The 139,956-nt window shown below is 44.8% G+C and overlaps 1 protein-coding gene across 2 annotated transcripts; it reads left to right on the forward strand.

The window, feature by feature from the left end:
* The first annotated feature begins 11,505 nt into the window (after window positions 1–11,505).
* On the forward strand, window positions 11,506–102,606 carry LOC115092872 (prosaposin-like). Of its 2 annotated transcripts, XM_029604261.1 has the most exons (14): window positions 11,506–11,565; window positions 16,733–16,869; window positions 34,596–34,736; window positions 39,138–39,321; window positions 58,199–58,338; window positions 62,471–62,692; window positions 75,526–75,709; window positions 80,750–80,889; window positions 85,794–86,000; window positions 87,300–87,489; window positions 91,573–91,730; window positions 93,082–93,162; window positions 100,074–100,187; window positions 101,465–102,606. In XM_029604261.1, exons 1-14 carry the CDS (start codon window positions 11,523–11,525, stop codon window positions 101,498–101,500), a joined length of 1,977 nt encoding a protein of 658 aa, XP_029460121.1. In that variant the 5' UTR covers window positions 11,506–11,522; the 3' UTR covers window positions 101,501–102,606. The 2 variants fall into 2 exon arrangements, with proteins under 2 accessions (XP_029460121.1, XP_029460122.1); XM_029604262.1 differs by lacking the exons at window positions 11,506–11,565; window positions 16,733–16,869; window positions 34,596–34,736 and adding an exon at window positions 37,897–37,954.
* Window positions 102,607–139,956: the final 37,350 nt, after the last annotated feature.

The following is a 139,956-nucleotide window of genomic DNA, read 5'->3' on the forward strand; positions in this document are numbered from 1 at the left end:
AATATTTACCCATGCTTTTTCACAGGTAGGGTTATTGTTGTTTGAGTCCTTGGTGTTATTACTGTTATGTTACGATGGGATTGCTGTATAGAATTTGAGTGTCTTTTTTGCGGGGTTTTGTGTTAGTTCACAATGTGCCTGGCAGTGGAAGGTGTTTGTGCTGCTGTGGTGACACCAGAATTTGAAAATATCTTTTAGTATGATGAGCTGTAAGGGAAACATCCAAGCTCCATTGTTTGAGGGAATTTCAGTGGATGCACAGAGTTACAGAACTGGAGGTGCAGGATTTATATTGACATTCTGTCCCTTCCTATAAATTCCAGACTTCACTTTCATAGCCATATAGAATTAGTTGATTGAGGCTATCAAATAATTTTATAGTGTGAAACTGGCCAGCTTTTTTAAATTACGTAGAAGACCCTTTGGACTTTTTTATTAACACTTTTTTTTATAACCAGTTGTAAAGCAGGATCCATGCTATAGAGGTGGGTGTGATGAAGAAATGTCATTTTGGCTTTCCCCCCCAAATTCTTCTGTCTAGAGACGCCACTGATTTTCTGTGACCTTAAACATTAGTACAAGAAGGATTAAGGGGGGATGCTGGAGAGGCACACAAATGCATTGGCCCCCAGGCGCCAGAGACCCTTGGTGCGCCACTGGGTGCGAGTCATATGGGGCCGCAAGCGATGGCAAAGAGGAGTGGAGATTTGGCGGGCCGCAAGCAGTGCCCAACCTGCTCGTGACCGGAAAACCACAGTCGGTGGGCGTGATTGAGAATGAGGTAGGAGTCGGGACGAGACCGGGGGGGGGAGGGGGTGCAAGGGAGACGGCTCGCCTAGGGCGCCAAATCCCCTTGCACCGGCCCTGCATACTCTCATACCTGCTATTATGTGCACCAAAACGTTTTAGGACATTTTAGGTGCATATTTTGAAAATGCAGATGCCTACATGCAAATACAACCCCCCCCCCCCTCAAAAAAATGTCTCTGCTCAGTCCGGGTAAACCTAGGCACATACATGGCATATATGAGCTAGTTTATCCACATATCAGGGGCCATTTTTACAGCACGCCATTTTGGCAGTAAAGAATGGTTTTACTCACGGAAATGCCTTTGAAATTACCTTCTGTAGCGATGCCAGTATCTCTCCGGGCCATTAGCAGAACAAGCATAAGAGTCCTAAATCCAATAAAATCCCTCAAGTATGCTTTTGCGATTGCTCTTCAGGCTTGCTTTTTGTCTAGATTGGACTTTTTGTAATTCTATGTAGGTCTGGAAAAAAAATGCATACATTACACTTAGTGTGGAATTCTGCGGCTCATTTATTAATGAGCACAAGGCATTCTGATAGGATAACACCTACAGCTGCATTGTTTACTAGAGATGTGCATTTGTTTTAAACGAAATAGATCATGGCAACGAAATTGTCTATTTCATCTCTTTTTGGAAGCACCACAAAAAGAAAAAAAAAATGATGAAATTCGTAAAAATGAGTGCACACTAACTATAGTTATGGGACTTAACTGAAAATCAGTTTAAAAGTGTCAATTGGGGGAGCAGATTGTTAGCTAGAGTTATGGTTATGCATTCCCATAGTTACTTGTTGTGTTGCCAAGGTTGCAAGGTGGTATTTGTGGGGGGATGGCCAGTGCCTGGTAACAAACAAGAAAACAATTGATATAATAAATATTTAATACCATCAAGTTTCTAGTCAGCAAATGCAAAAGCATGTATTGCAAATGCATATTTTGAATTTGCCAATCCCTTTGTATTTTAGGAAAGGGGCCCTGGCATTTTGGTACATGCATACTTTTAATTCCCCTGGTATCTGTGTTTGAGTGTGGGGGGTGGTAACTGGTGAGAGGGGAAGTGACGGGGTGAATGTATGGGGTGGAGGATGGGAGAGAGTCTGGTTGGGTAGTGACTGGTGAGAGAGAGGAAGCCTGGGGTGTTTGGAGGTGTCTGGTAAGAGGGGGCGTGAATGGGGTGGCAATATGAGGTGACAGGTGGGAGAGAGACTGCTTGGAGTGGTGAGAGGGGGTATATGGAGTAACTGTATGGGGTGAAAGGAGATAAAATGTTTGGGGTGGTGACTGGTGAGAGAGATGCAGCCTGGTGTTTTTGGGGGTGACAGGTGAGAGGGGCAGTGACTGGGGTGAATGTATTGGGTGGCGGATGGGAGAGAGTCTGGTTGGGGTGGTGACTGGTGAGAGAGATGCAGCCTGGTGTGTTGTGGGGGTGACAGGTGAGAGGGGCAGTGACTGGGGTGAATGTATGGGGTGGTGGGTGGGAGAGAGTCTGGTTGGGTGGTGAATGGTGAGAGAGATGCAGCCTGGTGTGTTGTGGGGGTGACAGGTGAGAGGGGCAGTGACTGGGGTGAATGTATTGGGTGGCGGATGGGAGAGAGTCTGGTTGGGGTGGTGACTGGTGAGAGAGAGGAAGCCTGGTGTGTTTGGAGGTGTGGGAGTGACTGGGGTGGCAGTATGAGGTGACAGGTGGGAGAGAGACTGCTTGGAGTGATGAATGGGGGTTTTTGGGGTAACTGTAAGGGGTGATAGGAGAGAAAATGGTTGAGTTGGTGACTGGTGAAATAGAAGCAGTTTGGTGTATGTGGGGGGGTGACTGGTAAGAGGGGGTGACTGGGGTGGCTCTGTGGGGTGACAGGTGGGAAAGAAACTAATTGGAGTGGTAAGTGGTGAGAGGGAGTGAATGGGGTGACTGTATGGGGTGACAGATAGGAGCGAGATTGGTTGGAGTGGTGAATGGTGGAAGAAAGAGGCAGCCAGGTGTGTGGGGTGTGACTGGTGAGAGGGAGAGTGACTGGAGTGACTGTATGGTGTGTCAGGTGGGGGAGATAGACTGATTGAGATGGTGACTGGTGAGAGAGAGACAGCCTGGTATGTGGGGGTGACTTTTGAGAGGGTGAGTGACTGGGCTGACTATATGGGGTGACAGGTGGGAAAGAGAGGCAGCCTGGAGTGTGTGTGTGTGTGGGGGGGGTGACTGGGGTAACTGTATGGAGTGACAGGTTACCCCCCACACACACCAGGCTGCCTCTCTCTCTCCATCACCACCCCAACCAGACTCTCTCCCACCTGTCACCCCATACATTCACCCCAATCACTTCCCCTCTCACCAGTCAAACCCCCCCCCCCCCCCCCCACTCAAATACACAGACCCATACCAGGGGAATTCAAACCATGCATATCCCAAAATGCCAGGGCCCCTGTTGCGCCGGAGGTGGACCCTTGGGCCGAGGTGGGGTTGATGCAACCCCGAAGTAAGAACCTATGGATCCCCACCATCGGCAGGCAGAGTGGGCTGATAAACAGAGGCTGCTGGAGCTTCACCAATACCAGCCCTCGTTCCCCACAGGTTGAGCCTTTGGGTGCCAGGGCCGGTTGGACTTAGGTGGGCATCTGTGTGTAGTTGACAGCAGATGAGAGATGGTACAGTCATATTCTGGACAAGGTAGTGTCCTGGAAACCCGGGTGAAACGGAGGCAGACAGGGGGCACCCGAGCAAGAGCAGGCCAAAGCCTGAATAGACCAGACCACGTCCAGGGAGTAAGCTGGAGAGGCATCGAGGAACAGGCTTGAGTCAAGGCTGGCGGCAATCCGGAGACAGTGGCAAGCAAGGCTGAGGTCTGATCACGGAGATAGTTAAGCGCAGTCGAACGATGTTGAGGTCTGGGTCTGGAGATAGGCAGTAGCGGTCAGACAAAGCAGAGGTCTGGGTCTGGAGATAGGCAGTAGCGTAGTCAGGCAAAGCGAAGGTCTGGGTCTGGAGAGAGGCAGTAGCGAAGTCAGGCGAAGCGGAGGTCCGGGCTTGGAGAGAGTCAATGGCGTGGTCAGGCGAAGCAGAGGTCCGGGCTTGGAGAGAGTCAATGGCGTGGTCAGGCGAAGCAGAGATCCAGGCTTGGAGAGAGAGTCAATGGCATGGTCAGGCGAAGCAGAGGTCCGGGCTTGGAGAGAGTCAATGGCGTGGTCAGGCGAAGCAGAGATCCAGGCTTGGAGAGAGAGTCAATGGCGTGGTCAGGCGAAGCAGAGATCCAGGCTTGGAGAGAGAGTCAATGGCATGGTCAGGCGAAGCAGAGGTCCGGGCTTGGAGAGAGTCAATGGCGTGGTCAGGCGAAGCAGAGATCCAGGCTTGGAGAGAGAGTCAATGGCGTGGTCAGGCGAAGCAGAGATCCAGGCTTGGAGAGAGAGTCAATGGCATGGTCAGGCGAAGCAGAGGTCCGGGCTTGGAGAGAGTCAATGGCGTGGTCAGGCGAAGCAGAGTCAAAGTCCGTGTAGGCAATCCGAGGAATGGAGCAAGGCAGGAACAAGGAGACAGGAACCAGGAACAGACAAGGAACAGGAACACTGGGATGAGACGAAGCTCTAAGAAGCAACGAGTACTCAACCAGTGAGGAGACCTGTTGCAAAGGCAATGCTAGGGAGCGGAGCCTGCACTTAAATACTGTAGCTCTGTTGACGTCATCATCCGGGGCTGCGGCTAGGTTCCCGCCGCGGTCCCTGCTTAAACATCAATGATGCACGGGCATGTGTGCCTAGGGAGGGGCGAGGCGCCAAGTAGCAGCGTCTCTCCGCGGGCCACACGGAGAGGCCTGACGAGAAGTGGTGGCTGGACCAGGAACGCCAGGTACTGCAGCTAGGCCGGAGACACCGGGGGGAGGCCCGAGGACGGAGCTGACTGCCCATGGCCGCCAGCGAGGAGGAACCAGGAGCTGGAGTCACTGTAGAAAAGTGAGGGGGCCGTGCCGCGGGTCTGCCGCAGACGGCATGCGTAACAGCCCCTTTCTTAAAATACAAAAGGATTGGTGAATTCTAAATATGCATTTGCACTACATGCTTTTGCTGACTAGAACTTGATGCTATAAAATTACATCACTTGTTTGTTTTCACTTGTTACCCCCACCAAACACCATCTTACAATTATAGGAACACAAACAAGTACCGGTAACTAAGGAGCTATAGCTAACCAATTCTTCCCAAATTGACACTTTCTAACTGATTGGTAACATTTTCAGTTAGTGCACACTAAGTCCAAAATTAGGGAAACCCGAAATAAACACCCCCGAACCATTTTAAAAACAAAATCAAACAGATAATAACCTGAAACGAAAGCGATACGAAAAAAAAATCAATGCATGTACTATGCATTAGAACTCACTCCAAGTTCAGATTTTTATGTTTTTTATTTAAGGCGCTGAATGACATTGATCCTCCTTATTTGAAAAATAAGTCAGTAAAGGCCTATGGCACCAAATATCCAGAGCAAAGAAGAGCCTGCTCCTGCTTTCTTTAGTGCTATGTGCTGGCACAGTTTCAAAGGGGAACCATGGTGACACTCTGCCTATGGGTGCCAAACACAGCCCTGCAATTAGCATCATGCACCTATTTGTTGCCTGCAATCACCAAAAGATGCTCTCCTTGAAGTACCTGCTTTATCCGAGTTATGGCTTTTTGTAACTTGATATCAATCACAAACACCCCCCAAAGTACACTACGTGTATTCCAGAAAACCTTTTAGTGGTAACACAAACAATACTCAATTGATTTAACTGGTGTATTTTTTATGCCGTTTCACAAAGCCATATTCAACATAAAAAGTCTATGAATATGTCATTATATGTGGGACCCACACTCACAGTCTGCGGGAGAGCGAGCGAACGCCCGCTCTTCCGGCATGCGCACCGGCCACTCGCCGGTGCGCGTGATTCACTATTTAAATTAGGTCCGGCGGTAGATCCGGGTAAAAGGAGGCGCTAGGGACATTAGCGCGTCCCTAGTGCCTCCTTTTTGACAGGAGTGGCGGCTGTCAGCGGGTTTGACAGCCGACGCTCAATTTTGCCGGCGTCGGTTCTCGAGCCCGCTGACAGCCATGGGCTCGGAAACTGGACGCCGGCAAAATTGAGCGTCCGGTTTTCGGCCCGACAGCCATGGGACGAATTCCAATTTTTTTTTTTTAACTTTTTCTACTCTTCGGGACCTCCGACTTAATATCGCTATGATATTAAGTCGGAGGGTGCACAGAAAAGCAGTTTTTACTGCTTTTCTGTGCACTTTCCTGGTGCCGGAAGAAATTAGCGCCGACCTTTGGGTCAGCGCTAATTTCTGAAAGTAAAATGTGCGGCTTGGCTGCACATTTTACTTTCTGTATCCCGCGCGCATACCTAATAGGGCCTTCAACATGCATTTGCATGTTGAGGGCGCTATTAGGGGCCGCGGGTTGGACGCGCGTTTTCCTCCCCTTACTGAATAAGGGGTAAGGGAAAACGCGCGTCCAATAGCAGGCTAACAGTGCGCTCCGTTGGAGCGCACTGTACTGTATCGGCCTGAGAGTTTGTATATCAATCAAACTCGAAATTGGTGAAGGGTCACTTTATTTTAAATCCACTTTGTTTTTTAGGGGTTGTTTTTTTTTTTTGTTATTTTGAATTTTTGTTAAAATATATATATATGCAAAAAAAATCCCAAAATGCTGACAAACTTCAACTTCAACTTCATATATCAAATATCATGGGAACACACCTTTCATTTATCAAACATTGAATGAAAGTCCCGAATCCCAATCCAAACCTCAATTTGTATTAAAGAGAATACTCATCTCCAAATGTTGCATAAAAGTCCCGAGTTGAATGAACGTCCCAAGTCCCGACACAATCGTGTTTCGAACCAACAGATCCTGCTTCAGGGGAATTGCAGTCTCGAATTTTCACTCCGTTTCATCAGCAACAATTTTTCAAATGGCTAATTTCCATATATTTCTTTCTCCCGCGGTCTGATTTCAGACACGCTCATTCAAAAACATGGCGAAACCACAAGACCTTTTATCCCTCTATCGGAAATGACGTATCAATACCCACAGTCTTCAACCAGGTCGTCACTACTCAAAAACAAAATCACCAGATAGTCTCACACAAAATAGTAAAAACATACTGTTTTCCTCTCAGGAACAGGGAGGAACAGGGCCTTCTAGGCCATAGGTTCTCGTTTATAGAACTCAATTCCAAAGGAGCCAAGTCTTTTGAAAACTTATTTGAATATTAGGAAAATGATTAATACCTTATTTTTAATTGTTTTTCAACTGAATATATAAGATGCTCTGATGTATATATATTTTTTCTAAATTTCATCCTTATTATAAAGAATTCTGTTTTGTAGTATTTATGAAGATATTTCACTTTATAGTCTATGGCTTTATTTTATTTTAAATTGTTTTGCTTTGTGTTTATCTTTTAGCTTAACTATTGTTTTTTTTTAAACTTTTTATTTATAAAACACAGTACAATAATATACAATGTGGCATAGCATATAAAGCATGCGTAAATACAGGTATATTTTCAACTTAATGTTAATAACCTTACCGTAAAGTACACAGGTTGGCTAGGAAAAGCTAAGACAAAACAGAATTTAAAACAAGTTCTCACCTTGGACAAACAGCTGAACAGCAAGCAGATACACACATATTTGGATGCCACCCAATCCATAATATCATAACAAGCTTAACTATTGTTTTATCATTCTTAAGTTATGACATGCACTGTTTAATTATTGGGGTTTTTTTTATTGTCCTTCAATTATGATTATTTCTATCAGTGTTGATTTTAATCTGTTTCTCACCTTGAGCATTATAATGAAAAAACAAGTAAGAAAGAAACTGACTGACTGAACTGGGACTAATGCAATGGCCCATTAGTGGGAGACCTGAGTTTGATCTGAAGGCATGGCAGGCCTGGGCATACTGCAAAGGCAATGATCACAGCACACGCAGAAGGAGGAATTCCAGCAGAACAGTGACCCCTGTGGGTGGCCCTCAGGGTACTGCATTCCAGGTTCCAATAGAGAGCTGTGGCCTTTGCCCCATTAGCAAGGGCTGGGTTATAGAGAAAGCCAGGGAAACTTACTGGCAAAATTAAAACTATGGAATGGCCTAAAGTTACAGAACTGAGCTGGAAGCCAGATTATGTGCAAACGTTTTATTAAAGAAAATGACAACTTTAATTTATATTACTCTCTCTCTCTCTCTCACCCCTAAGCATGCAGAGAATGTCCATCTTGGCTATTCATCAGTTACATGTGGGTTTTGTGTGGTCAAGTCTAAAGGATGGAAAAGATGAGAGCTGACAACGTGGTTAAAGAAAACACCACAGTAGCTGATGACAGGAAGCAAGGTTTTGTTGCACTCGAAACCCTCAAAGCAAATGCCAGAAAGGGTGGGCTTTTTTAAATTTTCGGTTTAAACTTGTGCCTTATTTTGAGTTTCATTTGTCTTCTTACTGTTTGCTGAAAAGCCTCTTGTCAGCCCCTCCTCAGTGCCCCCCACCCTGACTGTTTCATTCCATCTTGAAGGAGCCATCCACATGTCCATGATCTGACCGTGCCAGGTCAGGAGGGATCCCAGCCTCACCAGCAGAGAACCAGGTTCCCATCCACAGGTCGCCTGTCCCATCGTGACCCTTTTCCAGAGTAGGCTTGCTGGCTTGTCTGGTAACTTAACTGGGGCTGAGGGGTTTGAAATGTTGGCCAAAGTGGTTTACAACAATGTTCTTTAGCTGCTGGAGTCATGGAGGATGCAGGAGATGGAAACAGGGTACAACGGAAGTGTTCCTGTGGCTCTCGTGACAGGAAAAGGATGTGGTCCTGTGCTTAGAGAAGTAAGCAAGGAAAGTTCTAGAACAAAAGGGAGAGGATACCAGGAAATATGTTTTTCATGGAAAAGGTGATGGATGCCTGGAACACCCTTTCCAGAGCAGGTGGTGAAAACTAAAATGGTAACAGATTTTAAAAAGTGCATGAGATAAACAACACAGAGGATTTTTAATTGCAAAAAAAAAAAAATGAAGAGATGGCAGAACAACCACCTAGCCACACATATTTAAGTATTAAGGGGACACCTTTCAAACTGTCCACGTTGAGACAAAGACCATGTGGACTTTTTTACCCACGGGCCTTTGCACCGATTTTCAAAGTTCAAGTACCCATGTACTTTTGCTTGGAAACATATGAGGTCACTTGTAAGTGCTTTCCTTTCCTGCGCATAGATTTTTGCTGGAAAATGTACCTTGCATAGAGCTGAAAATGCCGTCCACACAACAACTGTGCCTTCCCAGACCTGCACAGCCTCCGCTCAGCGTGGCTCAAAGCGCACAGGCTGTCGAACAGCGCGCCTGTTGTTTGCCGCTCTGAGTATAGGCAATTTCCAGACGGTTGGCTGGGGTGGGTGAAATGCTTTTTACCTGTGTAAATAGCTTGGAAAATTGGCCTCCAAAAGCCCTACTCAAACAATTCAGCAACGAATGCTGGGGCTGCCGGAATGAATAGAATAGTGGGTGCTAGAAGTCCCAGAGCAATGATCCTGTATTCATTTGGATCATCGGGGACAGCGAAATCTTCCTTTCTAGCCTCTGCTCAGAGGATCAGGGCTCGCTGAGAACGCAGGGTACCAACCACCAGGGCAAGCTGGAGCCCTCCGGTCACTCAGGAAGAGGTCCTAAGAAGCAGACAGCAGAGGACTTGTGCTGTGGCAGAGTGAGATAAGGAGAGACGAGCTCCAGGAGAGCGAAAACCTTTCGATTGCCTTTCCTTCACTTTTATATTTCTAGCAAATCATTCTCAATTACATTTCCATGTCTTGATCAGGAAGGCGGTCTGTGACCCTGACGGAATAAGACGTGGGTAAAAAAATACATGAGTTGAACTTCAGTGCACACTGGGGCCGATGCAACACCGTGTGCAGCGGCTGGCGCACAGTTTAACAATGCAATTAGTCGCTCGTTTTGGACGCGTGTCCATAACCCCTGATCCAATATGGGGATTAGCGGGTCCAAATCGCTGCATAGCTAATAGCGCTCGTCACATGTAAACTCCATGTAGATGAGGCTATTAGCTAATGCCAGCAATGCAAAAAATTTCCCGCATGGCCAATGCACCCTTTGCAACGCGGCAAATTTTATGCCAGCCCAGGGCTGGCGTAAAGGTATGCCACATTCAAGGGCGCATTGAAAAAAAGAAATCCTGCTTTCTGTGATTCCTCCTAATAGTATTGTACCAAGTAGGAGGAACCAAATAAAACAGATTTCTGGACACCCAACATACACACACAAGCTAGGTCGTGTATCTTGTGTGTGTCTATGCCGGTAGCTGGAGAAAGCGGATGCTCGTAGATTGGGCATCTGTTTTCACAACCCGCTTGACAGCCACCTCTCCTGTGTGCCCGATGCCGAGGAGGCGTTAGGAACGCCCAACACCTCTCTAGTGCCACCTTTTTTGCGCGATCCGTAACGTTAAATATTGGCTGGGCATGCAATAGGAAAACGGGCGCTCAACACTGAATGCCCGCTTTCTGCGCACAGATATCGCACTGGATCTATGGCCTCCACTCACGCACCAAACAAAAGAGCTAATTCCCGAAGCAGTGAGCCAATGGTATGCTCATGCATCGGGAGTTAAAAAAAACCAAACCATGCTAACCTGAAAATGTACACACAAAGACATGCTTACCATGCATAAAACATGACTTATGGGCATAAAAATTGTGCATACACAACATGAGTCTGAGGCACAAACACTGTGCCCCTCAAAGTTAGGAGTACAGCATGACTTGGAGCACAACTTTTATATTCCTAAGTCATGCTGTGCTCTTAACTTTTAGGCATACAACGTCTGTGCCTCAACTCATGTTTTATGCACACAACTGCTATGAGCATAACTTAGGTGCATAAATATTCTGCACACAATTTGCACAAATCATGTGGTGTGCAAATAAGTAGCGTCAGAAACTTTACTCCATCTCTGACCAGCATCTACATTTCCAATGTTAAGAAAATAAGTTACGTTTCTGCCCCACTCCGCACTGGGAAATAGCCTTCATTAACATGGGGGTTGTATGGAGAAGTGCTAATGTGTGTGTGCACAGTTTGACTCACATTTATGCCCACATTATTTTGAGCTAAACTCCTTATTACACCAGGAATAAAATTCTGCGCACAAAACTTGCGCACAGCCAAGCACACGTTATTACATCGGGGTCTGCGGTTGGGTGCCGAGGTGACCACGAGGCCCCAGGTGAGGAGGAACAGGCAAGTCCATGCTGGGTCTTCAACTCCTGCTACAAGGTATTCTGAGACTTTCTTGGTATAACAGTCTCCTTTCAAACAGGAGTTGCAAAACCAGGACTGGCTCGGCTGTTCCTTCTGCCCTGGAGCCAGGTGGTCACCCCCCCACTCCACCTGGGAAGAAAGGAAAGAGACAAAGCTGAAGCAGAAGACGGTGGAAGAGAAGGAGGCATCTTTGCGCAGAATGCAACAGGTCTCACCTTGGAAATCAAGCAATCACTGGATTAGTCCAAAAAGTCAGCAGAGTGTGGCCCATCCAGATCCCGCCCTCTCATGACATCGCCAGGCTCAGGCAAGCTGACTGGCTGGAGGGAGACCCAGGGGCTCACTCACGCTGGCTATATTAAGGGGGGACTTGGATGAAGCAGCCCATTAAAAGGTGCCTGGAGACGGGGCTAGCGATGACTTCTCCTTGGCTGCTGCTGCTCATCTCTGCTGCCACAGGTAAGAAGAGACCCGGTTACTGTTTCCTGAAACAGACAGTGAAGAAAGCAAGGCTGTCGAGCAACCACAAAACGGAAACATCGCAAATGGTTACAAAGAGTGAGAAGAAATAGATAAAGGGGGACCCTCAGAAAAATGCTGTCAAACAAAAACGAATTTCTAAAAACCTGTTTGATATATTCATCAGTGCTCGCTTTGCTTTCGCTCGGATTGGTCAGAAACTCGCTCCGCTGTGTGTACAAGAGACATTTTAAACTTAAGTGCCTTTCAGACAGATGAGGGTGTGCAGGGCAGAAGGTTTCTAACTGTTTGTGAACGCTCTGACCCTGGTTCTCTTATAGATCAGGATCCACTGAAGGTGCAGGATTCGTATTGCCACCCAGTAGGAACTTCCTTTCTGTCCCCTCCTGTTTTTTCAAGGCAGGCAGGGTGCCAGAATGCGTCCTCTCCCCAAACCTAAGGCCTAGAAGATGCCCCTGTGGGATCAAGAATTTCCACGTGTAGGATGCAAACTTTATAGCTCGTTCCGGCATCTAAAAGTATAGTTGGACATCACCAACATGGAGAACTGATGAGAGAGAAATACATTTCCTCAGAAATAGATTTTCTCCTGCCCAAGTAAGTTCAGAAATATATTGAAAAGCTATAAAGGCTTTCCTGGGTGGTAGAGGATTACGAGGATTAGTTATAGCCTGTTCTACTAAAATGCAAGCACGCTGGTGCCTCCACCACCCCTCACCCCCTGCAGGCCTCCAGCAGGGCCCTGGCTAAACTTCCCAGCTACACCTACATCATTTATTTGGGGGGGGGGGCAGGGAGAGGGGGGTTCTCAAATGTTGGAGGCGATGGGGTGTGTGTGTCTTTACAGCAAACCTCACTGTGGAAGGGGACTCGTCAGATCTGTGCCAAGCTATGGCTGTCCACGTCTCTGAGGATCCTTTTTCCAGTTTTTGAATGAACATCTTTTGGCTAAAAAAGCCTCTTTCACTTCTCTTTTTAATTATGCCAGCAATCGTTTAGCCTTCCTTCCTCCTTTCTTAATGTGTGGAATACATCTGGACTGCGCTTCTAAGATGGTATTTTTAAACAGTGTCCATGCCTATTGCACACTCTTTCCCTTTGTAGCTGCATCTTATAGTTTGGTTTTTTTTTAACTATTTTCTTCAGTTTGTCAAAGTTTCCCTTTTGAAAGTTTAGTGCTAGAGCCATGGATTTACTTACTGTCCCCATTCCTGTCGTTAATTCACATTTTTTTTTATAACTAAAATTTTATTGAAGTCAGAGCAATACAAAATACATTGAAAACACAATTTGCTTTTCTGTACAGAAACACCATATTTAACCCCTCCCACAAGCCCTCAAACCCTACCCAACTTAACCAAATCAAGAATGCCAAGATGCAAAACAGAGAGAGAAAATGCACATCTAAGAATCAGAGTTATCACTCGCAAGGCTGTCTGTCTGCATCCAGGATATATATGGTTGCCAGATTTTTATAAATTTGTCCAGATCAATCGTATCGCTGTCAATTTCCTTTTAACCAGCAGCATTGTTGGGCAATCCACCTGTTTCCAACTTGCAGCCAGCACCAGCCTTGCAGCTATGACAACTTGAGAAAACAATATCTGTTGAAATGTGTTACGATTTGAAGGAGGAAATGATAACAGTACTATGGGTCTTTAGGTACAGTACATTGTAATATTTCAGATAATAAATGCAGTACATTGTCCCAAAATATAAATACTTTGATACAGCTCCACCAAATATGGAACATAGTACCTTCATATTCACACCCCCTCCAACATTTATCATACAGGTTTGGATAGATCCTTCAAAGTCTCGCTGGGGTTAAATACCAATGATAAAGTAATTTATATCCATTCTCTACTAAAAGGGCTGAGATGGAGCTCTGCTTCAGGGAACTAAAGCAAACATCCCACTCCGCAGTCTCCAAAGGACTTCCCAAATCCGTTTCCCAGGCCATAAAATGTATGGGTTTAGATTTCAAGTCTCCCAGTAGGAACATCTATAGTTTGGATATCAATTTTGTGTCTGGTTGAGGTGAAAACCATAAACCTTCAAATAATAATGTATCTCCTATTAAACGTGATTTGCTTAGTACTAGAATTCACATAGTGAGATAACTGTAAGTAAGCATAATAATCAGCCTGACTCAGTCTATTAAAACCTAACAACCCACTACCATCCCATACCTGACCAATAAGTTGTAACGTCAAACTTCTCCATCTTTGAAACATACCTGATATTAGCCTTGGTGGAAAACCCTTATTATCACAAATCGCTGTCCCCATAAAAAAAAAATGTTCCTCCCCACCAATCCCAGAGTTGTAAAGTGTGCCTTGTCTAAGGAGAAATTGGAAAAGATAATATTCCACAATGTTTAGGAAGCCAAAATTGTCCCATAATAGACACGTTATTAGCATGGGCTTGTTCAATAGTTACACACTGTTTACAGCTGTGTGCCTTATGTCAGTCTACCACCACTTTTAATTCTGCTGCAAAATAATAGTTTTTGAAATTTGGTACTCCTAGTCCACTCAGCTTTAGATTGATATGACATGCCTGGCTACACTTGGCGGCCGCCTTCTCCATATAATACTGAAAATCCGAGCCTGTACTGTTTTAAAATTCTGGTAACTCCATAGGCAAAGTCTGGAAAAGATATAGGAACCTGGGTAGCACATTCAAATTGTCTATTCCATGTATCTAAATCGGCCAGATTTTTATAATTTAAAAAAATGAGATCTACTTTCTCCCAACTTACCTGTACCCCCAGCCATTTGAAAGATGTGCTTGCCCATTTAAATGGAAATGTTACTTGCAATTGTGTTTGATCAGCCTCCTTTAACCATATAGACATAAGATCTGACTTATCGATATTGACTTTACCCAGAAACCTTGCCATATAATCACAATTCTTGTAATAAAGCCTTTAAAGAGTTCAAAGGGTCACTTATGGTGAAAAGGACATCATCCGCAAACATAGACATTTTGTAAGATGTATCCCCCACCAAGATTCCCTGAATATCTATGTTAGCCCTAATCCTTGCAGAGAAGGGCTCCATCCCCAAAGCAACAAATAAAGAGGAGAAGGGGCAACACTGTCTTGTGCCCCTCTGCACTGAAAACATTAAGTCAAATTTGATCATGTTATGATGACTATTGCCAAGCAGCCCCTCCACCATTACCTCTCTCACCAGATCCTGGGCTCCTCTGAGAATTAGATCTAAAATTGCTCGCTCTCTTGTCGGTTCCTGTAACAATTGCTCCATCAAGGAACTTTATCTCCCTAGCATGTCCTGATGTTACATTTACCCAGTCAATATTGGGATAATTGAAATCTCCCATTATTACTACACTACTGATTTGGTTAGTTTCCCTAATTTCTCTAAGCATTTCATCATCCATCTCATCGTTTTGGCCAGGTGGACGGTAGTATACTCCTATTGCCATACTCTTCCCCATACACAAGGGATTTCTACCCAGAAAGATTCGCTTGTGCATATAGTCTCATGCAGGATCTTTATCTTGTTGGACTCTATGCCATCCCAGGCATAAAGCACCACCCCACCTCTCAGATGCTCCTTTCTGTCATTGCGATATAATTTGTACCCAGGTATAGCACTGTCCCATTGGTTGTCTTCCTTCCACCATGTCTCTGAGATACCAATTAAGTCTATGTCATCATTCACTGCTATACATTCTAATTCTCCCATCTTACTTCTTAGACTTCTGGCATTAGATACAAGCATTTCAAAGTCTGTTTTTTGTTTGTATTTTCATTCTGCTTTTTAATTGATAGGGATAAGTTAGAATTTTTTAGCTCAGGTGAGTTTTTAGTTACAGGCACTTGGACTACTTTTCTAATTATTGGAACCTCACTGTCGGGATGCCCTAATTCTAATGCATCATTAGTATCCTTTGAAGATACCTCCCTCTGAACCATGAGCTGCTGAGTGACTTTTTAGCTCCTTCCTTCTACTCTTTCTTTCTAAAACTAAGTAGACAAAATGCCTAAGAAATACAAAAAAAGCAATGCAAAAAAAATCCCTTTTTCAAAAATTAAAAAAAACAAGTGATTAATATTTATTTTATTTATTTATTTGTTCTTATATACCGAAGTTCGTGGAAGACATCACATCGGTTTACAATAAAATTATCCCCCTTCAAAGTAAGGTCTCCGCAGTTAAGTTCAGGCAGAAAAACTTACCTGTTGTAGTTTTTCTCCTCATTTCTTCATGGGTAAGGATCCTTTGTGCGTATCCCAATCTTTCTTGAATTCTGTTACTGTTTTTGCCTCTACCACTGCCTAATAGATATGTAAACATATAAAAAATATAACGGACTTTGTTATGCTCAAAATGCTGTGCAGGATACATTGCATGATCAAAATATCTCTGCCTTAAAAATGGTTGCACAAGCCTCAGAGTTGTATCCCATCGAGACCAAAAGAGACACTGAAGACATGCGGGGTTAAGCAATGTTTATTATATTACTCGTGCTGCATTGTATTATGCTTTGTTATCATTGTGCAATAAAAAATATAATTTACAAAAAAAAAAAAATGGTTGAGCACAGGTAGGGTTGCCCCAGCAACCCAGAGAAGCTGATCCAGTCCTGGGTTTGCCCCACTGCATGCATGGAGTTGAAGTTCTGAATTCGCTTAGAAACATAGGACTACATTTCCATGCATGAAAAAGGGACAAACCCAGAACTTGATCAGCCTGTTCAGGTTCACCTGGGTGAAGTGGCATCCTTAAGCACTGCTCTTTTAAAAAAAAAAAAAATCAGTGCAGGGTGGCAGTTGTAATTCCCATTTCTTTTACTTGATATTAGCACTGCAACAGGAAAAGGGTGTCAGCAAGCCAGAACAGACCCAAAATCTTTCTTCTGAGACAGAGGTCACTGGATAGAAGTGGGTGGAGGGGAGATCCCGTGTGTCCCAGACCCGGGCACGGTACCAAGGACTGATCTTCAGCGTAACATTTCACTATAGCCTCAGCTACTTTCTAGCTAATTCTTCTTTCTGCTATCATGAAACCTATTGCTGTCAGCAGGTTATCTGTGTGCCACCCTCCTGTCCCTGTGTCCAAGAGACAGATGCAGCTGTTTAACAACTCCTTTCCTTTTTTCTTTTATCCGACAGTCATGGCCGCTGAGGAGTGGGAAGTCCCACAGCAGTGTCTGCAGGGACCTGAGTTCTGGTGCCAGGATCAGGAGACAGCGGTTATGTGTGGCAGAGAGGAATACTGCATGCACATCTGGCAGAACACACCCTGGGAGGTGAGAGTTTGCAGGTCACCCAATTCTTTTCTCCTTTTCTTCACACCTCTTGTTTACTCCTCCTTTTAAGAACATAAGAAATTGCCATGCTGGGTCAGACCAAGGGTCCATCAAGCCCAGCATCCTGTTTCCAACAGTGGCCAAACCAGGTCACAAGAACCTGGCAATTACCCAAACACTAAGAAGATCCCATGCTACTGATGCAATTAATAGCAGTGGCTATTCCCTAAGTAAATTTGATTAATAGCCGTTAATGGACTTCTCCTCCAAGAACTTATCCAAACCTTTTTTGAACCCAGCTACACTAACTGCACTAACCACATCCTCTGGCAACAAATTCCAGAGCTTAATTATGCGTTGGGTGAAAAAGAATTTTCTCCGATTTGATTTAAATGTGCTACTTGCTAACTTCATGGAGTGTCCCCTAGTCCTTCTATCATCCGAAAGAGTAAATAATCAATTCACATTTACCTGTTCTAGACCTCTCATGATTTTATAGACCTTTATCATATCCCCCCTCAGCCGTCTCTTCTCCAAGCTGAACAGCCCTAACCTCTTTAGTCTTTCCTCATAGGGGAACTCTTCCATTCCCTTTATCATTTTGGTCGCCCTTCTCAGTACCTTCTCCAGTGCAATTATATCTTTTTTGAGATGCGGTCTCACCATGGAGCGATACAAAAGCATTATGACATTTTCCGTTCTATTAACCATTCCCTTCTTAATCATTCCTAACATTCTGTTTGCTTTTTTGACCGCCACAGCACACTGAACCGACGATTTCAATGTATTATCCACTATGATTCCTACCTCTCTTCATATTTTTTCTTTTTCTGTCCTCCTCTTTCCTGTCCTCTCTTCCCTTACATCACGCTTCCTGTTTCATTTCATTCTCTGATGTAAGTATTACAGCAGCATTACCGCCTGCTGGTTGCAAAACTCAAGTTTGCAAAGAGTAGGGGAGAGACTAAGGGGCTGATGCAGTAAAGTGCGCCCAGCCTAGCACACAAGTAAACTCGCGTTTGGATGTGTTACAGTTACACCCAAAACGTGCACCTAAACAACTGCTTAGCCCAGTGATGGCGCACTCCAGCCCTCGAGTGCCACAAACAGGCCAGGTTTTCAGGATATCCACAATGAATATGCATGAGATAGATTTGCATACAATGGAGGCAGTGCATGCAAATGTTTCTCATGCATATTCATTGTGGATATCCTGAAAACCTGGCCTATTTGTGGCACTCGAGGACTGGAGTTTGTCCCCCTCTGGCTTAGCTGATAGCGTTCGTCACCTGGAAATTTCATGTAGATAGAGCTATTAGCTATCACCTTCTGATGCAGAAAATCCCCCGTGTCCAATGCATACCTGTTACCGTGGCAAACCTAACTCCAGCCCAGGAGCTCACATCAAGGCATTCTGCGAGTCAAGGGCTCATGTTCACCTGTATAAGTTGGCTGTATGTGGGAGTAAATGGAAAAACAGACTTGTCCACATAAGTGTTCTGGAGGCATGTATTCGAGGCATGTGCGTACACTGTATTTTTAATATGCACAGCGTGATTTGGGCAAGACAACTAAAATATTGGCTGGACAGTGCTTAAGGTTTGTTTTATGTGTTTTCTTAAATAGTTCCAAAAAATCTACTGCATGTCATTAACGTGCCTAACTTAGGTTCTTTTTTCCGCTGTCTAACAGTTTATGATTTCAGCAACAGAAATTTGACCAAGGGCTAGATTTCCCCTTTTGGGACCAATGCAGTGGGCGCAGAGCCACATCTCCTGGGCACCTGAGGCGTTTGAGCATTAGAGACGCACAATGTATCCCTGGCTCGTGCTTTTTACCACACCAGCTCATTTTAATATAACATCGGGCGCCCAGGAGAGGTGGCTGTGCGCACACTGAGCACTCAATACAAGCGCCTGTTGTACCGTGCGTCTCATTGCATCGGCCCCTAAAAGAGCAAAGTAAAAAAGCGACATTCTTACACGGATGAGTTTAAAAGGCCACTAGATGGAGCTCTCACTCTCTGCAATTCAAACCCATACGTACATAAAAATAGTAGTTTAGAATTTATTGCTACGACTGATAACATAATGAGACTAATTAAAGTAATAATAATGGATAATGAGAATAAGAATAAGAATACAACTAGAATAGAAATAAGATACAGGAGAGTCTATATATATATATATATGTGTGTGTGTGTGTGTGAATCTGTAACTTCCCTGAATCGGTCCCCAGTAGTGACAGTCTGTACCAGTCTCTCTGGGAACTCAGTACTGGGGCAAGGCATGCGTTGAGCGTCTAGCTGCCACCTGTACCAAACCTCATAGTAACGATGGCAGAAAAAGACCCAAATAGGTCCATCCAGTCTGCCCAGCAAGTTTCTTACAGTAGTAACTGCCGCTCCATGCAGGACACCTTCATGTTTCTATTAAGGGTGGCAACCGCCGCTCCTCCCAGTTACTCCCAAGCCTTATGGCTAAGGGAAGTAATAGCAATCAAAACCAAGCAACTGTCAAGCGCATAACAAAATTACTGCTAGCAACATTTTTTCAGCCCTTCCTGATAATTCATGCAATGCTAGTGCTTGAATGGGCTTTGCTTTTGGACTTGGCCATCGAAGCAGTCCTGCACGTTTCCCCTATTGTCTGCTTATCGGTACCCTGGACCGTAAAAGCCAGGGCCCAGTGTTGGCTGTCGTCTGAATCCAATTCCTATCCTCCCCCCCTCCCCCGCCATCGAAGCAGGTGTATCAAAATCATGTAAGCTAATTGGTTAAGGAAGTATTTACAATCTCTCTTTTTATACCATTATTTCCCCTCCTTTATCTGTTAAGTGAGGCCACTAAAAGGCAGCCCAGGGACAGTAATGCCCGCTGCTATGTGGAGAGACCTGGGTTAGAGTCCCAGGTCAGCGGGGCTGGCGGTGCTGTGGAAACAGCATTCAGGGGCTCTGGAGGTCATGGGGAGAGTCAGTCATTGCACCATGGCAACACCTGTTTAACCCGCAGTTGGACGCGGGTTTTGGACAGCTTGTCCACAACCGCTTATTCTATAAGGGGATTAGTGCGTCCAAAACGCATGTCCAACCCCCTCCTGCAAAACTAATAGCGCTCAACACATGCAAATGCACGTTGATGGGGCTATTAGCTATTCTCCCTCAATTAAAAAAAAAAAAAATGTGCGTCCAACCCGCACATCTTTACCCTCAGAAATTAACATCTGCCCGGAGCAGGCATTAATTTCTGAGCAGCCCAAAAAGTTGTACAGAAAAGCAGAAAATGGCTGCTTTTCTGTACTTCCTCCGACTTAGTATCGTGGCGATATGAAGTCAGAGGAACAAAAAGGAGGGCTCATGTTTGTGACTGATTCCCACAGCAGGGAGCTGGACTATCTCGGAGGCAGAGCACCTGACGGTTGCCCTGATTTCCTTCCTCTCCTCCCCCCCCCCCAACAAGGATGGCCCTACCTCTGAGCACCAGCACTTTCTAGAAAAAAAGCTCTGGAAAAAGGTATTGTCTACAACCTACCTGCTGATCTTTTTACTTCTTAAAAAAAAACAAAAAACCACAAAACAAAAATAAAGATTAAAAAAATGTTAAAAGCCAAATTTTGGGCGATTCTCTCAGGCTATCTCCATGACAGATTTGCCACAGGCAGGCCCATAGCTGAGCCCAGTATCTGATTGTGTGCCTGCCAAACTTAAGGAGGATCTGAGAGGCTACTCTACGATTCATGAAAATCAGATTTTTACATAGCTGGTTTTTTTTTTTTGGTTCATTTCTTTCTACATACATATTTAAACATTGTTGTTGATGTGCTTTATAATTGTGATCTGTAGTGGCAATCTGGTAAACCTCCCCACATGGATTATCCAAATGGTTGATCATGATCAGGGCTGACTTTTTTTTTTCTTTTGGGGCAGGGGTGACCTGTGCAGCTGTATGGGACACTGTGCAAGGGTGTGCCTGTACAATCTGCACACTTAAGCCCTGTGGTGTTGTGAGTAGTAGTGAATAGCTGTCACATCTGCCCTAGGGAACAATCCTTTGCTATGACTTCCACTCACCCTGCCTCCCCAGCCCTGACCTCCACAGTGGTGCAATCTGTGCTTCTGCAACTGCCTGCTTCCCTATGATCTGCATGAGACCTGCGGGGATCTGCGTAGATCAAGCTTCATAGCAGTGGCGTAGCTACGGGTGGGCCTGGGTGGGCAGTGGCCCACTTACTTTTCATTCAGACCCACCAAAACTGTTTTGCAGAACACTGCAGCCAATAGAAAGCAGGCAGCATCCAAGTTCAGGTCAATAACGTATTATCAGAAAAAATCAATCTCAAAACAGGAGTACCACAGGGATCAGCCCTGTCGGCAACCATCTTTAACATATACACGCTTTCCTTATGCCATCTACTTGCAGGACTCGGAATCATACATTACATTTATGCAGACGATATTCAACTAATCCTACCCATAGAAGACACATTAGAGAAAATGTTAAATCTAGTTAACATGTATCTAGACATTGTAAAACAACTACTAAACCAAATGGAACTTGTGATTAATATTGATAAAACAGAATTTCTACACTTAGAACGGAAAAATACTGAAATCAGCCAAACACCAATAATCCTCAAAGACAACCAGAAAATTGAACTAGCTGAAAAAGTACGTAATCTTGGAATAATAATGGACCCTGAAATCAATCTAAAACAGCACATATCACTGAAAGTAAAAGAAGGCTATGCAAAACTAATGATCCTCAGAAGGCTAAAACCACTACTAACACCAGATCATTTCAGAACAGTACTTCAGGCACTAGTCTTTTCCAGCATTGACTATTGCAATGCACTTTTACTAGGTCTCCCAAATACAACATTAAGACCACTTCAAATACTACAAAACACAGCAGTCAGAATACTAACTGGAAAAAGAAGGAGGGACCATATAACTGAAACTCTAGCGGAATTACATTGGCTACCCATAGAACACAGAATAAAATACAAAGCCTTATGTACCATACATAAACTAATACATGATGAAAAATCGGACTGGCTAAACACAGCACTATGAGTACTCGTCCCACACAGAAACCTTCGATCAGCAAATAAAGCACTCTTAACCATTCCTTCAGTAAAAACGGCAAGACTAACCCAAGTGAGAGAAAGGGCCTTATCATTAGCAGGCCCCACACTTTGGAACACAATGCCTATAGAGATCAGATTACAAAGAGATCTCAAGACATTTAGGAAAAGTTTGAAAACATGGCTTTTTAAACAAGCATTTTATAAAGCGACGGGAAAATAGAAAACATTCAGGAATTGGCAGAAGAGCACCGATGCACAGCACTTAGAAACATACAGTAGAGGGGTCTATGAACTCTACATCACTATAAACATAATTGTAACACTATGAATAATGAATTTTACCCGTAAACAGTACCTTCCTGGTACACTCGGTCATGACCTACTTCACCAAACAATTGTTTGTCTTTAATGATTTATTGTAACCGAACCTTTGACGGCACCTGTTAGAATGTACTATAGTACGCTTTTCCCTACATTAATTTATATGCCAACATATAAACCGTTGCGATGGTGGATAACTTAGCGACGGTATAGAAAAGATTTTAAATAAATAAATAAAATAAATGCAGAGAGTAGCACCCAACGGAGAAAAAAAAATTCAAGAAGGGCGCGCTATCATAGTCAGAAACAATGGTTACCCAAGTTGTGCTGTGCAGAGACCATGTCAAGAGTCAGGCAATCGGCAGCATTTCGGCAATCAGTAGGAGCGTGGTGCACAAAGCCGCTAAACTCGCAAATGGAGCAAGTTTGGGCGGCCAGGGCTGCACCGCCCAAGAGGAGTCTGCGAGCACCGCGCAGGACGCACGTTCGCATTGCAGAGTCAGAGAGGAGCACGTAGGCAGCTCAGCAGACTGCACGAACCTGTTAGGAGCAAGTAAAGGGTCAGGTGCCCGAGGCAGGCGTGGCGTGGCTCTCTGGCTACCTTGCTTGTATACCCCACACACTACGGAGAGGAAGCCTTTATTATTCAGCAGGGCTAAATGCTAAGGGACTAAAGCACTCATCTGCACTGCTGGCAGTAGTGAAGTTGGATGGAGGAGGGGGGAAAAGAGTGAGGGGAGGGGGGAGGAAGGGGAGGGGGGGGGTCAAAGATAGGCTTGGGAGAAGGGGGTTTGAGTGTGAGGAGGAGGCTGGAGATGGGCTTGGGGAGGGAGCTTTAATGTAAGGAGGAGGCTGGAGATGGGGGAGGGAGGAATGAGTGTGAGGGGAGGGGAAATGAGTGTGAGGGGACAGAGAACTGGGCTGGGCTGGGAGGGGGAGGAGTCTGGAGATGTTCTTGGGGGAGGGGGCTCGAGCCAGGGTTGCCAACTGTATGGATTTTCTCCGGACAGCATGGAATTTTAAGGTACTGTCTGGAAGGTAGACGGAGTGCTAAAATGTCTGGAAATTGTCTGGATTTTAACCCTCCAGTCGAGCACAGCTACGTTTTTATTTGCATCTCCTTACCCAGACTGAAGATGCTGTGGTTTAACTCTACATCCAGCGGTGGTGCCGCCACAGCTGCTGACAGTTGCCTGCTTATTCCTTACGGCCACGCATCCTCCTGCTCATCGCCAAAGCCAGGCCACCGTTATCTACCCTCCCGCTGGCGGGCCACGATAAAAGGCCCCACGGGGCTGCTGGCAGCTTCTCTCCCACTCGCGGCGCAATAAAATAAAGGTTCAGTGTGGCAGTCGGCACCTCTTCTCCCGACTGCATGAAAGGAGAAAAGGACCCCGCCGAGCTGCTGACACCTCCCTGCCCGCCCACTGAAGAACAAAGTAGGGTCGCCGGCACATCGCCTCCCTCCTGCGGTGCAGCGAATAAAGACCTCCAGCACCTGTAGGGCCCACCCAGGTTAACCTCGGGCCCAGCCAGATATTCATTTCTGGCTATGCCACTGCTTCATAGAGAAGCTGGCAGAGGATGAAGCAGGCTGTTGCAGATCAGAAGCACCACCTCTACGTTCCTCCTGCTGGTTGGAAGGGGCAGAAAATGAGAATGTGAAAATAAACTCAATAGGGGGCAGCACTTAGTCTTGATGCAGACTGAAATATCAGGGACAGGCAAGCCCACCCATCACAGCAAACCGGTGAAACAAAACAGCCAGAGAGCTCCCCCCCCCCCCCCCCCCCCCCAGTGCTCATCTCAGTCTCTGACCCTCAAGTTCCCAGAATACTTTGTTTCCAACAATCTCTTTTAAACCACAAGGACCAATTCAGATGCTCAGAGGCAGGGCTATGATTCAGTATTCTGAGCCTAGCTCTACATAACTCCGGTCTTTGGCTCTGCGTGGAAGGCATTCGCCTCTGACTTGGCAAACCTCAGTCTGGGGGCCACTCAGATGTAGGCTCTGCCAATATGAGGCACTGTATTCTGTGAGCAGTGCCCTCTGGTGGTCTGTGCACAATCCCACAAGCACAGGGGCAGAGTACCCTGGTCCTTTGGGCAGAGCCGGAATAAGGGGCTGTGCACCCATAGGTAATGTGTGGAGGGGTACAAATCTGCAAACCCTCCTTCCCAAATCCTCCTCTCAGGGCATTCCTCCCACCTCACTTTGAAATCATGGATCCCTGAGGCTGCAGCAGCAAAAAAAAAAAACCACAGGAAAAATCAGCATCAGGCCTTCAGCAGCACCTCTTGTGCTGATGGATCCTATGATACCCCACCCCCTCCTCCTATATGGGATCCCTATTACCAGGGTTCTCCAAGGATAAGCAGGTTGGTAGTCCTCACACATGGGTTTAAAAACCAACTCCATCACAGTTCATCTCAGTGCAGTGGTGTAGATGGCGCGCTGGTCTCTGTACAGCCTATAGTTGTACGATTCATGCGGGGCCTGCTTCAGTTGAAGCCTCCCCTAAGGCCTCCCCCTCTGTCTTGGGAGCTCAATGTGATGTTAGCTTAGCTGATGAAAGCTCCCTTCGAGCCACTGTGCACCTATGACCCCAAGTACCTGACCTGGAAGGTCATATTTTTGGTGGCTGTGACCTCAGCGCACAAGCTCAGCCAGCTGCAAGCCTCAGTGACTTATCCATATTACACTAAGTTTTATCATGACAAGGTGGTCTTGTGCACACACCCTAAGTTCCTCCTAAGGTGATGATGATTTCCACCTTAACCAGTCAATCATCCTGCCAATATTCTTTCCCAGGCCCCGTTCGCACCAAGGCGAATGAGCCCTGCACAGTTTGAACTCAAGCGAGCCTTAGCTTTCTATCTGGAGTGGACAGACGCCCATAGACAATCCACCCAACTTTTTATTTCTTTTGAAAGGAATAGGTTGGGCGTTCTGTTGCCAAATAGACACTATCCAGTTGGCTAGCATATTGCATCTCCTTCTGTTACCCAGGCAGGATTTCAACTTGGGGAAAATGTCAAGGCTCATTCTGTCTGAGCCATGGCAGCGTCAGTGTCCCACTTATGAGCAGTTCCCTTGGAGGAGATCTGCAAAGCTGTGACGTGGAGTTCTCTCCACACATTCACTTCTCACTATTGTCTGGATAGGGATGGCCAAAGCGCCAGTAGGTTTGGCCAGTCTAGCCTTCGGAACCTGTTTGAGGTGTAGAAGCCAACTCTCCCCACCTAAGGCCTGTTATTTGGGTTCAGGTTGTTTCCCCCCTCTGTTACCAAGAGCACCGGTGTTGTTGTGCCCGTTGGCACCTGGTTAGTTGGCTGTTGGTCCCCTTTTGTGTTGGGGAGCTGTTACAAGTAAGCAACTCTGCTAAACCTATGGGAAGAGTGGGGTGCCGCAGGGTCCGCAATGCGCCAGTACCTGTTTGGCACTGGAGGCAGTTGCCTATGTCTAAATCCAAGCCTGCACATGGGACAATAATCATACTTGGGACCTCTCCGGATTTGGCCCGGAGACTCCGGAATTCTAAAAGAATTACCGGGTCTCCGGGCCAATACCGGAAATCTCCGGGTGCTGCAGCAAAACCAATCTGCTTGGATCCGGAAAGAAGAAAGGAACGTCATTGGTCTTGCGCGGCTGAAAAAGGTAGAAATCACTGTCGAGTTCCTCCATCTCCAGACCTTTTTAACTCTTAATTTTACTTCCTTGTGACACCACCTGTTCCTGCACAGCCTGTTTCCTGTATCCAGTCACTTGCCCGCCCCATCCTGTTTGCCTTGGCCAATCAACATTGCAATTTCCTGCCCGTGCATCAAACAAGGAGTAAGAAACAGGCAGCGTCCACTTCCGCAGCAAAGGAGGAGAAGGAAGAGGCTGCTGCTGCTCCAGGAGCCCAAGTCAGAGTCTGCCGTTGCTAGTGTGTTTTGAAAGGTGGGGGAGAGAGAGAATGAATGAGCATGTCTGTGAGAGTGAGTGAGTGTGTATTTGTGTAGGAAGAAGAGAGCTGAGAGTGTATGTAGGTGAATAGGAGAGAGCTGAGTGCAAGTGAACATGGGTGTGAAAGTGAGCGGGCATGTGTGTATGGAAGAGGGAGAGATATGAATATGTGTGTGTGTGTGAGTGTTAGTGGGAGAATGGCAGAAGTAAAGGTGTAAATGGACATGTGAGAATGTGAGAGAATGAGCAGTGAAAGTAAGTGTGAACATGTAAGAGTGTTTATGAGAGCAAATTTGGGAGCATCCAGTCGCAGTGTGCAGTTGCCCTCCCTCCTTCCCCCCCCCCCCCCCTGCTAATCCATGGTAATCTCAGGGTGACTAGAAGACAATATTTCCCAGGTATGACAATAATGCCAAATCACAGTAAAGTCCTTCAAACAGAGTTTCCCAGTAAACTTATCACAGTCCATTGCCTTCTTTTGGTCTGCTCCTGACTGCGTAACGTTCTCTGCCTTTTCACGCCACCCCATCCTGTTTCCTGCCTGGAAAGGGAGAGGCTGCCCCTGTTGATTGAGATTTGGCACCGCTGCAAAGCAGTAAATCTTCAGCCAGCCTGCAGAAGCCTCTTATGCCTATTGACAAATCCAGGCCTGACACACGTCACTTTTTCTCTTGCTTAAAATATAAAACCGGGTTTCAGGATTTCTGCATAAGCACTCTGCTCGTGCAGAGGACCTCAGCCAAGGCTTGGTAATTGCTTCCAGCACCTGAGTGAATTTCACGTATTTCAGAAAATAAACAAAGACATTTCCACTCCTCTTTTGGAGTACAGGCTAAACTGTACCCATGCCCTGACTTTGATGCAGAGCTAACCTCTTTGACCCCATAGACAAACAAAAGCACCAGATAATACACTTCTGTTTTGGTTTTCTCAATTGCAACAGAATGCGACTGCAAGAAGTCTTACAAGCACCCGCAAAACAGACCACATCACTCCTGTCCTCAAGGAACTTCATTGGCTCCCTATTTTCCTTTCGTATCACCTACAAATGCCTCTCTATTATTCACAAAACCATCCACAGCAACAACATTCATTGGCTCGACAACTCTCTCCACCTGCACACATCCAGCCGCCCCCCGACCAGATACACCTGTAAGGGAACCCTCCATACCCCGTCCTCAAGTCCACACACCTCTGCACCACAAAACACCGCGGCCTTCTCCCTAGACGGACCCACCCTCTGGAACTCGATGCCAACGGATCTTCGGCTAGAGCCACATACACAAACATTTAAAAAAAACCTCAAGACTTGGCTATTCAAACAAGCCTTCCCTGAATAGTACCACCCCCCCCCCCCCCCCCCCCACACACACACACACACACACACACACCCCGCCCCTCCTACCGCTTTACTGGACTCTTGCAGACACCCTGAAACCTTTCTTACTATAATGTTCCTGCCCACTACCTCCTAAATACTTTTTATTCTCCCTCTAAAGCGCTCCTCCCTTTTCTTACCCCTTACACGAATATCACTGTACCTTTGTATATAACACGACTGTACCCTCGTATCTACTGTATATACCTGATCCCGTTAATACTGTACAAGTTATACCCCCCCAAGTTCCGATCTCCCCTGTTTTTTGTACTTTCATTGTTCAGTTCCATGTAGACTGATATGATGCTTCGATGAATACCGGTCTATAAAAAAAAAACAAAAAAAGTTTAAATAAATAAATAAAGCTGTCCTAAGCAGTGCTCCAAGCAAATTATTCCAGCAAAGCCTAAACTCCGGAGGGCAGATTATGATGGCACTGCCAAACTGTCAGGTTGTGGATTGCCATTCTTCTGATTTTAGGTGTTAACCAGTAAGTTCTGATAAAACACCCCTCATGCAAAAAAAATAAAATAAAATAGGTGTTTATTAAATAAATATCAGAAAAGCAGCACTTCCCCTGGTCCTCTCTCACCCCTCCTTTGTCCTTTCCGGATCCTCTGCTTTGTTTTTGTGCCTTTTCCACGATAACGACTCCTCAGCTGCACAAATGCATGTACTTGATTCAAGCAGAAAAGATATCCAACAATAGTGCCTGCCCTGGGAAACCCCCCCCCCCCCCCCAATAAACACTAATCAGCTAGAAAATAAACACCTAAAACCAGAAGCCTTAAATATGGGTCAACTCCATTTCAAAACTTAGTTAAAAGATATTCAAGCAGATATTCCGTGGGGGAAGCCAGAACTGGTTTACACCACCGGCTCCTTTCCACCTCCTTGGGCCTTGCAAATATGGTGGCAGACTTCCATTCCGGGTTGTTCCACCAGAAATGAATCCCTGTGTATCGGACACAGAAAGGGGTGGAATTGACACAAGTTGAATATTGGGAGCTGTAGTGCTTATCAAAGCAAGAGCTGAAGCCTTGATGACGGCCATTGTTGCTCATAAGCTTCAAACTTCTGCCAATTCCACTCCTTTATGTGTCTGTTTTTTGGGGGTTTTTTATTTGCTCTGCTGCATTTGTTTTAGTATCACCCCTTCTCCTCCTGTTCCCTATAGAAGACGAGGGGAAGGGGAAGAATAGAAGGGAATGGAGCAGAGTGGCTGTCTGCCCCAGACTCACCCTCTCTCCATCTCTTTCTTGCAGGCTCTCTGAAAGGGAAGGCAGCTCTACCTCTTGTCTGAAAGAAGTGGCGGAACTATGTTCCGGGCCATTCTCCCACAAATTAAGCACTTGCTATTACAAAATCCCCCTCCAAAAAATGAGAACAATTAACCAAGTCACTTAACTGAATATGGACTTGGATCTAGTGAAGATGCTATTGGGCATCCCTAATTCAGAGGCAGGAGAATGCTACGGTAGCTTGAAGGCATGGCTGCTGTTAGGCTGGAAGAATGGCCAGCGCTTCGTTTCCAGAGAAGAATCAAATACCAACTGCGTGTAACTCCCCCGTGCCCAGTTACCTTGCAGGGGCATTCCTGGGTCAGAGACCAACCTGGCAGGAGCCCCTGCCCTTGGGAAGACCCTGTCAGTCCTTATGTGCTTGGCACCTGGTGCCTCTACCGAGGGAAGGTGTTAGTTGGTGGGATTTCCCTCCCTTCACCCCAGTAAAACCTGAACAACAGATGTGACTACAGGGCTGGCAGTAGACAAGACAACTATTTTCATTTCTTCAAGATATCAACCAGCATATTTAGCTACTTGGGGGTGTTAATCCCTATAATTACCACCATATAGAAAAGAAAACCTTTTGCATTCCCTTTGATCCAATACAGTTAGTATCCCCTATATTTCCTTCCCATTGTACCCCAAATCTCACCCATGTGAAGAAATGCCATTGGGCTGTTGGGTGCTGCCAGTCATAAGGGGTGGGGGGTGGGGAAAGGATCCATCACTTCTGCTCCACCTCTGCTCTACTACTGCGTGCATATCCTTCTAGAGGACTAAATTCCACCTCCTAATCCAGTGATAGGGTCCCCGCCCTCTTGGGGGGACCCAGCTTCACCTCCCAAACCTCACCCTGGAGGAACCAAACTCCACATCCTCCTGGGGAAACCAACTCCATCTCTGCATAGCTAAGCATCTTAGCATTTTTTTTTCCTGTGGGAGAAGCTTCTATTACTGGGACTCATACCTCAGCTAAATTCATAGGTTGCTCCTTTTTCAGTGATTCCTCACAACTAAACTCACAATTGGCTCTTTAGTTTTATCTAACTCAGAAAGATCATTCCCTTCTCAGCCAAAAGACAAGCAAGAGTAGAGGAAGAGAAATAATTTTACAAACACTTCCATCCAGCATAGCCTTTCTGATGTGGAACCTGGATGCCTAAGGATTATAGCTTCCCCCTTTCACTCAGGGTGAGGATTTATTTTATTTATTTATTTTTAATTTTTTATAGACCGAAGTTCTTGTAGGAACTACAAATCAATCCGGTTTACATACAACTTTTAAATGCCCAAAAAGAGTAGTGGGCTTTACATAGAACAGTTGATCAATAAAACAGGTAACAATAGAACTAACAATAAATTATGGAACAAATAGAATAGATAACCAATTAAACATAGTAATGTAGTAATAAATATTATATAGAAAAAAAGAAAAAAATATATATATATATATAAAAGAGATAGAGTAAATGGAGTGTGAGTAAAGTATAAATACAAAGATGAAAGATCTATTTGTTTGATAAGGCTGTCTTTCAATAAATTTCCAATATACTGTAAATTCCTCTTTTAGTCTAATTTCTATAAATTAGAACTTTGCCATTAATACACATTTCAACAAGACTATGTACATCGCTAACAGGATATCAAAGAGCAAACTTAGAAACCCCTGTGGTTATTAGTCTCAGACTACACAACTATATATACATTTCCACTAGATAGCAGGAACATTTCATAGTTAGCTATTTGGTCCCCGCAGAACACCACAGTATAGAATAGGAGGGACCTCGTGCCTTCCCTCTTAATCAAGCACCATTATTCTGGGTGGGGGGAATCTGTTGTGTCTAAACTGCTGCCGTCTTAGCTGCTCCGCTTCCACTCCTCTGACAAATCTGCTCCCTCCTACAGGACCCAGCTCTGCCTCCTGATTCTCTTCTGGGGTCCGCACCCTCCTGAGGGACCTGACTCCACCTCCAGGGTCCCTTTTTCTCCCAGGGGGACCTAACATCGCCTCTACACCATCATCCTTCTTGGGCTTTTTTTTTTCTCAGTAGGAAAACTTCCTTTGCTGAGGTTTAAAGCTCAACTAAGCTCATGCTTGTTCACTGTTTAGTGATTCAGACTATTAGTGATTCCAGCTCAGCTAAGTATATAGTCAGTCATTTGCTGTTGCATATTCTGGAAGGTCCACTTCCTCTCAACCAAAAAGCCAAGACCCAGGCAAGCTCTTCTATACCACCTGCCCTTTTATTTATTTTTTACTGAGAACCAGGTACCCAAGTGCTCTGACTCTCCTTGTCACTCCGGGTGAGAATATATTTGCTTGTTAGGACTGTCTTTCAGTACATTTCTCTCACAAATCCCTTCTTCAGTCAGAATTCTACAATGTAAGACTTTCTTCAGTAAGATTCTATAACTTAGCACTTTACCCCTATTTGCTTTTAAAGTGATGTTGCACTGTAAGCTACCAGCAGTAGTCAGGGCCCTGTCACATGCAGACCCCCTGCCTGAGTCTCTGACTCCTCTATTCAAGCCCTTTCAGCACCTTCACAGTAAGGGGTCCTGATAACCTTTTCAGTCCTGCTCTGGTGGCTCCTGTTTCATAGCCGCATTGCCCCTTTTTCTCTCTCTGCTGCAGTTCACTCAGTTGGTGGCATTCTCTTTCTTCCCCTCCTGGGAGGGGGTTTTCAGTCACTTCTCCCATCTTTCTCTTCTCTGGCCCTCTCTCTCTCTCCTCTCCATCGTCATCTCTTTACCACCCCCTCCCTGTCTTTTATCATTTCACACCCTCCACCTTACCATCCCATCTCTAGTCTTACTTTTTCACCTCCTGTTCTCTCCATTTCCTTCTTTCTCACCTCTTTGTCTCAGCTCATCATTGCTCTTCCCAGTCTTTACTTTCCTGCTTTCTGCTTTTCAGCTTTCCCTCTTTCCCCTCTCAGCCCAGAAACTCTTCCTTTCATCTCCACTTCTCTGTTTTTTCTGTTACTCATCTACTTCTCACCCTCTTCCCCAACATCCTGTACCTCTATTTCATCCCTAACCCATCATCTGTGCCTCATCTCTCCCCAAGCTCCTCTCTCTCAGCCCCTCCTGGCCCACCTTGGTCATTCCCCTACAGCAGCAGCTGTGGTGACTGTAGCAGCATGATGCCACAGACATAAAAATGGAGAATGCATGCATGTTCACTGAACCCATGGGCACCCTGCCACTGCTGCCTCCTCTTCACACAGCTCTTCCTCTCTAAACTAGGTGGCAAGAGGAGTTGGAGGTAAGGCCATGCAGAAAAGTAAGTGAGCATGCATGCTATCTCTTCCCATCCCTGCAGTACCATGTTACCATGTCTTTTGTTTCAGGGTCTGCGTGGATTGCAGGAGGGGTAGTCACAGGTTGCTCTAGTCACAGGCTGCTCCAGATAGAGGGCCTGTAGACACATGAAGATGGATCAGGTGGTAGAGCCAATAAACTTAGAATGTTCCAGAAGATCCAAGACACTTGGGCTGACTGATCAAGTTTCATGGCACTGCCTCTCCAGGGAGCCCAGCTAGTCACTGACAAAGGGGAAATGACCTAGGTAGCTCAGAAGATGAAGGTTGTAGACCCTTAGTTTCTTGGCACCAAAGACTGTGGTAGCAGGGATGTTAGAGGCCATGAATTCTCAGTATCTTGACATGAGAACTTTCTACAGTGTAGATTGGAGAACTAGAAGACTGAGACCTTTCCATGACATCAAAGCAGATTAAAGTATAATGCCCCCTTTACCGCTTACCCTGCAGGGCATTCCTGGGTCCAGGACCAATCTGGCGGGAGCCCCTCATAGGGCAAACTCTGTCGGTCCTTACATTCCTGGCACCTGGTGCCTCCACCTGGGGAAGAAGGTGTTAGTGGGTTCCCTCCCTTCAACCCAGGAAACAAATTGGACTGTGAACAAGGCTGGCAGTATGTACAAATGTATACAGGTTTATTATTTTATATAAGTATATACATTTCTACATGACTATGTACATCGCTAATAGGATGTCAAACAGCACACGTATCTACTCGCGGTTAATATTCACAGACCACACAACTATGATCATTTCTACAAGGTAGCAAGAACATTTCATATTTGGCAATTTGGGGTTGTATACCACTATATAGAATAGAAGGGACCTCTTGAGTTCCAGCTTATTCAAGTGTTATTATTATCCTCCCCCTTTTTTCTCAAGTCTCACCCATGTGAAAAGATGCAACTGCGCTGGTGGGCAGTGTTGCCCAGGGGGTCCATTGTATCTAAACCACTACCATCTCCTAAGTTCCACTTCCACTCCACTGAAAGGTCCATGCCAATGCTGGGAACCTGACTGCCTCCCGGTCTGTCACTGGGGTCCATATCCTCCTGGTGAACCTCCTGGTGAACCTGACCACTTCTGGACCTGCTGCTGAGGTCCACACCCTCCATGGAGACTACTTGATCTGCTTCTGGGATCCACACCCTCCTGGGGGCCACTAAATCTACCACTGGCATCCCCATTCCTCTTGGGGATCACTCCACCTCCAGATCTGCCACTGTCCTTCCGTTCTTCTCCCTTGGTAGGAAGGTTTTCCATGGCTTGGGTTTATAGCTGCACTAGGTTCATGGCTTATTTATTTTATTTATTTAATGAGTTTTATATACCGTCATTCGGAAATGACAAAATAACGCCATCATAACGGTTTACAAAATAAGGTTACAGGGATAAGGGGGGGGGGGGGTTAAACAAGAGATGCAAAGTACAAACTGTTATTAAGCATAAGGGATAACGTGTAAGGATTTAGTTCAGTTTTTTGTTTCATTTCTTATGTATGAAAACTTAGATGTGATGAATTTCATTTATTTATTCATGAGGTTGGATTGGAGGGCGATGATGTTGTGTTGTTCATTGGGTGAGTTGGTATGCTTTGTTGAACAACCACATTTTTAACTCCTTTTTGAAGGTTTTTAGGTTTTCTTGAGTTCTGAGCTTGTTTAGCATTCAGTGAATCAGGCTCTCCACAGTCTCAGCTTTCAGTGATTTTAGCTCCACTAAGCTCATGGCCAGTCATTTGCTATTACCCAGCATAGATGGGTCACCTTCTCTCACCCAAAAGACCAAGACCCTGGCAGGACCATGCAAAGAGAATGTGTGCACACCTTTCCATCCTGCCTCACCACTCTTTTCTGTTGTCTGAGAACTGGGTACCCAAGGGTCTGGCTCCCCTTGTTATTCAGGGTGAGAATGTTTGCTTCCTAAAATTATTTTTTCAGTACATTTCTCTCATAAATCACTCTCTCATTCAGAATTCTCTAATATAGAACTTTTCCAGTCATAGTACTGTAATTTAGGATTTTGCTATCCTTTGATTTAAAGTGATATTTCACTGCAAGTTACCAACAGTAGTCCAAGGGCTGTGATATGCAAATCCCCTACTTGAGTCTCTGACTCATCTATTCAATGGTCATTTAAGCAGCTTCACAGTAAGAGGTCTGGCAACCTTTTCAATCTCATTCTAGATTTCCTGGGCTGGCAGCTTATGTTATAAGCTGCCAGCCCAGGAAATTCTCCTGGGCTGGCAGCTGCATTCTCCTCTTTTTTTACTCTGCTGCAGTTCACTTAAATGGTAGCATGCTCTTTAACCTTCTTCTCCCTTGGGAGGTGGGTTTCACAAGGAAAAGATCTAATATCAGTTATTTTGTGCTTTATTTCCAACAGCTGAATGGGCTTAGTGAAGAGATACTAATGAAACCTCCCTGGGAGTGGAGAAGGAAGAAGAAGCCTCCATCATGGAAGTGTACAATTTGTACCAAAGTCCTGCAGAAACTTAAAGATCTGGTAAAAGAAGACCCAAATGATGTGAGTGAATGCTGTGGGGTACACCAATACCACAAGAAGCCCTGTAGTGATGAGTTACCTAGGGGTCAATTTTCAAATGGTTTAGCTGTGTAACCTTGGGAGTTAGGTGGCTAATTCAGCCCATTTGGAAATTGAACTGGGCTGAACTAAATTTCGGTGCCTAGTTTTACAAAGCATCTATATTTAGGAAACCAAAATGTAGATTGGGGAACATTTTAATTGGGGGATGCAAGTTAGTAAATTAGCACTTATTTTCAAAACTAGATGCCTGACCTAGGTACCCAAATTTAGGTGAATGAATACCAGACTTACTTATAGATGGCCAAGTATTGAACACCTAGATTTAGGCACATTTTCAGCCAAAAATATAGGGGCTGAAGTTTGGTTGGCTGAAAATATTCCTACATTTAGACAGTCAAGATTTATCCTCCTAAATCTTTTTTACTTGACCCCCTCCCCCTTTCCATTTCCTCTCTCCAGTCAATTGAAAAGAATTTCTACTCTTGCTTTTAGGGAATATCCACTGTGTTATAAGAGAGCTCTTGAGGGTTGGCCTGCTGGCCCAGTACCATTCCTCTGTCTTCAAGATGGTTAGGCATCTTATACACTAACCCCTAGATTCATTCAAAATGCGTTATTAACGCATTGATAGTGCCTGCATTAATAAAAAGGGAAATCTTGGGAGGAAAGAGAGAGAGAGAGAGACTATCTACAAGGCCCTCATAGTAGTGAAGTATTTATATCTCAATAGGAGGGCCATCTAATAGGTTGAGGTGAGGTGGTGGTGGTGGTGGTGCTTTAGGGTTTAGGGGCCAGTTTCTCATGTAGAGTGAGATGTACAAACAGCACAGTATACCTTGGTGAAGATTTCATGTCATTTGGAGTGATGAAATTTGTACTATGTTTTCTGACCCTAACTTGATAGTACCCTCTCTACATGAGAAACTGGCCCCTAAACCCTATAGGACCACCAACACCTCATCTCGACCTATTAGTTGGCCCTCCTATAGAGATATAAATAGTTGCACACTATGAGGCCCTCCCAAGAGGCTCTATCTCTCACTCCACTCTCTCTCCCAAGCCCGAAATGGCCACAATTTTTATTTTATTTAGATTTTTTATCTTCTGCTTTTTGCAGCACTTCAAAGCATTCAGATACTGAATGGTTTTTCCCTATCCGCAGAGGGCTTATAATCTAAGTTTGTACCTTAGGCAATGGAGGGTAAAGTGACTTGCCTAAGGTCACAAGGAGTGACAGTGGGACTTGAACGCTGATCTCCTAGTTCATAGCCTGATGCTCTAACCACTAGGCTACTCCTCCACTCCTGTACTCAAAACATTTATTGCGAATTGCGTTTTGCCATTTCGGGCATATCGCACAGCCTAATGCCAAGAAAAAAGGTGGAGTTATTTCCAGCGTTAAAACCGTGCGATAGCATGCGCGTTATGCTATCGCACGGTGCAATATTGCCTCTCATTTTTCTAAAACATGCCCAGACTCCTCCCTGATCCTGCCCCTCCCAAAAATTTGCATTCACACTGCACATTAGTGTTCTTAATGCATACGCTAACGTATTATCACGTACGTTAATACCATAACGTATTTTGATGAATGACCCTGTAAATGAATTAGTTCGCATAATAGTCCTTCTCTCTTGTAAAATCTCTCAAAAGGCTGGGGGTGGTTTACAGATCCCTTATGGTAAGAAAACACAAGTCAAGATACCAAAATACAAACAGGTGAAGAGGAAACTAGGAATGGGAAACTTCAGACTCACTTCCCCACTCCAGGTCTTCATAAAATAGGGATTAGAGATTTAAAACTCACAGACCATAGGTCTGTAATGCCTAACCAATACACAGCCACACCTTGCTGCTTGTGTGCATTCTCTATCAAAACTACTCCCTCTAGATCTCTGTGGTCAGCATCCCAATGAGAGACACACTGTCTGCTCTATCCAAATGCAATATGTCCTCCAATGGGTCTTTATACGTGGATGGCTGTCTGCAAAGAAACAAAAATTCTGCTGTGATCTCACCTTCATTGTATAATCTGTGGTGTTCGCTTAAAATATGCTGGGTGCAAGCCTGATATTTCTGTTGATGTTAGTGAGTGATAATAATGTAGATGCACATGACGCCCTTCATCCAAACAGTTCTTATAGACAGGGCTGGCAATGGGGAGAGAGCAGCCAGAGCAATTGCCCAGGATCGTGTCACAAAGAGCCCTACAGGCTATTCCAGTGGTCCAGAGATGAAAGAAGCCCAGCAGGAAGAGGAGGAAACAAATCGGCAAGGGGCACTCTCATAGATCCTGCAGTGGCCTCTCCCCTCGCATGATCAGAGGCAGAGGTGGGGGGGTGGTCGCTGCAGGACAGGTGAGGGCACCCTAGATGAAAGGCCTTGCGTTGATCTTTCCTTTTATTGTTGCTCAGCCTGGGAACAGTTAAAGGTAGAAAGGAAAGGACCCTGAGATGGGCCATGGAGTTAGGGGCAGGCCTGGATTTGTCAGTAGGCTCACGAGGCCTCTGCCTAGGGCAGCAGAAATCAGGGAGGGCAGCAGGCTGGCTGAAGATTTCCTATCTTCCAATAAAAAAATAACATAAATTTTAGTAATATAGTATAAAACTACTTTAGTTTCATAATCTACCTTATAAATGGCCTGTGACCGACGGCCCGCAAATGCGCAGTAGAGCGCAGCTCTACTGCGCATGTGCGGGCAAGGACGTCGATCAGGAAAAAAAAAATGGCGGTGGGGCCGCAGGAGCGGGAGGAGAAGCAGCGGCGCCGCGCGCGCGCGGTGCCGCTGCTTCTCCTCCCCAGATCTGCCGGCAGATCTCGGGGGGGGGGGAGGGTGTCACTCCCGCGCCCCCCGAGATCTGCCGGCAGGAGCGGGAGGAGAAGCAGCGGCGCCGCGCGCGCGCGGTGCCGCTACTTCTCCTCCCCAGATCTGCCGGCATATCTCGGGGGGGGGGGTGTCACTCCCGCGCCCCCCCCCCCGAGATCTGCCGGCAGGAGCGGGAGGAGAAGTAGCGGCACCGCGCGCGCGCGGTGCCGCTACTTCTCCTCCCCAGATCTGCCGGCAGATCTCGCGGGGGTCACTGCCGCGCGGCGGGAGTGACACCCCCCCCGAGATCTGCCGGCAGGAGCGGGAGGAGTCAATGGAGCCGGGTGAGGGTTGCGGGAAGTCGCGCTTACGGCGCCGGGAGGAAATGGAGGTGGGTGAAGGGAGGGACTGAGTGGGAGGGAGGGAGAGGGGGACTGAGTGAGTGGGAGGGAGAGGGGGGACTGAGTGGGAGGGAGTGAGGGAGAGGGGGGGTGAGAGACAGAGGGATGTAGCCCGTTTTAACGGGCTTTACGGCTTGTGTAATATAAAAGATGGAAATATTTGCCAATGTATTTCATCATTTTTCATTTTTGCCACAGGATCCACTCCTGAGCTGCCACAGGAAACTAGGGGGGGGGGGACGACTGTTCCTTAGACCTTCTGCCCCCTATAGTCTAACCTTGGTGGGGGGGGAGGAAGAGGGGGATGACAGGGGGCGACAGCACCAACAGGGCCTAGGGGTGCCAAAATCCTAAATCCGTAACTGGTTAGAGGGAGGAGGGGAAGGATCTGGCAAGAAGCCAGGGGGAAGGGAAAGATAGCCGAGAGCTGATTCAGGGTGGGGCCATGTTGGAGGCAGGGAGGCTAAAGAGGTGAGCTTGGGATAGAAAATGTAGGTTGCAGGGCGATGGGGGCAGTTAACAGGAGAGAACCTGGGGGTTGCGGAAAAGAAACTCCGTGACTGAAGACTGGGAAAAAGGAGGCTCACGGATGGGAGATGGGGAGAGGATGAAGGACTGGAGATTGGGGTTGGAGGGAGAGAATCTAGGAAAGCGTTAGGGAGAGAGGAGGGACAGGACCCAGGGTGAGGAGCTGTGTCAGCAGCAGGAAAGGATGGGGTGGGGTTGGGTTGGGTTGGGGAAGGAGCTCAAGGATTGGCAATCAGGGAACGAACGAGGGCTCAGGGTATCAAGATCATGGAAGAGAAGAAGCTCCAGGACTGGAGATTAGGGGAAGAAAGAGGCTCAAAGCCTGGGGACGTGTGAAAGTGGGCTGCAGTGTAAAAGGATGAGTGATCAAGGTGGGAGGAAATATTCAAGGACTGGAGATCAGGGACCTTGGCGTAGGAGGAAAAGAACCCAGGAAGAGACCATGGGGGAAGAGAATGAGCAGGAGGAGGACAGAATGGGCGGGGGGGGGGGGGGGGGGGCAGTGGCAAGAGAGGACCTAGGGGTAAGCCGGCTCCTTCTAAGCTTCTGCCCTGGGCCCAGCGTCTTTCACACCAGGTCTTCTTATATAGTAGGTTAATACCTTTGTCATTCAGTTGTAACCCTTCGTGTGCTGCCTCCTTGCAGGATACTATTAGTGATGCACTGGGTGCAGTGTGCAGCACCATTAGCAGTATTATGAGTACACCCTGCCAAGCCCTGTTGGATCTTTTTCGGGATAAGATCACAGAGGTCCTCCAGAGCAACAAAGACTCCCATGAGTTCTGTGGACAGATAAGGATGTGCCATGACAATTCAAGTGACACCCAAGGTAAGGCTCTGCAGTGCAAATTACCCTTCACACCTACCACATTACCCAATCCTCACAGACCACACCCCCCATATCGTGTGCTAACCAAAAGCAGTAAGTAGGAGTTGGCACGGTGACTCGGATGGTAAGTTCTGTGCACTGCCATGTGGAAGGTCCTTGGCTTGATCCCCTGAGACAGGTTTTCCATTCCTCGGCAGAGGCCGCTTTCAACAGGACTGGCTCTTATCTATCAGGTTCCCCGTACGAAAACGGAAACTGGCAGCAGCTCTGGCACAACACTCTCCCCTTCAGAAGTGGCAGTGGCTCCAGCGCATCTCTCACCCCCCCCCCCCCCCCCCCGACTTCCTCTGCCTGGTTGTCTTTCCCGTACCCGGTATCTCCCCCCACCTCCCGTCTCCCTCCTAGCATCCTCTTCTCTCTATCCCTTTTCCAGCCAACAGCATCTCCCTCTTTTTTTCCTGCCTCCCTTCCTCCTCCTCTGTGCAGGCTGATCCTTCATTTACTAGCACAGTAAGAAGCCTCCTGCTCAGTCCTCCTGTCTGCAGACATCGTATGGAAGGGTGAGGGAGAGAGGGGCCCAGTTGCATCCCTTGAGCATGGTGGCCTATGCAGCTGCACAAGTCGAATACTCCAAAAGCAGCCCCTGGAGAGAGGCAGGAAGTTACGGTCATTGCTTAAAGTTGACACCTGGTGGCTGGATTCAGGGCCCAGAGTCGCGGGGTTCCAGAAGGAGCCTTGGTGCATGACTCCCAGGCCAAGCTCATCACTGCGACGGGCAAATTGTGTCTGCGAGGTTGTGATCTCTGCTCTGGTTCCAATTCAGCTGGAAGTAGAAAGGAGCAGAAGGAAAAGGATGAATACAAAAAAAATAGACAGCGAGTCACAACTGGGTGTCCAGTAGAGGCTCCTGCTAGGAGGGCAATTTTCAAATCCATCTACCCATGGAAACTGGCTGTGGGGAAAATAGCTCAAAGAGCACACTTTTACCTGCAATGAGTGGAGGCAGTCCCAGGGCAGACACAGGGCAGGGAAAGCTACAACGCATGGAGTTTTGCCTTTTGAGAACTACCCATGTTCTTTGCAAGGAGAAACAGCATCTGCAGAAGAAGCAGGCCCAGATCTCCTCATGCACTTTTTCCCTGGGCAAATCTGAAAGGGAAAGTACGCGCCCATGTTCCTGTGAGAACTGGTGCAGAGTCCGCGGGTTAAAGTACCAGCGGCATTTACAAGCATCCGCCTTCTCTTGAAAATTACCCGCCGTGCGGTGCTTGCTTTTACCCACATAAAAAAGGGGGCGGCGTTAGGCCAGGGGAGTGAAAGCAGGCCCGGAAATTTCATGTTCAGGTCCCTGAGTGTACTTTGCATCTGCTTCCAGGCTGGTATGAAGGACACTGGTACAAATGTACCCGTGCTGTGTGCACCAGCTGAAAACAAGCTTGCCAGGCAAGCTCCGTATGGAAATTGCAAATGGTCTTCAAAAGGGACAGTTTTGGGAGGATAAAAGCCTGAAGAGGTTTAAAATGTCTCCTTTTCTCCTGTCACATTTACCCCCCCCTCCTCCCCACCACAAACTGTAAGGCCTCAATATTCAAAACAATCCATTTAGTTAAGTTACAGGATAAGACTTATCTGGCTAACTTACATTGAATATTCAGCCGCACAGCTATGCTACTGAATATCTCTTTAGAAATTGCCACTTATCCTCATAAGTCTTATCCAGCTGTATGGCAGGTCTAACGTATCCTGTTAACTGCTCTAACGTATCCTGTTATCCAGCTCTTTGGCAGGTCTAACATATCCTGTTAACTGCATAAGTCCGAATTTCAGCACTTATCTGGTTAAGTTGACTGGAGAAGTAGCGCCATCCTTGTTACGCCCATTGCTCCCCCTGAATTATCCAGTTATTTACTTAGTGGGATAAGTGACCTACCTGGCTAAGTGGCGACCGCTGAACCTTGCCAGCTATTAAGCTCCCACCACTCAGCCGAATATGTCCTACTTATCCGGCTGTGTAGTTCTTGAATATCGAGCTCCATATTTCTTAAGCTGTTCCCCTCCAAAGTCCAGACTCCTATACCTCACACTTTCCCATCTCACCGTATTGAGGTCAGGAGAGGACACCTGATCTCTAGAGCTTCGGGCTAATCTCTCTCCTGTGCCACCTTTACGGATGCCTCTGACCCACCTCTTATTTTATAGCGAACAACAAGATGGATTTAGATCGCCCAAGTCCTGCAGTAGCCAAATATAAAAATCACTTAAGCATAACTGTGAAAGGGGCCTCTGGTCCCTTCACTAAAGTCTGTGCTGGTCCCAGTGGAAGGCTCATCGAGGTTGTCACAATAGTGAGTGAACTGAACTATTTGCTACGACCCTCCCCTGAACCCTGAGAATATTCTGGCCAGAGGGTTTGGAGCTGAGAGAGAGAGTGTAGTCCCTGCAGGAGTGTGGAGAAGGGGGAAAGCCTGCCTCCTGTCTCCAGTCTTATGGTGGGTATAGAGATCCACACAGAAGAGTTCCTGTGGAGGTTTTTCCCGATAGACCCAGCTGTAGGGTGGAGAGTATCCCCAATCCTTTTACCCTGGGCCTGACTTTATATGGTGGGGGTGGAGATGCTGATTTCAGTTCCAAGTGTGAACAAAGATCTACACACAGGAGGATCAAGAAGTGAGTGTCAGGTGCCTTCTTATACAACTGTGTGGATTAGAAAGAGAGCTACCCATCTAGTGTTCTAATCCAGGAAGCTAAAGGAGTCCAGAGGATAGAGGTGTGCAGGAGAAATATTCAAGCAATTGGAGAATCACATGCCAAAAAGGTCCTTGGGAGTCAGGAAACCCTGCATCCATCCAAGGGAGTTTTAAACCCTGTAATGGAAGAGGGGATCCTAGGAGGTGTGACAGCAAGGATTTGAAATCCCCAAGTTCCCTACTGGCCACCAATAATCCCTCGGATGCCAATGACTGTCCTGCCATTGGTGCAGCTCCGGGATACTTTGATGTCAACATCTCTGATGCCGATGGATTGTTCTTCCAGTGCCCACCTAAACAGACTTTCCACGAGATCCAGTCGGGACTTTTGCAGTCATTTCAGCACACTCGTGGCACCCACAGACATCATGCAATGTCCCCAAACACAGGACACATCCATCATGGGGATCCACGATAGACTTGGGCCTTCTGCATTGAGGGCACTTCTGGAACCCGCTAGATATGTCAGAACAAAATAAAAAGCCGCAAAATCAATGGCCTGCAGGCACTGAAGGCCCCACCACGGTGGGGGATCACAGCAAACAAAAACTTGGAAAACAGTCAAAGAAACCCATTTATCCAGGGAAGCTATGTAGGATGAGACCGTGGGACCCTGCAATAGACAAGTCTGATCCGAGAGAGAAAAAAAACATGCGAAAAATGCATGAAACACGCAGAAAAAAAGACATGAGGCTGGCAACACGATCACCAAGCTCCACGGAAAAAGAGAGACTGAAGGAATCCATGTGGATGCCTGGTATAACGGCAGGCCAAAGACATGCCCAGTGAGGCTCAGTCAAAGTCCTAGAAACTTTATAGTTTTTCAGTATTGAAAATCCAAGACTTGGCAAAGGGGAACTTTTGACATAGATTTTCCATGCTGAGCTCCATTGGATGATGTCACCCATGTCTGAGGATTGCCATTCTGCTTCTCCTCAGAGAATTCCCTTTGCCAGGTCAGTATCTGGTCTTGGATTTTCAATACTGAAAAACTGTACTTTGCAAATTTCTAATTCTGAACTGTTTTAGTAAAAGGTTTTTTTTTATTTTGGAGCACTAAACCTTGTGTGCAGTGTCTCTTTGGTGCTAGACCGTAAAAACACCAGAGGCCCTGAAGGAAATCCTTCCCTCTCTCACAGGATCCATGCCAGGGTTTTGAAGAAATGAGTTGGGACTACGCCCAAGCATGAACCCCAAGTCTTAGAGATGTACTGGGAAGGAGAGCCACATAAAAAACAAGGATTCGAGAGAGGGATGGTGACAGACACAGTTTCTGTAAGGTGGGCAGTAACACAACATATCCCCAACTACTGTGTGTACCAGAAACCAAGCTGCCCAGCCCAGAGTGCTGTGCCATTGCCATGTCTACCAATAGCTGGAATCCCTTCTGGTGAGCAGAGCTGAACATAAGACTTGCCATATTGGCTCAGACCGAGGGTCCATCAAACCCAGTATCCTGTGTCCAACAGTGGCCATTCCAAGTCACAAGTACCCAGCAAGATCCTAAACAGTAAACAGATCCTATCTGCTACTGTGCAGTGATAAGAAGTAGCTATTTCCTGAGTCTACTTGGTTAATAATTCCAGAACTTTCTCTGTTTGTTTTGAATGTGCTGCTTACTAACTTCATGGCTTATCCCTTAGTCTTTGTATTTTTTGAAAGCGTAACTATTCCATTCATGATTTTATAGACCTCTGTCATATCCCCCCTCAGCGATCTCTTCTCCAAGATGAACAGCCCTATTCTTAAAGTGTTTAGGGTTGTTATCATTTTAGTCACCATTCTTTAAACCTTTTCCAATGCAACTGTATCTTTTCTGAGATGTGGCAACCAGAACTGCACACAGTACTCCAGGTGCAGCCTCACCATGGATCGATACAGAATCCTTTCATAATAATTCCTAACATTCTGTTTGCTTCTTTGACCGCCATCGCACACTGAGCCGAGGATTTCAAAATATTATCCAGCAGGGTTTTCTCCGGATTTTGTGCTGCTTCTGCACAGGACTTATCTCACCAAGAAGGCCGCGGGATGGCACCTTTCCAGGCTTAAGGATCCACCAGAACCACGTCAGGCCAAGTGGCCCAAACGCACGCGAGCAGGTGAGTCAACCAAGATTCAGCGAGTCCTGAGTTAAGCTGCGCTGTCGATGGATGCGGATAAGATCTTGGAAGTGTCGAATGGCGAAGAATCTCCGGAAGTAGACCCTCCGGACATGGGTTCTTCCCCAGATCCGGATAAGGGGCGGGGAAAAGCCCCAACAGTGGAAGGGGATGGTCCTAAGCTGGTTCACCTTTTCCACACAAAGGAATTGTGGGTCCTGATTCCATATGTCCTTAAGGAACTGAGAATTAAGGAACCAAGTGAGGAATCTGATCATGATGAGATGGACCGGTCATGGAGGGCTTAAGAGGTCCATCAAAGGCTTTCCTATTTCATAAGTCTATAAAGAAGTTGGTGCTCTGGTCTGAAGGTTGGAAGACCTATGGATTAAGTTATATCCATTGCCGGAGGACACTAGCTTTGTTGCGGATGCCAACAGTGGATGCTTCCGTGTCGGCTGTCACCAAGAAGACAACTGTTCCGATGGCTGGTTCTGCTGCACTTAAGGATATGCAGGATAGGAAGTTAGAGGTCTTTCTCAAGAAGATATTTGAAGTGTTTGCTCTGAGCATTCAGGCTGCGGTGTGCAGCAGTTTCATGCTTCGGGCTGGTTTTTCGCAGCGGTTGCAGTCAGAAGCAAAACAGGCCAAGTGGTTGGAAGCTGTAGTGGCCTATGAAGCAGATGCATTATATGACCTCATCAGAATGTCCTCTAGGACTATGATGTCAGCAGTCTTGGCTCCTTTGGTTGCGGAACTGGTTGGTGGACATTTGGTCTAAGTCCCAATTAGGAGTGCTGCCTTGGAGGAAGAAGGTCTCATGATGGGAGAGCATCAACTAGGTGCAGCAGGAAAGGATCCTGTAGCAAGGACCTGCTCTCCAGGTGATGCATTGTCCTTTCGCACTGAGGATATCTCCCCAAGGCCTACTGCCCAGGAGGTTGGCCATCATAGTTGGTGATTCGATTATTAGGAATGTAGATAGCTGGGTGGCTGGTGGGCGTGAGGATCGCCTGGTAACATGCCTACCTGGTGCGAAGGTGGCAGACCTCACACGTCACCTAGATAGGATTTTAGACAGTGCTGGGGAGGAGCCAGCTATCGTAGTACATGTGGGCACCAACGACATAAGAAAATGTGGGAGGGAGGTTCTGGAAGCCAAATTTAGGCTCTTAGGTAGAAAGCTTAAATCCAGAACCTCCAGGGTAGCATTCTCTGAAATGCTCCCTGTTCCACGCGCAGGTCACCAAAGGCAGGCAGAGCTCTGGAGTCTCAATGCGTGGATGAGACGATGGTGCAAGGAAGAGGGATTCAGTTTTGTTAGGAACTGGGGAATCTTTTGGGGAAGGGGGAGTCTCTTCCGAAGGGATGGGCTCCACCTTAACCAGGGTGGAACCAGACTGCTGGCGCTAACCTTTAAAAAGGAGATAGAGCAGCTTTTAAACTATAACAAAGGGGAAAGCCGACAGTCGCTCAGCAGCGCATGATTCGGAGAGAGGTATCTTCAAAGGATACTAATGATGCATTAGAATTAGGGCATCCCGACAGTGAGGTTCCAATAATAAGAAAAGTAGACCAAGTGCCTGTAACTAAAAACTCACCTGATCTAAAAAATTCTTACTTATCCCTATCAATTAAAAAGCAGAATGAAAATACAAACAAAAAACAAACTTTGAAATGTTTGTATGCTAATGCCAGAAGTCTAAGAAGTAAGATGGGAGAATTAGAATGTATAGCATTGAATGATGACCTAGACTTAGTTGGCATCTCAGAGACATGGTGGAAAGAGGATAACCAATGGGACAGTGCTATACCTGGGTACAAATTATATCGCAATGACAGAGAGGAGCACCCAGGAGGCGGTGTGGCGCTTTATGTCCGGGTTGGCATAGAGTCCAACAGGATAAACATCCTGCATGAGACTAAATGCAAAATTGAATCTTTATGGGTAGAAATCCCTTGTGTGTCGGAGAAGACTATAGTGATAGGAGTATACTACTGTCCACCTGGTCAAGATGGTGAGACGGACAGTGAAATGCTAAGAGAAATTAGGGAAGCTAATCAAATTGGTAGTGCAGTAATAATGGGAGACTTCAATTACCCCAATATTGACTGGGTAAATGTATCATCGGGACATGCAAGAGAGATAACGTTCCTGGATGGAATAAATGATAGCTTTATGGAGCAATTGGTTCAGGAACCGATGAGAGAGGGAGTAATTTTAGATCTAATTCTCAGTGGAGCACAGGACTTGGTGAGAGAGGTAACAGTGGTGGGGCCGCTTGGCAATAGTGATCATAATATGATCGAATTTGATTTAATGACTGGAAGAGGAACAGTGTGCCAATCCACAGCTCTCGTGCTAAACTTTCAAAAGGGAAACTTTGAGAAAATGAGAAAAATTGTTAGAAAAAAACTGAAAGGAGCAGCTATAAGAGTAAAAAATGTCCAAGAGGCGTGGTCATTGTTAAAAAATACCATTCTAGAAGCACAGTCCAGATGTATTCCACACATTAATAATTCACTTTTTTGAAGGCGTTAATAAACATGTGGACAAAGGTGAACCGGTAGATGTAATATACTTGGATTTTCAGAAGGCGTTTGACAAAGTTCCTCATGAGAGGCTTCTAGGAAAAGTAAAAATTCATGGGATAGGTGGCAATATCCTTTCGTGGATTGCAAACTGGTTAAAAGACAGGGAACAGAGAGTAGGATTAAATGGACAATTTTCTCAGTGGAAGGGAGTGGGCAGTGGAGTGCCTCAGGGATCTGTATTGGGACCCTTACTTTTCAATATATTTATAAATGATCTGGAAAGAAATACGACGAGTGAGATAATCAAATTTGCAGATGACACAAAATTATTCAGAGTAGTTAAATCACAAGCAGATTGTGATAAATTGCAGGAAGACCTTGTGAGACTGGAAAATTGGGCATCCAAATGGCAGATGAAATTTAATGTGGATAAGTGCAAGGTGATGCATATAGGAAAAAATAACCCATGCTATAGTTACACAATGTTTTGTATAGCTGTTCTTTAATAATCTGCTTAATATTGGCACAGAAGTGCTGAGGGATCTTTAATATCTAAGAACTGGAAGGTTCCTAAAGGTGTCCGGTTAAAACCAGACTGGGTGTGGCAGAGAAGCTAATTAGTGACCTGGCTAGAGCATTGCAGACTGCTTAGTGGAAGACCAAAAGAGGAATCTTCTGTTCCCGGTGCAGATAAGGCTGTCTTAAAATTTGAATTAATATATAGTAGAGAATCTGTGCATAATATATATCAGTGTTTCTTAATATTCCTCTACTGGTGATTTGATTTACTAGCCTCTGAGCGCTGTGTAATAGGAAAGTCTCTCAATTTCCCTTCTTTCAAGTGCTCTTACTCTTAATTTCTGTGGTGCTCTTTCTGGGGAAAAAGTCTCTCAATCTCCCTTCTTTCAAGTGCTCTTACTCTTAATTTTGGTGGTGGTCTTTCTGGGGGAAAAAAACAAACCACAAAAACAAAAAAAAAAACCCCAAAACCCTGCTGGTTTACTTTCACTTTTCCTTCTGATCATTGCTCTGTGCTCCATTAATATCTGAGTTCTCTGTGAAGTAGAACTGCTCAGTTTATACCTTTCTCTAGGTCTGTTATTATATAATAATTATAATTGGTTCCTTGCAAACTGTCTGTTTTTTAAGATCCAGTATAACTGCATTTCTATTTTGTATAGCTGTTCTTTAATAATCTGCTTAATATTGGCACAGAAGTGCTGAGGGATCTTTAATAGCTTAAGGACGAATAAAGTTCCAGAAAGTGTCCTGCTCTACTCAGCTTGTCCCAGGTTCAACTGTTTGTTTCCCACCCACCCCTGGCCTTAGATTCTAATATAGACTGACTAAATTAGCATTAGCAACAAGATAAATTAGTAAATTGTTACCATCTAAGAATCACCAACCCAAAACTTTACCAATATGAGAACTATCCTTTGCAACTGTTGTGGAGCCTTTATTCTGAGGGAAAACATCTGGAAACGTAGAACTTGCCCAATCTGTGCACAACTCTCTTCTATGAAAAAGGAGCTGACTGAGGTTAAAGCTCAATTAGCTTTAATTACAAAAAATACACCCACATTGCATTACTCAGAAAATAATTCCCCAATACCAAAGAATAACCAGGAGTCAAGAAAAAGAAATACAGTAGGCTCAGGTAGGATTACACATGTGTCCCATAGTCACCCATTCGTGACAGATTTGCAGCCAACAAGTATACCCCCCCACTCAAGCAGGTCATTAAGTAAATCATTAAAACCAGGATTACAGTGGGCTCTGGTAGAATTGGACCAGTTACTAGGAGACACACACAGTATCAAATGCAACAAGAACAAAAAGCCTTCCCTATATTAAAAACTGAAGTCCTAGAGAAAAACATTGAAGTGTTACCAGAAAAGAGAGAAAACCAATGCATGCAGAATTTCAAGATACATAACCAAAAGAAAAAGCAAATTGAGATGGATAACTCTGGCATCAGTGGCACAACTGCAAAAGGAAAGAGTGAAGTGAATAACAAATCTCAACTAAAGTCTCATAAGGAGTACAGGAAAAGCAATAATCTTAAAGAGAGTACCTGGAAAGCTATGACCACAAATGCTCATAGTTTGGGAAATAAAATACCAGATCTGCAGGCCCTAATGATAGAGGCAGAAGTGGACATTGTTGCTATCACAGAGACATGGTTCACAGAATCTCATGATTGGGATACGGCAATACCAGGCTATAACTTGTTAAGGAAGGACAGAGTGGATAGAAAAGGGGGAGGTGTGGCTCTTTATGTCAGAAACAATATCCAAGCATCTGAGCTACAAGGAAGTTGGGGCAAGGAAGAAGCACTATGGGTAGACCTAAAAACAGATGATGGAGCATCAATTTATATTGGAGTGGTTTACAGGCCCCCGAACCAAAAGGAAGAGCTGGACAGAGACCTGGTTGAAGACATCCATAAGATAGGTAAGAAGGGAGAAGTGGTGATCGTGGGTGACTTTAATATGCCAGATGTAGACTGGAAAATCCCATCTGCAGAATCTAAAAATAGTAGAGCAATAGTGGATGCCATGCAAGTAGCTTTGTTCAAACAAATGGTATTAGAACCCACGAGAGAAGGAAATATACTCGACTTAGTGCTCACTAATGCAGATAATGTCTCTGATGTCGAGGTGGGCACCCACCTCAGCACCAGTGATCATCAAACAATATGGTTTAATATCACTAAAAGAATAGGGAAAAGAACCACAAAGACCCGAGTTTTACAATTCAAAAACACAGACTTTGAGGAAATGGGGAAGTACCTAGAGGAAGAACTAAATGGATGGGAGAATGAGAGAGATGTGGATCAGCAGTGGATCAATCTAAAAGGAGCAATCACCAAGGCAACTACTCTTTATGTTAGAAATGTAAAGAAAAGCAAAAGGAAAATGAAACCTATCTGGTTCTCAAACGAGGTGGCTGACAAAATTAAAGCTAAAAGAACAGCATTCAAAAAATATAAAAGATCCCAAAGGGAGGAGCACAAAGAAGAATATTTGATTCAACTGAGGGAGACGAAGAAATTAATCAAGTTGGCAAAAAGTCAAGCGGAAGAGAGGATTGCCAAGGAGATAAAAAATGGTGACAAAACATTTTTCAGATACATCAGCGAAAAGAGAAAAGTCCATAGTGGTATAGTGAAATTGAAAGGTGGAAATGATCAATGTGTGGAGAGAGACGAAGAAATGGCAGAAATATTAAATGAATACTTCAGCTCTGTATTCACTAAAGAAGACCCTGGAGAAGGACCATTTCTACACAAGAAGCTGGAGGGTAGTGGAATAGATGAAAATCATTTTACAGTAGAAAATGTATGGGAAGAGCTAAAGAATCTGAAAGTGGACAAAGCCATGGGGCCTGATGGGATTCATCCAAGGATTCTGAGGGAGCTCAGAGATGTGCTGGCGGGTCCGCTGTGTGACCTGTTCAATAGATCCCTAGAAACGGGAGTGGTGCCGAGTGATTGGAGAAGAGCGGTGGTGGTCCCGCTTCACAAGAGTGGGAACAGAGAAGAGGCTGGTAACTACAGACCGGTTAGCCTCACTTCGGTGGTGGGAAAAGTAATGGAGTCACTGTTGAAAGAGAGAATAGTGAAATATCTACAGTCCGGAGAATTGATGGACCAGAGGCAGCATGGATTCACCAGGGGAAGATCCTGTCAGACAAATCTGATTGACTTTTTCGACTGGGTAACCAAGGAATTGGATCAAGGAAGAGCGCTAGATGTCATCTACTTGGATTTCAGCAAAGCTTTTGATACGGTTCCGCACAGGAGACTGGTGAATAAAACAAAAAGCTTGGGAGTGAGTGCCGAAGTGGTGACCTGGATTGCAAACTGGTTGACGGACAGAAGACAATGCGTGATGGTAAATGGAACTTTCTCTGAAGAGAGAGCGGTTTTAAGTGGTGTACCGCAAGGATCGGTGTTGGGACCGGTCCTGTTCAATATCTTTGTGAGCGACATTGCGGACGGGATAGAAGGTAAGGTTTGTCTTTTTGCGGACGACACTAAGATCTGCAACAGAGTGGACACGCCGGAAGGAGTGGAGAGAATGAGACGGGATTTAAGGAAGCTGGAAGAGTGGTCGAAGATATGGCAGCTGAAATTCAATGCCAAGAAGTGCAAAGTCATGCATTTGGGGAGTGGAAATCCGAATGAACTGTATTCGATGGGGGGGGAAAGGCTGATGTGCACGGAGCAGGAGAGAGACCTTGGGGTGATAGTGTCTAATGATATGAAGTCGGCGAAACAATGCGACAAGGCGATTGCAAAAGCCAGAAGAATGCTGGGATGCATAGAGAGAGGAATATCGAGTAAGAAAAGGGAAGTGATAATCCCCTTGTACAGGTCCTTGGTGAGGCCTCACCTGGAGTACTGTGTTCAGTTCTGGAGACCGTATCTACAAAGAGACAAGGACAAGTTGGAGGCGGTACAGAGAAGGGCGACCAGGAAGGTGGAGGGTCTTCATCGGTTGACATACGAGGAGAGATTGAAGAATCTAAATATGTACACCCTGGAGGAAAGGAGGAGCAGGGGTGATATGATTCAAACTTTCAGATACTTGAAAAACTTTAACGATCCAAAGACAATGACAAACCTTTTCCAACAGAAAAAAAATCAGCAGAACCAGAGGTCACGAGCTGAGGCTCCAAGGAGGAAGACTAAGAACCAATGTCAGGAAGAATTTCTTCACGGAGAGAGTGGTGGATGCCTGGAATGCCCTTCCGGAGGAAGTGGTGAAGTCCAAAACTGTGAAGCACTTCAAAGGGGCATGGGATAAATATTGTGGATCCATCAGGTCCAGAGGACGCATATAAAGAGCAGGTAGTAAAATACTGCACGGAGCGGCAGTAGCCACAGAGGCATTCACGGAGCGGGATGCCAGTGGCCAGTGGTAGGTGTCCACCTTCATGGAGCGGAAGGATGTAGGGCTGTCATCTCCCAATTAAATAAAAAACAAAAACAAAAAACAAAACAGGGATGGGATCCATCAGGTCTAGAGGACACATATAAAGAGCAGGTAGTAAAATACTGCACGGAGCGGCAGTAGCCACAGAGGCATTCACGGAGCGGGATGCCAGTGGCCAGTGGTAGGTGTCCATATAAAGAGCAGGTAGTAAAATACTGCACAGAGCGGCAGTAGCCACAGAGGCATTCACGGAGCGGGATGCCAGTGGCCAGTGGTAGGTGTCCACCTTCACGGAGCGGAAGGATGGAGGGCTGTCATCTCCCAATTAAATAAATAATAAAAAAACCCAGGGATGGGATCCATCAGTTCTAGAGGACGCATATAAAGAGCAGGTAGTAAAACACTGCATGGAGCGGCAGTAGCCACAGAGGCATTAACGGAGCGGGATGCCAGTGGCCGGTGGTAGGTGTCCACCTTCACAGAGTAGAAGGATGAAGGGCATCCATCTCCCAATTAAAAAAAGAAAAGAAAAAAAGAAAAAAAAACAGGGATGGGTTCATGGGCTTATAGGTATTACCAATTATTAGGCTTTTCAATATTTGATGATAGTTAATGTGACTTTCAAGGCATTCTTCACTTTCGGTGCATGTCCGGCATGACTCCTTGCTTCAATGACAGGGGAAAAGAAAAACTGATACTTCACACATTTCCAGCATTGCCCTCTGCTTCATGGCAGAGAGCTATGCTGCCGCTTACCCAACTAATCAAACTTAATATTTCACTTGGAAGCAGCTCCAGCACTGCTCTCTACATTAATGGTGGGGGTGAAAAGGGAATTAGAACATAAGGTTACTAAGAGCCAAGAGAAACAGTTAAGTATGAGAACAAATGTGTGAAGCTTGCTGGGCAGACTGGATGGACCGGTTGGTCTTCTTCTGCCGTCATTTCTATGTTTCTATGTTTCTATGTTGGGTTCCATATTAGGTGCTACAACCCAAGAAAGAGATCTAGGCGTCATAGTGGATAACACATTGAAATCGTCGGTTCAGTGTGCTGTGGCAGTCAAAAAGGCAAACAGAATGTTGGGAATTATTAGAAAAGGAATGGTGAATAAAACGGAAAATGTCATAATGCCTCTGTATCGCTCCATGGTGAGACTGCACCTTGAATACTGTGTACAATTCTGGTCACCGCATCTCAAAAAAGACATAATTGCGATGGAGAAGGTACAGAGAAGGGCTACCAAAATGAAAAGGGGAATGGAACAACTCCCCTATGAGGAAAGACTAAAGAGGTTAGGACTTTTCAGCTTGGAGAAGAGACGGCTGAGGGGGGATATGATAGAGATGTTTAAAATCATGAGAGGTCTAGAACGGGTAGATGTGAATCGGTTATTTACTCTTTCGGATAATAGAAAGACTAGGGGGCACTCCATGAAGTTAGCATGTGGCACATTTAAAACTAATCGGAGAAAGTTCTTTTTTACTCAACGCACAATTAAACTCTGGAATTTGTTGCCAGAGGATGTGGTTAGTGCAGTTAGTATAGCTGTGTTTAAAAAAGGATTGGATAAGTTCTTGGAGGAGAAGTCCATTACCTGCTATTAAGTTCACTTAGAGAATGGCCACTGCCATTAGCATCGGTAACATGGAATAGACGTAGTTTTTGGGTACTTGCCAGGTTCTTATGGCCTGGATTGGCCACTGTTGGAAACAGGATGCTGGGCTTGATGGACCCTTGGTCTGACCCAGTATGGCATGTTCTTATGTTCTTATGTACCCTTCAAGGGGAGAGGACTTAGAGGAGCTGGTGAAGTATCTGGGTGAAAATAAGTCACATAAGCTACCCGAGGATAAATCAAAGGGCAGAAAAGGTGCCTTCTCCTCGTGGCCTCACTTCCGGATGAATCGGCGTTTTCGGCAGAATCTGGCAACAGGAGGAGCCCAGAGACAAGGATCTGCCAAGCAGCAATTTTGGAGCCAGTCCTTTTGAGGTCGAAAGCAGAACAAGGATGGTTCCAACCAGGGGGCGTCGGGATCCAAGTCTGCACAATGAATTGAGGCCGGTCCACTCCTCTGTGCCAGCCGAGGGGATCGGTTGACTCTTTTCTACGCGGAAAGGGCCAAGATCACGATGATCACTGGGTCCTGTGTGATAAGACACAGTTATGCTTTAGAATTTGCTTGCTGCTAAATGACATGTTTATGGTGTCTCCTTTCGCCTACGCAAGCAAACATCGGGTGGTTCAGGAAACCATCAACCATTTACAGATGCCATGGGGGAGCAGGAGCCAGGAAGGTACTCCATTTATTTTGTGGTCCCAAAAAAGGAGGGAACTTTCTGCCTGATCCTGGATCTGAAGAAGGTGAATGCAGCTCTGAGTCCCTCATTTTTGTATGGAGACCCTACGGTCAGTAATTGGCGTGCGCAAAGGAGAGTTTTGGGCATCTCTAGATTTCACCAGGCTTGCTTGCACATAGCAATATGGCCGGATCATCAAATAGTTTTCTGGTTATGGTTTTGGGGTTACATTTTCAGTTTCGTGCTCTGCCCTTCGGTCTGGCAATGGCCCCGAGAACCTTCACCAAGGTGATCATCATGGTGGCAGCGGCTCCCAGGAAGGAGGACATCCTGGTTCACCCATATCTCGATAATAGGCTTATTCGAGTGAAGTCAGAGTCTCTTTGCAGTCAGAAAGTGGCAGTGGTACTGCAATGCTTAAGATCCCTGGGTTGGGCTGTGAATCTGTCAAAAAGTTAGTTGACCTCTTCCCCAGAAAAACAGCTAGTTTGTGACAAGGCCACGAGAAGATGATGATTTCAAACTTCTCTGTCTCTCACTCTCCTCCCACTCACTCTTTCCCCATCTCTAATCCTACCACCCTTTAAAGAAGGACTATCAAACACTGAATCCCCTTTTCCTCTTAACGAAAGATGCAAGAGATCCCAGGAGTGCTTTTTGATGGAGTTCAATTAATAAGGAAAGTTTTGAAAGTAATTTATACATGTAAACATTTTACCTGCATTAATCTGCTGATCTGAAAATTAGCTTCCCTAAACACAGCTAAGTGTGCGCGCATTCTTGCACATCATGGGGCGGATTTTCAGAGCCCTGCTCACCTAAATCCGCCCAAATCCGGGCGGATTTAGGCGAGCAGGGCCCTGCACGCCGGTGAGCCTATTTTACATAGGCCTACCGGCGCGCGCAGAGCCCCGGGACTCGCGTAAGTCCTGGGGTTCTCCGAGGGGGGCGTGTCAGGGGCGTGTCGGGGGCGGGCCCAGTCGGCGCGGCGTTTAGGGGGCGTGTTGGCAGCGTTTTGGGGGCGGGTATGGGGGCGTGACTACGGCCCGGGGCGGTCCGGGGGCGTGGCCGCGCCCTCCGTACCCGCCCCCAGGTCGCGTCCCGGCGTGCAAGAGGCCCGCTGGCGCGCCCCGACAAAGGTAAGGGGGGGGCTTAGACAGGGCCGCGTGGGTGGGTTAGGTAGGGGAAGGGAGGGGAAGGTGAGGGGAGGGAACGGGGGTAGGCTGCGCGGCTCGGCGCGCGCCGGCTATACAAAATCAATAGCCTTGCGCGCGCCGATCCAGCTTACTTTTGCTTGCGCCTGATGTGCCAGCAAAAGTAGGCCAATTCGCACTATTTGAAAATCTACCCCCATGTGTGCTTTTAGCAGCACTGAAAGGGGGCATTCCTGGGGATGTGTGTAAGTAGGGGGAGGAAACATACACACTTAGATGGCATCTTCAACTCCATGAGCAAACGTTTCCAGTAAAATTCTATACACATACAAAGTAGGTGCAAGTTAACAGGCGAGCTTTCATTTTGAGAATTGGCACAAAGGCTGCAGGGGGAAAGCGTGTGCGGGTTTTGTCCCAGTGCAGACAGTTTGAAAACAGCCTCTTACATATTTAAGTTTAAAGTGGCACTGTTATGGTTGATGAAACATGAAACCTTAAAAGATTAATATTGTTATCCTAATATTTATCTTTTTGTCAAGTTTTTAGATATGTTTTGCCATCATTTAGTCTTTGGAGGGTTAGTTGTTTTTTTTAATCAATTTTGAAAATATCCATGAAAATGTGATAGCTCTAGGGCGAGAGAGTGTTACTGCAGTGACTGACAGTTCCTTATCTCTGCTGCAGCAGCAGTGCTAATGCAGATTGAAGTGACAGCAACTCCACAGCAGACTCAACCAGTGATGTTCCTTCCAGTTACTGCTCCAAACCAAATCTCAACCATTGTCAAACTCCCATTTAACAAGCCCCATATTGCCTTGGAGTACCTCTTATTGTGGAAGAGTCTTTCTCCAGGCACAACTTCTGTACAATGATAATACTCTTGTTTTTATAGTATGTGACATTTTTTAACTGGGTCCATTGGCCAGGGCTGGGGAAGTCCCTGCACAGTTTACAAAGTATTGCTTTCACCCTCATTCTGCTGTCTTCAGCGGCAAGAGGCCTCTAGTCATGGCAGAAAGCTGCACTTCCCGTACGCTGCTGGCCAACACTGATGCTGCCAGACCTCCACCTTCCATTAGGTGAATGTGCACCATTTGTGCACATAAAATAGGCCCTGCGGCAGGAAACGCTGAGTGGCACCTCCCGATGATGTCAGCTGACCCGTCTATTTCAGCAATGGCCCTGCAGCATTACTTTGCCTCAGAAAAGGGGGTGTCCTGCCTTCTAGTTCGTGTTGCTTGTGTGTTCCTTTAACTTTCTTAACCCCTTGACCATGTCCTAAACCTTGAGTCAAATGTATCAGAACAATTCGATTGATAGATGTCAATGCCTGTTTATGAAAACTACCTCCGTTACCCATTAGTACTTGTTGATTTATAACTATGAATGTTACTTTTGTAAACTGTTGTGATCTTTTACATGGAACGACAGTATATAAAATGTCTAAATAAATAAATACTGTTTTCCTGTGTTCCTGAATATAGCCTTGTTTTCCTGCCTTGCCTCATCCAGCCTTGCTTTCCAGCTTTGCCTCATCATATCTACCTTGTCTCCAGTGTCTTCAGTGTGTCTTCGTCCACCCTTGGCTTGACTCTCTGGATCTTGACCTCTTGCTTAGACCTGACCATGATTGCCTGTCACTGGACCTGACCACCCTTGCTAGCCATCTGCCCTGCCCTTGGCCTGTCTCTGACTCTGACTCTGTTAATCTCCTGTCTGCTCTGACCCCAGTATGCCTTTGGATTTTAGTTACCTTCTCCACCATAGGGACCAGCTAAAGTCCTGCCAGCCATCAGAACCGAAAGGTTCAACCTGTGGGAGCGGTGGCTGGTATAGGTGAAACTCCAGACTGTCCCACCATAGTGCATTTGCCAGTTGCCAGTATAGGCCTCGTGGATTTGCCTCGAGGCTGCACAATTGGCTCACACACCCATTATCATTCACAACTGCCTTTGTATGTTATCATGGACTTTTTTTAAAATCCCCAATTCTTATTTCAACCACTCCATTTACATTTTGCAGTTGTGAGTTGGACATATTATAGAGTCTACCCTGTAGCATTATAGGGTGAATATCTATAGGAACTCCCATATACCACAATATACAGTGGTTTTCAAATTCCTCTTGTCCTCAAGCCCCCTGGACAAAACTGCTTTTCAAGATAAACTGCAAATATTCACTATTCCAATCGTAAGAGAAGGTAAGCTCTGGAAACAATTGTCCAAGAAATTAGTGGAACTTCTATCCTTGAATGTATTTAAAAGCAGCTTAAATAAATATATTTGAAATGGTTTAGGCCCAGTGGAACCTGCCCAGAGACAGAAGATGGGTTACATAAACCCCTGAGGATCTTTCAGATTGAAAGCTCATGCAGAGATCAGCCACCAAGTAGATATAATACTCAATGCTGGTTTATTCAGGTACAAGTTGAATTTAGGTATAGCCTGGCTTACAACTACTGCAGGCATAAAATAATATACAATGTAATTTAGAATGCTAGGTACAGTCAAGTCTATTGTTCCAATCCTGGGTTCAGGTTATCAGTAAACCTTCCTCTTGACAAACAGACATAGTACCTCTAAACAAGGCATCCACAATATAACGCCCGGTATGACTTCAGATTACTTCACCACCAATATAAATTCTTCACATATTCAGTATCAGAACTCATGGGGCTGTACCAGGGTCTGCATAGCTTCGTGGACTCCTGGCCGTTCAAATGTTGGAAATGCCTTCCTGATGTCCCAGCACCCTTTTTGAGTCTCAATCACACTCTTCAAGAGGCAGGGCCGTGCAGCAGGCTATCAGCTGCCTTGATCTGCATTTGTTAGTCATTCTGTGGCTCTGCATATGTCACCACTCCTAAACTGAGCACATCTCACACCATGATTCTCCATTTGTGTACACTGTAAAGAAGCTATTTGGTTTATCCTGAAAAGCAGACCTGTTAGGGGGCGGGTTTCTAGAACCAAACTGGAGAACCACCATAACACATATCGTATTCATTCTACATACATGGATTCCTATAGGTGTAGTAATAAACTCCTCGATTTAATTTCTGTCACCTTATCACCCTTCCTTTGTGTTCTGCTTTGCAGTCATGGCCCTTGAGGATTCCCTGAAGGTCCCAGAGCAGTGCCTCCAGGGTCCTAAGTTCTGGTGTCAGGACTGGGAGATGGCGTCTCTCTGCATGAGAGAGCAGTACTGCATGGAGCTCTGGCAGAACATGCCACTGGAGGTGAGACGTTTACATAAGCTATTCTTTTCTTCTCCGGGGGATTTTCCTCCTACATTTGGGTTCTCTCTCTCTTCTTCCTATGGGTCTTTCATCTCTCTTTGGTCTTTCCGTTCCCTTTCTGTCTCATCTACTTTTCTGTCCCTTCTTAACCTTTATTGGTTGGGTCAGATTTATTGATTAGGAAAAATGAAACCACCAAGTAAATGTAATCATCATACAGTTTTCAAACAGAAAACTTTTTTCCCAAGGATTTAATTTTCTGCAACTTCTAGAACACACGTGTGCAAAAATAAATGACTGTGGGACTTTTGTCCTAAAGAGCTCAATTGTAGATTAGGGCAATACTCCCTGGGATAGATCAACCAGGTGACTGACAGCAGAGACAAGCTTTTACTTGCAAGTGTGGATGGGCCAGGGAAGTACTTTCTGACAGCCATAACTGATGGAGCAGAAATTAAAGGTTTGGGCCCTTGTCCCTTTGAGTCTCCATCCTGTTAGAATGGGTTGTAACAGTCACAAAAAGTAAATGAAGAATATCCGTAGCCGCTGCCCTGACTCTAGCAGGGTAGAGGGGCTCACAGGGGGTCACGAGCAAAAGAGGTATCCATGCCTCCCGTGGGTTTCTTTCCCAACAGAAGATGATATGGGTTCTTCTTTTCTGGAGGTCTTCTGAAAAGAAAAAGTGTGATTGAGACTCAAAATTAAAGATCTTTATTGGCTACTGAATGCAGGTAAAAAAAAAAAAAAAGCCACACCAGCCACTATAGCTTAGTGCACCAAAATTACAGAAAAAGAAAGTCCAGCAACAATAAAAAAAATAATCTCACATTAGCACAAGCTGCGTTCCCTGGGTAGGTGAGCTTTCTGACATCTCCCCTGGTTCCTCTTTCTCTCTTGCAGCTCTTAGCCCTTCTCATTATTAGAGGAAACCTCAGGCTGATTCCTCTTAGGACCGTCCTCTGTCAGGCAGTCTTCCCTCTGATTCCCACAAAGGACGATCCTCTCTTTCCAGCTTGGAAGCTCTCTCCAGTTATACATCAGAAATAGGGATTTACACCTCTCTTCCTTGAGACTACCCCCCTGGGTCTCCTCCATCTCAGAAAATTCACTCTTGAAGAAGAGATCCTTCTACGTGGAATTTCAGGAAAGACTGGAATCCTTCTTGGTCTCCTCTGCAGGGCCTCTCTACTCCTGGAGAGTCCTTCAGGCACCCCTCTATTGAGAAAGGGCCCCCACACCAGCATCTTCCTGCCGAGAAGAGGCACCTTCCTCAAGACAGCCTCTCCCCTTGTAGGGAGGGATTTGAGGAACCTGCACTTATGTGGGCATTTTGTTAAACACATGGCGCCTCCCACTGGGGAATGCAAACCTCCTCCTCCTACGCTGACTTCATTCCCAAGCAGGGGTCTGTTGAGTAGGGCCGGTGTTTATTTATTTATTTGTTTTCTTTGATTTATATTCTACTTTTCAGACATTTCAAAGCAGATTATCTTCAAGTATTATAGGTATTTCCTTGTCCCCAGAGAGTTCATAATCCAAATTTGCTTCCATTAGGCGGTCGCTTAGAGTGCCAAAATATGGGTGTTGGCAAAATCCAGCCAGTGCAAGGCTCAGAGGGGTGCTGGGCCAGAGCGAATTCCGCCAAAGAAAGGAGCATTGTACTGGGGCCACTGACCCTTATATGAGGGAGCACTGTGCTAGAGCCGCTGCCAATAAGTAAATTGTAGAAGCTGGGTGCATGATTGAAGGTTTGCCTAGGGTGCTGAAAATTCATGCACCAGCTCTGCTGTGGAGACAATTGAGTCTACACTAGTAAAAAGCAAATTTGGAACTTCCTTACACATCGTTTTCCTTACTCCATGGAATTATAGTCCAAGATGGCAACCCAACAAAATTCGTTCTTGCTCTCTGTAGCAGGACTGTGGACTTTCAATAACCTCGTGCTAGTCCCTCTTTGGCAGGATCACTTATAACAACTTGTAACACCCCCATGCTCAATTACCTTGCAAGGGCATTCCTGGACCAACCTTGCAGGAGCCTCCCTCAGGTGAGCTCCATCCTTAGGTGCTTGGCACCCACTGTCTCCATCTGGGGAAGGTGTTAATGGGTTGGACTTCCTTCACTTCACTCCAGGAAAAAACTGAAACGCAGATGGGGCTATGAACAGGCAGTATTTATAAGTATGTATACATTTTATTAGACTATATGCATTTTTACAAGATATCAAATAGGACATTTAGCTATTTGGGGATATTAGTTCCAATTCAGATGACTTTATTGGCATGACAATTTTACATGTGTTGCCAAAGTAATATACATAATGGTTTTTTCACCATATAAAAAAGAGAGAACCTCTTGCATTCCCTTTGATCTAATGTAGTTACCCTCCACCTTTTTACCTTTCCACTGTACCCCATGTAAAGAAATGCAACTGGGCAGTGGGTTCTGCCAGTCATAAGGAGGAAGATCAGTTGCTGCTGCTGACAGCTCCTCTGCTCCACTTCCACCCTGCTATTGGGCCCTCGTCCCTCTTGGGCAGACCAAAGCTCTGCCTTCTCTCGGCTCTACTGCTAGGTCTACGCCTTCCTAAGGAGATCACTGGGTCTGTGCCCTCCTGGGAGACCAATCAACACCTCTCATTCAACTGCTGAATCTGCACCCTCCCGAGGGACCAAAAACTCATAATCAGCCTTTGGGTCTGTTACCCTCCTGCAGGATCAATCACGGCCTCTTAATCAGCTGCTGGGTCCATGCCCTTCTGGGGACCCAACTCTACCTCCCTGTCTACAACAATCCTATAGCTTCTGATTTATTTGATTTATATGCTGCCTATTCACTGCTCAAGGTGACTTACAAACTTCGCATACATAATGTAGCTTAAACAAAGATAACACAACACAACAAAGAGGTAAAATAATGTCTTCCCATGTCAGGTTAAATATGAAATACCCACATACCATCTTAGTCCTTTCCTTGGTAGGAGAAGTTCCTTTATCTCAGTTAAGCTCACGGTTGACTCACTGCTCAACAGTTGTAGCTTGTAATGATTCTAGCTCAACTAAATCCATAACCTATTAATGGGCTTCTACCCAGCTAAAAAGAACTCTACTGTGCAAACCACAAAGCTAAGACCATTACATGAGCACAAACTCTCTTATCCTACCCAACCTTTTTTCTGCTCTGAAGAGCAAGTGCCCAAGGATATTGGCCACTCATTTACATTCAGGGTGAGGAGGATCCCTCTGTTTGAGAAGACTGTCTTTCAAAATTCTACAATTTCAGACTTTGCTATTGTTTATTTGTGAAGTGATATTTGACTAATTTTGCAGTAAGGCACAGGGGGGTTTGGGGTTGTCATATGCAAATCTCCAACCTGAAACTCTGACTCATACCTTTACAATGGGGTCTAATTATCTTCACAGTAAGGGCATGATTACCTTTTCAGCCTAATAAATGTATCTGGCTATCCGGACTGAGACTGTGGACCTCAATATTGCTTGGTGTTTGGCTGCTAGTGTTTACTTTGCCGTGGTCATCTGCCTAGTTTTGTTTTCCTTTTATTATTTCTTCTATTCTGTCTTGCCTAACCCCCCTTTTCTCTTTGTGGACAAGAATTGAGAGAATGTATTTGTATTTTTTGTGTGCTGTTTTGAGAATGCATTACATTGTTTTTTTTTCCATTGTCAAGTTGTAATTTCTTGGCATTCACTTGTTAAAATTTAAAAAAGAATAACTATGAAAAGCAGAAGTAAACTCTAAGGGCCCATTATTCAGTTATCCGGCTTCTTGGCTAGACACGTTATATCCGGATAAGTCAGACCTGCTCTATGGAAGTCTGACTTATCTGGTTAACTTAACCAGATAGGTTATCCGGCTAAGAAGTGCTGCCTTGTTACTCCCATTACTCGCCCACTAGATATCTGGATATCTACTTAGCTGGCTAAGTGGCATCCGCTGAGCATAGCCAGATATTCAACAGCTGCCACTTAGCTGGATAAGTCGCTACTTAACCAGCTAAGAATATTGGCCTCCATGAGTCTCACTCACAAAATCTTTCTGCTCCGTTCACCCCTTTCTTCCCTTTGTGCCCATAGCGTCTCTCTTTTATACGTCTTTTGTTCATGTTTAATAGTTGGAGGAGCCTGATGGCGAGACGTCTGAGAAGTCTTTGAAGAGGAAGAAAAAAAATAAGCGTGGCAAGAGCAGCAAGAAGAAAAACAGCAGAAAGGGAACGAAAAAAAACCGCAGAAAGGGAAAGAAAAATAAATCTCCCAGGAGGTCCTCAGTGAAGTGCAAGGCCTGCACCCTAGTGATGGGGACACTCCAGAGCATGATCGGAAACGATGCCGATGATGTGAGTGACGCAGCGATGCTGGGCTTGGGAAGGGGGGGAGGGGAGTCATAATGAAATAGGGCTGATGATGAGGAATAAATCACTTGGGATGGAAGAGCGAGAACCAATGTATGGTTTGCATATGTAATCCCGAATCAGGTGGCGCACTGAGAGTTCAGTGACTCCCACTTACTACCAGAGCTAAGCCACAGTCTAAACTCCTAGGTCTCCTTAAGCCCCATGTGGTGGATGCTCTGTAGGGGGGGATAGATTACCCTCCAAAGCCCTGGGCATTCTGTATATTTTTCATCAAGTACACAAGAACCAGAAGTAGCCATGAATGATGCGCCAGCATACAGTCTTTACTAAAGCATTTGTTCAATATGGATAATATGACACATAATACACTTTCTTCTTGATAAAGGCTTAGTCCAGAAATAGCTACTTCAAACATCAACTGTGCAGTGAATCTTCTCTATTATTCGGGATCCCTGGGGCAGTATATGCAGATACTCCCTCCAGTTTAGAGTTTCCTGTTTGGTACCTGAATTTTCTTGGTTGCTCTGATCTGATCCTTTCTTCTGCTTCCCTGGTTTATTTTCTCTACTTGTACCAGAAAAGAACTTCCTTTACTCTCCTCTTTATTCTTAATAGGTATCTGTTGTGGATGAACACCCTTAGGGCACCACATCTTCTTCTTTTTCTGTTTTCTTTTCATAAGCTGGGTAATGGATGGGTATTCTTTCTTCAACAAATAGTTCAGCCAGAAAGGCACTGTTTCTCTCTTTGTAAAGGGGACCAGCTGAAAGTGCTTCAGTTCCCTTCACAAAATTAGGGAGGCAAGGGTGGAAACGCTTCCTTTCAAATGAAATTCCAAAATGCAAAATCTCCTTCTCAAAAAGATAACTAAAATTAGAAAGTCTCACCAAATTCCAAAAATCCTTTCCCCACTGAATTGGGCCTAACATTTCTCCAGAAAGAAAGAGGTTCAGAAGAACATTCCCATCCCTTAGACTTTTAGCACAAAAATCCCCAACACATCATGGGGCTCTGTCTACTGCAGACACAAAAACAAATATTGCATCCTCCTCACAGGGGGAGTGCTTTGGCATTGATTGTATGTTCATTTCTCCTTATCTAATGGCATAGTCTTTCTACAAGGTCACATCTTTGTAAGAATCCCCGTGGGGCCCTGCATATATATTGATAGTATATAATTTTTGTATGCTGTGAACTCCCATTTTCCATGCAATGCATTTTACTGTTGCATGCAGGTGTGATGTTGATAATTTTCCAGTAGCTGTGTTAGTCTTAAACTGGCTTCTTTCCAGAAGTGACCAAGAAGAATGGACTTGATCACTAAAGCTCATGTACTACAACTTCTTTAGAAAATCTGTAGGCTGTTTCCATAAAAAGTATTGCAACTACCTAGAATTCAGTGCACTAAAGACAGGGCCTGTGCAAGGTGATTAGGCGCCCTAGGCGAAACTTACAGCCTGCTGCTCCTCCCCCTCCGGGCTCACACCCTCCCTATACACAAATAAAATTATGCATTTATAATAATTTAACATAAAAAGGCATTCAAAGTACAGTCTTCAGAGGTAAAAATGTACTTAAAACATGTATATTATATTGACATGCACAATTGTGGTGCAAATCAGAAAAATCTGCAGAAAAAAATAAAAAGGACACTTGGAATGGATAAAAGGCCTTTTGAAATGTTTGTTGGGTGTGGGCTTGGCCCTCAGAAAGTCATGAATAGACTGTGTTACGATTATTATAAACCTTCCATACCAAAACAGTACTAATTACCAGTACTTAAACAGTAATAACGCTACCTATGAAAAAGCAACACTGCAAATATTACACCAGGCCCTAAAACACCAATACACCTCCTATTAGGAAAATAGAACAAGCTAGGTTTCTATACATCCCTATACAGAAACTACAAACTGGCAAAATATCCCACTTCAGTCATACATGCAGGTTACAGACAGATCTTCACCAAATATAGAATAAAGACACCATAAACTACAAATAGAAACATGTAAACAAAAACTGAACTGGAAACTAAGAAGCCAGACTCTTTATGCAGTGCAACAATGGAAAAACAAAAACATTCTTCATTAAACAAACAATAAAATCAAGAAATATAAATTATCAATAGAGTAAAACCATACTAATAAAAAGAATATATATTTCATAATAGCTAACAAATAAAACAACATCCAGTATTTTCCAAATATCAAAAAACTATTTAAAAACAACAAGACACATCAGAGAGCATCCAATAATTAATATTAATAAAGATAAAATAAATCCCCTTCTGTCCAAACCTGGGATCTTTTGAATTGCAGATGCCCTGCTTTTGCTCAGCAGGGCATCTGGAATTCAACAAACATAGAACATGATGGCAAATAAAGATTATTCGACATCCAATCTGCCCATCCACATCTCCTGCTTAGTTTACCATCCCTTCTTCTCTCTCAGAGATCATCTGTGCCTGTCCCATGCTTTCTTGAACTCTGACACTGTCCCTGTCTACACCACCTCTTCTGGGAGGCTGTTCCATGCATCCCCATCAAGAAAAATTCCTTTGATTCCTCCTGATTTTATTCCGTTTCACCTGTATTCTATGGCTCCTTTCCATTGAAAGAGTCCTGCCTTCTGTGCATTTAATTTTTAGTGGTACAAATGTCTCTATCATATCTCTTCTTTTTTTCTCTCCTTTCCTCCAGGTTATACAGTACATATTTAGATCCTTAAGTCTATCCCCATATGCTTTAGAACAAAGACCACTGACCATTTTAGTAGATATCCTCTAGGCTGACTCTGTCCGGTTTATACCCTTTTGAGGGTGCAGTCTCCAGAATTCTACACTGTTCTGTAAATGAGGTTTCATGCGAGACTAATAGAGAGGCAATTTCACATCTCTTTTTTTCCTGCTGGTTGTTCCTTTCCCTATGTACCCAGCATATCTTTGCTTTTTGCTGTCACCTTTGTCTACCTGTTTAGCCACCTTAAGAGCATCAGATCTGATCACCCCCTGCACAGAAGAACTTCACCCCTATACTTTATTGCTGCCTTGGGCTTTGACAAGCCAAACATATGACCTTGCATTTTTTAGCACTAAACCTTACCTGTCTAACTCTAAACTATTCTTCAAGCTTCACCAGATCTCTATGTTTTCCTACATCTTCCAGAGTACCTACCCTGTTGTAAATGATGGTATCATCCATCCACTAAAAGGCAAAATGTATCCTATATCCCATCCATAATATTGCTTACAAAAATATTGAACAGAACTGAACGAAGGACCAATCCCTGCAGCACACCATTGGTAACCGCTGCTAACCGCCCCTTTCTAACCTCACGCAAACATATTCTAATGTAGTCAGTACTTTATGCCCATACCTAGGGCACTTAGTTTATTTATAAGTCATCTACGTGGCTGCAGAACCGTGTCAGAGGCCTTGCTGAAATCCATCTGCACTACACCACTCTCCCCTGATCTAATTCTCTAGTCACCCAATCAAAGAAATTGATTAGCTTCATCTGACAAGACCTATCTCTGGAAAAAACCATACTACCTCGCATTCTGAAATTCACTGGATTCCAAAAACTGCAACATCTGTTTTCACAGCGATTCCATTCATTTGCTCACCACGGAGGTCAGATTAACCAGCCTGTAGTTCCCAGTCTCCTCCTTACTTCCACTTCTTTGTAAAGAGAAACCATATCTGCCTGCCTTCAGTCCTTTGGAACGTCTTCGGATGCTAAAGAAGCATTGATAATGAAAGACAACTTAAATATAAAAATGTAACGGCAGAAAAAAGAACATGCAGCCTATCTACTCTGTTCATGCACAGCAACTGCTCAGCTCTGCATTCCCTCCCACTCTCTGCTTTCTTGATTTCCTATACTGTTTTGGTCTCCACCACCTTCACTGGGAGGCTGTTCCAGGCATCTACCACCCTCTCTCTAAAGAAATATTTCCTTATATTACTCCTGAGCCTGCTTCTTTCTCTACCTCTACTCTGGCTTTCAGGGCTTTGCCCGCTTGCCTAGTGCCACTCCTCTGTCTCGAAGATGGTTAAGCACCCAGTACACAAAATGAATTAGTTAGCATAATAGTCCTCTTTCTCATAAAATCTCTCAAAAGGCATTGAGTTGTTTCCAGGCCCATTATTATAATAATAATAAAAAAAAAACCACACCAGTCAAGATGTCAAAATGCAAAGAGGTGAAAAGGAAAATAGGAATGGGAAGCTTCAGATTAACTTCCTCATTGCAGATCTTCCAAAAATAGAGACTAGAGACTACAAACCCACAAACCTTAGGTCTGTAGTGCCTTGCTGCTTGTGTGTGCTTTCTACCACAACTTCTCCCTACAAAACTCTGTAGGTCAGCATCACTATGAGGTTTGCTGTCTACTCTATGTAAAAGCAATATGTCCTCCAATAGGTCCTTATACTAAACATTCCGTGGAAAGTTCTCTACAAAGCAGCACAAAGTGCGGTTGTGATCTCAACTTCCTTGTTCGATTTGGGTGTTGTCTTGAAATATGTTGTGTGCTAACCTCATGTTTCTGTTGGTGCTAGTAAATGATAATAATGTAGATGCATTTGACACCTTTCATCCAGACAGGTCTTATAGATAGGGCTGGCATTGGGGGAAGAGCACTTGTAGGCTACCTGCCAGTGGTCCAGAGATGAAAGAAGCACCTCCTAATTCCAGCACAGGTCTTCAGCAGAGCGGGAAGCAGGGCCAGCGGGTGCAATAGGTGGCCACCTAGGGTGCCATAAGTGGGTGGGGTGGTGTCCATGGACAGAAGGGCGCCATATTTAAAAGAAGAGTGGTGCAGCGGCAATGTAAGCAATGTTTGGGGAGGGGGGAGAGGGGGAGGGAGAGAGAGAGAACTATAAGGAGGAGAATATGACTGTATATATCTCACTGTAAGAGGGGGCACATTCATCTCAGGGTGGATTTTGGTGTTGGTGTTCTGCCTAAGGTGCTACAGACCCTTGCACTGGCACTCTTCTTCCAGCCCTGGCTGAAAGAAGAGAAAAAAAAATCAGTAAGGGGCACACTCATAGATCCTGCAGTGGCCCCTCCCCTCCATGGGTTTCCTTGCTAACAGGAAACTTGATCAGAGAAAGAGGTGGGGGGGGGGGGGGGGGGTCGGGTCGCTGCAGGACATTGTTATTGCACCCCAGCTTAAAGTCCCTATGTTGATCTTTCCTCTTATTATTACCCAGCCTGGGAACCAGTTAAACAAAGGCAGAAAGGAGAGGACCATGGAGGTAGGGGGAGGAAGGAAAGAATCTGGCAATGGGACATGGGAAAAGAAAGATAGGGAGGGAGAAAATTCAGGATGGGGCAATGTTGGAGATAGAAAGGCTCTCAAGAACATGAGATTGCAGTAGAAGAGAGGACCTGGGATGCAAAGTGGTGGCAGCAGCAACAGGAGAGGACCTGCGGGGTTGAGAAGAAGAAGCTCAGTGCCTGAAGATTGGAGAAAGTAGTGTTGCTTACCTGTAATAGATGTTCTCCAATGGACAGCAGGATGTCAGTCACACATGTAGGACATCATCCAGAGCCCGACACGGTTGCAGCCTGCTCTACTGAGCAAGTGCATCTGTAGTCACTCCCTGCCTCCCAGGGCAGGACCCCTTCATTCATAATAAAGCTAAGACATGGAGAAACCAACTCCCAAGGGAAGTAGGAGGGAATCCTGAGGTTTGGAGATCAAGATAGAGTGGACAGAAGGTCTGGAAATCAGGGGAAAGAAGAGGTTTAAAGCTACTACTAATACTTAACATTTCTATAGTGCTACACGACATATGCACTACTGTACAAACATATAAAAAGACACTCCCTGCTCAGTAGAGCTTACAATCTAATAAGACAAACATACAGGACAAGAGACTTGGTTAAAAGAAAAGAAAGTTTGTCAAGACTAAAAGCAGACAATCAGGCATAAGATTTAAAAGCGGTTTCAAAAAGGTGGGTCTTTAGATGGGATTTAAATATGGAAAGAGAGGGAGCATGAAGCACCAGTTCAGGAAGACTATTCCAAGCACACAGCACAGCCAGGTGGAAAGCACATTGTCTGCAATTGGTAGTAGTGGAGAAGGCTACGGATAGGAGTGACTTATCTGAGTGGAGTGCATGAGGAGGGGTGCAGAGAGAGATAAGAGAGTAGAGGTAGTGAGGAGCTGCAGAGTGAAGGCATTTGTAGGTGAGAAAAAAAGAGCTTGAACTGTATGCAGGAACAGATAGGGAGCCAATGCAGTGACTTTGGAAGAGGGAATATGTGTGCATAGTGACTTTGGTGAAAGATAAGTCAGGCAGCTGAATTTAGGACAGATTGCAGTGGAGAGAGATGGCTCGCCGGGAGGAGCAGGTTGCAATAGTCTAATCTAAGCAGAGGAGATGAGAGAGTGGATAAGGATTCTGGTAGTTGGTTCAGAAAGGAAAGAACGGATTTTGGCAATATTATAAAAAAAGAAACAAAATGTTTTAGCAGTATTTTGGATATGCATAGAAAAGGAGAGAGAGTAGTTAAAGAGGACTCCAAGGTTACGAGCTGATGGGACAGGGACTATGACCGTGTTATCTACAGAAACAGAGAAAGGAGGAAGATGGGAGGTGGGCTTGTGGGGAAAGATAACGAGCTTTGTTTTGGCCATGTTGAGTTTAAGGTGGCGGCGGGACATCCAGGCAGCAATGTCAAATCCTGTTACGCAGCTTGTTAATGAATCCCTTAGTAGAAAACAGTCTTACCTTAGCTCGGGGTACCAGCTGATAACCGGTAGAGAAAATTCAAGGCCAATCCGAGGTCGTGACAGGCAGCAGACAAACAGAGTCCAATCTCCAATCCAGGGTTGTGACAGGCAGCAGGCAAACAAGAGTCCAATCTCCAATCCGGGGTTGTGACAGGCAGCAGACAAACAAGAGTCCAATCTCCAATCCGAGGTCGTGACAGGCAGCAGACAAACAAGAGTCCAATCTCCAATCCAGGGTTGTGACAGGCAGCAGGCAAACAAGAGTCCAATCTCCAATCCAGGGTTGTGACAGGCAGCAGACAAACAGAGTCCAATCTCCAATCCGAGGTCGTGACAGGCAGCAGACAAACAAGAGTCCAATCTCCAATCCAGGGTTGTGACAGGCAGCAGGCAAACAAGAGTCCAATCTCCAATCCAGGGTTGTGACAGGCAGCAGACAAACAGAGTCCAATCTCCAATCCGAGGTCGTGACAGGCAGCAGACAAACAAGAGTCCAATCTCCAATCCAGGGTTGTGACAGGCAGCAGGCAAACAAGAGTCCAATCTCCAATCCAGGGTTGTGACAGGCAGCAGACAAACAAGAGTCCAATCTCCAATCCGGGGTTGTGACAGGCAGCAGACAAACAAGAGTCCAATCTCCAATCCAGGGTTGTGACAGGCAGCAGACAAACAAGAGTCCAATCTCCAATCCAGGGTTGTGACAGGCAGCAGGCAAACAAGAGTCCAATCTCCAATCCAGGGTTGTGACAGGCAGCAGACAAACAAGAGTCCAATCTCCAATCCAGGGTTGTGACAGGCAGCAGGCAAACAAGAGTCCAATCTCCAATCCAGGGTTGTGACAGGCAGCAGGCAAACAAGAGTCCAATCTCCAATCCGGGGTTGTGACAGGCAGCAGACAAACAAGAGTCCAATCTCCAATCCAGGGTTGTGACAGGCAGCAGACAAACAAGAGTCCAATCTCCAATCCAGGGTTGTGACAGGCAGCAGGCAAACAAGAGTCCAATCTCCAATCCGGGGTTGTGACAGGCAGCAGACAAACAAGAGTCCAATCTCCAATCCGGGGTTGTGACAGGCAGCAGACAAACAAGAGTCCAATCTCCAATCCAGGGTTGTGACAGGCAGCAGACAAACAAGAGTCCAATCTCCAATCCGGGGTTGTGACAGGGAGCAGACAAACAGAGTCCAATCTCCAATCCGGGGTTGTGACAGGCAGCAGACAAACAGAGTCCAATCTCCAATCCGGGGTTGTGACAGGCAGCAGACAAACAGAATCCAATCTCCAATCCGGGGTTGTGACAGGCAGCAGACAAACAGAATCCAATCTCCAATCCAGGGTTGTGACAGGCAGCAGACAAACAGAGTCCAATCTCCAATCCAGGGTTGTGACAGGCAGCAGACAAACAGAGTCCAATCTCCAATCCGGGGTTGTGACAGGCAGCAGACAAACAGAGTCCAATCTCCAATCCGGGGTTGTGACAGGCAGCAGACAAACAGAATCCAATCTCCAATCCGGGGTTGTGACAGGCAGCAGACAAACAGAATCCAATCTCCAATCCGGGGTTGTGACAGGCAGCAGACAAACAAGAGTCCAATCTCCAATCCGGGGTTGTGACAGGCAGCAGACAAACAAGAGTCCAATCTCCAATCCAGGGTTGTGACAGGCAGCAGGCAAACAGGAGTCCAATCTCCAATCCAGGGTTGTGACAGGCAGCAGGCAAACAAGAGTCCAATCTCCAATCCGGGGTTGTGACAGGCAGCAGACAAACAGAATCCAATCTCCAATCCGGGGTTGTGACAGGCAGCAGACAAACAGAATCCAATCTCCAATCCGGGGTTGTGACAGGCAGCAGACAAACAGAATCCAATCTCCAATCCGGGGTTGTGACAGGCAGCAGACAAACAGAATCCAATCTCCAATCCGGGGTTGTGACAGGCAGCAGACAAACAGAGTCCAATCTCCAATCCGGGGTTGTGACAGGCAGCAGACAAACAGAATCCAATCTCCAATCCGGGGTTGTGACAGGCAGCAGACAAACAGAATCCAATCTCCAATCCGGGGTTGTGACAGGCAGCAGACAAACAAGAGTCCAATCTCCAATCCGGGGTTGTGACAGGCAGCAGACAAACAAGAGTCCAATCTCCAATCCGGGGTTGTGACAGGCAGCAGGCAAACAAGAGTCCAATCTCCAATCCAGGGTTGTGACAGGCAGCAGGCAAACAAGAGTCCAATCTCCAATCCAGGGTTGTGACAGGCAGCAGACAAACAGAATCCAATCTCCAATCCGGGGTTGTGACAGGCAGCAGACAAACAGAATCCAATCTCCAATCCGGGGTTGTGACAGGCAGCAGACAAACAGAATCCAATCTCCAATCCGAGGTCGTGACAGGCAGCAGACAAACAAGAGTCCAATCTCCAGTCCGGGGTTGTGACAGGCAGCAGACAAACAGAATCCAATATCCAATCCGGGGTTGTGACAGGCAGCAGGCAAACAGAATCCAATCTCCAATCCAGGGTTGTGACAGGCAGCAGACAAACAGAATCCAATCTCCAATCCAGGGTTGTGACAGGCAGCAGGCAAACAGAGTCCAATCTCCAATCCAGGGTTGTGACAGGCAGCAGGCAAACAGAGTCCAATCTCCAATCCGAGGTCGTGACAGGCAGCAGGCAAACAGAGTCCAATCTCCAATCCGAGGTCGTGACAGGCAGCAGGCAAACAGAGTCCAATCTCCAATCCGGGGTCGTGACAGGCAGCAGGCAAACAGAGTCCAATCTCCAATCCGGGGTCGTGACAGGCAGCGAGCAGAAAGTAAATACTAAACCAGAACAGAGCAGGGAGCAATAAACGGGGTCAAAAGCCAGTCCATGGTCGAGGCAGGCAGCAGGCAGAGAAGGTCCAAGGCAGTCCGAGGTCAAAACAGCACAGTACCAAAGAAACGCAGGGGGAGCACCAGCACAAGCAAGCCTGTAGCTGAGGCAATGCTGTGCTGGGCTCAGGGGTTTAAATCCTCAAGTTCCCGCGCAAATGCAGGACCTTCTGGTCTTGTCGGCGACACGTCAGAGAGGGGGCGGAGCTAGGGCGCGCTGAAGGTCGGCAAATCCTGAGATACGGGGTAACAAATCCTGAGATACGGGATTGGATTTCTGGTGAAAGTTTTGGTGTACCTAGGAAGATCTGGGAGTCATCAGCCATGAGAGGAAATCAGAGCACCAAGGGAATTAGTATATAGTGAGAAGAGGAGAGGGCCCAGCATGGAGCCCTGAGGCACACCAATTGATAGTGGGATGGCAGTAGAGGAGGAATAACCAAAGGAAATGCTAAAAGTGCGATGGGAGAGGTAAAAAGAGAAACAATACAGGACAGAGCCACGAAATCCAAGCGAGGACAGAGTATCAAGGAGGAGGTGGTGATCAACAGTGTCAAAAGCAGCAGATAAGTCAAGGAGGATAAGGATGGAATAAAGACCTTTGGCTTTAGCCATAAACAGGTCACTGGAAACTTTGGCAAGGGCTGTTTCAGTTGAATGTTGAGGGCGAAAACCAGACTGGAATGGATCAAGAAAGACTTGAAATGTAAGAAAGTCAAGACAGCGGTGCTGAACAGCACATTCAAGTAGTCTGGAGGCAAAAGGGAGAAGGGATGTGGGACAATAGGTGGCAGGACAGGTAGGATCCAGTGAGGGTTTTTTTTAAGGTGTAGTGTGATCATAACATGTTTGAATGCAGCAGGATCAGTGGCAGTGGAGAGTGATAGATTGAGGATGTGACAGATAGAAGGGATCACTGCAGTGAAGATGGAGCTGAGGAATCGGGTGGGGACAGGGTCAGAGGAACAAATAGTGAATTTGGAGGAAGAGAGAAAACCAGCAGTTTGCTCCATGTGACTTCAGGAAAGGAGGAGATAGTGGCAGAGGCTAGGGAAAAGGTAGAGAAAAGTGGAGGAGAGGCAGGTAAAGGTGAAACAGCTGAGAACTCAAGACTAATTTTGTGAATCTTGTCATGGAAGTAGTCAGCCATAGTCTGGGCAGAGAGAGAAGGGGAGGAGGGAGGCCAGGGAAGTTTGAGGAGGGAATTGGCAAAGAGATGGCAAGGGTTCAGTGTAAGAGAGTTTGTCAGATGGACATAGTAGTCTTGTTTGGCAAGTACAATAGCATATTGGAAAGTGGTCAGCATGAATTTGAAGTGTATGAAGTCTGTATGGGCACGAGATTTTAGCCAAAGATGTTCTGCAGAGTGGGTGCAGGAACATAGGTAGAGAATTGTAGGGGTGAGCCAAGGCTGGGGTTTACTGCACCTTACAGCACGGGTAAGAGGAGGGGCAAAAGTGTCTAAGGCTGAAGAGAGTCTAGTGTTGTAAGAACAAACTGCTTCATCAACAGATTCAGACAAAGTTGTGGAGGAAAGGAGAGGTGAAACAGCAGTTGAAAAGGTGCAAGACTCAACAGCTTGGAGATTCCTAAAGGTGTAAGTGGTGACTGGATGAGCCTGTGGGGGAGGATAGTTTAATGTGAAAGTTATCAGGAGATGGTCGGAGATGGTCTGAGATGGGAAGAACTGAGGTGGTGAAGTCTGAGAGACAGCAGTTGGAAGCAAAGACTAGGTCAAGGCAGTGGCCATGCTGGTGAGTAGAGGTGGTAGAGCAGAGTCATAGAGCAAATGAAGAAGTTAAAGAAAGGCGTTTTGAGGCATAAGTGTTAGAGGGGTCATCAACATGGAGGTTAAAGTCACCAAAAGAATAAAGGAAGGGAAAGATGGATCAATAAAGAAGGAACACCAGGAATCAAAGTCAGTGAGAAAGGATGACAGCTACCCGAGAGGGAATGGAGTGAATAGGTGATGGATGGGCTTCAAAGAAAGAAAACGTGGGATTGAGGTGGAAGAAGGGGTTGAAATCTGCAGGAGAGGGAGAACAGCCATCTACCAGGCGAGGTGGGTGTGGGAGACAAGATAACCTCCATGACAGAGAGCAGCAACTGAAGCAGTGTCCTCAGGGCAAAGCCAGGTCTCCGTTAAGGCAAGGACATGAAGAGAACGAGAGGTAAAAAATGGAGATCCCATTCCACAGGGAGCATAAGAAAGGAAGAGAAGAGGGAGGGAGGGCGAAGGGGAATAGTGATAAGATTGGAGGGGTTACGGCTTGATATGGGAGGAAGGAGTGAAAATTGCCTCAAAGGGCCAGGATTGGGATTGATATCCCCATCTGAAAGTAAAAGGAGGAGCAGGAGAATACGGAGACGATAGGCAGAGGTGAGCTGCCGATAGTGACAGTGATGAGATGGTGTCAGGGAGAGTGGAAAAGGCAGGATGAGAGGAAGAAAACTTTGAATTTCATGAGCAGTGGCCAGTGCAGATGACAGAATGGCAGGTGAGAGAGAGAATATAGGGATAGGGGAGGGTGAACTTGATGGTACTTCTGGTTTGCAGCAGGGAATAAGATTAGGGAGGATTAGCAACAGGAATGGAAAATATATTGGAGTCATGGGGAATAAGAAGAGGCCTGCAAACACTTCAGAACCTGAGGGTGGTGTTCTAAATCGGAAATCTCAATTATACTTGATGAATCTAATTTAGATTAATTATATGAGTATTATGATAGTTATTAAAGAAAGCTAGACCCTTGGGTGGAAGGGTCTAAAGACCCAGAGACAGCAGGATCAAAGATTAAACAAGGGTTGGATTGTTTCCCTCTCTTTGCTCATCCTGTTAAGAGATAAAGCACTCGGCTGCTGGAGATGTTTATTTATTTTACTTAAAATCTTTTCTATACCTTCCTTAAGTGTGAGGAAGTAGGGTGCAGTGTAAAGGATGAGCAATCAAGGGGGAGGAAATGTTTAAGGACTTGAAATCAGGGAGCTTGGGGTAGGAGGAAGAGAACCCAGGAAGAGGCCATGAGGGAAGAAGAGGTGCAGGAGGAGGACAGAGAATGGGAGGCAGTGGAAGAGGAGGGAAGATGGCTCCTTCTAAGCTTCTGCCCTGGACCCCAGCATGTTTAATGCCAGGTTGTCTTATACAATGAATTAGTCTTTTTCTCATTTAGGTATAACCCTATGTGTGCTGCCTCCTTGCAGGATGCCATTAATGATGCACTGGATACAGTGTGCGACAGCATTAACGTTTTGTTGAGAATCCCCTGCCAAGCCCTGTTGAATCAATTCCGGGATCAGATAACAGAGGCTTTGCAGAACAACCAGGACTCCCAGGAGTTTTGTACACAGATAAGGATGTGCCGTAATAATCCAAGTGACACCCAAGGTAAGGCTCTGCTGTGTAACTTACCCAACACACTCACATTATCAGATCCTCACAGATCACACCACGGCACGGTGACTCGGATGGTAAGCTCTCTACGGTCTGTGCTGCCATGTGGAAGGTCTTTGGCTTGATCCCTAAGTCAGATTTTCCATTCCTCGGCAGAGGACTGGCTCGTGTCTATCAGGTTCCCTCTATGAAAACTGAAACCGGCAGCAGTTCTGGCACAATATATACCCATTTCTTCCCCCCCCCCCCCCAACTTCCTCTACCTGGCTCTCTTTCCCCTGCCCGAGGTGCCCGGCATCTCCCCCTCTGTCTCCCTCCTAGCATCCTCTTCTCTCTATCCCCTTTCCTGCTTGATTCAAATTCAGCTGGAAGTAGAAAGGAGCAGAAGGAAAAGGATGAATACAAATAAAATAGACAGCGAGTCACAACTGGGTGTCCAGTAGAGGCTCCTACTAGGAGAGCAATTTTCAAATTCATCTACCCATGGAAACTGGCTGTGGGGAAAATAGCTCAAAGAGCACACTTTTACCTGCATTGAGTGGAGGCATTCCCAGGGCAGACATAGGGCAGGGAAAGCTACAACGCATGGAGTTTTGCCTTTTGAGAACCACCCATGTTCTTTGGAAGGAAAAAAAGCAGGCCCAGATCTCCTCATGCACTTTTTCCCTGGGCAAATCTGAAAGGGAAAGTACGCGCCCATGTTTCTGTGAGAACTGGTGCAGAGTACCAGCGGCATTTACAAGTGCCCGCCTTCTCTTGAAAATTACCCACTGTGCGGTGCTTGCTTTTACCCACATAAAAAAGGGTGCGGCGTTAGGCCAGGGGAGTGAAAGCAGGCACGGAAATTTCATGTTCAGATCCCAGGGGAATCACACCCATGCTTCTGAATATCCCCGAATAAATCACTGCTTAACCAGCGAAGTTTAGACCTGCTATTGGGCAGGTGCAATTTGTCCGGTTAACTTAACTGGCAAAGGCTAAATATCGCTATTAGTTGGATAACTTATCTGGTTTAAGTAGCGCTGCCCTGTTACATCCATTGTCTGCCCCCAAATTAGGGAACTAAGAAGCCTTATAAATCCAACTTAACCGGCTTAATGCAGCTTCCAATATCGGCCTCCCTTGTTAAATCACCTGAACCCCATCTGTGTGGGGGTGAGACTGGACCAAACATTTTCCTTCAAAGCACACAGAAGACAAAAGGGAAAAAAATCAGCATTCATAACATCCTCCAAAAGTTGGTCACTTTCAAGCAGGCTGCCAACTTGGCTTTGTTGAACACCACTGCTATTGCCTTGTGATACTCCACAGCGGAGCACGCACATCCAACATGTATTTTATTTAAATGATTGTATTCCACCTTTCAGACACTTCAAAGCAGATTGCATTCAGGTATTATTGTTATTCCTCTGTCCCCAGAGGGCTCACAGACCTTGCCAAGAAACTAGACCTTGCTCTAAAGAACAGCTGTCATGAAATAATAAGATGTCTTAAAGCCAGTACCAGAGAATAAATTGTACTTACTGGCTGCAATTGTACCACCTGATATCAGGTGGAAGATAGCAAGCCAAAGAGAAAGATCAAAGCAGATAGAAGACCCAAGGAATAACCAAACATCTTAAACTGCAAAATAGTTTTATGACCTGTGTTATACCTTTGGCTATAACAACTTGGAAGTTGTGATTGAAGTTATGGAATGAGACCATACCCAGCCAGACACACTGAAATGGATGTGGAATCCAACATGGACCTTCCTGGAGGGAGCAGTACAGATGGAAAACAAGATAATGGTTGAAATGCCTATGCACACAAATTGCCAGATCGGACTAGCTTGATCAAATGGGGCTACCCCAAAGGCATGTACGCATGCAAGTGAGTTGAAGTGCAGACTCTGAAACACCTGATCATATGCCGACTCCTGGGAGAGACCTGTACGAAGAAGAACCTTGCTACAGCAACAGAAAGGACCATTGTTTGTGCACTGCTGCCAAAAAAGCAACTAGTTTATGACAAGGCCACGAGAAGATGATCTGCCATTCACCATTTGCCCCATCTTTAACCCTCCCATTCCTTAAAGCAGACCTATCCAAAACTGAATCCCTTTTTCCCCTGAAAAGAAAGAAGCAGGAGATCTCAGGAGTGCTTTTTGATGGAGCTCAATTTAAAAAGTAATACAAGAGCAATTTTTAAATGTATACAGGTAAACAGCATTTTACCTGCATTAATCTGCTGATCTGAAAATGACCTTCCCTTAACACAGCTAAGTGTGCGCACGTTCTTTCATCACATGTGTGATTTTAGCCACACTGAAAGGGGGCATTCCTGGGGATGTGTGTGGATCTGGAGGGAGGAAACATACTTACGTAGACAGCATTTTCAACTCCAAGAGCAAACGTTTCCAGCAAAATTCTATCCACACACAAAGCAGGTGCAAGTGAACAGGCGAGCTTTCACCTCGAGAACTGGCACAAAAGCTGCAGGGAAAAGGTACTCGCAGTCTTTGTCCCAGTGCAGTCAGTTTGAAAATTGCCCCCTACATATTTAAGTTTAAAGTGGCCCTGTCATGGTTGATGAAATAAGAAACCCTAAAAGATGAATATTTGGTATCGCCTCTTTAGCTATGCTCTGCCATCATTTAGTCTTTGGAGGGTTAGTTGTTGCTTTTTTTTTTTTTTATCAATTTTGAAAATATCCATGAAAATGTGATAGCTTTAGGGCGCGAGAGTGTTACTCACTGCAGTGACTGACAGTTCCTTGTGACTCTGCTGCAGCAGCACTGCTAATGCAGACTGAAGTGACAGCAACTCCACAGCAGGCTCAACCAGTGATGTTCCTTCCGTTACTGCTCCAAACCAAATCTCAGCCATTCTCAAGCTCCCATTTAACCAGCCCCATATGTCCTTCTTATTTTAAAGGAGTCTTCTTGTAGGCCCAGCTTCGGTACAATGATAAGACTCTTCTTTTTATAGTTTGTGAATTTTTAAACTTGGACCATTGGTCGGGGGTGGGGAAGTCCCTGCACAGTTTACAAGGGATTCTGCTGTCTGCCGCCGCATGTCTGAGATATGTCAGCCGGCAGGCTGCCTTGCATGTTTTCATGGAATTTTTTTTTAATCCCCATTTCTCCTTTAAACCACTCTTATTTAGATTTTGTAATTGTGAGTGAGGCATATTATAGTCTGTCCTGTAGCATTATAAGGTGAATATCTATAGGAAATCTCATCTGCCACAACAAGCAGAAGTTCTCAATTTCAGTCCTCAAGGCCCTCAAACACGTTTGGTTTTCAAGATAAAACAATGAATATTCACTATTCCAACTGTAAGGAAAGGTAAGCACTGAAAACAATTGTCCAGGGGACTGGTGGAATTTCTATCCTTGGATATTTATAAGATTTCTTTCTGAGATGGTTTAGGTACTAAATCCAAAACCACGCAAAAATGTGAAAATACCGATATCACAAAATCAAATTACTCAAAATGCAATGCCTATGTGTATAATGGCTGCATAAATCTATAAAACATGGAGATGGTTTAGGCCCAGTGGAACCTGCCCAGAGACAGATGATGTGTTACGTAAACCCCTGGTGACTTTTCCAGCTCTCTCTCTCTATCAGGTTGAAAGCTCGTGCAGAGATCAGCCACCAAGTAGAAATAATACTCAATGTTGGTTTATTCACATACAAGTTGAACATAGGTATAGCCTGGCTTACAACTACTGCAATATGAACACAACCAGAGGACCTATACCATATAAAGAAAAGATGGTTGCTTTCACATATACATATACGGATGTATATGTGAAAGCAACCATCTTTTCTTTGTATGTTATTAGATTCATTGGTATAATATAGTGAGGTAGTATGACTACCCATGGTAAATGTTAATAGGTGTCAAATGAAGTATAGGATGTATATGTGAAAGCAACCATTTTTTCTGTATGTTATCACATTCATTGGTATAATATTGTGAGGTAGTAATACTACACATTGCAATTGTTAACAGATGTCAAATGAAGTATAATTGATGATCATGTTGCTGGGTTTTTAGTGTTGAGGGTGTGTTTTGGTGTGTATGAGGAGTGTATGTGTGGAGGGTAACGTATGGATATGGAGTTTTAATATATAGATTAATACCGCTTAGATAGGTGTTCCTATGTATTAGGAGAGGTTGTAAATTTTGTATGAAATTATTTAATAAAAAAAAATTTTGTGTACATTTATATGGTATAGGTCCTCTGGTTGTGTTCATATTGTATAACATAGACAGAGGCATTGCACTATTATCGTTTACAACTACTGCAGGCATAAAAGAATATACAATGTAATTTAGAATGCTAGGCACAGTCAAGTCTATTGTTCCAGTCCTGGGTTCAGGTTATCAGTAAACCTTCCTCTTGACAAACAGACATAGTACCTCTAAACAAGGCATCCACAATATAACACCCGGTATGACTTCAGATTACTTCACCACCAATATAAATTCTTCACATATTCAGTATCAGAACTCATGGGGCTGTACCAGGGTCTGCATAGCTTCGTGGACTCCTGGCCGTTCAAATGTTGGAAATGCCTTCCTGGTGTCCCAGCACATCTTTTTGAATCTCAATCACACTCTTCAAGAGGCAGGGCCATGCAGCAGGCTATCAGCTGCCTTGATCTGCATTTGTTAGTCATTCTGTGGCTCTGCATATGTCACCACTCCTAAACTGAGCAAACCGTACAACACGAGTCTATATTTGCATACACTAAGAAGCAGGCTGATTTGTCTGTTTGGTTTATCCTGAAAACCAGACCTGTTTGGGGAGTCTCTAGGACTCTAGATCTTTTTCAAATGTTATTCCAGGTTTATGGAATAGCTTGCCCTTGGAAATAAGGGATAAGTCAAATGTATCTAGATCTTGGAAGAAATTAAAGACTTGGTTAATGTCGACAAATAACTAACATTCTGTACACATAGATTCCTCTAGGTGTAGTGGTAAAACTGGATCAAAGAGTCTGTCACCTTATCACCCTTCCTTTGTGTTCTGCTTTGCAGTCGTGGCCCTTGAGGATTCCCTGAAGGTCCCAGAGCAGTGTCTCCAGGGTCCTAAGTTCTGGTGTCAGGACTGGGAGATGGCGTCTCTCTGCATGAGAGAGCAGTACTGCATGGAGCTCTGGCAGAACATGCCACTGGAGGTGAGACGTTTACATAAGCTATTCTTTTCTTCTCCGGGGGATTTTCCTCCTACATTGGGTTCTCTCTCTCTCTTCTTCCTGTGCCTTATTGTACTCTTATTGTCTCCTCTATATATCCCCTGTCATTTATGTCTGTGTCCCTTCTTCAGCCTTATTGGTTAGGCCAGATTTAAGAATCCGGAAAAATTAAGCCTATAAGTCAATTTGATTGTGCAATTTTGAAACAGGACATCTTTTTCCCAATGATTTAATTTCCTGTGTCTTCCAGAAGAACAAATTTGTGCAAAAAATAAATCACTTTGGAACTTTTTTTGTCTCGAAGAGCTAAATTGCAGATTAGTATGATCCTACAGTCAGGTAACTGACAAGAGAGAGAAGCTTTCTGGGAACCTTTATTGATGGAGCATAAATTAAAGGGTTTGGCCACTGGGCCTTTAAGAGTTTCCATCCTGTTTGAATGGGTTGTAGCAGTCACAAAGAAGAAATCCCCTCTCTCCAGGCACAGGGGCTCATGGCAAGAGCAGTACCCCTACCTCTCTTCTCAAATTCTTTCCCAAGAGGGGGAAAACTCACTTTCGCAAGGACCTTAGGGGTTTTCTTCTGTCTTAGAGCTCATCTGTAAAAAAAAAATTAAATAAAATTTAAAAAAAAAAAAACCAGTCCAGCAAAGTACCAGATACACCATAAGCACACAGTTGATGGCCAAAAATCAAGTTCTTTACAGGTTACTGACTGCAGGTAACAAAAATCCATAGCAGCACACCAAAAGCACAGAGAACAAGGAAATCCCATTTTACATTAGCACCTGCTGCATACCCTGGGCAGTAAGCTCTACGACATCTCCCCGGAACCCGTTTCTCTTATGCAGCACTTAGTTCTTTTCTCACAATCAGATGAGCCTCTGGCTGATTCCTGTTGTTATTCAGCAATTCCTAGGACCTTCCTCTGATGGGCAGTCTTTCCTCTGATTCCTAAAAAGTACAGTCTTCTTTCTCCAACTTAGAAGCTCTCTCCCTGTACGGAGGAGACAGAGGCATTTATACCTCGTTTCCTTGAGACCACCTCTGGATCTTCTCAGAAAATTCACTCCTGAAGAAATGCTTCTGTATGGATTTCCAAGAAATATCTGAATCCATCTTGGATTCCTCTGCAGCTTTTCTACTCCTGGAGAGTCTGGGCATCCTGACCTTGAGCTCCAGCCATTCTTCCCCTCTGTTGAGAAAGGGCCTCACACTACTGACCCTTGGAGAAAGAGAAACACACCAGCACCTTTCTGTTGAGAAGAGGCACCTAACTCAAGATGACCTTTCCCCTTGGAGGAAGGGATTTGAGGATGTGATCACCATAGTTTTGTTAAACACATGACACCTTCCACTGAGGAGCGTCAACTGTTTAGCACTCCTGCCCTAACTTCACTCACATGTAGGGATCTTTGAGCAGGGCCGTGTTTCCATTAGGCAAACTAGGTGGTTGCCTAGAGCGCCAAACCTTTTGAGGCGGCAAAATTCAGCCAGTGCGAGCCTGGAGGACTACAGGACCAGACCCATTTCCACCAAAGAAGGGAGTGCTGTACGGGAGCCACTGCTCCCTGTAGGCTGGAGCTGCCGACAGTAGGTAAGCTGGAGGAGGTTGGTGCTTGATTGAAGGTTTGCCTAGGGTGCTGAAAACTCTTGCACCAGCCCTGCTACTGAGAGTCCACTGGTTCTACATAAGTAAGGAGTAAATTTGGGATCTCCTTACACATCTTTTTCCTTACTGCAGAGAACTATAGTCCAAGATGGCAACACAACAAAATTATTTGCGCTCTGTAGCAGTGCAAGAATTAATCACTTACTAATCAGTAGCACCTGTTATAGTTAGTGAGGTTTGGGTGGACCCTTGGACACTGTGGCAGCTGACCACGCCCACGGGGGGAAGTCCCGTGAGGGGCCACAGGTCAGGCTCAGCTCTGGACACATAAACACAGATAGTTCTTTATTTAGACAATGTGATGAAGCCACCAGAGGTGGGAGTAGTGAGTAGAAGATGGAGCCCGGCTGGGCTAGTATTCCCCAGGGCGCTGGAACAGCGGTTTCTCCGGTAGCAGTGCTGTAGTGGAGAGAACTGAGAAAGTGAGTACAATAGAACATTCACAGAGTCTCAAGTATGGAGAAGCCCCGAGATAGAGAGAGCTGGCCCTCGAGGAGCGAGTACCAGATCCCTGGAGGTAGAGAGACTTGTTGGCAAAGTACTCACACAGCGGCTCGACGTAAGAGAATGCACTGGTGCTGGAACGTGGGCAGGCCCTCGAGGAGCGAGTACCTGGTTCCAGGGAAACAGCTCTGAGGAGTAGATGGTAGTTGTACTCACAGATGGTGTCTGTAGCGAATTCCTCCAAGTAGGAAAGGAGATTGATGCAGGCAGCGGGTCAGGGAACATTAAAATCATCCATTGTAGCCAAAGATTGGAAGATGGCCAATGTAACCCTGATATTTAAAAAGGGATGATCTGGGAAACTATAGACTGATGGGAAAAATCATGGAAACGGTTATAAAGAATAAAATCACAGTACATATAGATAAACATGGTTTGATGGGACACAGCCAGCATGGATTTACCCAAGGGAAGTCTTGCCTCTCAAATCTTATACTTTTTTTGAAGGGGTGAATAAACATGTGGACAAAGGTGAGCCGGTAGATGTGGTGTATTTGGATTTTCAGAAGACGTTGGACACATGAAAGGCTTCTAAGAAAACTAAAAAATCATGGGATAGGAGACGATGTCCTTTTGTGGACTACAAATTGGTTAAAAGACAGGAAACAGAGAGTAGGATTAAATGGTCAGTTTTCACAGTGGAAAAAGGTAAACTCTGGAATGCCTCAGGGATCTGTACTTAGACCGGTGCTTTTCAATATATTTATAAATGATCTGGAAAGGGGTACGATGAGTGAGGTAATTAAATTTGCTGATGACACAAAATTATGCAGAGTAGTAAATCTCAAGCGGATTGTGATAAATTGCAGGAGGACCTTATAAGACTGGGAGATTGGGCTTCCAAATGGCAGATGAAATTTAATGTGGACCAGTGCAAGGTGTTGCATATAGGGAAAAATAACCCTTGCTGTAGCTACACAATGTTAGGTTCTATCTTAGGAGTTACCACCCAGAAAAGAGATCTAGGCATCATAGTGAATAAATCATTGAAATCGTCAGAATGTTAGGAATTATTAGGAAGGGAATGACAAATAAAACAATGGATGTCATAATGCCTCTGTATCACTCTATGGTGAGACTGCATCTTGAATACTGTGTGCAATTCTGGTTGCCGCATCTCAAAGATATAGTTGCACTGGAGAAAGTGCAGAGAAGGGCGACCAAAATTATAAGGGGCATGGAACAGCTGCCCTATGAGGTAAGGCTAAGGAAGTTAGGGCTGTTCAGTTTGGAGAAGAGACAACTGAGGGGGGATATCATAGACATCTGCAAAATTATGAAAGGACTTGAAAAAGTAAATGTAAATCATTTATTTACTCTCTCGGATATAAAAGGACTAGGAGTCACTCCATGAGGTTAGCAAGTAGCTCATTTAAAAGAAATCAAAGAAAATTCTTTTTCACTCAGCGCATAGTTAAGCTCTGGAATTCATTGCCATAGGATGTGGTTACAGCAATTAGTGTAACTGGGTTTAAAAAAGGTTTGGATAAGTTCCTAGAGGAAAAATCCATAAACTGCTATTAATCAATAAGGAATAGTAGCTTGAGATTTATTTAAAATTTGGGTACTTGCCAGGTACTTGTGATTGGATTGGTCACTGTTGGAAACAGGATGCTGGGCTTGATGGACCCTTGGTCTGACCCAGTGTGGCATATCTTATGTTCTTAATTTATGTTCTTATGTCGTGATTACCTTGCCTGTCCTGCCTCCTAGTCTTCATCTCATCCAGCCTTGCCTGTCCTGTCCTCCTGCCTTGTCTAATCCAGCCTCTGCCTCTTCTTTTTCCTGATTGCCTACCTGGTATTAGCCTCTGTTTTGGACTTCGACTACTCTCTTGCCTGCTGCCTGAATCTGACCACACTTCACTTGCCACCTGCCCTGACCCTTGCCTGTATTCGGTATCTGCTTGACTGCTGCCTGCCCTGTCCTTGACTTGTTTCTGGACTCTCTCTTTCTGACCACCCTCAGAACCTTTCCTAAGTCCTGCCAGCCCCTGGCACCCAAGGGCTCAACCTGCAGGGAACAGCGCTGGTATAGCTGAAGTTCCAGGATGTGTTCACCAGCTGTTGGCGTAGGCCTAATAGATTCGCCTACTAGGCTGCGCCAACCACTCCACAGCACTAAGGAATCATAGTCACCACACTCATCACAATATTATAGGGAGGGAGGCAGGCTGAGCTTATTCTAAAAATGTAATCAGGACGGAATCCGGCTTCCAATACGTGACGTGTTTAAAAGGTTTAAGGGTGGGGAGGGTTGGTGTAGCACTGTTATTATGCTTTGGGGGGAGAGCAGGGAAAGAGGGCATGATCCAGCTTATTTGGTCTTTTGCTTTTTTAGATGACAGTGCTACTTAGCTGGATATCTTTTCAAGATATCCAGTTAAGTAGCGCATTATTTGGCTACACAAGGCCGAATAACTTGAAAACCTAGCTGGCTATATTCAAACACAGCCAGTTCAGTTTTTAGTTATCCAGCTATATGTAGCCGAATAACTTTAGGCTGGTATATTCAGCGGGACGTTTTTCTCTGTGAATATAAGGGACAAGTTGTCCAGCTAATTTTAGCCAGATAACATATCCACTAACCAGCCTACTGAATATTGGCCTCCGTGAGTCTCACACACAAAATCTCCCTGCTCCATTCACCCCTTTCTTCCCTTTGTGCCCATGGCGTCTCTCTTTTATATATTTTTTGTTCATGTTTAATAGTTGGAGGACTCTGATGGCGAGAAGCTTGAGGAGTCTTTGAAGAAGAAGAAGAAGAAAAATAAGAAGAATTGTCACAAAAGTAGCAAGAAGAAAAAACGCAGAAAGGGAAAGAAAAATAAATCTCCCAAGAGGTCCTCAGTGAAGTGCACGGCCTGCACCAAAGTGATAGGGACACTCAAGAACATGATTGGAAAAGATGCCGATGATGTGAGTGACGCAGCGATGCTGGGCTTGGGAAGGGGGGGAGGGGAGTCATAATGAAATAGGGCTGATGAGGAGGAATAAATCACTTGGGATGGAAGAGCGAGAACCAATGTACGGTTTGCATATGTAATCCCAAATCAGGTGGTGCACTGAGAGTTCAGTGGCTCCCACTTACTACCAGAGCTAAGCCATAGTCTAACATTCTCGGTCTCCTTAAGCCCCATGTGGTGGATGCTCTTTATGGGGGGAGAGATTACCCTCCAAGGCCCTGGGCATTCTGTATATTTTTCGTCAAGTACACAAGAACCAGAAGTAGCCATGAATGATGCTCCAGCATACAGTCTGTAATAACCCTTCTGCAGTATTGCTTACGAAAATGTTGAAAAGAACAGGTACAAGGACTGAATCCTACGGCACACCACTAATCATGCCTCTATCCTCAGAATAAACTCCATTTACCATTATCCTTTGTCACCTCCCACTCAAACAGTTTCTAATCCAGTCGGTCACTTTAGAGCCTATATCATTTTACTGTACACATTACTGTACATTTTACTGTACACATTACTGTACACCCCTGTTATATGTAAACCGGCATGATGTGTTTGCAACATGAATGCCGGTATATAAAAATTTTAAATAAATAAAAATAAATAAATCATGGGTGTTCACTTTATTTATGTCACCTATATGGAACCAGTTCAAAGGCCTTACTGAAATCTAAGTCACTAGAACTAGCACTCTTCCCCCATCCAACTCGCTGCTCACCTAGTCAAAGAAAGTGATCAGATTCATCTGACAAGGCACTTCACACTTCTTTGATAGGTGGATCCCATCTCTATTCGAGTGAGATGCACTGGAAAAGAAACATAGTTTTCTTCACCAACGACAACTGGCATCCTGTTGGGAGATATCATTACAGCAATAAATCTATGTTGATCGTCGTATACCATCCCATCTTTGGGCCTTGTGGTATGACTGGCACTTCCCAGAGTTGCCATATCCAGGTAGTCTGAGGATGTTACTGTACCATGGTGACACTGCCAGATAAATATTTTGGGTGCCTCTGATTCTTTCCTGTCTCTGAACATCTCTCCAACCCAATGAACTACCCATCTTTTTTTCAACATGCCTTCTCTTACCTGTCCCAAAGGCCGTATTTCTGAAGCTGTCACATCAGGTATAGCCAACCTGCTGACCAAATAAATTGTAGGTCACGCCTCTTTAAAGCTGATGTGTTTAGATTTTGAACACTGTCTTTCTTTAACTCTTCACATGCCTCTCTACCGGGGGTCACTGCAGGATGCCATTGATGATGCTGTCAGCACTGTGTGCGATGACCTTGATGGGGCAGTCGCCACCGAGTGCAATGGAATGATGGAACTGTACAAGGACCAAATCATAGATGCCCTGAAGAATGAAGCTGATCCCGAAGAATTCTGTACCCAGATTAACTTGTGTGGGGCAGCCCTTGAGCCTTGGAATGAGCCAGGTAAGACCCAGTGCTCTATGAGTCACTCCAAGTCAGCAGAGGACACCAGTGCTTAGCATCATGGGGGCAGCATGAATGTTACAGAAAACCATATTAGACACGTGCCTCTCATCCGACCCTAGGCTTAGCAGCTGGCTCCATTTTGTCAGCCCAGGCCGACCTAGTCCTGCTTTTACCACACTATACATACAAACATGTAGTTCTGATTTCCCTAAAAAGGCATAGGACTGTTTCCCATGGACAAAAACAAGGTCATCATTTCTGTGTTACAACTGGTGACATGCCAATATAACAAGAATAATCACAGACTATGCAAGGCAAATGCATAAACCTCTTGGAAGTAAAATGATTCCTCACCCAACTGGCTCTATACTGTAATTACAAGTAAAAAAAACCCCAAAAAACCAACCCACGTACGTCACCGGGGAGCGATAACATCTATGGGGTCTTCACATAAGGAGCTAGCTGCAGAAAATATCCTTTTCTCAGTGGCAAAAGAAAATATTCTTCTACCTTATTTGTGAAACCAGTTAATCATATCATATTTTATACTGTACAAAAGGACCACCAACAATTCCAGGGACAAGAGAATGCCCTGGGGTTGGGTCTAGAGGCTTTGTGAATTTTAGCCAAGAACTGTAATGTCTACTGGACTGGAGGAAGATATCAAAAGGAGGTACACCACTGATTTATGGAACAAAAAAAAATTAAATTCAGCTTCAATATTCTAGCCCTTAAATAAACCATTATTCAACAATATAGTGATGAGGCTGGATTTTGTCAAATGGTAACCTGCAGTTTGTAAAAATGTAACCTGGCTGTATCCACAAGTTTACCTCTTCCACCAGCCCAGGAGAATTATTGCTTTTATAAATTAAAACGTGTTAGCAAAGAGGCATTTTCAAGAGGCATTTAAATACGAAAGCAGAAGATAACATTCCATACAAGTGAGTCAGAAAAACGGAAACATTCCTGAGGGATTAAAGAAACATTTTGGCCTCACCAATTCAAAACCCCTTCTAAAATGTAACACACCATGCTCTCTCAAATGGAGACACTAACATTTTCCATCTGAAATGGATTTGCTATGAGATTCCTGGCCTCCCAGGAGCTGTGCCCCAATACACCAGAGCTTCTGATTGTTTCTGTGAGGGCCAGACATGCTCCCAGGGAGGGCCTAAGCCCAGTTGCATACTAAAGGGGGATACAGGGGTGCGATCCATCCTGGGTGACAGCCGGGAGGTCGGCGGCGGCGGCGAGCAGACCTATCCCGCTCGTGCTAGAAGAAGAGCGAGGCCTCCGGGCCGCGAGTGGTGGGAGCACTAGGCGGCCGTCTACAGCAGCTGTTCTCAACCGGTGTGTCGCCACACTTCCTGGCCCCCCCCTGACCCAGCTGCTCCCCTATGCCCCAGCAAAATAGGAATTCATCCTCTGCCCAGGATTAAAATGCTGATAGCCCAGGCGGAACACAGCAGAGCTGGAGTCAGCGGCACCAGCACAGTCTCTTCTTCCCTCACCCACCCCGTGGCCCGGAAGAGGAAGTGGTGTTCAACGGCCACGTTCGCAGGAAGAAGAGACCATGCTACTGCGGAAAGCATTGGCCCAAAGAAGAGAAGCGCGGCCTGAAGATTGAGCAGCACGGCACGGAGCAAAAAAGGAGCAACGTCAGCCCCCTTGGCGGGTGGGAGTCCTTTCATAAGGCCGCGAGGGCTGGAAGTGGAAGAAGCTGCTACTGCTGCTAAGGCAGGAAATGGAGGAGACTGCTGCGGTCGCTAATTCGGTTGGGGGAGAGAGAAGTGAGAGTGAGTGAGTACGTGAGCAAGCGTATGTGTTTGAGGTCCTGTGCATGTGTCTGTGTGTGTGACAGTATGGTTGTAAATGAGTGATTGAGAACCTGTATGTGTAAATGTGTAATTGAAAACCTGTTTGTGTGAAAGAGAGTATGTGTGTGTGTGTGTGTGTGATTGAGAGCCTGTGTGTTATTGAGTTCCTTAATATGTGTGAGAGAAAGAACATGAATGTAAGTGTATGTTTGAGAACCCACATGTGTAAGTGAGAGAGATCATGTGTATGTATGATTAAGAGCCTGTGTGTATAAGTGAGAGAGAGAGAGCGCGCATGTGTGTCTGTGTGTGATTGAGAGCCGGTGTAGGTGAAAGAAAGAGAGAGAGCATGTGTGTAAGTTTGTGAATGAGAGTCTGTATGTGACAGAGACAGCATGTATGTAAGTGTGTGATTAAAAGCCTGTGTGTGTGTGTGTGTTTGTGTGTAAATGTGTGATTAAGAGCCTATGTAAGTGAGAGAGGAAAAGCATGGGTATAAGTGTGTGACTGAAAGCCAGTGTGAGAGAGAGAGCTTGTGTGTGACAGAGAGAGGAGAAAGTTCCAAGCAAACCACCCCTCCTCCTGCTAATTCACAGCAATCTCAGGGCACCTGGATATCAAACGTTCCCAGGTATGCAGAGCAAAGCATTTTTTTTTGTCCTTATTGGGTCTTTGTGTCTACTATTTTGAAATATTTTATTGGTATGAGTTTTTAATTATTGGATATTCCATTCATCAGCTGTTTTGAAATAATCTGTTCTTTTTGTTATAATGGTTTTACTGCTATTAATTTTCTATTTCTTGCTTTATTTTATGAGGACAGTGATGCTTCTCATTCTCCTTTGTTGTACTGCATACAGTCCCCCTGGCTTGTTGCGGTTTCCAATTCAGTTTTTGTCTGCATGCTTCTAGTTATGCTTTATGGTCTCTTTATTCGTTGTTAGGTGAGGGTCTGCACATGTGATTCAGGTGAGGTTTTTTGCTGCAGGTAGTTTCTGTGTAGGGCTCTATAGCAGCCTGGCTTGGTCCGTTTTCCTAATAGGAGGTGTTTTGGTGTCTTAAGGCCTGGTGTAATATTTTCAGTGTTGTCTTTTCTTAAGTAAGGTGGTTACTGTTTGAGTGCTGGAAGTTGGTGCTGTTTTGGTATGGGATGTTTACTATTTATGCAATTTCTGTTCACACAGAGTACTTACCTTTCCCATGTGTCATTCTTAACAATAAAAATAATACTGGGCCTTTATTTTTCATTTCCGCCATGAATTGTAATGAGCAGTGTGTCACGCATATGAGCGTGGCCTGTCAGGTGTGTCATGATGGGAAAAGGGTTCAGAACCACTGGCCTAGAGCATCATGAGTCTGGAGCCAGAAACTGCATAGCCTTTTCTTCTTCCCACCCCCTGCGGCCTGGAAGAGGAAGCGGTGGGTCCATGCGGGCGGGAAGAAGAAAAGGTCATGCAGTTGCGGCCCGAAACTGGAGGAAGAGTAACAGTGCTGCCCCCTACCCTCCCCATCATAGATGCAGGAAGTATGGCTGCCCCAGCCCCCCATGCCACAAGAAAAATGAAGAGTCCCCGTCTGTCACAGGGGCTGAAGGAGGAAACTGCTGCTGTGCTTCTGATGGGGAGCGGGGTAGGAAGTGAGAGAGATTGTTTGTGTCTATGTGTGTGTGAGAGAGCATATCTGTGTGTATGTGTGTGTCTAGGAGAGTCTGTGTGTGTCTGTGTGTTAGAGCATGTCTGTGCGTGCGTGTGTGTGTATGGGAGTGAGAGTGCATGTTTGTGTGTCAGGTGTGTGAAGGGGTGTGTATGTGAGAGAGAGAGAAATGGAGGGAGCCTGTGTGCAGGAGTGTGTGTGAAAGTGTGTGCAAGAGAGAGAGGGAGCCTGTGTGAGGGAGAGGGGAACCGGCGATCACTGGGGTGGGGGGGCAGAGAAGTGAACCTTTGTGGGGGGTGCCTAAGGAATTATCCACCCAGGGTGCCAAATACTTTAGATACACCACCACTGCCTAAGGCTCTGCCTCTCAGAAAAATTAATTCTAGTGCTGCTCATCCTCATGGGGCAGCATTTTAACTTTAGCGACTTTCTGAATGGGTGAAGCTGAGGTTTCAGCCAGTCAGATTACTTGAAAACATGCTGATCATTTCCACCCTCTTTCATTTATTTCTTAGCTCAAGGCTATATTGAAAAAGGCGAATAGGCCCATCTAAGAAGCTGATCCAAGTCCATTTTTTGTGCGTTTTTTTTCTCTCCATTCCCACAGAAACTGTGGCCTTTGCTCCAACAACTACGAACAGCTGTACCATCTGCCAGACATTCACCAGCCTAGTGACACCCAAGCTGAACAATGATCAGGTGGAGAGCGACTTTGAACAAGCTTTGGAAAGCAGATGTGAGGAACTCTTTGGAGAATCTTCACAGGTCAGGGGCTTTATTTTATTTTGTTCAAACTAGTCCCCATAGTGGTAGAAATCTCACAAGGGGCTGCATTCTTGCAGGATTTTAGCACAGGAATTCTGCTTTTGGTGCCGCAGGGGAACAGGAGGCCCATCTCACCAACCATGCAAGGGCCATTTGGCAGCAGAGAGGGAGTGAGGGAAAGCAGGGCATGAGAGGAAATGGAGGAGGAAGATGAGGAGGGAGTGAAAGGTGAGGGGAAAAAAGAGGAGGAAGAAGGAAAAGCAAAGACCAGAGACCTCCTCCCCCCCCCCTTGAAAACTCATCTTGCTAGGGGCTTCTGAGAAGAGGATGGAGTGATGGGTGGGATAAAGGATCTGAGGAAGGAAGTACGGGCAAGATAGTCCTGAGAAGAAAAGCAAGTATGAGGCTAGTTGGAGGATGTGGAGCCAGAGAAAGGAAAGAATTCATGATGCCATGTCCTGAATGAATTGAGAAGGTGAAGAGATACAAGGACCAGGAGAGATTGGAATGAAAGAAGCTACAAACTTCTAAACAGGACAGGAACCTGGTGCAAAGTGAAATTTGGGATACATAGAGAGAAGAGAAGGGATCGATTTTGGTTATGTGGCAGAGCAGGAAGTCTCAAAGTAATACAATGGAATTGATGTATGAGATGAAAGGGAACAGAGTCAAATGACTAGCAGATGGAGAGTATGATGCTACCATGCCTATGCTGGAGGAGGAAGGAATAGAAGAAGAGCGGGAAAAGAAGACAGGGCTAGATATTCAAACCACGTTCAGTGCTATTTAGCCATATAAGTGGGACTTATGCGGCTAAGTAGCAGCCGCCGAATATGTGCCTACGTTCAATGGCCACCACCGAGATGTATAAGTTCCTTGTACGGCTAAAGTTGCACAAATAAAAAGTGGGAGTGTACTGGCTGATTTGGGGTGGCGCGGGTTAGCCATAAATCAATATTTGGAGTTAGCCGGATAAGTTTACGTCTAAGTTTAGATGCCCCCATAGAGCAGGTCTAAACTTAGCTGGGTAGACATATCCAGCGAAGTGCACACACAGACGTGTTTATTCAGTGGCTTTGCCATGCCGCTGAATATATATCGTAACTTAGCCGGATTAGTTCACCTTTGAATATCTACCCCACAAGGTAGAATTTAAATGCTTCAGCTTCACCATCCTTCACTATGGATGCACCAGACCCGAGCCTCTGGGATCAGCTTGATGGAAAGCTCTTGACCGCTCTACTAATGCTCTAGAATTTGCACACATCCTGCACGGTTGTGGTGCAATGGGCTCTTCTAGGTCCCTCTTTGCCCTCTTAATCACGAATGACCTTTGCATCCTTCTACCCAGTGCAAGGACTTCATCGCAGCATATGGAGCCAAGATGAAGCAGGTTCTGCACGAGCCACTGGACCATGTCACCACCTGCCTGGTAAGAAATGAGACAAGTAGGAACTCTTTTACCATCTGTTATCTTTCTGCTCGTCAGACATTTGGCCAGTCCACGGACAAGCAGGGATTACATTTTAAGTTTTGGAAGTCCAAATGTCAAGGATTTTCAAGATGTCTGACTGCAAAATAATAGATTATTCTTTTGGTTTTTTACAGTTTCATTTTAAAGGTAAAGTATGTGACTTTCTTGTGGAGGGATTTACTCAATTCTACATTTGGTTAGCACTTTTAAGATTTTCTTATTAAGGAATGATATTCTCACGAATTATTTAAAGGTGGCCTAAGTCACATGTGTGGTGTCCTCCTCCCTTTTGAGACGGGATGCTGCATATATCTGTGCTGTGTCATGAAGGAACAGCTGTGATGTTTCTGTGTTCCGGTTCCCAAAGGAAATCTCGTTTTTCACCCTCATGTTCAATTCAACACCTTTAAGTTTAGTATGAATCAGAGCAGGGGTTTCATTTCAATTTCTTGCACAGTATATGCACAGCTCCCAGAAACTTCAATAACATCTACCTCCTAAATATCATAAGAACATAAGAAGTGCCGTGCTGGGTCAGACCAATTAGTCGTCAAGGTCCAACAGCAGCCAGTCCAGGTCATTTGGAAGTTTCCAAGCAGGAACTCTTTCACTTATTGCTGGCTTGCAGCAGTAAATGGTGGAAACACCCAAGTCTGTATGGCTGATAATTATTGATGGGCCTGTCCTCCAGAAACTTGTCCAAATCTTTTTTAAATTCTGCTGTTCTACTAGTCTTGCCTGCATTCTCTGGCAATAATTTCCATAGGACTTTTTATTGTGGCAATTTAAACGCACAGTAGTTTACAATTAAGTCAAATATTGTTTAATTTGTAATGCAAATACACAAGATAAGGAGCAGAAATAGCACTCCAAATATGACAATATCAAATCCAAAAAGGAGTGCAAGAAAGTTATAGGTCCAGAATTTTAATGTCAAACAAGGAAAAGTTTATTTAAATTTCAATATGGCAACTCCATTGCTCCAAGTCGGTCTAAACAAGTTTTCTTTCAGGGTCCCCCAAACTTGTTTAGACCGACTTGGAGCAATGGAGTTGCCATATTGAAATTTAAATAAACTTTTCCTTGATTGACATTAAATTTCTGGACCTATAACTTTCTTGCACTCCTTTTTGGATTTGATATTAATTTGTAATGCAACATATAAAGATCATTTTGGTGGTCCAAATGCTTTTGAAAATACCCTGTGGCAGCTTAATTCCACTTTACACCACAAATATGTTTGCAAGCTACATATCCAGTTTAAGAGAATCATTACTTACAGACAGCTCTGCAAGTTCTAGACAAGAAGAAGGCAGGGAACTTGGCATACGGGGCATAGGCAATCTTACAAGGGCAGACCCGGTAAGTTACAAGCAGGAAAACACTCACTCCTTTGTCTTCATCCACTTTTAAGGTTTCTTTTGCCTCTCTTCAGGACTTCATGCAAAAGCCTAGCATCCAAAAGTAGATATTGTGACTGGATTTAGCACCATCCACTGGTAGAGAATTGGCAGGTTTCCAATGCTGCTTCTTCCTTCACGCTTTGCGCACATGAAGGATGAAATGTGCTGGAAAGCACCTAGTTAACCGAAATGAGCCTTTCAATTAGATGCCAAGTTTGTCAGTTGCAGGGCCAATAACGTGGAACAAGATGCTGGAATATCTACATATATTATCTGATCCAAAAGCTTTCAAGAAGATGCTAAAGATATGGTTATTCAAACTGACATTCGAAGAAATCACTTAACCAGGAAAATTACATAGTACTTTTGAGTTAGATATTTTACTTGATTTATTTGATTTTATCTGATTTATTTCCTCATTTTTATTTATTATTTATTGATTTTATATACAGTCATTTGGAGAAATACCATCACAACAGTTTTGATTTTTTATTATTTCATAGTTTTAGTTTATGTGTACATTTGTTTATTGATTAAATATGGATATGTTTGTGTTTTGTAACTGACTGTAAATTATGAATGTTTTATTTGTAAACCACAGCAGTCATTGGAGCGGTGGTTGAAAAATACTTATAAATACTCATTTTTAAGACACAAGAGAGAGAGGAGAATGGATGTTAGGTAGGTATGGGTGTGGAGACAGAGAAGAAGCTGGGTGGATGGGCTAGTTAGAGAGAAAGGGGACTGGGTGGATAGAGGAAAGGGAGAGAGGATGCTGAACAAGTATGGGATGGAGAGAGCGAGGATGCTGAGCACTGCAAAAAGGGACAAATATTGAGGTGATACTGGTGTGCTGAGCAGGAAGTGAATGGGAGAAAGAGAAGGATGCTGGGCACTGTAAATAGGAGGCAAGGAAGAGAGAGGTGGATGCTGTGCCAGAGTCCCAGCTGACAGGTAAGGTGTAAGGGGGGGGGGGGGGGAGGCACAAGATTGAGGGTTTGTCTAGGGCAGTGCTTCTCAGCCCAGGATTTGGGGCACAGTCAGGAGTTCAAGATATCCACAATGCATATGCATGAGATAGTTTTGCATACAATGGAACCAATGCAATCAAATCTATCTCATATATATTCATTGTGGATATGCGGAAAACCTGACTGGTTAAGTGTGCCCCGAGGTCTGGGTTGAGAAACACTGGTCTAGAGCAGCGGTTCTCAACCGGTGTGTCGCCAAGCACACGCAGTTGTGTCGCCACACTTCCCGGTCCCCCGCTGGCCCAGCTGCTCACCCTACCCCAGTGAAATAGGAACTCATCCTCTGCCCAGGTGTTGTGGATTTGCTGGGGAGTTAGCAATCTCTTATGCTTCGACTCCTAAGAGGGGAGGAGTTATCATTCTTGTTATGTGCGAGCTCCTCTAGAGGGAGGAGCTAGCAATCTGTTATGGTTAAACTCCCATGAAGGGGAGGAGTTAGTAATCTTGTTAGGAAAGCTCTGTGTTAGAGCTAGGAGTAGCAATCTGTTGTGTACTAGCTCCTGAAGGAGGAGGAGTTAGCAAGCTGTTATGAATCTGTTGCTGAAGACTCCAGCGGAGTGCTTGGAGAGGACACTCAACTGGAACGTAGATAGGTGAATCCCTGGGCCGATGGCAGATGACTGCGCCCCCAGAAGGATATCCTAAGAGGGACCACCGGCTAGGCTTGAGTATGGAGACAGACACAGAATTCTTTTATTAGACAGATTAGTAGAACCACCAGAGGTGGCAGTAGTGAGCTGATATGTGCTCACTACTGTGAGTGCGGCAGGGCTGAAGTCCCTCAGGTACTGGAACAGCAATACCAGGTTTGCTGAGCTATAGAGAAACTATAGATAGTGAGTAGACAGGGTATGCTGTGTTCATATAGCCAGATGGTGGCTATATGGTGGCTATATATGGCTATATGGTGTGAGATGGTGGATGACAGATCTCACATAAGGTCTTTTAGAAGCTCAGTAGCTGGAAAGGGTTAGGCCCTCGAGAAGCGAGTACCTGGTTCCATGGAAAGGTCTGAGAGAGCGATGGTAACTCACAATTGTCTGTATCTGTGATAGCTTCCAGGCAGTGGAGAATCTTCAGAGTGTTCAGGAACATGGGCCCTCGAGGAGCAAGTACCGGTTCCTATTGGCAATCTGAAATAGAGAAAAGAGAGCGAGGCCCCCGAGGAGCGGGTACCCCTGGTAAGTCCGAGGAGGCAGAGTAGCTTAGGTAGCGAAACCCTTTGCTAACTCCATTCGTTAGCAATTTCTGAGACCTTTTATATTGGAAGTGGATGACGTCAGTTCAGGGGGACGCCCCTGAGGTTCGCGCCCTTGCTGGTACATCATTCGGAGCGTGCGCGCGTCCTACGTCATCAGGAACATGGCGGATCCACAGCATTGTGCCGCTCCGGGGACGCCGGAGGAAGAAGGCAAGAAGACGCCATGGCAGCAAACCATCCATCAGGCCCGGAGGGCGTCACCATAGTGGTAAGGAGGGCAGAGTGAGGGCGTCGAGCAGCGACGGACACAATACCAGGCGACAGGAGAACTGGAGTCAGCGGTACCAGCATGGTCTCTTCTTCCCTTCCCCCACAGCCTGGAAGAGGAAGGGTTGTGCAGCGGCCGCGCGCGCGCAGGAAGAAGAGATCATGCTAGTGTGGGCAGTATTGGCCCAAAGAAGAGAGGAGCGTCCTGAAGAAGAGCAGCACATCACGGAGCAAAAAAGGAGCAACATCAGCCCCCGGAGCGGATGGGAGTCCTTTCTCGAGACCACGAGGGCTGGAAATGGAGGAGGCTGCTGCTGCCACTAGTTCAGTGGGGGAGTGGGAGAGAAAGTAAGTGAGTGAGCAAGCATATGTGTTTGAGATCCTGTGTATGTGTGTGTGTGTGTGAGACAACATGTATATAAGTGAGTGAGTGAGAACCTTTGTGTAAGTATGTGATTGAAAACTTGTTTGTGTGAAAGAGAGTATGTGTGTGTGATTGAGAGCCTGTGTGTAATTGAGATCCTTAATCTGTCTGAGAGACAGAGCATGAATGTAAGCATATAATTGAGAACCTGTATGTGTAAGTGAGAGAGATCATGCGTATGTGTGATTGAGAGCCTGTGTGTAAGTGAGAGAAAGAGAGAGCATATGTGTGTGTGAATGAGTCTGTGTGTGACAGAAAGAGAGCATATATGTGAGTGATTGAAAGCCTGTGTGAGTGTGTAAGTGTGAAAAGACAGACAGTATGTGTGTAAATGTGTGATTAAGAGCCTATATAAGTGAGAGAGAGAAAGCATGCGTATATGTGCATGATTGAGAGCCAGAGTGAGAACTTGTGTGTGACAGAGGAGAAAGGTGCAAGCAAACCATCCCTCTTCCTGCTAATTCAAAACAATCTCAGGGCATCTGGATATCAAACGTTCCAGGTATGCAGAGCAAAGCATTTTTTTAACCTTATTTTTCATTATTGGGTCTTTGTGTCTACTATTTTATTGGTATCTAGAAAGTTTTGAAATAAGTTTTTAATTATTGGATATTCCATTTATCTGCTGTTTTGAAATAATATGTTCTTTTTGTTAGTATGGTTTTACTCTATTGATTTTATATTTCTTGCTTTATTTTATGAGGACAGTGATGTTTCTATTTTTCCTTTGTTGCACTGCATACAGTCTCTCTGACTTGTTGCAGTTTCCAGTTCAGTTTGTGTCTGCATGCTTCTAGTTATGCATTTTGGTCTCTTTATTCTTTGTTAGGTGAGGGTCAGCACATGTGATTCAGGTGAGGTTTTCTGCTGGCGTGTAGTTTCTGTGTAGGCTCTATAGCAGCCTGGCTTGGTCCGTTTTCCTAATAGGAGGTGTATTGGTGTCTTAAGGCCTGGTGTAATATTTTCAGTGTTGCCTTTTCTTAGGTAAGGTGGTTACTGTTTGAGTGCTGTTCTGGTATGGGAGGTGTTGTTCTGGTATGGGAGGTTTACTAGTTAAGCAATTTCTGTTCAAAGTACTTATCTTTCCCTTATGTCATTCTTAATAAATACACTGGACCTTTATTTTTTATTTCTGCTGTGAATTGTAACGAGCAATGTGTCACACACATAAGCATGGTCTGTCAGGTGTGTCACAATGGGGAAAAAACTGCATGTGGACACCCACCCCTTCACAACTTTTGCACATGATATTATTTATTTATTTATTTATTTAAAAGTATTTATTACCCGCGCCCTCCAAAGTTCGGGACATGTTACAAAAAACATGCATAATTAAATAGACGAACATAAAAGAATAAATTAATATAAAAGAAATAATTACAATAAATGAGTTAGAAATAACTTAAAACAGCAAATTATTATTAGTTAGTCTGAGCTGAAGGGGTAATGTGTTCCATAATATCAGGCCTGCAATGGAAAAAGCATACTCACGAGTCATGACCAATCTGGTTGATTTAAGGGATGGGACTACTTGTAGAAGGAATTGATTTTTTGACTTAAGATTTCAGCATGGAATGTAGAAGTGTAAGGCAGCGGATAACCAGGAGTTGTTATAATTGTGGATGAAGTTATGTATTATGGTCAGGGTTTTATATTGAATTTCCCATTTAATTGTAACCAGTGTAATTGGAAAAGAACTGGAGAACTATGATCATGTAGTATACGGTTAGAAAGTAGACGTGCTGCAGCATTTTGTACAAGCTGGAGTGGACGAGGTGCTGATTTGGGGAGATCTATGCAAAGAGTGTTACAGTAGTCCAGTTCTGTGAGTATCGGGGCCTGAAGTACTGTACGGAAACGAGTAGGATTGAGTAGTGGCTTAATATGATTGGCCTCAGTTGTCCTCGCTGGCCCTCATCATTAGTCAGCCATAGGTGTGACATGGTACTTGCCTATTCTGCCTATTAGTAAATCCACCTGACATCAGAAGTCAAGCTGAAATCAATAAGCCAAGTGGTCAGTCCAAAGGAAAGAAAAAGCAAGGTAGCTGGAACAAAAGTAGCTAGAGACTGGAACAAAACAGGAATCCAAATGCAAAGTGAGAAATCTGGGAAGAGGCTTAGAAAGATGAACAGAGGAACAGGTCACTCAGAGCTGTAGAAGCAGCTGGAAGAGAAAGTAAATAATGTTTCCAGCTGAAGGTTGAGTACTGCACGCTAGGCCTAGTGAAGGCAGAGCTATCCCAATAAAAATAATACTGAAAGCATTAAACCCAGTGAAGAATTAAGAGTCCTTTTAAAGACTTCCGGTGCCTCAGTTGTCCAAAGTTGACACTGAAGAGCTTTTCTCGGCTAATGTTCAATAATGAGACAGCATATGGAGAAGATGACGAGAGAAAATTGCCGTTTTAAATAATAAATACTCTTACGTTTTCACAGCACATCTCTTGCTTTTTTTCCCAAAAGACTATAAAGTATTTGAGAATCTTATATCTTCGTCTGTGTCTCTTACTGCCTTTCTGAATCCTGCTCTCCATTCATCAGGAGATTAAGGCCTGTAGGCCAGAAGGGCAGGCTACCATGATGGGCAGTGACAGCGAGTGTCAGAAAGGACCTCCGTACTGGTGCCAGAGTGTGCAGGCCGCCATCAGATGCAATGTGAGTAACACTTGGGGACTCTGGAAAGGTCAGGCACCGGGTTATGCCACTTTTTGCCTCCAATACCCTTAGCATTTTCTGCTTTTCCTGCTTTCCCCCAGGTGAGTCCCCAGGGCTGGAGGGGGCACCACTTCTGAGCCAAGCCCTCAGTGCACTGGTTGGACAGTGGGTCCCTACAGTGATGGCAGCCATCTTCCCCTCCCTCCCTGCATCTGGGCGTGTCGCCGCCACAGTGCACCCAGGTCCAGACCAGTTTTTCCCTTACTGTGTAGTTTCAGAGCCAGGGCTGGGATCTGTCACCAAGTCCAGTTAGCGCAGTGATGATTCTCAGCCGGGAGCTGTGCACCAGGACTCTTTCCAGGGCCTTCAATCACGGGCCCTGAATCTGGGCATTAGGTGTTGCCATTATGTGATAACTCCCTCCCTCCCTCCTCAGGGAAGGTAGTCAGTATCCCCAGCCCTCAGCTTGACCCAAGGAGTGGAAGACCTGAGCTGGGAATCAAACCCATGTCCCTCCACTTGGCAGCACTGCCACGGAGTCACAGGGCTGGGCCCTAACATCGTTTTCACTCTAAATGTACCTCTTATTTTTTCAGGGATGTGGCCAAGGTCCAAGCTTCAGTAGACGCGTTGTGATAGGTTATCATAAAATCAAGGCAAACAAAGCTCTCGTTCGTTTCCATGAGCATTATACGTACAGCTCTCCATTCTCAGAATGATGGCATTGATAGGCAGCAAAAAGCATGATACCTTTGTCTTGTTTTGCTTTCCTTGATTTTCTTTCCCTGATCCAAGCTGTACCTCAGCTTAGATCCTGGCTCTGGCATGGCCTTCTGTACATAAATACCCACAAGAACAGAACAGTAGCCAAGGTGACTATGATAATGTCACAAAAGCACTTTGTACAAAACAGAACCCTGAAGTACTCACCACAGCTTTCCAGCAACCGAAACATCTTGGGAATACTGCAGTGAGTGTTGTGAAAAAAGTGCACAGAATTCACTTTAAAGCATGTTTTCTGCATGCTGCACACAAACGTCTCGGTAGGGCACCCTTGCTCTTCAAGGGGTGTGACAGCTTATGACTGGGTTATCTGCAATGAGCCTTCGTGAGGTTTCTTGTACAGGATGACGTATTTATGGCTAATTCACTGATCTTGCACCCCAGACCCACCTGTGCTATCCAAGGAGCAGAGCTAGTTGTCCCTGCTGTACAGTATGAGAACAGCACCCCGGGCTCTGAATGCACTGATATTGTCTCCTCCTTGACACCTGCAGGCCCTGGCTTTCTGCACAAACTCCTGGAGCTTCTAAAATCCTTTTCCATGGCGCCCGCACCAGAGCCTCATCTGCCGGGCGCATCCCTGCACACTGCGACCTTGGCCTATGCAGGAGAGAGCTGGAGCCGACGGCCACTCTGCCACTTTAAAGCACTGATGTTCTTCCCTTAGCAGGCCTGGAGAATAAAATTGACGACGTGAGAGGGAAGACCAGCCTGATAAAAAAAAGGAGCCACCTGCAACCTGTTTTAGGCTTTTGCCCTTTTTGTTTTGGCTTTCGGGTAAGACAGTTTACAACAGTGGTTCCCAATTTTGACTTTGGGAGCACTCTGGCCATTCTAGGTTCCAGGTCATCCATATTGAATAATCATGAAATATATCTGTATACTGTGGGTGTAAGAACCAGGTTGATGCATGCAAATATATATCTCATGCATATAAAGTATGGCTCACCTGAAAAACAGACCAATCAGGTTGAGTTCCACTGGCTTAATCATAGGAGAGAGAGAGAGAACAATCTTACTTTTGGCTGATTTCATTTGGGGTCTACATCCCCCAGTTTCATTTCTTATCAGATAGTCTGTGCACAACTCACATCAGCCTTCAGTATTCTTATTGTTATACTAATGCTAAATCTGAGGCACGTGGACTTTGTCACGCAGAAAGATGCTTCTCCCGCTTGTCTAAGAAAGTTTACTCCTGGGGGAATTCTGCACAAAAAAATTGTAAATCCTGCAAACTTCTGCATACTTTATATTGGTCAAAATAACACAATACACATCACAATCTGTGACAAATTTAAAATGTAATACAGAAAAGTTATTACTCAAAGATGCAGGGTTTTAAATATTTTGAGCAGAATTTCCCTAGACGTACACTGTAGTGTCCCTTCCGTCTCTTTCCTTACTCCCCTGGCCAGACCTCTTTCACTCTGCCCTCTCAAGCCCCAACTCACTATCTCTCCCCTTCCTCTTTAGGCTTAACACCTTTCACTCTATCTTCACTCCCCAGCAATCCACTCCCAGAGTTTGACCCCTCTCTCATACTGCCTCTCACATAGGCTCCATCCCTCTCTCTCTCTCATACAGCCCCCCATACAGTATCCCTCTCTCTCTTGCACTCACACCTATACCCTCATACAGACTCCCTCTCACAAACACACACCCCAACACAGGCTCTCTCTCATTTGCACACACACCCTCCTACAGGCTCCCTCCCTGTCTTGCACACCCACCCACACAGGCTCCCTCTCTCTTTTGTGCACACACCCTCAAACAGGCTAAGTTTCTCTCTCTCTTACACACCCCTGCACACAAGCTCCTTCTCCTTTTTGGAAATACACCCACATACCCTGACACAGGCTCCTTCTATCACAAACAAACACACATCCTCAATCCCTCATACACATACACCAGGGCTTAATCTCTTAGTCATATACACAGTTTCTCACAGTCTCTCCACATTCACACACACCCATGCAACCTTAAACAGGCTCCCTCTCTCTCTGGCACACACTCATGTACCCTTACATAGGCTCCCTCTCTCTTGCAGTAGCGCAGAATTCCCACAGGACTAAAAGTTACATTGGGTGGATTCCATCTTTTAACTGAAGAATGTGAGTGCCATTCTGTTCTCTGATGCGTTACAAGTGCCACAGAGTAAAAGCTCCCATCTGGTGAAGAGCCCAGAGCAGGCCCTGAGGCTCAAGTCGAGTCTCACAGCAAAAGAACATTGGCAGTGCCAACGGAAACAATCCCACACCACCACCTGGGTAGACAAAGTAACTTTGGGTACACTGTCTTACTTATCCTTCCTCGGTATTATGTTTTGGTTTTCATGTAGAGGGAATATGGGTTTACGAAGAAGAAGAAAGTTGTTTTTTTTATTTGGAAATGTTTAGTACTAACAGCATATAAAGCCATAATATATCACCAGCATTACATTTTAACAATGAAATAATATTTGTAAATAAACTTGGAATGGGGATTCCCTTCCTCCAGTTTAGTGATGAGAAAGAACTGAGCCTTCATCAGAAACATCAAACATGTAAGCTCCAACCTTAGCTGCCGACCACTGGTGCATCCCTCATAAAGGCTCCTAAAGTTAGCTTAAGGTTAAAGCGTTGATGATTGACGCTACTGCTCACAAGACGGGAGTTTGGACTTCTTCACCCCCTTGTGTATGTCTGTCTCTCAGTATGTGTACTTTTATGTGAATGTTACAACAGACACTTGGCTTTGGGTAGAGATTTGTACTTCTATTCACTATGACCTTTTTAAACAACTCTTAAATAGTTTGCTTTGCAACATCTGAATAAAATGACTCCATTCCAGGCTGTGAATTTTCTCCATTTCCAACATATAGATACTGTATAATTTTGGTTCAACCTGAAAGGAGCTTTTGGTTTAATCCATTGAATTAAAGTACATTTCCTTGACATAAAAAAAAAGCCTGTATCAATATTGATGGTTTTGTGAATGTGGATATTTTCCCCAAAACACCATAATCTCCCAGTATGAAATGTTTTATTATTGAAGGTGACATCCATTTTAGCAATAATCTTTAATTCAGCTCGTACAGGTAGCTAGAACTGCCATCCCACCTATCCGCCACTTTCAAGGAGACGAATGTATCAGGGCGCGTAGGCAACTACTACTACTGCCCTGAGGGGTAAACTTCCAGGCAGGGATCCACTAACAGAGTTACATGCGGTCTGGTAAGCCCAAGTAGATTTTTAAACACAAGATCTCTGCTTACATGGAGTTTGAAAATTAGGTTGTTGTGTGAATAAATGTCTACACATACATTTAGGTGAGGTAAAACAGGGATGCAAAATTTAGCAGCATTTCATCTATGCAAGTACCTTTTGAAACCTCTAATACATGCCCATAAAATGATACCCAGATTATGTCTTTTTTATACAGACAAGGTTTTATGCGGTCGGAAAGTACATATATACTTACAGGTGTCTGAAAATCCATTTACTCTCATATGGCTGACTTGTGCAGATTAACTCTGTCTTTACCTCTGTAACAGGGGAGCGAGTAATAAATCTTAAGAACATAAGAATCATAAGAAATTGCCATGCTGGGTCAGACCAAGGGTCCATCAAGCCCAGCATCCTGTTTCCAACAGTGGCCAATCCAGGCCACAAGAACCTGGCAATTACCCAAACACTAAGAAGATCCCATGCTACTGATGCAATTAATAGCAGTAGCTATTCCCTAAGTAAACTTGATTAATAGCAGTTAATGGACTTCTCCTCCATGAACTTATCCAAACCTTTTTTGAACCCAGCTACACTAACTGCACTAACCACATCCTCTGGCAACAAATTCCAGAGCTTTATTGTGCGTTGAGTGAAAAAGAATTTTCTCCAATTAGTCTTAAATGTGCTACTTGCTAACTTCATGGAATGTTCCCTAGTCCTTCTATTATTCGAAAGTGTAAATAACCGATTCACATCTACTTGTTCAAGACCTCTCATGATCTTAAAGACCTCTATCATATCCCCCTCAGCCATCTCTTCTCCAAGCTGAACAGCCCTAACCTCTTCAGCCTTTCCTCATAGGGGAGCTGTTCCATCCCCTTTATCATTTTGGTTGCCCTTCTCTGTACCTTCTCTATCACAACTATATCTTTTTTGAGATGCGGCGACCAGAATTGTACACAGAATTCAAGGTGTGGTCTCACCATAGAGCAGGGTTTTTTTTGGTTTTTTTTTAGGGCTGCATCTGGCTCGCAGACAAATCTAAATCAGTGTGTCGCCACACTTTCCAGTCCCCCGCTGACCCAACTGCTCACCGGTCCTCCTCCGCCCGGGCTTAAAATGCTGTCAGCCCGGGCGGAATGCGGCAGAATAGCTGGAGTCGGCGGCACCGGCATACATATTGTATGGCTCTCATGGAATTACATTTTAAAATATGTGGCATTCATGGCTCTCTCAGCCAAAAAGGTTCCTGACCCCTGCCATAGAGCAATATAGAGACATTATGACATTTTCCGTTTATTAACCATTCCCTTCCTAATAATTCCTAATATTCTGTTTGCTTTTTTGACTGCTGCAGCACACTGAGCCGACGATTTTAAAGTATTATCCATTATGATGCCTAGATCTTTTTCCTGGGTGGTAGCTCCTAATATGGAACCTAACATCGTGTAACTACAGCAAGGGTTATTTTTCCCTATATGCAACACTTTGCACTTGTCCACATTAAATTTAATCTGCCATTTGGATGCCCAATCTTCCAGTCTTGCAAGGTCCTCCTGTAATGTATCACAAGCCGCTTGTGATTTAACTACTCTGAATAATTTTGTATCATCCGCAAATTTGATAACGTCACTCGTCGTATTCCTTTCCAGATCATTTATATATATATTGAAAAGCACCGGTCCAAATCAGATCCCTGAGGCACTACCCTGTTCCACTGAGAAAATTGACCATTTAATCCTACTCTCTGTTTCCTGTCTTTTAACCAGTTTGTAATCCACGAAAGGACATCGCCTCCTATCCCATGACTTTTTAGTTTTCTTAGAAGCCTCTCATGAGGGACTTTGTCAAATGCCTTCTGAAAATCCAAATACACCACATCTACCAGTTCACCTTTATCCACATGTTTATTAATCCCTTCAAAAAAATGAAGCAGATTTGTTAGGCAAGACTTCCCTTGGGTAAATCTATGTTAACTGTGTTCCATTAAACCATGTCTTTCTATATGCTCTATGATTTTGATCTTGAGAATAGTTTCCACTATTTTTCCCGGCACTGAAGTCAGGTTCACTGGTCTATAGTTACCCATTAGGACTAGAATTACTACACATTTTCCCAATAGACACAAAATGAAAAAATCCTTTAGCACACAGGTCTAAAGTCTTTGAAAATCTACCCTGTTATGACATAGATTATTTATTTATATTTATTTATTTAAAAACATTTATATACCGACTTTCACAGACAAAGTCTGACCAAAACGGTTCACAAATTCAAATATAAAAGAAAACAAAAAAGAAAAATAAAAATCTAATTAATAAACAACTATGCAAATAAAACAAAACCAATAAAAATATAAAAATAAACAGAGTAAAGTAATAGATGGAAAAAAAATACAATATATATTTATAATCCCTAATTCTTTAACATATCTATACTAATTTTACAAAAACAAGTAAAAGTTGGAAAAACTAGAGAAAATCAAAAAATCCCAAGGTTTTCACATGGTTAGTTGCAGCAAGAGCAAAAATAATGGGAATGTTAAGTATGTTAAGTAGCCACCAGTGGTGTAAAGATCTTTAAGATTAAGGATTCGTTTCATCATGTCCTGCAAAGGCCATCTTAAATAGGTAGGTTTTTAATACCTTCTTGAATTCATTATGATTAGTGATTAGTCTTAGTGTATTGGGAAGTGAGTTCCAAAGTAGGGGTCCTGCCACCGAAAAGAACCTGATTGTAACCCCACAGGAAGTTATAATAAAACATAGGAATATGCTGGTGTTTTTAAATGACAAGTAAATCACAATATTTGTTTCATTTTGTGTCATTCCATATTCAAAACAATATACCCCCCCCCCCCACACACACACATTCACACAGAATGTTGTTTCATTTCTGCCCTAAAACAATTCAGCACATGAATCCCCCACACCTCCTGGGAGGGGAGCGTTGACTGAGAGCAATGGGAACAGGCAATGGTCAGCCTAGGAAAGTCACAATTAGAGGCTGAAAAAGTGATAGGACCTCTAATGTAAAGATGATCAGACCCTACTGTAGGCTTCTAAGTTAGAGGTTCCAGTTGGGAATTTGCATGACAAACCCTTGAATTTTACTGCTGAAATACAATCAAGTATCACTTCAGAAACAAATAATGGCAAAATCCTAGATTGCAGAGCTTACTAAAAGATAAATTTGTATTAGAAATGTAATGGAAGGCAATCTTGCCAAAGAAACACCCTGAATGACAAGGGGTCTTAGCTTTGTGAGAGAAAGAAAGGGTCTTTTCAATCCGAGTAATAGTTTAATGATAGATCGCAAGTTGTGCTGTGAGAGATTATAAGTGCTAGCAGTGACTTATCTTTTCTACTCTAGTAGCTGATCAGAAGGCACAATTGGCATCTCCAGAAAATATCTCCCACTCAACCTCAGTGGTTGTGTGGGAGATAGAGTTGGTCCTCTAGAAGAGTGTTTACCCCAGTAGTAGAGAGGCAGGTCCCCCAGGAAGGTGTGAGTCCAACAGAACAGCTAAGAGGAAGTGAATTTCAGTCCTCTCCAGGAGGGGGTGTGCATCCATCAACAGAATTCTGGCCAAAAAAGGTCTACGCTTTATGACTGGCAGTACCCACTGGCCCAGTTGCATTTCTTCACATAGGGTAACTGTTTTTGGATCAAAGGGAATGCAAGAGGGTCTTTCTTTTTTATATGGTGATACTTTCTGGAGACTATACCCCCAAATACATAAATATGCTGTTTGATTATCTTGTAGCAATATATATATATAGCTGTATATATATATATATATATATAGCTGTATACATTAATAAAACATGTACACCTGTTTTGGTGTTTTCTTGGGGTGAAGGGAGAGAAATCTCACCCACTAACACCTTCCCCAGGTGAAGGCACTAAACAGAAGCACCCAAGGACCAACGGATCTCACCCAAAGAGGGCGCCTGCAAGATCAGTCTCAGAGCCAGCAATGCCTAAATGACATGAAAGGATTTCCCATGCATACCCTAATAAACAAGCTCTGTAGCAATTTAATTTGCCTCTCTCTCTCTATGTCTGAGCAAACGGAGGTTTTGCACGCCGGATCAAAACAAGAAGAAAGCAGCTCCTGTGGGAGAAGAAGGGAGGGAAGCCATAGAAGGGTCCTCTCCGTCTCTCCTCCTTTTCCTCCCAGCAGGCAAGCTGCATCCCATTTCCCCTCCGCCCAGCAGTACCCCCTCTCCTCCCAAGAGGCAGGGAGAACCCCTCTGTTTCCCTGGGGGCCCAGCTACACCCAGCCTCCCCTTTTCTGTCTCTGGTCCCCTCTGCCCAGCGCCCTATGCTTCTTTCCCTCGAGCGAGCATAAGGGCGATGCTGCTGCTGCCTGAGAAAAGAAAGAGGGATTCAGCCTGCCTGCTGGGAGAAGGACCAGCAATCACAGCCTGAGAGGTCAGAAAGCTCAAAGTGGAATTGTCAAAGTGGAATTGTCTTCACCGGACTAAGTGAAGGCCTAATGACTCTATCGACTTTTTGGGGCCTTGTTAACAACTATTAAAAAAAAAAAAAAGGCAGTAATGAATCCACTGGAAGGATGTCCAAAGTTTTGCACATGCCATGTTCACTGTTTTACTATTTTCAATCTGTTAAAATCAGCAAACAAATAGTAATTTTACATTACACATTTCAGAAAGATGTCATGTTCAATTTTGTATCAGCTTCTGTTCACTGAGAGATTTACTGAGCTTTGCACCCGATTGTAGGATTTCAGGATCCCCCCCGGGATGGTAACCTTAATCCTTAGGGCTTCTTGTCCCGTGCAGAAGACAGGCCCTCTTTTGGAGGTCAGGAGATGTTTTTTCTCTGTGTTGCTGGAGGTTAGCTGGGGTGAGGAGACCTGGGACTTGGCAGTTGCCCCCATGGGCTGTTCAGCCAGCGTGACCCAGTGCCACACAGGCGTTGTTTCGGAGGAGCGCGTGCAAACCCAGAAGGAGATGAAAGGAGCGAATGCCAGCCTCTTACAGTAAGGAGGCATAAGGTCAGCCTGGATCAGAGAGCTGGTGTTCAGCTACAGAGAGTCTGACGCAGAGGGAAAACCAAGTAAACCTTAAGCAAGTGTGCTTGTGAATTTGCAGTTTGAGAAAAGGGATTCATCTCCTAAGAAGGGTGTATTATGTCAAACCATGAAATGCTGGGGAAACATAGGCAGCGGGTGACTCACTTGCTTGGGAAGAATGAAGCAGGGGTGGCAGAGAGGTGCATAAACTCTGGCTTCCTCCACACCCCTCCCAAAGAGCTTTCTTTTAATGAAACTCCCCTCCCCGGAGGGGAAGAAAGAGAATGCCACCAACTGAGTGAACTGCAGCAGAGAGAGAAAAAGGGGCAATGCGGCTATGAAACAGGAGCCACCAGAGCAGGACTGAAAAGGTTATCAGGACCCCTTACTGTGAAGGTGCTTAAAGGGCTTGCATAGAGGAGTCAGAGACTCAGGCAGGGGGTCTGCATGTGACAGCGCTGCTGACTACTGCTGGTAGCTTACAGTGCAACATCACTTTAAAAGCAAATAGGGGTAAAGTGCTAAGTTATAGAATCTTACTGAAGAAAGTCTTACATTGTAGAATTCTGACTGAAGAAGGGATTTGTGAGAGAAATGTACTGAAAGACAGTCCTAACAAGCAAATATATTCTCACCCGGAGTGACAAGGAGAGTCAGAGCACTTGGGTTCATAGATCAGGAAAAAAAAGAACAGATCAAGAATGTTGGAAGACCGTCCCTTTCTTTTCTTTCATAGTTGTGCTTTAGTTTCAGTTTTTTTGGATAAAAGAAGGTGGGATTTTTAGGAGGAACAAGAGTAAATTCCTGTTTTTGCATTTAGCTGAGCTCAAATCACTAAGCACTGGAGTTGTTGATTAATAAACAACCCTGCAGAATGGAAACTTTTCCTATCAAGGAGAAATGCCTATGTACAGTAGTTATAAGGTAAGATAGGATCCCCCGGAGGGTGTGAACCCAGTAGTAGATCAGGTGGTGGAGTTGGATCCCCCAGCAGGGTGTGGAGCAGAAACTGTAACAGCAGTTTAGACCCAACTCATCCACCCCCTCCCCCTCCCCTGACCAGCCATACCCATCAGTTACATCTTTTCACATGGGAGAGACTTGGGGAAAGGAAGGAAGATAATGGTACTTGATTAAGAGGGAATGCAGGAGGTCCCTCCTATTCTATACTGTGGTGTTCTGCGGGGACCAAATAGCTAACTATTTATTTATTTTATTTATTTAACTTCTTTTACTATACCGACACTCAAGACCAGGTCTTATCGTACCGGTTTACATTAGAACAAGGGGAAAAATCAATTAACGTATAAGTGGAAAAGAGAAGTTACATTAAAACAGGGAGAGTAAAAACATGGATGTCGGAAGATAGGACAGAATTAAGTAATTGAACAATAAGTTAACAAAATTACAAACTATAAATTAACATAAAACAATAAATTAATAATACAGAAAACATGGATTATAAACTATGAAATGAAACTATGAAACTATGAAATGTTCTTGCTATCTAGTGGAAATGTATATAGTTGTATAGTCTGAGACTAATAACCACAGGGGTTTCTAAGTTTGCTCTTTGATATCTTGTTAGCGATGTACATAGTCCTGTTGAAATGTCTAATAAACCTGTATATATTGGTACACACTGCCCGCCCGGTTCACAGTTGCATTGTTTTCCTGGGGTGAAGGGAGGGAAATCCCACCCACTAACACCGTCCTCTCCAGATGCAGGCACCAGATCCAGGAATATAAGGACTATCAGTGTCTACCCGAGGGAGGGCTCCTGCCAGGACTGCCCCACGATCGGGGCCGATTCAGTAAAGTCCGCGGGAGAGCGGGCGAACGTCTGCTCTCCCGGCGTGCGCACAGGCCACTCTCCTGTGCGTGCGATTCAGGATGCTAATTAGGCCCGGCGGTAAAACCAGGTAAAAGGAGGCGCTAGGGACACTAGCGCGGCCCTAGCGCCTCCTTTTGGAGCGGCAGCTGTCAGCGGGTTTCACAGCCGACGCTCAATTTTGCCGGCGTCGGTTCTCGAGCCCGCTGACAGCCACGGGCTCGGAAACTGGACGCCGGCAAAATTGAGCATCCGGTTTTTGACCCGACAGCTTTGCTGTACACTTTCCCGGTGCCCGAAGAAATTCTGCGACTTGGCTGCACATTTTGTTTTCTGAATCGCGTGGGAATACCTAATAGGGCCATCAACATGCATTTGCATGTTGCGGGCACTATTAGGTGCCGCGGGTTGGACGCGCGTTTTCCGCCCCTTACTGAATAAGCGGTAAGGGAAAACGTGCGTCCAATGGCGGGATAATGGAGCGCACTGTACTGTATCGGCCGGAAGGTAAGTGGTCATTACATTAATATTCTTGATCAGAGAATAAAATAGTTGCCAGCCTTTGCGGTTTCTGGCTCCTCCTCACTTTTTCCTCACTCCCCATCCTTGTTTCTTCCTTGTTTCTTGTTCTCTCTTCCTGGGGGTCCCCTTCTTTTTTTCCTTTCTATGTCTCTTCCCCTCACAGCAGATACCTAAAACACTCTGTCTCTCTTCTTTTTCTTTCCCCTTCTCCTGCCTTATTCCTTCTTTTCCCATTCTTCTTGCTTTCTCTCATTTCACTTTTCCTCCTCCTCTTTCTCGTTCATTATCCACCTGGCTTCCTCCCTTCCTCCCTGTCCAGTTCCTGCCATCTTTCTTTCTCTCTCTTTCTTCTCTCCCCATCCCCCACCTTTGATCTCCCCTCCCAACACTTCCCATTCTTGCTCCCTCCCCATGCTTGCCATCTGCTCTCACTGTCTTCTCTGTCTCCCAGTTTTGTTCCCTCTCCTTGCTTGTCCTCCCTCTTCCAAGTTCCCATCCTGTTCCTCCACATTTTTTGCACTTCTCTTTCTCTCTTTCTCTCGCACATACAGATTCTCGTTTGCTCTCTCCTCTCACTGCATTCCCACACACTCACACACTTAATCTCCTCCTCACGAATACACACAGAATCTCTTGCTCCCCTCACTCTCCCCTCTTTACACATATGAAGTTGCCATACTGATCTGGACTGTGGATCCATCAAGCCCAGTATCCTATTTCCAACAGTGGCCAATCCAGATTACAATTATCTGGCAAATACCCAAACACTAAGTAGATCCCATGCTAGTAATAGCAGTGACTATTCCCTAAGGGCCGGATTTTAAAACCTCTACGCGCATAAATACAGTGGATTTATGTGCGTAGACTGCCTTACGCATGCTGGGCCTATTTTATAAAGGCCCGTCGACACGCGTAAAGCTCCAGGACACGTCTAAGTCCTGGGGCTTGCAAAAAGGGGGCGGTCTGGGGGTGGAGCAGTCTGGGGGCGGGGACAGAGGCCGCTGTGTCGGAGGTTCGCGTGCCGGCAGGCTGCTGGTGCACGCAACCTACGCCTGCCTCCAGGCAGGCGCAAAAGGTTTCATAATAATTTTGGGGGAGGATAGAGTAGGGCTAGGGGGGGAAAGTTTAGGGGAAGGGGTGGGAAGGTTAGGTTAGAGGGAAGGGAATGGGGGAAGCCCGCGGGCGTCAGCGCGCAAGGTGCACTAGTGTGCACCTTGCGCGCGCCGACCCACGATTTTATAACTTGCGCGTGCAAGTTATAAAATCGGGCATACATGTGTGCGCGCCGGGTAGCATGCGCACATGTACGCCCGCCCGCAGGTCTTAAAATCTACGCCTAAGTCAGCTTCACCAACAGCAGTTTATGGACTTCTCCTCCAGGAACTCATCCAAACCTTTCCTAAACCCAGCTAAACTAACTGCCTTAACCACATCCTCTGGCAACAAAGTCCAGAGGACGCCCTTCCTTTGCTTGCCACTCTCTTCTCATTCTTACATTTCCTTCTCTCTCCCTCCTTCACACTCTCCCCCTCTCATTTCCTTTTTCACTCTCTCTCTCTCTCTCTCTCATGCACGTACACATTCACAGTCTTGCTCCCTCCCATTCTTGATCTCCTCTTCATGCACACACACTCGTTTGTTCTCTTCTTTCGCTGCACCCCCCCCCCCACACACTCACACTCCTGCTCCTCTACTCTTGCTCCCCCCTCACTCACACCCAGTCTCTTGCTCACACCTCTGTGCCCCCACTCTCATAATCACACAAACACAAAATCTCTTGCTCTCTCCTCTCTGTTCCTCCACCCCACAAAGATGCACACACACACACACAATCCCTTGCTCTTTATTTATTTAATTAGATTGTTATATTCCGCTTTGATGAACACATACACGCAATCCTTTGCTCTCTTCTCTCTCCAACCCTGACCTTCCTCCCCTTCTCCTCTCCTAATCCCCCTCTTATCTCCGTGCTGTTCCCCCACTTCACTCACCTGCAGTTTCTTGTACTCCTTCAGCTGGCCAGGCTTGGGCTCCCCTGCCAATTCCTTCACTTCCCCAGCGCTGCTGTCACTTTGGCTGGTGAGGCCTGAATTTCCCACCAACTGAGTCGTTCCATCTCTGCCTGGTAGGATCTGGGCTCCCTGCTAGCCCAGCTGCTCAGGTGAGTCAGTGCCGCTGAGGTGCGGTGCCACTGCTCGGCTCCCCCCAGCCTGGCTGTTCCCCGAACTAGTGATGCCTGTGCCTGCACACATCACACCAGCGAAACCAAGAAACAAAACGTCTTTCACATATAGTCAGGGCTGGATTTAAGCATAAGCAGTATAGGCACATGCGCGGAGCGCCAGATTCTAAAGGCGCCCAAAACTTGTGACTCCCTAGCTGCTCTCTGATTTCCAGGGGCGGAAACCCACCAGCTCCAGTCCCTCACCTATCAGCACTGTAATCTTAAATCTGACCCTACATAGCATGGGATTATTTTCATTGAAATAGTTGAATTTTCAATAAAGATCTGTTTGCTCTCCTGTCTGAAGAGTGCTTCTAGAGAAAAAGTAAAAGGCCTATCTGTAAGGACCCTGGAATACATCTTCCCCCCATTTGAAACAAACTCTGGGGCTGAAGTGAATTGTGCCAGATCTCAGCAGCCACCCTCCTAGTCCCCTCTCAGCTGCGAGGTCACAGGCTGGGGGCTACAACCTGTTAACAGCCATCAGCTCCTGGAGAAATCATCTATGCATTCTGTGGCAGTGGCTTTTGCCCATCAGAGGGGTTCACTTTGGGCAACATCTTTAAATGGGAATTGAAGTATCCTTCCTGAACAAGGCACCAGACCAGCTGCACGTCACAGACAAATCATGGATGCCAAGCTGTGCGACGCTCCCCTCAGCCTGCCATGCCCCTGCCATCAGGAACCCACTCACTCCAAGCCAAGCAGCTTTTGCAGTATTTACTCATAGGCCGATCCAATAAATCTGCATGGAAAATGGGGGCTGGGTGTTGAGCGTTCGCTTTCCTAAAGTGCACCCAGGCACCTCTTCTGGGTGTGCGAGCGAATATTTAAATGAGGGGGTCACACTAAAAAGGAGGTACTAGGGACAAATGTGTGCCCCTAGCACTTCCTTGCAGGCACCCAGGAGAGGTGGCTGTCAGCGGGTTAGGAAAACTGACACTCAATTTTACGAGTGTCCATTTTCCTAACCTGTGCACAGCCACCGGTTAGGAAAATGGGTGCTCGTTAATTGAGCATCCTTTATCCTAACCTGACTGCCAGCACGCTTTTTTTTTATATTTTATTTTTTTGCATTCTGTCCTTTTGGTTCCTCCGACTTATTATCACCATGATATTAAGTCGGAGGAAGTACAGAAAAGCAGTATTTTCTGCTTTTCTGTCCACTTTTTTGGGCTGCTCAGAAATTAATGCCTGCACTGGGCATCCAAAACCTGCGTCCAACCATGGGTTAAACAGTGCGCTCGGCTGAGCGCGCTCTATTGCATCGGCCTGTAAGTGGGAGCCGCGTGGTTCAGGCAGGGCTCCTGTTGCCTTCGCAACTGGTCCCAATGCCCCTGCCCTTTCTTGAGTAAGAGCACTTCAACTCCATTTAAAGCTGGTACTTCAAACACTTTATTCCCCACGAACGTTGCAAGAAGAAAGTAAACCAAAGCAGGAGTCAATCAGCACTTGGGTTTCTCTGTGTATTTCACCATACCTCTTATTGCAGAAGAGACGGATCACGTCACCAGCAGCACAGGAGAATATTAATTACTCAGAACAAAGAACCATCTTGCCACGCTGTGCCCCAGTTCAAGAGGCCTTACAGGTAGCAAACCTGTGCGAGGGAAAGACGCCATCCCCACTGCCAAACCCTGCGTTTGTGTACTTTCAGAAATATAAGTGAATACCTTGCGGTTCTCAGAGGAGAGCAGGGGGGGTTACAGCCTGAGTCAGGCTCCTCTGTGGCTCACTCAGATTTCTCCTGGGAAGACAGCGCCCTCCGGTCCTGAAGCAATAGGAAAGGAAGGGTTTTAGAAATGGGTGACAGTTTTCCCCCTCCTGAACATTATTAACCCCTGGAGCATTGCTCCTGGAAAACACTGGAATTCCACACTTTTGTTATCATTCGAAAGGGATTATGGGGAAGAGAAAAATGTTGTTCAGCCTTCAAATTCACAAAGAGGGTAACTGAAGCAGGTTGGACAGTGCACGCTTACAGCACAACACAATGGTGCGTTTCCCCTTCCTCCTTTTCCTGACAGATGAACCAATATGATCCAAAATCACAACTTCCCGCCAGCATTTAGTGTGGATCCGGTGTGCCAAATTTTATCAAAATTTATTAATTCGCTTTGGCATCCTTACATGCCTACGGACAGATGGACAGACGGACTGAGCATCGACAAAAGCCGCTCTTGCACACATTTATTTTGATATACCGCTGTTCTGAGCAATCAAAGCTGTTTGGGAAATGCACCCACAATCAGGGTGACAAGATGGTGGTCAAAGCCTAGTGCAGCCTGCAGGCTGGAGCAGGGTCTGGGGCAGTAATGGAGGGTGGGGCTTTTCATAGTTCAGGGAAATCTTTTTATAGCATTCACTGCTACACAAGAAGAATTCTCCACCTCATCCAGTTAAATCACGCATTCAACATGGGCTGAGCACACGTGTTTTAACTTGTGAAGGGAAGGGGTGAAGAGGCTACCAGCAGGAGACTACTGACATCCTCCACTGGCTTATCTGGCTACGTGGTGGCAGCTAATTGTGGCCAGATAGCCGGATAAGTCCATACACATCCAGCTAAGTGGTGGAGGATGTCAGAATTCTCCCGCTCCCTTCGGGAGAACACATTTAACCAGGTGAGCACACATTTTAACTCCTGGTGCATTAGCATGCCATTAGCTTACTGCATCAGGAGTTAAAAAAAAAACATTAGCCTGTGTCTAGACTTAGGAAACTGATTGGAATAGCAGTGCACAGTTTACTGCTCAGGTTTCTGCCTCTGCCTCTTTATGCACTGAGATGCTCAGTCAGCTGGGGGGATGTCAGTACTTATCTGGCTATTTGGCGCAACTTGCGAATACCTAGCCAGATAAGTAGTGGCAAACCATGCCAGATAGATACTGACTTATCCAGCTTAAGTGGCAGCGGCTAACCACGGCCAGATAGCCAGATTAATCTATACTTATCCAGCTAAGTGACAAAAGAATGGGAAAGAGTTTTTTTTTAAATGTTATGTGCCTGTACATCCATGCTGGAAACTTTATGTCACCTCTGACCCAGGCATAAAGTTTCCAGCATTAAATAAATGTGTGTTCAGCCAGCACACCTCTCTGCATTGGGGGGGGGAGGGGCATGCTTAATGCCCTCATTAGCATGGCATTTCCATGCGAGGGTGCTAAGCTGACCACACATTTTTGAACGCTCATTTTGTGAGTGTAAGACTCCTTGCTGCATCGGCAGTAAGATTTACACTAATAAAATGAGCATTTAAGAGCAGTAAACTGGTGTGTTCTGCTGAACGCACCTTTCAACATTGGACTGAAAATGACACAGACCTCATCCTCCACAAAACAATCAAGAGCCCACAGCTCACCATTTCTCAAAGGGCTTCCAAATTTCACAGAATTTTGACACTATTTTCTCCTGGCTCATAAAATGTACCTGCCAAATCCTGCATTATAATTGTGCCTCTTTTAAATAAACTAACACTTTTCCAATGATTGGCTCTTTTGCATCTGGCTGCAATTATGATTTGAATTATCAATTTCCAAACAGTGGTGTAGCCAGAACTGATTTTTTGGATGGGCCGAAGGTTAACAAGGGTGGGCAGTAAGCATACAGGTCTGAACCCTACTAGTTGTACTCTTATTGATAAATAATGCCTTAGCATGCACCCTACAATGGAATCCCAGGTAGCCTACAACAGCCCTTATGCATCATGAGTGAAACCTTTTAGAATATTTTAACTCTATTATTTCGAGCAATTACCAATATTAAAAATTCCTTATTAATCTGTATTACTTTATTTTATATTTATTACAATTTATAAATACACGAGATGATGGAATCAATGGTGGCCAATCTTCAGGCCTCGTTTGGTGTCGGGCAGCCATGATTAGGTAGGCCTGAGCCCAAAGTGGGTGGCCATGGGCCACTCAGGCCCACCCCTGGCTAATCCACTGCTTCCAAAGCTTCTTCTGAGAATCAAAGTCAGGTGAAAGCTTTTAGCATAGCTGGGCTTAAAAGGGAGTTTATACAAATTCCTGGAGGAAAAGTCCATAAACAATTATTAGCCAGTAGACTCAGGGAAAGACACTGCTTATCCCTGGGAGCTCACAACAAGGATTTTCCTTTACTGTTTGGGATCTGCTGGATATTTTCTAATGATGCTGGACTTGATGGACTTTTGATTTGACACAGCACAGCACAACTTACATTCTCATTGTAGAGCTTGTTGGCCCTAACCACCTTCTATTTAATCTTGATGTGACTTTGGCTTACACGCTATTCTCCCTTCAAGCAGAGAGAAGGGGCTTTGTACTTGAGGCAGCCGATAAACTGATACTGTTATCACACACCACCGCAACCCCCATGTTCCTCACAAATTCTGAAGAACTAAAATTAAAATAGAATGTCAAACCACAAAGATAAAACTTCAAGATCTCCTATATCCCCCCACAGATACTAAGAGACCACTGCATAGATAGATTGGAGATCTTATGATTTCCATTTGTTGGGCCAAGAACTGATGTGAACTATGCCAATTTGCCATTTTAGAATTTCTGTGGTAAATATTTATTTATTTTGGACATTCAACTTGAGCACCGGTTATTTTGTTGGCACTCACATCTTTAAAAAGTGACCTTGGGCCTCTATCTCCATTGGAAAAGAACCCTTTCTCAGGCCCCTGGACCATTTTGGAGTGGGTGAAACTCACCAACCAAACCCATCGTCAACTACTTCTGACTGCATAATGTCTTAGTACTACCCCTAACACCCACTCCAGGTCATTTGAAGGCTGCCACTAAGCACTGGACAGGCCCTACCTGCATCTGCACATGTGCTTCTACACTGGCAAGCTCCTACTCAGCAATTGGATTTCCTACAAATTTTAGCACATTTGGAAAGATTGGCTTAATTTTTTCAAAATTGATGACAAGATAGGAATTACAAGTAGCGACTAAGGATTGTCAGGCGTGTGATCTGGAGGTTGAAATTGTATCCTTACTGTATACAAAAATGTAGACTCCTTGTTTTATGTTTTTATTGTTTGCTGATTATTACAAAATGGTTAATCTCAATAAAGAATTGTCCTAAAAAACAAAACATAACCCAGAACTGGATTCTCACTTGCCTATGGGCAAGTTCCCTGTCCCACAAGCTATTCCCTGGTGTTTTCTAAGGATCCCACAAAACTCTGAGGTCACCCAATTCTTAGAAATAACACCTATAGATCAAGCTAAAAAAACTAGGATCACCCAGCAATTCACTTTTGTGGGTCACTGATCAGACACAGACACAGAGCTAATAAACCAAGAGGCTACTAAACTAAGTTGTGCAGTTTTCATGAGAAAGCTGCAATTTTGCATGTGTAAGTTTCCTAACAGGACTCATATGCAAATGAGCCCAGTAGAAAACTTACAGATGTGCTTTTCCTATGGGTGAATTCACAAAAAAAGTTAACTACACCCATTTTCATGTACATGTTTACACAAAATTCATTATTAATGAGCTGCTTTGCATGATTTGCATCACAGCAGCTCATTAATGATGCATTTAAATAATCTTTAGTGGTCTACGTGCATGTTTGGTACTTGCTAAGGAGAAAATGTGTGCTTTTTTCACAAACAGGTAATATTCACATAAAAACTCACAAAAGCCCCAAATACCCAAGTTTATGCACTCTGCGAGTCTTTTGTGCATTTTTACATGCAGAGAGACACATCTGTGATAAAATTTGCTGCTCAATACATCAGTCTTTATATAGTTTATTATGAAAAAATGTGGTAGAGTTAACTGTAAAAGATGCAATTTACAGACACAAGACGAGGAAAAGTACAAATGACACTACCTAATTAAGCTTTACTTTGACAAGACTGTGCCTGGAGTAGTTCAGTAGCAGGCTGTGCACAGCTGTGATAGAGTCTTGCCTCCAGATCTGACCTGCTGCAGGTCCTTGTCAAGACCCATGATTTCTGGAAAATTCTTTACAGCTCTCTCTGGTCTATTTTTCTAGAACCAATCATAATGCAGAGCACTTTCTTCCTAATCAATAACACAACATAACATTAGCACACTCACAGGATATTACACGGTTACTACCTTTGGAGTACACTGAAGGAACAGGCAGCCCAAGCCTCCTTTGGGAGTTAATGCAGCAGTATTAACCCCTTCAATCCTGGTTGACATAAAAGGAACCTTGTACAAGTCAGGATAACACTTGTAAGACAACTAAAGGGTTTGCAAAGGAAGGAGCCCTTATTGGGGAAGATAAAGATCACAAGGGCATCTCAGGGAATCATGATAGGCACATGAAAGCCCATTTTGCCGCACTCTCTCCTTATCCTTTCTGGTCAGTCCTGCTCTTGACACATCTCATCCCTCTGCTTTCACTTCCCTTTTCAGAGCATTTCACATTTTCTTCTTTCTCTGCCTGCTTCGAAGGAGTGATACAACCAAAGCAAGAGACTACATGGCTTCCCCTGAAGCTTTGTAAGTTTATTCCCTCTCCCTGCCACAAGATTCTGCATTAACTTCCCGTATAGACCCCTGCAGCTACTCTACTATTGTTTATATAAGTACAAATAATACTCAGCTGCTGACACCTGCAATCCTTCCATGTGGTCACATGGGCACTGTGACGATGGCATTCCCTCACTTGGGAGATGCACAGGACTGGTTGGCAGGAATTGTTCTTCCCACTGCTCTCACATTTATGCAACAGGTAGGAGTGACTCATCGGATGCTGTTAACCACCTGCCCTCACAGGCCAGCCCTGAAAGCACAAAGCCCTGGCTAGGCACCCCCTTCCCCTCCACCCAACTGTCCCTAACAAGATCAAAGCCCCTCTGAGCACCCCTCCCTCCCATCACACAAGCCTTTCTGCTACCTCCCTCCCAGCTCACCGCCGCAGGTCCCTACATTTCTTTACCAGCAGGGCAGAAGAGAAGGCATCGGTCTCTAGGTGCAGGCAAGAGATTGATGGCTTCCCTTCTTCTGGCAAAGACTTTGGTGGGGGGGAGAGGCGGCAGTGATGAGTTTTGAAGTCAAAGGGTTGGAAGGGGGAATGCCTGGAAAACCAGGTCTTGCCATCATAAGAGAAGGGATGGGAGAGTGTGCCCAGAAGAGTTTCAAGCATGTTGGGAGGAGACAAAGGACATGACCTACACACACACAAACACACACACACACCTCTACTGTATTAAATGTTAGCGTGCTAACATGTAATACCTAACCCTCCTGCTGGTGTTAAATTTACCAGGGTCCAATGGGCTCAGTAAATTTAGAAGGGGTTTAGTAAACACGGTAAAAATGGCTAATCTTAATTCCACAACACAGAATGAGCTGATGCTGCACTTTGAACAGTTAATGTAAAATAACGAAACGTGCAGACCAAATTTTATTGATCCAACATTTAATGTGTAATCATATGGCAACTCCACTGTTATATTTCATGTATTATTCCAATACAAAGTGGGGGTCCCCCAACACAGGACCCCGTGTTTCACACACTGGCTGTGTCGGGAGGGACACCGTTGAATCAAGTGTTCTTATCGCTGTGTTGATACAAAGTTACAGGCCCTGTAACTTTGTGGTGTCCCTCCTGATGCAGCCAGTGTGCGAAACACGGGGTCTTGTGTTGGGGACCCCCACTTTGTATTGGAATAATACATGAAATATAACAGTGGAGATGCCGTATGTTTACACATTAAATGTTGGATCGATAAAATTTGGTCTGCACTTTTCGTTATTTTACATAATCTTAATTCCAGCCATCCACTAAAGACAGCCATGTCTCCCTTTCCCTCCCTACCATCCTGAAACAAGAGCAAATACATGAAACCAATTTGAAGCGGTTAACATTATTTCAAGAGAGCTGAGATCCCTGGTTCTTCTTCCAGCCTCCACGAGGCAAGCAATATTTCTACATGGCCCCCCGCTTTCACACCAAAGACTCCCTAGCAGTCTAGTGGCCGTTTCCCTCCTCCGCCCCGAACTCCTCCCTTACCTAAAAGAAGACACCCTGATAGTCCAGGGGCAGGACCCTCCACTACGAGGATGGCGGTGAGGAGACTGAAGGAGAAAAGGTCCAACACCATGGGAGGTGTGAGGAACACTATCTGAAATGAGATATTGCATTTGATCCCAACTGGATGAGAATTTTGTTAGGGTTAATCTTGTGAGAAGACCCGGCCCCCCCCCAAGGCTGAGGAAAGGAAAAGTCAGTGGAAAGGAGAACCATGATCAGCAGTAGTGGCAACATTCAGGATGTATCACCTATGCCCTTAAACTGCTAGTTTGCTATTTGTGGTCTAACTGTTAAGGAAGCCTACGATTTTCTGACTTGTTCAGTAACTCTATATGTAGAGAAATCTCATCTATGTAAATAGTTGTTGGCTAGCTGGATATTCCAGAAAAAATAAAGTTATTTTGGTTATTGGAATTTGGATGCAATGTGCCAGCATCCATTATTTTGCCCACTTATGCAATGGATGGAGTCAGATATTCATGGAGGGGAGTGAGGGGATCTCCTCCCCGTTCTAACAGTAAAAGGGAAATAGAGTACAGTAAATAGGGAAATAGAGTACAGTAAATAGGGAAATAGAGTACTATTTCATGCTGTCACCATCAAGGTCCACCTCACCACTTGCATGATCCTTGTGAAGAATTTACACAACAAAGATGGAAGGCGTGGCCTTTACACAATAGGGAGTTCCCACGCGATCATTTTAGTTGCCCCATCAAGGGGGTTCCATTGCCATATCAGGTCCCATATATGCAAGAATTCTAATAATGACTAGTGACACCTAGTGGTAGAAACTGGAAATTACATACTAACTCTACTGATTATTCTGTTTCCATTCTAGGACTGGCTGCACAAGGAAGACGCAGCTATAAGATATTATGATTCATCAAGACAATAAATAATATTAATAATGGAACGTAACATTCCTCCTTTAGGTACCCCCAAGAAAGTAGACTTTTCACAGTCTGCACCTCTAACAAATGTTCAGAAACAGGAAACCTAAACTGGACACAATTTATAGTAATAGGCAATAGATAGAGGATTCAAACTATATAATGGGCACATGCCCAGGAAATCCCTGCTGTAATTTCAGATAGCAGTTGAGAGGTCTGGTTTAAAGTTACCATGACATGTTGTAAGATCATGTGTATAGTTAAGAAGAGGGGTTGCTCAGGTGGTAAGTGCTTCTCACTTGCATGCAGGAGATGCCCTGGGTCAGCTGCAGAGGCAGATGTGTTGTAGAAGCAGCATTTACAGCCCCTGGGTGGGGAAGAGGCATGGTCATGGTTGTTGCTCAAGGCTGACACCTCATGCCTGGATTCAGAGCCCATGATTGCAGGGTTCTGGAAGGAACCCTGCTGCATCACTGAACTGACTGGACTAAGCACAAGTTGGCAGGGGGTATAAAATAGGAAAATAATGCAAGGATAGTTGTGAATGAAGGCTTGCAGCGCCAGATCCCAGTCCTGGTTTTGACCAAGCTGGAAGTACAGAAAAGCAGGACTAAACTGCCGCATCAAAACAAACCAAGACTGATGGGATTACAAATATATTTACGTGACTCTACAGCTGAGCAGCAGAATCAGAGAGCAGAGATGCTTCCATGTTAAAATGAATAAATACTTTTGTCCATTTAGTGAAACATCAGGGCATGCTAGAGAGATAAAGTTCCTGGATGGAATAAAGGACAGTTTTATGAAGCAACTTTTGTGTTCTGCAGCTGTGGATGGCCACAGCCGCGGCCCCCTACCTTGCCCACCGCGGCAGCTTAGGGGGAAACCCCTGACCCTGTGCCCGTCGCTCCGGAGTGGGTCCCCAAGATGGACGCCGGGTGGGGAGCCATGCCTGCTCCTCCTCTAGGCGTCCGGCAGTCTTTCCTCCGTGGAGGAAATCCAAGATGGCCACCGCCATCTTTAGGTGCGAGGCTGCGCCTCCTCCCTAGATTTAAAGGGGCCAGGCCCCTTAACTACTCTCAGCTGTTTCCAATGGGCCAGAGTAGAGGAAGTATAAAGGGAGGCTTCCTCTGCCCATTCCTTGACTTGGCAGCGTCCTTCTTGCGCTGTCTAAGTCTACTTGCTTCGGTGAGTCTTCTAGTGCCTTGGATCCTTGTTTCTGGTTCCTGTCTCATCTTGGTGTTCCTGGTTCCTGACTTTGGATTGGCTAGCGGTGATTCCTGGTGTGTGACTTCGGACTGGCAAGCGGTGATTCCTGGTGTGTGACTTCAGACTGGCAAGCGGCGATCCCTCGGTGTAAGACCTCGGACTGGTAAGCGACGACCCTCTGGCACTTGACCTCAGACTTCCTCTGGACCATCGCCTCCAAGGGCCCACCTAAGTCCCAGCGGCTTGGGTCCCTAGGGGCTCCTCCCGGGGGGGCCGCAGGCTTCCAGGGGTGAAGCTCCAGTTAGCCCTTGCACCGACCTCACGACTTCTTGACCTTTCAAAGGTCCACCTAAGTCCCAGTGGTCCAGGTCTCTACAGGCTCCTCCTGGGGGGACCGCAGGCTTCCAGTGGCGAAGACTCAGTTCCTCTCCACGACTCTTCGTCTGTCTCCACAGTCGCCTCAGTCTCCAGTGCCGAGGGTCAGCTGGTCACATCTTCTGTTCTGCCTTGCCATCCGACGGGACCTACGGATCTTCCTCCTAAGGTATATCATCCTCCCATCAGCCCAAGGGTTCACAAGCCTGAGCATATCAGCAACTGGTTCAGGAACTGACAAGAGAGGGAGCAATTCTAGATCTAATTCTCAGTGGAACACAGGATTTGGTAAGAGAGGTAACGGTGGTGGGGTCGCTTGGCAACTGATCAAATTTGAATTAATGACTGGAAGGGGGACAATATGTAAATCTACAGCTCTAACACTAAATTTTCAAAAGAGAAACCTTGATAAAATGAGGAAAATTGTTAGAAAAAAACTGAAAGGTGCAGCTACAAAGGTAAAAAGTGTGCAACAGGTGTGGATATTGTTAAAAAATACCATCCTAGAAGCACATATCAGATGTATTCCATGCATTAAGAAAGGTGGAAGGAAGGCAAAATGATTGCCAGCAAGGTTAAAATGTGAGGTAAAAGAGGCTATTTTAGCCAAAAGATCTTCATTTAATTGGAAGAAGGATCCTTCAGAAGAAAATAAGATAAAGCATAAGCACTGGCAAGTTAAATATAAGACATTGATAAGACAGGCTAAAAGAAAATTTGAAAAGAAGTTGGCCATAAAGACAAAAACTCACAATTAAAACTTTTAAAAATATATCCGAAGCAGAAAGTCTGCAAGGGAGTCGGTTCGATTATGGGATGATCAAGGGGTTAAAGGGGCACTTAGAGAAGATAAGGCCATCACAGAAAGATTAATCTATTTCTTTGCTTCGGTGTTTAATGAAGAGGATGTTGGAGAGATACCCATTCTGGAGAAGGTTTCCATGGGTGATGATTTTGATCAACTGAACCAAATCACGGTGAACCTGGAAGATGTGGTAGGCCTGATTGACGAACTGAAGGGTAGTAAATCACCTGGACCAGATGGTATACACCCCAGGATTCTGAAAGAACTAAAACATTAAATTTCAAACTCTGTTTAACTTTGACTAATACCTTTGCTGAACGGAAGTTGTGGAAGGGCCAAGTGTCCGGCCCTCCACGACGAATGTATTATTGTTATTTTTTTGAAAATCAATAAAAATCGTTTTACCATAAAAAAAAAATTACATTTCAAAATTATTAGTAAAAATTTGTAACCTTTCATTAAAATCATCTGATATACCTGAAGATTGAAAGATGGCCAATATAACCTCTAAATTTGAAAAGGGATCCAGGGGTGATCTGGGAAACTATAGACCAGTGAGCCTGAATTCAGTGCCAGAAAAAATCGTGGAAACAATTATAAAGAATAAAAGTACAAAACATTTAGGTATACATGGTTTGATGGGAAGCAGCCAACATGGATTTACCCAAGGGAAGTCTTGCCTCACAAATCTACATTTTTTGAAGGGGTGAATAAACATGTGGACAAAGGTAAACCAGAAGATGTGGTATATTCGGATTTCCAGAAAGCATTCAACAAAGTCCCACATGAGAGGCTTCTAAGAAACTAAAAAGTCATGGGATAGGAGATGATGTCCTTTTGTGGATTGCAAGTTGACTAAAAGACAGGAAACAGAGAGTAAGATTAAATGGTCTGTTTTCACAGTGGAAAAAGATAAACAGTGGAGTGCCTCAGGGATCTATACTTGGACCGGTGCTTTTCAATATATTTATAAATGATCTGGAAAGGGGACAATGAGTGAGGTGATCAAATTTGCGGATGACACAAAATTGTGCAGAGTAGTTAAATCTCAAGTGGATTGCGATAAATTGCAGGAGGACCTTGAGAGACTGGAAGATTGGGCATCCAAATGGCAGATGAAATTTAACATGGACAAGTGCAAAGTGAAGCATATAGGGAAAAATAACCCATGCTATAGTTACACAATGTTAATTCTCTCTTAGGAGTTACCATCCAGGAAAGAGATCTAGGTGTTATGGTGGGTAATACATTGAAATCGTCGGCCCAGTGTGCTGTGGCGATCAAAAAAAGAAACAGAATGTTGGGAATTGAAAATAAAACGATGGATGCCATAATGCCTCTGTATCGCTCCATGGTGAGACTGCACCTTGTATACTGTGTGCAATTCTGGTCGCTGCATCTCAAAAAGGATATAGCTGCACTGGAGAAAGTGCAGAGAAGGGCGACCAAAATGATAATGAGGAACGGCTAAAGAAGTTAGGGCTGTTCAATTTGGAGAAGAGATGACTGAGGGAGGATATGATAGAGGTCTACAAAATTATGAAAGGACTGGAACAGGTTAATGTAAATCAGTTATTTACTCTCTCAGATAATCGAAGGACCAGGAGGCACTCCATGAAGTTAGCAAGTAGGTCAATTAAAGCAAATCAAAGAAAATTATTTTTTTACTCAGCACAAGGTTCAACTCTGGAATTAATTGCCAGGGGATGTGGCTTCAGCTGTTACTGATTTTAAAAAAAGGTTTGGATAAGTTCTTAGAGTTTAAATCCATAAAATGCTATTATGGTAATTATAAACAATAGCAGCTTGTGATCTATCTAAAATTTGGGTACTTGCCAGGTTCTTATGGCCTGGATTGGCCACTGTTGGAAGCAGGATGCTGGGCTTGATGGACCCTTGGTCTGACCCAGTATGGCATTTTCTTATGTTCTTATTCAAAAAGCAGGTCTGCATAGACTGATGAAGAAATGTGATCCCCTCTGCTCCCTGCAGATTAGATTCCGGGTAGAGCTGACTAAGAAAGAGCTGGGGATTTCTGAAACAGGCTGAGCTGAGGAAGTGCAATAAAAATCCAACTTGGATTATCAGTGCACCAAGGAGCAGGTCACCTCTCAACCTACTGAATGAAAGATATTTTAGGACTTTCTGATATCTCAGATGATGCCATTGAAGCTTCTGGAAGGTGAATAATAGGATTGTTTTCCTATGACAACGTTCACAATAAGATAGAGAGGAATGCTAAGGAGAGAAGGAAAGAAGTGGAGGGTATTTCTCTGGCAAATCCTCCCAGCACTGAGAAGGGAGGCGTGGAAGTGGATGCCTGAATCCCTGTATTAGTCACTTGCAAGGAACAGCCACCAGCTGTTTTCAGATTAAAATATTCTGTCTGCAGATCTTCAAAAGGTCAAGCATTGCAGAATGTGAAATATGGAGGAAATGCATCTTGAGTTTTAAAAAAAAAAGATTTTTCAAGCACTTCACTTGAGATCTTGCCTAAATTGCCCAGTTCCCGCTCCCTGTGTTGGCCACTGTCCTACTGGCACTGAGTCAGGAACCTTTTGCACAAAATTTACCTGTTACCTATGAATGGGACCCTTTCAGAGGACCTGTAGAATGCTTAAATGCAAGGCAAACACTTCCATAGTGTGAACACTGCCCCTTGTAAAACAAAGACACTCTGTCATGGAGCAACAGAGAGTTTCCATGAAGCAATGAGCACCAGGAACCTCAGCTGATACCTGAAACTTCATTTTCCAGTAGCATCTCTAGGGTAGTGCTCCAAATATGCAAAATCCTCCCCTAACAAAATGGTGCAAGTAAATAATCTTTAAAAATATGTATTTCTATGCTTTCCAACATACAGAATTTTGGAAAGAATTATATAAAAGGGATCAATGTCTAGATGTCTTTTCATAGACACATTAATTCTCAGAAAAAGAGATGGAAATTCACCATATTTGACATGGAGGAAGAAAATGTGAATATCTTGAACAAATTCAAGAAGCAAACACATCAGATCAATATTTTGGAGAACTGAGCTTCCAAAAAATGCTCATTGCTTTCCATGGGAAACTCTGGCAGGCTGCAGAATGTTGACCAGAATGAACAAACAGAAATCCCATTACAATATAGTAAACCTCCCATACCAAAACAACCCTAACAGCCTTATCTGTGAAAAGGCAACACTGCACTTATTACACCAGGCCCTAGAACATCAATACAACTCTTATTAGGAAACCTGGCTGCTAGAGATCCCTACACAGAAATTACATGCCAGTAAAATACCCTGACCAAATACAGAATAAAGAGATTACTATATTGTAATGGTAATTCTGTTTGTTCATTGCTTTCTGAGGGCCAGGTTCACACCCAACATGCATTACAAAAAGTCTAATTCCATAGAAACTCCAAGTGTCTTTTTTGCAGAGTTTTCTGGCAGGCATCACATGAGTGCAATTAAATATAATGTGCATTGTTGTAAGTGATTTTTTTGCATCAGCGGACTGTACTCTTGAATGTTCTTTTTCATGTAAAATTTATTATAAATGCATAATTTAATTGTGTGTGTGGGGGGGGGGTGCAAAGCTGTAAGGTTTGTGTAGGGTACCTAATACCCTTCCCTATCATTGGGGTCTGGGGTGGGTGCGGGCGTGTCCGTTTTTAAAAATATTGGAGTAGATTTTCAAAGAGTTGCGCGCATAAGATACGCGCGCAACCCCCGAAAACCTACCCCTGCCTCCCCCTGCGCTTGCCGAGCCTATCTTGCATAGGCTCAATGGCGCGCAAGCCTCGGGACGTGCGTAAGTCCCAGGGCTTGAAAAAATGGGCGTTCCGGGGGGCGGGACCGAGGCCTCCGGAACAGCCACCGGGCCAGAGGATGGAGAGCCGGCGTGTGCAAGTTACGCCTGCCTTCAATAAAGGTCAGGGGAGGGTTTAGTTAGGGCTGGGGGGCGGGTTAGATAGGGGAAGGGAGGGGAAGGTGCGGGGGGGGGGGGGGCAGAAGAAAAGTTCCCTCCGAGGCCGCTCTGATTTCAGAGCGGCCTCGGAGGAAACGGAGGCAGGCTGCTTGGCATGGTGCACGCAGGTTGCACAATTGTGTACCCCCCTGCGCGCGCCGACACTGGATTTTATAACCTGCGCACGGCAGCATGCACATATAAAATCGGGCGTAGATTTGTTCGCGATCGGTTGCGCGAACAAATCTACGCCCACGCGCATGTTATAAAATCTGACTCATAGATTGCAGGACGGAGCTGGGCTTTATTTGATGGGCCCGGGACAGACACTGAATGAATCGGGGAGAAGGGGAGCCAGCCCAGTAATTTTTCACACAAGGCAGCAAAGAATCTAGCACCGTCCCCGCACCTACACACATTGGGGCGGATTTTCAGAGCCCTGCTCGCCGGTGCGCCTATGTTCAATAGGCGCACCGGCGCGCGCAGACCCCGGGACTCGCGTAAGTCCCGGGGTTTTCCGAGGGGGGCGTGTCGGGGGCGGGCCCGAGCAGCGCGGCGTTTCGGGGGCGTGTCGGCAGCGTTTTGGGGCAGGCCCGGGGTGTGGTTACGGCCCGGGGCGGTCCGGGGGCGTGGCCACGCCCTCCGTACCCGCCCCCAGGTCGTGGCCCGGCGCGCTAGCGGCCCGCTGGCGCGCGGGGATTTACGTCTCCCTCCGGGAGGCGTAAATCCCCCGACAAAGGTAAGGGGGGGGTTAGACAGGGCCGGGCGGGTGGGTTAGGTAGGGGAAGGGAGGGGAAGGTGAGGGGAGGGCAAAAGAAAGTTCCCTCCGAGGCCGCTCCGAAATCGGAGCGGCCTCGGAGGGAACAGGGGTAGGCTGCGCGGCTCGGCGCGCGCCGGCTATGCAGAATAGATAGCCTTGCGCGCGCCGATCCCGGATTTGCGCGGCTACGCGCGTATCTACTAAAATCCCGCGTACTTTTGCTTGCGCCTGATGCGCCAGCAAAAGTACGCCTATTCGCGCGGTCTGAAAATCTACCCCATTATAGGTGCACACCTCACACCCACAACACACTCCACACCCCACACCTACATCCACTGCACCCATGCACCTCACACTCATATGGTACATCTCCAGACATACACTTCCACATAGATTAAAAAACTTCACACACACACACATCTCACCCACAATCCCCCACACATATCCACACCACACATATACCCCTGTGTGTGTGGAGAAACGAGGCCTCGTTATCGATTCCTTAGGAGCTGGTAACCTACGGGAGGAATGCGTCTAGGTGAACGCGTTTAAATGCACTCTTTGAGGACTGATGTTTTAAGTAGAGGGGATTTATTAAAGCGCAAGAAGTCTCTTACTAGTGAATTCATCTTTCTTCTAACAGAAGTTCTATCGCAAGGACATTGTATTAAGTACTGTGAGCATGAATTGTATATCTATTACAAACAGTGTTTAATTCCAAGTGGTTCACTAAGCCTACAGGCTCTATAATTTCAGGTAGATCCTTAGGTTTCCCCTGCTGCGGCATGGGGGAAGCGAGATAAGCAGTTTATCCGTTCTTTTCCCCTGAGGAAGCCATTTTGGCGAAACAAGGGCCTTGTCGGGATATTGCAACAGCTTATGAGAGGAACGCCTTTTTCTAGTGGGATATTGCAACAGCTTACCCAAGAGTAACACCTTGTTTTAGTTCATGTTGTTAACACATTTATAATGTATGGGACATTGTAACAGCATATCCAAGAGAATATTTATTTAGCTCTTGTTGTCAACAAATTGAGAATGTATGTAATACTGTAATATTGCACTTGAAATATTCCACTAATTTATCTAGGAGGAACATCTATCTTCAGTTTCTCTAGCTTTTCATGTCAACATACTGTGTATGTATGCAACATTAATTTGTTTATGTATTTAGAGCTCTGACAACAATTTGTTACAAGGTATTTCTCCCCCTCGGTCCTTTTTGTTAACACATTGAATGAATGTTACCTTGTAAGATACAAATGTGTTGGATATTTTTGAGTTGCTTTTTAAATTGTTTCCCTACCTGGCTGGTGCATTAGTGCTATGTAGTTTTTTCTACTTGACATGTGACTATTCTGTCTGATATAGCAACTCAAGATTTAGGAAATATATAGTTTCACTATGTGCCTAATTAACATAAACCAAAAAACACTCCCTATAGAGTGGAATAAAAGCACAGACTATTAATTCCAAATCATTTTTGCATTTTTTATTTATACAAAATTGTATCAAAAACCCCAATATTCCCAATACATTATCCATTCAAATCTTAAGATTATTCATTTACTTATTATGTTAGTCATATCTTTTTTAAAAAAAACGTACCCACTCATTCTCATACGTAACCAATCACACAAATTGCATTCATAACTTGTTTCCAAAATTATGCAATTAATAGCCATGTCTTTACCATAACAACTCTCCTTTACAGGGAACAATAAATACTCGATCTTATAGTACAGAATATTTTCAAAAATATTTTTAAGCACAACTTCCTTGATGTTTACATTCAAAGCAGAAATCACACACTGCGAATATCAATAATTTTTATCAATGCTTCAATTTTTGAAACTTAAACATATGGTCATACTATTAGATACTCGGTCTTCTTATTTATCCCAACCGGGCCCATGTTTCACCTTGCGGCTTCATCAGGGGAATTTATAACCAATGAATAACTAATGTTCCTGTAGAAACACTATGTGTGCGGTATTCTACCACTATTGAAACGCTGTATGTACGATATTCTCCCAGCTTATAGATGCACCACTGGTTTTCCTTGCATCTCCAAATGATGTTGATTGACGCTCAATTTACTTATCTATATTCACAATTTAAACACAAATTGATATTGATTAAATTTGCAATATTTTTTTTAAAAAAGATTTTTTTTCCTTGTCTACTCTGTCCTTCTACAAGACATATCCAATCTTATAAGAAAACTAACAAATACCTGCATTCGTACTTGCAACTCGCTGTCTTGAATCTTCTCATTAAACGTCACCAAACGTAACCGTAATCTGCTCAATGCTACTAAATACAGATACATAAATATTATCTTTTCATTTAATAAATTTATCCAATGTTGAAACTAATTGTTATTTTTAACCACTCATATCTCTTATCCGGGGGATCAATATACTCCCCTCACTGATACAGAACCCCAAAGTTAGCCTGCCCACACAATCTCTAGGTACTATCTGGGGTTAACCCCCTACATTATCAAATTCACTCAGAAACCAACCAACCTGTGGATGATAAACTACACCTTCTTAAACTCCCACCTGCATGTTGCAGTGCTGCCACTTATGCGATGACCATAAAACTGCAAAATTTCCTTGACCGCTGACAACTTCCTTTATAGACTTGGATATTTCATACTTCCGTTACATCTGACCCTCAGAAGTTGAATCTAAAAACCAAAAAGACAACTCTCAACTGATTACAAACAACTATCAGTAATTCTTCAAGCCAGTGATGTGTCCAAAAGTCCCCTTACTCACCTTAAACAACCCTTACTTGATATCTCCTTCCACTGTCTTTACAGCCTTACAAACGCGGGAGCTGAACACCGCTAAAGGATTAAAGGATTTCTGCAATAAATTGATTTTTTATTTTTACTATATATAAGGTTTTTTGTGCAAGTTAAGTGCTTTTGCCCAGAGTGTATTTTTTCTTTTATATATATATACACACACACATCCCCACAACACTACATCCCCATACTCACAAACACACCACCTACACACCAATATGCTCACTTACACCTAAACCCACATGCTCTCCACAGACCTACCCACCACATAGCCCCGTACATACCTCAGTTGTGCATACACCACACATCTATCAACATCCACACCTACCATGTACATGTATCCCACACAATATATATACTCATACCTCATCCCCACCAATCACACCAATGCATTCCATATGCATACATTCCCGTGTCCTACACCCATACGCTCCCATAACAATGCCCCCCCACCACACACACACACAAGCATATATTCTCATACACTTCACCCCAAATACACACACTTCCTCCAAAAACAGGACAGAAATTCACCAAATTTGCATGCAGTAAGAAAATGTGAATATCTTGGATGTGTTTGAAAACCAGAAACATTGGATCAATATTTTCAAAGCCTCAAAAAAAAATTACCATTGCTTTCTATGGGAAGCAGAAGCTGCAGAATGGAAAAAAAAAACTAACTGAAGCGCTGGCAAAGAATAGTACTAAAAGGCATCTTCAAAGTCACCTCCCTGACACTTCCAGACACACCCCTACACAAACCCACCACACACACATACTGCCTTCCACATATACCCAACATACCTACACCCCCACACCTGCCCACACACATCTGTCACCCACACACTTGCCTCACATCCCACAGAGATAAAGACAGAGAAAATAACTGATGCAGTTGGTGAAGGACAGTGTCAAAAAGCACCTTTCAAGTCACCTCCTTCACAGTTCTCAATTCAAACATGCATGTACAGCCCCCCAAAACTCTTCACAGCCCCACAACCACAACCCCCTTCTATACACATATACAGCCATATCCCAATAAACACATACCTCACACACTTCCACACATGCTCCCCCACATACACAATCCCTATCCATCCAAACACACACACTCCACATCCATCTATCCCACCAACATATCCAAAGACCTACACACACACACACACACACATACAACCATACCCCAAACACACAACCACCCTTGCATACACACACCAACAAATCCCGACACCTCTTATACACACACACACCCTAACTAAACACAGTCATACCACCCAAAAGCAGAGACCCCCCCCCCAGAACCCCCTACACACACAATACTACCACGATCCCCTACACACACATACACCCCCACCAACTCTCCCCATACCTGCAAACACAATCCCCCAACCACCTATGCACACACACACACACACAAACACACACACAAACCCCATCCCCCCTTCTTTTAATCTGTGTTGGAGAGCATTCCTGAAGCCGTCTCTCTGCATGTGTTCCCTACTTGGTTCCATGAAAACCTGGGGTCTCAATGTTCTGGGTTAAACACTCTCTGAGAGACCCAACCCATTCTGGATTACCCAAAGTATGCAGCAGAATTTAGGGCACGGGAACTGAGGGGAAAGAGGTGGCGAGTTCATTTCTCTTGTAAGCTAAATGTGTTTGTTTTCAGGGTGTTATAGGCTTGTTGCGTGATTTTATTCTGTAAGCCAGTTAGAGCACTCTAGGGCAATAATAACCCTGGGTCCCAGCCAATCAAACCACTGTAGGATGACTCTGTGACCAGACATCTCCAGGACCTGAGGGTTCATATAATAGGAAAAATGCTGAACAGGGTGCAGATATGCTGAAGGAAGGACATTCTGGTACAGAAAAGAGTGCTGAACGTGGGACTGATGTTCAGAGCAGAGAGAAATGTGTGCAATGGCTCCCTGATGAGAGCTAGATGGGAAAGACTAAAGAGTAAGGCCAGGCAAGGGAAGCCTGTGCAGGTGGCATGCACAGACACAGGAGTAAAAAGCACTTTGTTTGCAGAACACTTTCACAAGGTCAGACAGTCATTCCTGAAACATTTCCTGATGGTGTCAGAGCCATGATGCCTCGCCACCCTGATACTTGTAAATATTTTGTACTTTAGTTCACATTTTTATTAATTTGTTTACTTTGTCTCTTGTAATATCTGTTAACTTTAATTTGTAATTTCCGTTCCATGTAAAGGCTCCGCCTATTAGTTCTTAGTTAACTGTAAACCGATACGATGTGCAAACGGTTGACGGTATATAAAAAATGTTAAATAAATAAATACAAAATAAATACTTAAATTATTTAAAGCTGAAATGCGAGAAAGATTATTCAGAACCCAAATTTACCTGTTTCTGGGGTCAAGTGCTTCCTCTGTAAGTCTTATTCCTAGATTTTCTTTTTATGCCCTAAGAGATTTTATTTCTTCTGTTTTCACAGTTTTTGGAATAAAAGGTGCACACCTTTTGTTATGGCCCTTCCTTCTTTTTTTTTTTTTTTTTATCTCCTTGAGGTACATATTCAAAAGCCACTTAGATGGATAGCGGAAAAGTTAAAGGCTTACCTGGTTAGAATTTAGCCGGGTAAGCTGAGGTGTTCCTGGGGCGGGAGGTAGGCGTTCCAGGGAGGAGGTTAGTTAGCTGGTTAACTTAACTGGCTAAGTCTAGACGTGCCATGGGGCAGGTCTAGAGTTAGACGAATGCCACATATCCGACTAACTCTAACTTATCCGGGTATATTCAGCGACACAGCTGTGCCACTGAATATCCCGGTTAAGTTAGCCGGATATGTGTATCCGGCTAGCTCAACTAGCTGCTCAGCAGCTGGATATTTACCTCCTTGTGTTTTTAATTGGTTTGTTCCCTGCATGGGAAGGGGTAAGAGCCTTTGATGACAATCAGCACAGCAACACCCACCATCGATTTATATTACCTTTCAAAAACTTTACACATGAAGTAATATCTCCTGCAAATCTGCAATAAGAATCAGGATACATAAGGGGAATATTTTTTTGGGAGTGGGAAAGAGGCAGGGGAGCCTGTTGTTTTTCTCCTGCTTCTTTGCATTTTCAGCTCAGGCAGAACTGGCCTTTCTTGGACTATGGCACCATTAGCCTTCATAGGCGACTAACCAGGTTTCTTTTTTTTTTTTTTTTATAATTTCAGCATCTATTGTATATCTCCTGTCATTTCACTCAGCCCAGTCATTGCTCCCTCCAGAACATATTCCCTGAGTATGGCTCTAGATGTTGCCAGGGGGCGGTAATCGCTCTCTCCGCAGCATCCCCATCCTCAGCTGTCCAACAGAGCAGAAGCTGTACCCCAGAATCGGACCTGGCTCCTTTACATGGCTGGATCGGCCCGCACCAGCAGAATCTTCATGATTCTACATCACAACTTCGCCAACTGAATTATCTACAGATTGTCCTTGTATTGCTACTATGCATGCACATCGCAGAAGTAGTTCCTGAGACTCTGATGTGAGCTCTCAGTGGGGAGCACGGTCTCCCTATCTTTTCTGAGGATCTACATCCTGTCTGCTTGTGGTTATAACCCAAAAGAAATGTTACAGGCTACAAAGGGCCTGACATTTCCGTTGCCTTTCTCTGCAGTCTGTGGTATCTTCATCCACTGAGAGTTTGCAAGTGCATCTCATGCAAAATTCCTACAAGTCACTCCAGCATTCATTGAAAAGTAAGAAAAATAAATTTAGAGAGGTTTCAAACATTAGACAGGAGCAGTAGATCAGGTCTGATGTGCCAGGCAATGTGGCACCTATGGCCAAGTGAAAAACTGCACTCCATGACACCATGAGTTGGGAGACTCTGGCCCATGGCCAGTGCAAGGGTATTAGGTTCCCTAAGAAAACCTTACAGCCTTGTACCCCCCCCCCCCCATCCTCACACACAATTAAAAATTATGCATTTATAATAACAGATTTTACATGAAAAAGAACATTCAAAGCACAGTCTTCTGAGGTAAAAATATCACTTACAATATGTATATTATATTTACATGCACTGCTGAGGTGCCAAACAGAAAACCCTGCAAAAAGGCAAGAGACACTTGAAACTCATATGGTATTAGGCCTACTGCAATGCATCTTGGGCATGGGCGTGACCCTCACAGAGCCCTAAAAAAAAACAGAATTACAATGCAATAAACTTTCTGTATCAAAACAACACTAACTGCCAGCACTCAAACAGCACCAACCCTGCCTATGAAAGTTAATACTGCAAATATTGCACCAGGCATAAAATAGTAATACATCCCCTATTAGGAAAACAGAACAAGCCCAGATGCTCTATAGATCTCTACATAGAAACTACACACTAATGGTCAGATTTTAAATCGTCTGCGCACTTACAAAACGGGGGTTACGTGCGTGGCCGGGCCTTGCATGTACCTCACGCATTTTCAAAGGGGCCCAGCCACTCGGGTAACCACTGTTACGTGCAGAAGCGCCAGGCCTCTTGGAAGGGACAGGCCTGGGGACAGGGGGCAGGCCGGAACACCGGCATTCATTGCTGTCCCAGAGCCTCGCATGCCGGCCAGCTGCCTGCGCACGCAGGTCAGGCCCTGAAGTAAGCTGAAGAACAGGGGGGGAAAAAAAGTAGGAATTAGGGGTTGGGGAGGAGAGGGGAAGAGGAAGAGAGGTTAGCATAGGGGATAGGGAACTGGGGAAGGCCAAGATGCGTGGCTGTGCGAATTTGCAAAACTTTACCCCTCTTGTGCACGCTGCATGCACATGTGCACACAGATTACAAAATCCAGCGTGCATGTGCCCGCGGCCCAATGATATTATTTTATTTATTTATTTATTTATGTTTTTTATATACCGGTCTTCTTACATTATATGCAAATCAAATCGGTTTACAGAGAACTATTAAAAGGTTTGCTTGGGAGCAATTACATATAACGAATAACTTTTTGAACAAACAGATAAATAGAACTTTTTAAACAATAGTTACATAGATAAATATATTAGACAAATACACTGAATTATAAATGTAAATGTCTTAATGTTTTAAATAAAACTTTTAAATAGCCTTTATAAAAGGAAGAAAAAAAAAATAGATAACCAAAGGACAACGTCTAACTCAAACATGATGTTAGGAATTATTCCTATTCTTAAATGTATAGATGTCTTGCTGGAAAACAGAAGTCATTGGAAAACTAACTTCCGCTTGAGTGCATTGACTGAAACATTGTGGGAAAGAAAATGAAGAGGAGGGGAGGAGGGTGGAGCTGGATATATGAATTTTTAGAACGTGGCAGATATAAAAATAACAAATAACAAATTGAAAGCTGCTTGTGGGTAGTCATGGAAATGCTTGTCTGAATAGCCAAGTTTTCAGATTTTTCTTGAATGACTGGTGGGAGGGGTCTTGTCTTAGTTCTAGTGGTAGTGAATTCCATAGAGAAGGGCTTGCGGTAGAAAAAGCTCTATTCCTTAACGGGGTTTTGGCTTGAGGGATGACGAGGGTGTTTTGGTAGGTTTTTCTAATAGGTTTTGTTGATTTGATGGTGCGTAGTTGATGTGTAAGATCGATTGGAGCTATATTGTTAATGGATTTGTGAATAAGGGTCATGACTTTGTAGATGATTCTAAATTTAATTGGAAGCCAGTGAAGATTGTAGAGGATGGGCGAGATGTGGTCTCTTTTATTAGAATTGGTCAAGACCCTAGCTGCTGAATTTAGAACCATCTGGAGGGGTTTGATTGTAGAGGCTGGTAGACCAAGTAGCAACGCGTTGCAGTAGTCCATTTTGGTGAGAATTTATTTATTTATTTAACAACTTTTAATATACCGACGTTCGTATGGCACATCACGCTGGTTTACAAGTAACTCAATTAAAGGAGGAATTACAATGAACAGGGGGCGGGGGATGGGAGCAGGCCAGAAAGAGGGGAGGGCTAAGGGAGCCAGGAGAGGAGAGGGAAAGATAGGTAGCGAGAAATAGAGAATAAAGAACAACCATAAAAATAAAAGGAACTTATTTACAGAAGGATCTATTTACAATAGTTACAACTAAAGTGAAATTGTTTACCTCAGTTTACTGAAAGATTTTGTAAAATTGCAGAGCGATAAAATGAAGGGGCGGGAGGGGGATGGCAATGAGGTATTGCCTTAGGATAAGGGGAAGGGCGGGAGACTAGGAGACTAGACGGGGGGGGGGGGGGGGGACAGGGTAGGTGTGTCTAGGTTTGGTTGGTTTCAGGATAGGCCTTTCTGAAAAGCCACGTTTTTATGCCTTTTTTGAAAGTGGCCAGGCAAGGTTCAAGGCGGAGGAAGGTGGGAAGATAATTGATTGTAGGACGAGACGGAAGTCGTGGGCGTGTAGTAAGGGTTTTAACTTTTTCAGAACTTGTAATTTGAAAAAGCATTCTTTGGTTGTATTATTTACAAATCTTTTAAGGTTCAGCTGATTGTCAAGAAGAACGCCTAAGTCTCTTACAAAGGATGTATTTTTGAGGTTGTTAAGAATGGGTGTAAGTGGATTATGATCGGCGATGTCTTTTTGTGGTTGATCAATTATAATGGATGGGATTTCTCTGTGGATGAAGTTTTCTTCTTGTAAGATGATGAGGTATTCTGTTTTGTCCTTGTTGATGACTAAATTAAGTTTGGTGAGGAGTGCACTAATTTCTTGAAAGCATTGTTCCCAGAAAATTAGAGATATTATAACATTCAATAATTAAAAACCCATATAAAAACTTCTAGACATCAATTAAATATTTCAAAACACACATCAAATAACACCCAACATTAAAAAACCCACAAAGAAACAAACCATTATCCATTCCTGGGAACTTTTGATTTCCAGATGCCTTGAAATTGTCATAGATTAGAAGGCAGAGAGGAAGTGGGATTGTTGTGCACACACATGCTCCCTCTCCTACACACACATGCCTACTCTCTCTCTCTTATACATGCATGCTCCCTCTTACTATCCCAACACATGTGGTTTCACTCACTCTCACACTCACATATGCTCTCTCTCTCATAAACACACATACTCACTCTGTGTCACCTAAAAACATGCTGTCTCTCTCTCTCTCTGCCTCACATGCTTTCTCTCTCTCTCTCTCAATCCTTCCCTTGAAGTAACAGGCCATAGCAGTCTCCTTCTTCAGCTCCCATGGCCAAGGGAAAGACCTCTGCCCAAGGGGGCTGACCCAGCAATGGCCTTGGACTCCTTCGGTGGGGCAGGGCAGAGCAGGTGCCCCCTCCTCCTCCTCTGAAGCAGTGTGGCCCCGCCAAAATAGAGTGGTCAGCAGGGCCGCGCTGCTTTTCCACTTACTCAGGTCCTG

The sequence above is a fragment of the Rhinatrema bivittatum genome, chromosome 5 (genome assembly GCF_901001135.1).
Source record: "Rhinatrema bivittatum chromosome 5, aRhiBiv1.1, whole genome shotgun sequence".
NCBI classification, from domain to species: Eukaryota; Metazoa; Chordata; class Amphibia; order Gymnophiona; family Rhinatrematidae; genus Rhinatrema; species Rhinatrema bivittatum.

Excerpts from the sequence above, each read along its gene's own strand:
- LOC115092872 (XM_029604261.1), top strand. The coding sequence starts at position 11,523 with ATGACTTCTCCTTGGCTGCTGCTGCTCATCTCTGCTGCCACAG. Across the intron at positions 39,322-58,198 it reads CAATTCAAGTGACACCCAAG|TCATGGCCCTTGAGGATTCC; the intron begins GTAAGGCTCTGC and ends TCTGCTTTGCAG. Across the intron at positions 58,339-62,470 it reads GGCAGAACATGCCACTGGAG|TTGGAGGAGCCTGATGGCGA; the intron begins GTGAGACGTTTA and ends CATGTTTAATAG.